Source organism: Herpailurus yagouaroundi, unplaced genomic scaffold (assembly GCF_014898765.1).
Source record: "Herpailurus yagouaroundi ecotype Mexico unplaced genomic scaffold, PumYag 198, whole genome shotgun sequence".
In the NCBI taxonomy this organism is placed as follows: Eukaryota; Metazoa; Chordata; class Mammalia; order Carnivora; family Felidae; genus Herpailurus; species Herpailurus yagouaroundi.
The window spans coordinates 24,219,614-24,349,508 of record NW_024412429.1 but is presented as its reverse complement, the minus strand read 5'-3'; the positions used below and the strand labels follow the sequence as shown (position 1 = coordinate 24,349,508).

Sequence of the window (129,895 nt, the reverse complement as noted above, 5' to 3'; positions counted from 1 at the left end):
CTTTCTTTTTTTTTTTTTTAATGTTTATTTATTTTTGAGGGGGGGGGCGGCGGGGAGGCACAGAGAGACAGGGAAACAGAAGATCAGAAGTGGGCTCTGTCCTGACAGCAGAAACCCTATGTGGGACTTGAACTCAAGAACTGTGAGACCATGACCTGAGCCAAAGTTAGACACTCAGTTGACTGAGCCACTCAGGTGTTCTGGTTTCCTTGTTTCTTATTGAAGGAAAAACAAAACAACAAAAAACAAAAAACTCTGTGCTCACGGATATCCTAATAATGATAGCTTTTATGGTCAAGATTATTGAAATGGAAAAGTATATTTATATTAAGTTAGACTTCCTAAAGAGTTATAAAATTATTTCAAAGAAATTTATGTTAGTTCAGTGTATTTTTTTTATCTTTACCAATAATCATATCTATTTGATATCATTTGAAATCCTTTTTTTAAAGTTTATTTTGAGACAGGGACAGAGAGAGACCGCAAGTGGGGGAGGAGGTAAGAGAGAGGAGAGAGAGAATACCAAGCAGCTCTTGCTGTCAGCGCAGAGCCCGATATAGGGCTTGATCTCAAGAACAGTGAGATCATGAGCTGGGCTGAAATCAAGAGTCAGACACTTAACCAACTGAGCCACCCAGGCGCTCCTCATTTATAATCTTTATGTATGACCACCTTGTACTGATGCCTCATTAGTAAAGAAACTATAGTCAGTCAAATACTGAGGTTTTCAATTTTTCTTAACTATTATTCAGCCTATGCTTAATATCATGAATTTCTCGACTTAAGGATTTTAAATAATTGAGGCTTCCTCCACATAAAAAGCACAGGAGAAAAGCCAACTCACTTGCATTCAACAAAGAGCTGCTAAGTATCTGTCAGTTAGCATGTACTGCATTAAGAGTTCATATACAAAGATTGGGGCGCCTAGGTGGCTTGGTTAAGCACCCAACTTCAGCTCAGGTCATGACCTCATGGTTCATGGGTTCCAGCCCTGCCTCAGGCTCCACGCTGACAGTGTGGAGCCTGCTTGTGATTCTCTCTCTTTCCCTCTCTCTCTGCCCCTCTCCAACTTGCACTTTCTCTCTCTCTCTCAAAAATAAAAGATAAACTTAAAAAAAAAAAGAGTTCACATACAAAGATAACCAAGATTTAGTATCTTTATGAAATGTTTAGTGAGTGGTCGGTGACATCCCAAAAGAGTGGGGCTGTGGAAATAGCCCACCCTGAAGGGAAGAAGTATTTATGTATTCACTATCTTTGTTTCAAATCACTGCAGGGCACCTGGGTGGCTCAGTCAGTTAAGGGTCTGACTTTGGCTCAGGTCATGATCTCACAGCTCCTGGGATCAGGCCCCACATCAGGCCCTGTGCTGCCAGCATGGAGTCTGCTTGCGATTCTCTCTCTCTCTCTCTCTCTCTCTCTCTCTCTCTTTCTCCCCAACCCCTGCTCATGCTTTCTCTCTCTTTCAAAATAAATAAACTTAAAAAAAAAAAAAAAAAAGAAAAGAATCCCTGGCCCTATGTGCTAATAAACAGCAACAATGTTTAGTCCACTTTATTCTTATTTCCAGATTCTCTACAGATAACACATTTTTGGATCTATTTTCCTGCACCTTTGGAAGGCTGTTTGTTTGTTTATTTTTGATACCAGACATTGTGTGTTTTACCTTGTTGTTGGATGTGGGATACTTTTGTCTTCCCATGAATATACTTAAACTGTAATGTGGGGCGCGGATAAGTTGCTCAGAAATGGTTGATCCTTTGCAGTTGATCCTTTCAAGTTTTGTTAGATGGGACTAGTGCAGCTCTCACTGAAGGACTAATTTTGCCCCTTTACCAAGGCAAACCCTTTCTGAGTACTCTATCAGATGACCCATTAGTATTTTGGAAATGTTATGTTTCTACCATCCTCAAACTGGTTCATTCCTCTTAGTCCCTTTGGGCTGCTATAACAAAGTGCATACACTGGGCGGCTTATAAACAACAGACATTTATTTCTCAGTTCTAAAGGCTGGAAGTCTGAGACCAGGGTGCCAGTACAGTGAAGTTCTGGTGAGAACCCTCTTCTGAGATACACACTTGTCCTGGTAGAAAAAGGTGAGGGCACTCTACGGTTCCTTTTATAAGGGCACTAATCCCATTCATGAGGGCTCTACCTTCATGACCTAATTACCTCCCAAAAGTCCTACCTCCTACCATCACACTGGGGGTTAGGATTCTAAAATATGAATTTTGCAGGGGACACAAACATTCAGCTTATCACACTCATGAATGCAACATAAATTGCTATAACTATAGGAAGCAAGTCTTTGCCGCACCCAAAGGGAGAAGAGCAAAGGACCTTCTTCTGGTTTGCCTCTTGGGATTTTTCTCAGGGAAGATTTTTTGTTTTTTATTTTTTTCTTTTTTCCCCAAAAACCCACAGCAGATTTCCCCTTAGTGTCACTAATCACTCTGATCTATACTCTGATTCGTCCTCTAGGACATTGTCAAAGTTTAACTCTTTTTAGAGAGATTTTCTACTTTGGCTATCAGGAAAAGCAACAAGTCTCAATCTTGTGTGAATCTTGAATATTGTTCCTTTCAATCTTTTCAAGAGTTCTTCTCTTTTAAAGATATTTAAAGATGTTACACCGATCAGGACTCCATTGGAGACCCTTTACAGATCTATGGAGCTCTCTTGCTTTGCAGTTCTCTCCTCTAAGGTAGCTTGCCCTGCAAAATCTAGCCTCCTTGCCCACCCCTGCCCCCCTCCCCATACTCTCTATCCTCACTGGACAGGTAATGGCATTTCTAAGCCACCATAAAAACCCTGCTTACCTCTGTTTCCTTTTAGCAAACAGTACCTGTTACTATGTTTAAAGATACAGATTCAGTGAGAGAGTTGATTTGGACAATCTTTAATTCCTTACTATTCTACTTTTTTATGATTTCATTTCATTGGTAATTATATCAGGATTTTAGCATACAGCTATATATTCCTGAATAATAAATGATATATATAAATATGGCATTTATAAAGTAAATATCAAATATTTATAAAAAAACATACTTTCTAACCAAAATGCAAATGTAGTAAAAAATTAGTAAGAATGTAAAAGCTAAACAAATACTTAACCATTTAAAAATACATTTAAAATTATTTCAGGGGCGCCTGGGTGGCTCAGTTGGTTGAGCGTCCGACTTCAGCTCAGGTCACGATCTCACGGTCCGTGAGTTCGAGCCCCGCGTCGGGCTCTGGGCTGATGGCTCAGAGCCTGGAGCCTGCTTCCGATTCTGTGTCTCCTTCTCTCTCTGCCCCTCCCCCATTCATGCTCTGTCTCTCTCTGTCTCAAAAATAAATAAAAATGTTAAAAAAAATTAAAAAAAAAATAAAATAAAATTATTTCATAAAAAGCTCTTGGATCAAGTAAGGTAATTTAAAATGAATTTTTTTTCTGTATTTATAAATGAACAGTCAAATGCTACATATTAAAAGCCATGAGATGGGACCAAATCTGTAGTACACAGAAAATTGACAGCTGAAAATATATTTCTTATTAAAAAGAAATAATAAATGTAATTTAAAAAGTAAAAATAAGAACTCCAAAATAGAACTAAAAAATACAAAAATAATTCAGGGCCCCTGGTTGACTCAGTTGGTTAAGCCTCGTGACTCTTGATTTCAGTTCAAGTCATGATCTTACAGTTAGTGAGTTCGAGCCCTGTGTTGGGCTCCACCCTGACAGTGTGGAGCCTGCTTGGGATTCTCTGTCTCTCCTTCTCTCTCTGCCCGATCTCTCTCTCAAAATAAACAAATAAACTTTTTTTTTGAAAAATGTTAAAATAATTTAATAAGGATAAAGTCAGAAAGTACAGTAATAAATTAGAAAACAAACATATAAAACATATAAAATACAAATATAAAATGGTACTAGAAAACAGTAATAAAATAGATAAATCTGGTGGATCAAATTAAGTGTGATAGTATACTATTATCAGTCCTTACAATATATTAAGTTGTATATTATCAGTTAAAGTATATTGTGGTAATATATCTTTAGATATATACTATGACATATAAGCTGATAAAACAAAACAAGAAAATTTGGGCTGAAAAGCCAACAAAGTATATTAAATGGAATCATAAAACATGCAATTAGTCCAGAAGGTCACAGAAAGAGAAAAGGGAAACAAAAAACCATGGGACAAATTGAAAGCAAGATAAGATGGTTGACCTAAACTAAAAATATCAATAGTAGCAATATGTATAAAAGCTCTTACCACCCTAAAGAAAAACAAAGATTAAACGAATGCACTCTTTTAAAAGCCAGACCAAACAATTAACAAGAACCCCACTTTAAATATTTTTGAATACTTAAAGATTTAGTACTTAGGCCATTCAAATATATTTACAAATAGATTTAAAAAATGGAAAAAGATATATTATGCAAAAGCGTTAGAGGGCTGAAGTGGCTATAATATAAGAAAACTCAAGTAGATTTCAGGGCAAGGGATAATGACAGGGATAAAAGAGACATTTAATAATGATTAAAGTGTAATATCACCAGGAATAATAACAGTTCTGTAATGTCACCAGTTACAGAGTAGCAAACTACACGAAGCAAAACTTGATAAAATTCAAAAAAGAAATAAATTCAATTATAATTAAAGATTTCAACACCCATCTCTCACTAATCAAGAAGATAGAAAGAACATCAGAAAGGATATGGGAGTCTTAAACGTTACTAGTAGATGACTTGAACTAATTGATATTTAGAAATCACTTCATCTAACCACAGCAAATTATATACATATTTTTTTCATGCATATATGGAACATTCACCAAGGGAGACTATTTGCTGGGCCATGAGAAAGTCTGAAGGAATTAAATCACAGAGTATATAAGCTGATCACAATGGAATTAAACTAGGAATTAATATGCCCAAGTATTTGAGAAACTAACAATACAATTTTATTAACCCATAGATTAAAGATGAAATTATGTGGAAAATTGAAAACTATTATAAACAAATGCTAATAAAAACATGATTTCTGGGGGCGCCTGGGTGGCTCAGTCGGTTAAGCGTCCGACTTCAGCTCAGGTCACGATTTCACGGTCTGTGAGTTCGAGCCCCGCGTCGGGCTCTGGGCTGATGATGGCCCAGAGCCTGGAGGCTGCTTCCGATTCTGTGTCTCCCTCTCTCTCTGACCCTCCCCCGTTCATGCTCTGCCTCTCTCTGTCTCAAAAATAAATAAATGTTAAAAAAAAAAAAAAACATGATTTCTGAAAAATTATGGAAAACAGCTAGAAGACTAGTTAACAGAACATTAAAAGTTCTAAATGTTCTGGTAGGAAAAAAATTGAGTTATAAAGTGATTTAAGCCTCTCACCTTAAGAAATTATAAAAAGAACAGTTTAAATACAAATTAAATAGGAGGGAAATTTGTTTAAAAAGCACAAAACTTTGAAATAGAAAACTGAAAGACAATAGAAAAAAATCAGTGGAACAAAAAGTGGTTCTTGAAAAGATTAGTAAAACTGATACATTCCTCCATAGACGAGATAATAAAAGAGAAAATGAAAATTACTCAGATCATAAATTTAAAAAAAGGGGCATCTCAACAGAATATTTAAATGATTTTAAGGAAACATCATGAACAATGTTATGCCAATAAGTTTGCTACTTATATAAAATGAACAAATTCCTTGAAAAGCATATATTATTAAAAACTTAATTAAGCAGAAAACATGAATATCTTTATACTTATTAAAGAAATTACATTAAAAATCAAAAGCCTTCCCACAAAGAAAATGCCAGGCCCAGGCAGCTTCGCTGGTGAATTCCATCCATGCCCTCCTCTACCTTGCATAGATTCAAGCCCCAATCTGGAGGGTGATGTAAGATCCTTGAGCAACTGTTCAGAGCTGGATGGAGGAGAGTTTGGGTCTGTCTTCATAGTAACTACTTCATTATAAAACATCAACAAGAAAAAACAACCTCATGTTAAGATTTATTTTGTTTCACAGCATAATTTCAATGTGCTGCTAAGCTAACAGTCTCTGTTACTTTTCTCCCTCATATCAATTATCCTCTCCTAATGGGAGTTCATTACTTAGAAAGAAGAGAGCGTGTGTTGGCAGATGGAGTAAAATCCAATTTTAACCACTTCACTTACTTGCTTACATACCCTTTCTTCCTAGAACATATGTCATGAGAAAGAGACCTGAGCAACCTCCAGTCCTGAAAGGAGAGATCAGGAGAATAACAGGAAGGGGTGCTGGGTGGTTCAGTCACTTAAGCATCTGACTTCGGCTCAGGTCATGATCTCACGGTTGGTGGGCCCGAGCCCCAGTCGGGCTCTGTGCTGAAAGCTCAGAGCCTGGAGCCTGGTTCGGGTTCTGTCTCCTCTGTCTGCCCCTCCCCTGCTGACGCTCTGTCTGTCTCTGTCTATCAAAACTAAATAAATATTTAAAACTTAAATATTAAAGTATTAATATTAAATATATTTAAAAAATAAATATTTAAAATATTAACATTAAATATTGATATTAATAATAAAAAGGAGAATAACAGGAAGGTATAGACTTCATTAGGAATAGGAACACATGATTTTCAGACACAGGATCATTCAATAGGAAAAACATAAAATACAATAACATTTTGGTCTAGAGATATTAAAGTCAAGGAGTAGTGACTAGATTTACAGGCTCTGAAACGAAAGCACATGGATTTTTAATAACAAACATTCATATTTACTGGCTGTCATCTGGTGCAAGTTACATAACTTCTAAGTGTCTCATTTTTCTCTTCTGTAAGATAGTGAAAACAATAATACTTTATTCATAGGGTTGTTGTAAAGATGAAATGAGTTGACGTTATATCCCTAGAAACATACATGATTCATGATAGATGCTCAGCAAGTGTTAACTAGTTGTTATTACTTTGTCGTGGCAAAGGCGAGGTCAAACAATTCCTATCTGGTGACCTTAATCTCAACAGCAGGAACTTTAGTGCCCCATCAAGGCAATCAGGGCAGAGGGTCTAGCTTAAAGACAGCAGAGAAGACTTGAAACATCAGCTATGTGTTGAAGATTCTTTATGGCACTAGTCCTCACTTCTAGATGTGTCATTAAAATTCCCCAAGACCTTTTAAAAATACTGATATTTAGGCTCCAACCAAGAGCAATTACATCTGACTGCCTGGGGGTGATATGTAGATATGTCTTTAAAACAAACAAAACAAAACAACAACAAAAACAGAACAAACTTCTTAGGTGAACTTTAAGGATAAGCACAGTTGAGAATGAAGAATAGGAAAATAATAAATGAGAAGTCATAAGGACAGAATGATGACATTTATGGTTATCCCACTCTGCTTTAGTTTCTACCAATCCAGCAACTTATGACTGGAAGTTAGAATAGTGAGGATAAGAGGAGAGAGAAACCATACAGTCTTTGTCCATTCAGGCTGCTATAACAAAATACCACAGACTGTGTGGTTTACAAACAATAGAAATTTATTTCTCACAGCTCTGAAGGCTGGATGTCTAAGATCTGGGTTCCAGCATGGTCAGGTTTTGGTGAGACCACTCTTCTAGGTTGCAGACTGTTGCCCTCTTATTGTATCCTCACATAGTGGGAAGGGCCAGCTAGCTCTCTGGGGTCTCTTTTCTGAAGGCATTAATCCCATTTATAAAAGCTCTGCCTTCATCACCTAATCACCTCTCAAGGACTCCATCTCCTAGTACCATCACACTGGGTATTAGGTTTCAACAAACGAATTTTAACATATTCAGTCTGTAGCACCTATATTCTCAAGTGATAGTGAATGTGTTACTGAGATTGGGGAGAATACATAAATCAGTTTCTGTCAGGTAAAAACAGGCAGACCCACAGCAATGTACTCTGCCAACAGAGAGGGACAAAAGTAGGGATAAAAATACGGACACAGAACACAGGGCAGTTTCTGCAGGGGTTGAGGGAGAGGGGAGGATGATTTGGTGATTAGCAAACAGCATGCAGGGCAAATTTCAGAGCTTGAGATCTTTTTCTTTGGAGATAGTATGATTTCAATGAAAACTAGTTTTAAGATGAACCTTGAAAACTGGGAACTGAGGAAATAAAGCAATAAAGATAAAGGTTACTGGAGGGGGCAAATGAAGTGTAAAGTCCCAGAAGATGACAGAATGAGAAGAGAGAAAAAGAATTGAAGTCATTGGTTGTAGAAGGAAAAGTTGATGTCTACAATGGTATGAGTTAAAATACTTGACAAATTGTTCATCATTACCCAGAAATAAATGACCTTCAGATTATTCATTCGCTAGCGGATACCGACCCACTTCAGAAGGAAAATTCAATTTTCTTTAAGCTTATGTGCTTAAGTGTTTAAGTTGAAAATAAGTCTGGTTATTTTATCCAATGTATCAATATAAAAGAATTCAATATAAAATTTTAAACACATCATCTCTCATCTCGGGCAATAATTGAATTTACTGTTTCTACAAATAGAAAGGTTTCTACGGACACTGTTAAAATAATCTGAGGAACTGGAAGTGATAATTCCTGAAATGATGTCAACGACAATTCACTTTACCCTTTCTCCCAATCAGCAAACTTTATTCTCTTCATGTTTTCCCCTTTCTACTTTCCGTCTCGCTAAAGAGAAAAGAAAAAAAGAAAAAGAAAAAGAAAAAAAAAAAAGGAAAGAAAAAAAAGGCCTGGGGGACGCAAGAAAGTAAAAGAAAACAAAAACTCTTTTCCCTCCCATCCGCAGCCAGCAGAGAGCGCTGGTGCCACAAGCGGCACCACGGCGGTGCCGCTTAGCCTACACTGGTATCTTACCCCTCCGGAGCCGGGTACACTGAGAATGTCCCTGCTGGGAGCCCGTAGTTGACTTGCTGTCGCTGAGCAACGGAAAGTGGGCGGGATTTTTGCGCGTTCGTGCGCGCGACCTGCCGGACGGAAGCGGAAGTGTCGGTAGCGCGCGAGTAGGAAGTGGTGATTCCTGGAATAGAGATGGCCGCGCTTGCTCAGCTGCCCCCACTCCCCCCCCAGTTTAAGAGCATACAGCATCATCTGAGGACGGCTCAGGAGCATGACAAGCGGGACCCTGTGGTCGCTTATTACTGTGAGTCTTTCCGAGCCGCCGTGCCTCTCCTTACCCTCCGGGGCCCACACACCACCCCTTGGTTATTAAGGCAGGCCCCGCCCCTTCAGCTTTGGACCTGAGCTTTGACCTCTGGCCTGCCCTGGGAACACAGTGCGGCCCCGCCCTTCTCTGGGATTTCCCCTCCTTCCCCCCTTTTTCCCCCTCGCAGGCCCAGAGAGACAAAACTTAAAAGCACCCCTGGTTTTCGTCGCCTCTCCAGTCTTGGGCTTAAATATTGCCAAACTGGCTGCATGGGCTCATGAGCTCAGTGACACACTGTCTTAAGGTTTTCTGTGTATACTCAGCAAGTCTCCTGTCTCCAGAATCACCTCGACAGTTAAGTTAATTGTGTTGGGGCTAAAACAAAGGTGAGTGTCCCGAAGACGGTAGTGATGTGGACAAAAGGAAGAAGGTAGACTAATTGAAAACATAGTAATAAGTGCAGGTTAATTATGACAACATGAAAGCCCATTCAGAAACTCATAAATGATGAAATGGAGATGAGTTGCTAGGAAACTAGCACTTGAATTTGACCATCTTCCCACCAGTGGGAATTTTCTGTCTTCTTTGAATAATACCTGGGGCCAAGACATTTGGTAGCAATACTATCACTTTGGTTGATTATGAGACCTATAATCTACAGTTGATAGAGAACAAATTAGGTTGTTCAAATTTTTTCCTTCGTAGTATGTCTAGTAGTTTTTTTATGTAAACTTTAAACTTGACGGCAAATAAAACAAGTTACCAAGCAATTGTAATCTTCTGTGAAGGACTTTTAGCATTGAAAAGCTCAATATAATGTGTCCTCTTTTGTGAACATTGAAACGTTCACTAAACTCTGGTCTACTTTCATCCCTGTCAAACTCCAGTACCTCCATTTCTCAAGTATTCAAGGCCCTTTCACACCTCTACGTTCTTCAGTTTCTTGGAATGTCTACCTGTTTTTTTTTCCCACTTGGCAAACTCCTCATGATACAAGATCTAACCCAAATGTCACCTCTTCTGTAGGCAGTAAGGTGATTATTCTCTAGGCTGTCTCCCATTTTGTTCAAATCATACAGTGTTATTTCCATTATATTTGTTTTTCAGGTTCCACAAGTAAGGAAGGACTATTAATCATTTAATCACCTTGTACTTATTGAACTTCTTCCTGTATCAGGCATTACTAGGCACTGTGGCTGCAGTTCCTGCATTCATGCAGCATATATACAAGTGAGGAAGAGAGGAGATTAAACAATAAAATGAGCATATTATATGGACTAGTAGAAGGTTTTGAAGACAGACAAAGCAAGGAAAAGAGAAGGGAGTACTAGGAGTAGGGTGGTAGGGAGCAAGGAGGGGATTTCACTTTCAAGGTAGTTATGGAATGTGTCACTGAGTTCACATCTGAGCAAAGACTTGAACGAAGAGAAAGACAGGCTTTGCATCATCTGGAAAATATAGAGGGAAGAATATATGCAAAGGTCATGAGGCAGGGGCTTGTTTGAAGGAGGATCAAGGAGCTCATTGTAACTGGAGTGGCTATAGCAAGGAGAAAAATGATGCGATAAGGTCAAAGAGGTAATTTCCTATAACAATGAAGTAAGTAGGAACCCTTGTTCCTGTCTAAAACAAATTCCCGTTCATGAGTTCTGTATTACATACCTTTGTGAATACCTAGGGACTTTTATTTTCTGTGTCATCATCTCCCCCCTTTCGCTATTTCTTTCTAAACTTGCCCCAGTTTTTTTTTTTTTTTAATTTAAAAAGAAAAAAGAAAAGCTGCCACTATGACATTCTTGTAAAGTTATAGTCCTGTCTGCCTAACTTCAAAGGTAAGCTTGAAATAGTCGTGGGTATTGTCTTTACCTCCCTTTCTCCCAGAGCCTTTTCAGCTCATTGCAGTCTGCTTTTCATGCCTTTTATTTCACCAAAACTGCTCTCAACAGGGCCATGAACAAACATTTGCATTGCTAAATCCACGTGGTAGCTAAATAATATTTTTGTTATGAAACATATGCATATTAAAGAATACATATAACGTGTGTATGGTTTAAGGAATAATAAAATGAACACTGAGGTACCCACCATACTTGAAGTTATTAGACTTTTAAATTTTGTCCAATCTGGTGAGCATGAAATTCAAGCTGAATTTGCAATTCACTGAGTCTTAATGAGGTTGAGCGTCTTTTCATATGTTAATTACCATTTGTGATTCCCTTTTGAAATACCTATTTATTGCTTCTATTTTTTTTTAATTTCAGTATTTATCTTTTCTTAATAATATACTAATCATTTGTTGTATGTGCATTGCAGATGTCTTCTCCAAGTTCATAGTTTGATTTTTTTACTCTGTGAAGTCCTTTGATGTTCAGAAGTTCTTAATTTTAAAATATAGCCAATTTATCACTCTCCTGATTTATATTCTAATTTTCCAAGACTTGATTTCTTTTCATCTACCTTGTTTGGGACTTTGGCATACTGGATTTGCAGATGGGTATCTTCCATAAATTCTGGAAAATTCTCTATTATCTGTTCAAGTATTCTCTGTTCTCTACTGAAATGTTGATGAGACACGTGCTTCACTTTTCTCCTTTGTCTCTTAATGTTTTCATCCCTTTGTGTCTCTGTGCTACATTGTGTATAATTTTTGCAGGTCTGTGTTCACCTCCATATATCCTATTGTATAACCCATTTGTTGAATTTCTGTTTTCATTTTTATTTCTGGGTGTTCTCTTTGTTGTTTTTAAATTGGCCCAGCTGTTTCTGATAGTCTTTTGTTACTATATTTTTAAACACTTATTTCTTTAAAAGGTTTATAAATATTTGTTTGTATTTGTGTTCTGAATCATTCCTATAGCTGCTGTACATGTGAGTCTGATTCTGTTGTGTAACAGAAGACTGCTCGTGGTGACCCCTTTACTTGTGATTTGTGCTTTACACATACCAAACCAGTGTTCTTCAAACCTTGGGGTGCAAGTAATTCTACAGGAATCATATCCCCAGTTCTCAACTTCTGTGTTTCTTTTCTAACAAAGCTCCTTTGATCAGGGTAGCCAAGTAGTATGCTGCTTCTCTTTTCCCACATCCTGTTCACAATTGCCCTTCTCCTACTTTAAAGAAGAAAGGCATACTCCCATGCCTCATGAGTATTTTTATGGTGTGTTGCCCTGGGGGAGAAGGTGGAAAACCTTCCAGGGTGTCTGGAAAAAAGGGACAATTCAAATTACTGGTATAGTGATGTTTCTGTTAATTAAGGTATTAAGGAGAGCTTCCTGCCCTTCCCTTTCTTATATGGAAGAAAATCAGAGCAAAGAATAAGCCTTTATTTGAAAACGCTGGGCATGAGAAAAGATGTCAAAAGCAACATTCTAATTTGGGGAATGAGTGCAGAACATTTTATGAGGGGGGAAGAGAAAGGATTGTCCTTAGATATTTAGTAGCCATTGTTTGATCATTTGGGATTTAATCCAGAGGGGTGGTGAGGGACATTTTGGGATCAGAGTCATGTGTGAGAGAGTGTGAAGAGGTTTAGCTGTGAGGACAAAGACATGCAAGGACCACAGTGGAAAAGTCTGTCTTTCAGAGGTCTCGTATGTTTATAAATGTATCTGTTTAAGGGCAAAGCCTCGCATTAAAACCTGGCCTGAGTTGCAGTGTTCCGAATTCCCAGAATGTAAGACTTTTCCTGAAATGACCTCACCTTTTCATTTTCTATTCATTATGAAAGAATATCATTCCTGATAGAAGAGCAAACCCCAAAAAGCAAAGGAGAAATGCTGGAAGGGGTAGTGCCTTGTTTCATCCAAGTGGCATAAGGATTTGTGGCTGACTGAAATTTTGGAATTAGAAGTCAGATGAGATGCGGTGGATGGGGACATGGGTTAACACTTATTTGATTGGAAAATTAAATCGTATTTTTCTGAAAAGTAAGCCACCATTGGCAGGCTGGTTTGGCATTAGCAGCAGGTTTTGCCATTTATGTTACACGATAGACATGCTCCAACTAAATGAGCCCAATTTTCGGCTCTGAGGTATTTTGTTTTTTCAGAAATACAGATAAAGCAAGTAATAACATAAAAACATTTGAATTGGTTTTGAGTTTTTCTAATGTTTTTGTTTTCTTTGCCAGAGCATGTTGAAATGAACAGCATTTCAGTTTTCCCAATCTTGTTTCAGTGTCTTAGAATAAACAAGCCTCTGAATGAAAGGACATGATGAATCCTCGTAAGATTTTTTGGTATGCTTCACAGAATTGAGAAAATGAATAACTCTAATGATGCGGTGACAAGTCCTTTTCTTGTTTTAAAACAAATTTTGAGGCTGACCTATATGAAATATAAGCTAAGAGAGATTATTAAAAATAGTATTTGACGATAGATGATTATATGCTTTTTAGCCTGTAACCCAGAAGGAATGAAAAGAATTCTGTGATTCTGCTGTGACAAAACTTCCATTCTCATCTACTGCTTTATGTGAATGAACTTTCTCTGAAAGAGAAAGTTTCTCTGAACTTTCTCCTATGTTAAATTCGTAAAAGTGGGAATAGAACCAATACATTACTCTGGTTCATTATGACAGTAAATCATACTGATTCCTAGATACACAGTTTAGCTCATTATAAGACACATTAACAGTAAATTTTACTTTTTATTTTTAATTATTATTGAAATGTATAACATATTGATGTTGTTTTGATCAATTATTCATTACAATAATCACAAAAACCTCAAACCCAGAGGAAAAACTTTAATGCTTAGCACCTTATTTCACAGGAAGTTTTGATAAATTTAAATTTCCGTTTTTATACATTTTTAAAATTGTTTTAAATGTTTATTTTGAGAGAGAGAGAGAGAAAGCAGGGGAGGGGCAGATGGAGAGAAAGAATCCCAAGCAGGCTCAGCACTAACAGCGCTTAGCTGGTTGTGGGCTCAATTCCATGAACTGTGACCTGAGCTGAAATCAAGAGATGCTTAACAGAACCACCCAGATGCCCCCAATTTTGATACTTTTTTTTTTTTTTTTTGCAGAGAAGTATGCTAATCAGGTTAGGACTTTTGAGCATACAAATATATTCTTTTATAATAAAATTCAGTAGGATAAGTAAATGGAAATGTAGGTTAAGAGAAATAACAAAATGTATCATTTCTGACTCTTGAAGAAAGAGCTTTTTCCGTTTTAAAATAGATTATGATACCAAATTGTTAATGATACTTAACAGCTGAAAGAATGATATAATTTTAGATGTCTGAATTTGATGTACAGAAGTTACATCTTTTATACTTGCTTAAATATCTGATGAAAAGTGATAGATGTCAACTTAACAGTGTGTGAAGGGATACATTTCTATAATCTTCGTGCAAACAATTTTCTAAATTTCCTAGAGCAAAGAATTTTTGGTGAGGAAAAAAAATGAAGATTATTGTGCTGAAGTACTTGCTGACCAGTAAAGCTCCCTGTTGTCTGTTACTTCTGAGGCTTTGCCTGGAATCCCTCTGACTTCCTGGCTAACTGACTAGTACTGGTTCAATACAAATTCTGCATTTTATAGGCTGTTTGTCATTACCTCCAAAGGATAGTCTAGAAATTGTTCCAGTGTGCCCCTCATCTTAATTACATAGTGTTATAAACACCTTTTTACCTTGTAATCTTCTAGATTCTCCTGAAGGACAGGGAATAAGTATCTTGTTTTCTCTCACCACCTGGCACATAACTGACATTCATAAATATTTAATGAATGCCATCTCTCTAAATGTTACTAACATTTCACTAGAGCATAAGCTCTATGAGAGCAAGAAGTATGTCTTATTTGATGATCTTGGAATCTGACTCCTAATACAATACCTAAGACATGGTGGATATGTGTAAATTTTGTCTGTTGATTGAATAAATGAACTATATAGTGACTATAGAGTAATTTATAGCTTTTTGACATGCTCTAGCTACAGTAAGGAAATGTAATGGAAAGAATTCCAATGCTCTGTTTTATAATTTACCTTACCATGTTTAAAAAATGTTTTAATGTTTATTCCTTTGTTAAGAGAGAGAAAGAGCACACACAAGAGAGAGAAAGAGTGGGGGAGGGCAGAGAGAGGAAAACACAGAATCTGAAGCAGGTTCCAGGCTCTGAGCTGACAGCACAGAGCCCGATTTGGGATTTGAATTCATGAACTGCAAGATCATGACCTGAGCTGAAGTCAGATGCTTAATCAACTGAGCCACCGGGCGCCCCTTACCTTCCTATGTTTATAATGAGTTTTAGATGAAGTCATAGGTATAGTGTCTAGCGTAAGGTATAGTTATTGTGCCTCCTCCATTTTGGTATTATGTGATTTCCAGAAATGATTTATCTATGGGCTTAATGTGAATACCCTAGTGTTTTATCATTTTTTAAATTATGACCTTAATATTTCTATATCTTTATGTTGTTTGGTCTTTTGTTTTCTTTTTAAATCAGGAGTGTATATTGAATGCTATGTATCAAATTACCTTTTTGTACTATTTGTGCAAGTGGTAATGTGCTTGTGCGTGCTTCTTTGAACTTGTTAATTTAGTAAGTTATAACAAAATAGTAAATGTTCTCATTTAAAACATCCTTCCATTCATGGAAAGAATCCCATTAGTTTTTTTTTTAATTAACCTTTTTTTTTTTTTTTTTTTTTTTTAGATAATTGTAGATCCGCATGCATGTCCCAAAAATAATACAGAAAGATCCTGTACCCTTTACTCCATGTCTTCCAGTGGTAATGTCTTGCAAAAAAAAAAACCAAAAAAACAAAAAACCAAAAAACAAAAACGATAATACTATGACCAGAATATTGACATTGATAAAATCCACCAATCTTATTCAAACTTCCCCAGTTTTATGTATATTCCTGTGTGTGTGTGTGTGTGTATTTAGTTCCAAGCAGTTTATCAGATACAGGTTCCTGTATCACCATAGTCAGGAAAACAGTTCCCTACGAAGGATCCCTCATGTTACTTTTCTAAATCCACATCTGTCTCTTGTCAACCTTACCCTATCCTTGTATCCTAGCAACCACTAACCTATTCTTCATTTCTAAAATTTTATCATTTAAAAAATATAAATGCAATCATTATATACCCTTTTAGACTTGACTTTTTTTCACTCAGCAAGTAATAATTGCCCAGAAGCTCGCCTGAGTTGTTACATGTATCAATATTTTGTTTCTTTTTAATGCTCAGTAATATTCCATGGTATGAATGTACCAGAGTGTAACAGTTCAGCCATTGAAGGACATTTGGGTTGTGCTATGATCTGAATGTTTGCCTCCCTCCTCCCCAATTCATGTTGAAATCCTAACCCCCCAAAAGTAATGGTATTAGTAGATGAGGTGTTTGGGGGACGATTAGGTCATAAGAACGGAGCCCTCATGAAAGAGATCTGTTCTGAAAGAGATCCCACAGAGCTCCCTACCCCTTCTTGGTATTTAGTTTTATAAGAAACTAGCAAAACTTTTCCAGATTGGCTGTACCATTGTACATTCCAATCAGCAACGTGAGTGGCAAGTGACCCAGTTTCTCTATGTTATTGCTGGCATTTGGTATGTCACTCTTTTTTTATTTTATTTTTTTAATTTTTACAGAGAGTGTGTGTGTGAGCAGGGGAAAGAGGCAGAGGGGGAGAGAGAGAATCTCAGACTTCCATGCTCAGCACAGAGCGTCTGATGAAATCAAGAGTCAGATGCTCAACCAGCTGAGCCACCCAGGCTTCCTGTGTCACTATTTTTATTTTAGTCATTTTGGTAGTTATGTTAACATCATGGCTTTAATTTTTATTTCCCCATGCTACTGAAATTAACATCTTGTGCTTATTTACTATCTGTATATCACCTTTCAACAAAATGTGTTTTTGCCCCTCCCCCCTTTATCTTTACAGTTTTGAGAGTTCTTTATATATTGTAGTTACTGTAAGTTCTTAGATATGTGTTTTGCAAATATTTTTCCCAGTCTGTAGCTTCTCTTTTGTCTTCATAATGGAGTCACAAAGTTTTAAATTTGCTACTACCCAGTTTTTCAGTTTTTCCTTTTTTATATGCTGTTGGTATCAAATCTGTATGCTTTATTGTGTATTTTTCTTAGTGTCCTAGTCTGTTTTTTCTGTTTTTCTCCCCCAAGAAGAGTTCCTAAATAATACTGATTTAGCTCTTTTTTTTTTTTTTTTTTTGAGTGTTATCATTGTCAGATTTTTAGTAACAATGTCATGCTGGTTTCCTAAATATTTGTTGAAAAGGTTCTCCTATCTGACTTGGACTAAAACTCAGTAGATCTCTCTCTCTCTTTTGATTAAAGAAGTCCTTGTAGAGCAGACCTTTGTTCTTTGGGGGGAAATTATTTTATATATTTACCAATTTCTTCCATTTAAAATATTTTTCGCTTGGGGGTACCTGGGTGGGTCAGTCAGTTAAGCATCCAACTTGGACTGAAGCCATGATCTCATGGTTCGTGAGTTCAGGCCCCACATCGGGCTCTGCACTTACAGTGAGGAGCCTGCTTGGGATTCTCTCTCCCTCTCTCTCTCTCCGTCCCTCCCTCACTCGCACTCTCTCTCTCTCTCCCAAAATAAATAAGTAAACTTAAAAAATACACATTTTTGGCTTGAACCTGTGTTGATATATTAAAGTTTTCTAGAATATCTTCCATTTCTGTCAGATTTGCAAATTTATTAACTAGAAATTACAAGCTTAACCTTTTTTCCCTTCCCTCATATCTTTCACAATCAATCAGTCGTTAAATTTTAAAAATTTTACTTATCTCCTCATTTTCTTTTGGTATATACCATACCCTTATCTTACACCTAAACTACTGACAGAGGTTCCAAGTTTCTACTTCAAACAGGTCATCCCTTGAGCCACTAGATTAGAACAGGTAGTCTGTTTTAAATGCTTAGTTTAAATAAATAAATAAACAAATAAATGATAGAGTTAACTATAAACACTTAGAAATTCTGTATGACACACACTACAATTTTAAAAACGTTGCATAGGAAAAATATTTCCAGTAGATGAGACAAAGGGCCAATATCCGTGATATATAAAACACTCATAAAATCATTCTATAAAACCTAAGATACCCATAGAGAAATGGAAAAAGAACGTGTATATACAACTGCTAAAGGAAGGAATGGGAATCATTAAAGTTCAGCATAACTAGTAATGTAAATTAAAATCACTTATGTTTTGCAACTAACTCAGTAGGTTAAGTGTCTGACTCTTGATTTCGGCTCAGGTCATGATCTCCTGGATGGTGGGTTTAAGCCCTGAGTCTGATGGTGCGGAGCCTGCTTGAGATTCTCTCTCCCCCCACCCCCGTCTCTGCCCCTGCCCTACTCAAGCTCCCCTGCTCTGTCTCTCTCTCTCAAAATAAATAAACTTAAAAATTTTAAAAACAAAAAATCACTTACTTTTTTTGGCTGTAAAATTGTAACAGTGCAGATGAATTTACAGTGAAATCTCCATTGACAAGGCAGTGTGAATTGGTACAAAAGTTTTGGAAAGCATTTTGGCAAAATGGATTGAATCACAAAAATATCTGTAATTCAGTAATTCTAGTTTTGGAAAGCTTGTGCTTAGGAAATAATCACAAATATATTGAGGGCTTTATGTGGAGTTCTCTGGATGATTATTTATACATTTGTGGAAAATGCGAAATCACCAAAATACAGATCACTGTGGAGATGGTTAATTAAGTTATGGCATATCTACTGGGTGGAAAGTAATGTAATCATTTAAGAATTACAAAGCACCCTTTGTAACATGGGAGGAAGTTTGTATGAAAATGCAGGATATAAAATTCTGTATATACACACACACACACACACACACACAATTTGAACTTTTTAATGGAGAACTTTTTAATTGGAGAAAAAGATTGTGGCTTTTAGTTTCATATAGTGTTTCTTTTGAATTTTTTGTTGTTGTTTGTTTTCTGTTCTGTAAGTGAACATATTCCATACCATAAAAAATTTCAAAGCAAAAGCTATATTAAAACCAAATTGTTTTTTAAAAGCCACCTATAGGGGCGCCTGGGTGGCGCAGTCGGTTAAGCGTCCGACTTCAGCCAGGTCACGATCTCGCGGTCCGTGAGTTCGAGCCCCGCGTCGGGCTCTGGGCTGATGGCTCAGAGCCTGGAGCCTGCTTCCGATTCTGTGTCTCCCTCTCTCTCTGCCCCTCCCCCGTTAGTGCTCTATCTCTCTCTGTCTCAAAAATAAATAAACGTAAATTTTTTTTTTTTTTAATAAAAGCCACCTATAGTAGCTCCGTATGTAAGTGCCCTTAGTTATTTGAACTCTGAAATCATCTTTAGCAGTTCTAATCAAGCTGAATTTCATTGTTTCCCGAACTTTCTCATTTGTCTCTTGTCTTCCAGTCTTCCAACATTTTGTTCGCTCTGTCCTGACAACTCTTTACTTCTTCACCACCCTTACTCTACTTTATCCTTATGTACTACTTGAATGTCACTTTTTCTGGGAGGCCTTCTCCTAAACTTCCTAAGGTGCTTCTTTTCTTTGTCCTCATTGTGCTTTGTATGGCTTTACCTTAACTGCTTTTCATTTTCTGTTGTCTCTTCCAGGCTTTAAACTTAAGGCCTATTGTGTCTTCTAGGCTTTAAACTTAAGCACCCTTCTGGGTGCTTTTTATCTATTTACAGTGTCACTTAGTGCTAGGCCACTAGAGATACTGACACAGTAAAGAAAAAGGGCTCAAAAATGTCTGTTAAATTGACTTGGATTGTAAGGCAACCTGTGGTCCCTAGAGGGAACTATGGCCATAGAGTTGTCACTGGATAAAGAAGCAGACAAATAACATTCATGTAGCTCTTGGCATTTGTAACAATGCTTTCTTTCAGGATATCTGATTTGAACCCTACAATCATCCTGATTCTTCTGTTAGTAAGTGATGGAACCAGGATCTGAATGGCAGATGCTAGTTGAGAAATAGTTGTATGAAAAATCTTTGATAGTAGGTGGTAATTAGAAAACCAGTTGCAGAGTGAGTGAGGGTAAAGGGACTATCCTAATTGGTGAAAAATGAAAGGGGGGCAAAAAGCCAATGCAGTGTAATCTGGGAGATTGTAATAACTGAAGGGTAGAAATGAAGGACAGGCTTGATGTTATTAACATAATTTTGAGCAACATGTGTGTGTGTGTGTGTCTCTCTCTCTCTCTCTCTTTTTTTTTTTTTCCCTTTAATGAAGCCAGAAAATATTTGAGTCTCTAAATGTGGACTCTTTATGGTAAATGTTTTGATTCTGTCAGATTTGGTGTTGTAGATAAAGCTAAACCCCATAAAGAGTCCTTCCCTTGGTATTAGCTTAAGTAACTAAACATAGTTTCAAGTTCGGTTTTTTAAAGTTTCCTCTAGAGGGTGACAGTGTACAATTAACAGACTTAATGAAAGCGTAGATGTTCTTTGAGAGTCATTTGTTTATGATCATAGGAAAATTAAAAACAGTTGTTCAGGAAGTTGTAAACAGGTATGGCCATTTCAATTCTGAGCTGTAACAGAACATGGGGTGTAAAATTGTAATTTAGTTTAAATAAAGGCTAAATAATAAGGGAGTTTTTAATTGATATGTTAAATCAGACGGGTTTGAGGATTAATAACCAGTTGCCTGTTATTTTCTTTCTGTTGTTAATCACACAGAAATTAGATCTTTTGAAGCCAGTGAGACAAACTTAACTAGACCAGTAAAGATCTCCCCCTTTCTTACTGATTTGTGAATCTCTGTGATTAATGGAAGTCTGTAGTCCTGTTGTCAGAGTACTTATCATTTTTTATTACAGGCCGACTCAGGCTACATGATTGTAGCAATCACAGGTTAATAATAAAGCACAGTTGGACAGCTGATTTATCCATTAACATTCCCCATTTATTTACCTTTTGTTTGTTTTTGGCATTGTGTTGCAAACATGAGTTTTATTTTTTTAAAAATGATCATTTTAATAGTTCCTCCTAGTTTTGAGTGAAGTAAATCATTTCATTTTAGATTCTCAGTCTGTCCCTAAGGTTGAAGGCCCAGGGGGGTGGTGTCAGGTAATTCGTCCTTTACTGTCATCGTTTTGCTTTGGCACCCATGCAGGTTTAAAGTGTCTTTTTTTATGACAATTATGTTTGACGTTCGAGGTGAAAACTTATTTTTGAGCAGCATGTTATTACATGAAAGAGGTTTCGATGCTTGTGAAGTTCCTGCTTTCGTTCACTTCATCGTTTATTTTTCTGTGGCTTGTCAGGGTTTTTTGGTTTTTAGATGTTTTTTAACCTCAGTTACTGCTTCTCTTTGGACGCACTTTGGATTCCCTTGTGCCTCAACTATGGGCTTCTTAGATATTCCTCCTCGTTTTATTTTTTTAGTGGTTGCTCTAGCGTTTATGTTAACTTATCATAGTCTACTATCATATAACATACTGCCTCAGATTCCAAGTAAGAACTTTTCTTTTCCCTTCTCCTATCCTTTGTTTCCATACATTTTACTTGTAGATATGTCATAAACCCTAGCATACATTTCAATTTCTTTAACTGTCATTTTTTACAAGAAATTTATAAAATGAAATAAGATGTTGAAATATTTTCACACATAATTACCATTTTCAGCACTTGTTACTCCTCCCGTTAGATCCCACTTTTAAATCTGGTATCATTTTCTTTCCTGTGGAAGAGCTTTATCATTTCTTACACAGGCTTGCTGCTGGCAGATTCTTTCAGCTTCTATTGTGTGAAACAGACTTTAATTTCATATCTATTTTTGAGATATTTTTGCTGGGTAAAGAATTTTAATTTGTTTATATTTTTCTTCAGCACTCAATTCTTTTTCTTTCTTTCTTTCTTTTTTTTTTTTAAAACCACACCTCCCCACCCTCTTTGGAGAATCCAGTTACACATACATTAGAACATTTGTTTTTTTCATAACTCACTGAGACTGTGGTTTTCTTTTTATTTTTCTTTTCAATCCCTTTTTCCCTGCGTAGAGTAGTTTTTATTGCTGTGTTCTGAAGTACACTAATCTTTCTCTCATGGTGTCTAAACTTCTGTTAATCCCTATCCAATACATTTTTTATTTCAGGTATATTTCATCTCCAGAAGTTCCATTTGTGTTATATATGTTCTGTTTCTCTCCTCATTCATGTTTTCCATTAAATACTTCATTATGATTTCCCAGTAATTTAATGTCACTGCTATTTTTAATGTCACTTTCTGTTATTTTGTCAGTGTTTGATCTTATTGGGTTGTTCACATTCTCCTGCTTATTGCCACCTTAGTAATTTTTGATTCGTTGTAGGACAGTGAATTTTAAGTTCTTGAACATCTAGAGTTTATAGTTTTTAACAGATTTGATCTGGCCTACAGTTAAGTTAGTTGCAGTTCAGTGTGATATGTTTGTGCCTTATTTTGTTTGTTATTAGTTTTAGCAGCCGGTCTAAAGTAGCTCTGAGGACACGGTAATCCTCTACTAAAGCATATCCCAAATTTAGGGTCTCTACTGAATATTTTGGATAAGGATTAAGGGCTCTGCACCCTGGCTGGAACTTGAAAGCATCCCAGTTTTGGGGATGTGCTTTGGCGATGGTTCCACTCACGGCTTCTGCTCACTCTTTGACTTTGTGGAGTTTCCCTGTACACCTACACCTGGTAGTATTCAGCTTAGCCTCAGGTTTATCCTTGGTCAGATTTCTGGGGTTCTTTTCTGCATGGATTCCACTCTTCCGAACTCTGTGCCTTCATTTATAGCTGCTTCCGGAGACCTGAACTCTATAGTCTGTTTTCTCAACTCTACTAGACTATGCTCTGCTTGGGTCTCCCCCCTACTCCTTAGTTTATAATGTGCCTCCAAAGGGGCACCTGGGTGGCTCAGTTGCTTAGGCTTCCGACCTCAGCCCAAGTCATGATCTCATGGTTCCTGAGCTCAAGCCCCACATGCAGCCCTGTGCTGACAGCTCAGAGCCTGGAGCCTGCTTCGGCGGATTCTGTGTCTCCCTCTCACTCTGCCCCTCCCCCACTCGCGCTCTGTATTAAAAAGAAAAATGTGCCTCCAGGAAGAATGCTGGGCTGATCATTGGTGTGGTCGTCTCATTTGTTTCCTTTCTCCGGGTGTCATGGTCTTCCCATCGGTTTCCATTTGTGAAAATGTGGTTCATACATTTTGTCTAGTTTTTTGATGTTTATGGTGAATGGCAAGTCTCATTACTCCATCATGGCCAAAATTTGAATCTGGTCTCGTTTTAGTAATCAAATGGTCACTTAGTATTTGCTCTATACCAGCATAATCTTCTAGTAAGAATTCAAGAGTAGTTCACTTTTTCTTAAAGCTACTATATTATGACAGGAGCTCCAAAAATATTGTTAAATGAAGGAATGAACAAAGTAAACACCCTTTATTAGTAGACACTCATTCATACTTTCTTTTTAATCTTTGGCTCAGAAGTCCCTTCACAAAAGCTAATATTAACCATATAGCAAATATTTACAATATACTTACAAATAGAGTAATATATTCAGTTCTATTTATTGGAAAAAAATCTTCTTTTAAACATCAGTGTAAATCATAATGATTCCTATTTGAGTGCCATGTTTATTTCACCTATCAAAGCATCACTCTTCACAACTGCTTTTATATATCTTTTTTTTTGTATATTTATATCATGCATTTCATAGTTTTATATTTCTCATGTTTAAGCAAGGATGTGTTAGAATGTTAATGTTTAGATTTTATGGAACTTTGAATTACACATACCTTCAGGATTTGTAAATGTTTATCTCCTAAATGCTTCACATTAAATTAAAGTTAGGTTGGAAAGTAGTTAATCCTTTTGCAAATGTGCCTCATTACTCATCTTCAAATAATATTTATTCATAAAAATAAACACATTTCCTTGATGAAATAAATCAAATATATTTTCTTATACATGATTTTAGCTACATATTTTTTCTGTTTTAGTAGGTAATTTTCCATGTTAGACATTAATTTTTCATCATCCTGCTGCTGCTACAATGAATTACTTGTCTCGAGCTGTACATGAAAGTGATTCCTTTTCCATCCCTTCTGGCAAAAAGATCTTCTTGTGTACATATTAATTTTCACAAGTAGATTTAAGGTCTCACTTTTATTAATATTAAAAAATGTGTCAGAAGATAATTTTCTGTATTTAAGAAATCAAACATGTGAGATATTAAAAAAATGTTAAAGCCAGGCCAATTTTATCCTGTTTCCAATTCTGTGATGATTCTTTCCAGTTCTTCAATTAAAGGTGTTACTTGTATTTGCAAAGACTAAATTATGCACATAAACCAAGAAAGAAAATGTATGAAGGCAAAACCAATGAACTGTATTGTCATTACATTTTATAGCAAGTATCAAACATCTGTGTTAAGGTTAACTTGTAAAGGACAGGAGCTGATACTGTGTTGTGAGGAAGTATAATAATGGTTCTGGTGATAGTGAATTGAGAATAATTTGATTTTTTGTTTCCGAAGAAATAAGATTTAGATACTCTCCATTTTTATTGTAAATGACAGTGGTAGGGGCGCCTGGGTGGCGCAGTCGGTTAAGCGTCCGACTTCAGCCAGGTCACGATCTCGCGGTCTGTGAGTTCGAGCCCCGCGTCAGGCTCTGGGCTGATGGCTCGGAGCCTGGAGCCTGTTTCCGATTCTGTGTCTCCCTCTCTCTCTGCCCCTCCCCCGTTCATGCTCTGTCTCTCTCTGTCCCAAAAATAAATAAAAACGTTGAAGAAAAAGAAAAAAAAAATTTTTTTTTAAATAACAGTGGTAGTTAAAAATAACAAATTAGAAACTGAGAATTGTACTTTTTAAAAAAATTTTTTTAAGGTTTATTTATCTATTTTGAGATAGAGAGAGAGCCGGGGAAGGGCAGAGATAGAGAGAATCCCTAGCAGGCTCCACGCTGTCTGCACAGAGCCTGACTCAGTGCTCTATCTCACAAACTGAGATCATGACCTGAGCTGAAATCAAGAGTGGGATGCTTAACTGACTGAGCCACCCAAGTGCCCCCTGAGAATTGTACTTTTTGCATATGAATAAATCACTTAAATCATTTTCTCGTGGTAAAAAGAAAACTGCTCAATTAATTTCCGCGTGTTTCCTTAATGGTTAAGTCCTAGATGGCTGCCACTTAAGCCATTGGAAACCTAAGAATCCATCTCATCTTTTCAACCTGTCTATGCTGGATAGCCATTTATCCCCAAAGTTGGTTCACCAAATAGCTAATTACACTCCATGGATTGTAGGATTCATATAGTGTTCACTACCATGTTAAGAAGGTAAGGAGAAAGACCTCCTAGGAAAACCAAACTGTCTGTATTGTATTTCCTCACATTTTCATGACATCATGTTAGCCAGTAGTGTATATAGGTAGTGAATAATTAACTAATGTATATTACATTTTCAGTGCATGTTTTTGAGGTTGTTGTTTTAAAGAGATTGACCAAAGGGTGCCTGGGTGGCTCAGTCGGTGAAATGTCCAACTTCGGCTCAGGTCATGATCTCGTGGTTCATGAGTTCAAGCCCCACATCGGGCTCTGTGTTGACAGCTCAGAGCCTGGATCCTGCTTCAGATTCTGTGTCTCTCCCTCTCTCTGCTCCTCCCCTGCTCACACTCTGTCTCTCTCCCTCTCAAAAATAAATAAACATAAAAAAAAATAGATTTACGTATGTTTGAGATAGTTATTTGGGAGGTTGGGAAGACGTGTTAAGCTCATTTGAGGTTGATAATTTGAGTAATTATAATGGTGCTAATCTGCTAGTGGTATTTCTCAAATATAGGCATAGAGAATGAGGATTGTTGAGTTTATATATGAGTGTACTTTTGCCAGAGGAATATAGTAAAAAGATTATGGGATAGAAGGACATAGGGCAATGAAATTCTAGAAAAATACATTGTAAAATAAAAGCTGGTTGCCGAGAGAAGTTAAAGGAGAAAAGACTTGATTGTAAATGAAGAAATAGACACCTGTGAACTGGACACCTGTTTTAATAGGCATAACTTTAAGTTGGAAAAAAGGGAAATTGTATTTAGACTTGGTACTTAATATACTGATTTTGGAAGTACAACAGTTTGAGGTGGTAATTTAATTATGGAGTGACTGGCATATAAGGGAGAGTGCGTACAAATTTTGGAGACCAGGTCAATAAGAATTGAGAAGATGGTTCTATGTATTTTTAAGATTAGATTTGCTTTCTTATTGCTGAAAATCCAGAATAACAATGGCTAAGTAAAAGAAGGACTTGACTTCCTCATTTAAAACAAAGTCTGATGTTGGTAGTACCCAGTGTGTGCCAAATCCACGAAGTCTGCAGGGACCAAGGTGCTTTCCAATTTCAGCTCTACAAGCCAGCACATGATTATTACCATTTGCAGGGTTGCGTTGTGATCTAAGGTATCTGCTAGAGTTTCAGTCATACCATTTCTATTTTAGGCAGCAGAAGTAGAAGAGGGAACGGGTCAATGAAACCTTTCCCCAGCTGTCATTCCCCCTTTTAAGGTGACTTCCAGAATTCTCTTCCAACAACTTCTGATAATATGGTGCCAGTTTTAGTTACTTGGTCGTATCGTGCTTTGAGGAATATTGGGAAATGTACTTTTGGCTAGGTACATTACAATGCCCTTAATAATAAAGGGGGCTCGTTAGCAAAGGAGGTAGGAAGAAAGAATGTGGGTAGGCAGTTAGCAGTCTCTGCCACAATTATTAATTATCCACATGAACAGGAAAATTTTCAGTGATGGACACAGAAGGACCTTGAGGTCCTTGGGCAGTTACAGGCATTAACAAGATCAGGTGGAAGAGAGGGGCTTGAGCCCTAGACCAGTGTTTTTAGAAAACATGGAGAAAAAACTGTAAGTAGCAATGGAATGCACAGAAAAAAAACCATTATACTTGCCAGTGCCGAGATACGAAGAATATAAGAGAATTTCTTGAGGTGACATCAAGGTTTAGTGAAGACAGGGAGAAGGAATCTGAGGACATGTAGGGGATTTTTCCGATTATAAAGCAGTAGCTCCAAGGGATATGGTAGAAGGAATGGGGCCCTGTGGAAGACGTAAGTGGTAGGTTGGGGTAAGAAAATATAGTTTATAGTTGAGAGGAGTAAGGATGCTGTGAGTAGTGATTCTTAACCTATCCATGAGTTTTTTAAAAAAAATTAATCTTTAATTATGTTGTGTAAATTATAAATTATATTTGCATATTGATGTACTAATGTATTATAAAAACACTATATGTATTTTTAAAGATACAGAAACATAGAAACATAAAGAATGATATACAGATTATCAGTAGAAATGCTAATATTTTCTTTCCCACACTCGAGCTCGTTTTCTTGCCAATCCTTGGGATCATGTAGGTCCCAGAGGCTGCAGTTTCAATATAGCATAGGGCGGGGACTCTATTAGTGTGACTATAAACAACCTGGCACGAAATTGATCCCTACTGCCAAGCAGAATCCTTCCTCTTAAAAATAAGAGCAAGAATACTTAAAATTCTTGGTAGAATTTTGGCAATACCGTAAAACATGGCAAGATTAAATTTGGAGGAAGAAAAAGCATATTACCAGTTACAGATATTGTCATTTGTAAAGATGGCATTTGATCTGTGATTTCAGCAAATCAAATAGCCAGGAAATCTAAAAAATAAAAATATATTAAAGAGGGAACCACAGATCATTGGAGAAAGGAAGGATCATTTATTAAGTTTATTTGAGATTGGTGCCAGTAACTTGGGAGGAGAGGAAATGCAAGTAAAAGAGTTAAATTTGAAAAATTAAAATGTAGGAAAAACTAGAAAAATCATGTAAATGAGTATCAAGCCCCTTGGAGATAAAAGAACTTTTCCAAGCACAGAATTGACAAGAAAAAAAAAATCACAAATAATAGCTTTGAGTACATAAATATTTCAAGCCTCTGTGTTTCAAATCAGCATTCAAAAATTGAAAGACGGCATGATATTTGCAGCCAATATGTTTGTTTTCCAAAGAGCTCATGTGATGTACTTTAGAAGAAAAAATGCAGCAAAAATGCTGGAACAAAAAACCTGAACAGCTCACAAAGAGGAAGTCTTGGGGAGTTCAGTCACAGTCATAAGAAGAAAAGGAGTTTAAGGCAGGCACAGATCTTGATCAGCTCAAAAGAGATGTGACTGGTTTAAAAGGAAAGGGTGTTCAACCATGTTTTAAAAGGTGTGGGGGGAAGGGAGAGATGACTGAAACCTAACAGACAACATGCTAAAGAAATATGACTGGTTAAAGGAAAGAGAAGAAGAAGAAAATTTGGTCACATTTGTGATCAATGGATGTTTAAAATGATCGGGTTTTTTGCTTTTCAAATTAGAACCTGGTTTTGGGTCAAAGTGATACGCAGTGCTGGCTGGTGTGCAGGGAAAATGAAAACACCATGCTTTTTAAACTGTGTAGCAGTATAAATCTGTACAGTACTTTTGGAACTCCATTTTTTTCTTGCATAAAAACCTAGATGGATCAGACCCTTAAATTTGATATATGAAAATAAATACGTTAATAAACATCAGACTCTGTATGTAACATGGAATAAACTAAAAGCCTAAGCATTAAAAAGTAGTTTCTTCAGATTAAGCTATTAAAATTAGAGTAAATAACTGCATATTATATATGTATATATATCTTAATATATCTTTAAAAGATATGATCGAGTAGACATAATTGAATTGGAAATCCTGAGAGTAACAGATACCAAGCCATGTTCTAAAGCTCTAGTAAATAAAGCAGTGATAGGCCAGGAGACAAATGAAACAGGACAGACAGTATACAGAATCGGGCCCTTTTATCCCACGGAAGCTTAATATATGATAATGAATGTTAAAAGTGGCATTTCAGTCAGTGGGGCAGAATGAGCCATTCTTTCGTCCATGTACTTATCTATTCAGAAAATGTTTATCGAAGGCCAAGCATTATCCTGCATGCCAAGCCAAGGGTACATCAGCAAACCGAGTAGACGAAAATCGCCATCATCACAGAGTTTAAATTTGAGTTGGAGTAGAGATAGTGGATAAATAAATAGAATATGATTACGTGCTGAGGAGAAAAGTAAAGCAGGGAAGAGGGATGGTGTTCACAAGGTGCCATTTGAGGGGAAAACATTCTGTTCCTCCTTTATACTGTGTAAAGAACTGCCACAAGACAATTTGTTAAAAAGCAAACAACAAAATTTGACAGATTTTCTTTCTTTTATTGATAGCTACTCCTAATTGATAAAGGGGAATATAGAGCTATGCAGTAAATATGCAGTACTTTTTTAGGAATGAAAATGAAAAATCACTTAAAATCCTGAGACTGATAGGAAGTTTAATAATATCAAATTTTCATGGGTTTGGGGAAATGAGTGCTTGTATATGTTGGTGATATAACTGCATATTGGTAATCTGTTTTGGAGGACAGCTTGAGAGTAGCTCTCAGAAGTGAAAAAAATACATATGCTGTGACCCAGGAATTCCATTTCTTGGTATTTGCCTCCAGGAACTCTTGAATGTATCACAAGAAGGTGTAGTAGCACAATATGATTTGTAGTCCTCAAGATCCAAGAACTACCTGAATGTGAATGTTGTGTCTGTCCACAGGGTGGAGCACTGTAGCACTATCACAGATTTCCAGAACATATTTATAGACTATAAGAGTAAATCACAGGTGGTACATGTATACACCAATGGTAACAACAACTACCACAGAACTGTTCATAGCTCCCATCAATGGGAAAGGTATTAGGGTCATGGTGTCACAAAGGTTTTTAGCTTTAGCCTTTCTCTAATTTTATTAACTTTTTAAAAAGAAAGGGTGTGTATTTTTTTTTTTGTATATATAAAAATGACTAAAACAGTTCTCCCTGTTAGCCTGAGCTCAAGATACATTTCCCAGTATTCTATCCCATATTATATATTTTATCAGTATCACTTAACTGGCACTTGGATGAGTGCTCTTGTGTAAGTGGTTGTTTTTCTGAGTGCCTTAACTTGCCAATTAAATTACAGGCCTTTTGTCAGCTTAGGACCTGGTCTTTTTTTTTTTTTTTTTTTTTAAATCATAATGTCAAAAAAGAAGGTCTTGGTAAAAAATACTGCTATTATCATTATGAATTTCTTGCATTCTTTGCATAATATTTGTGTGTTCTTTATTTTTGTAAATAAGATCTATAATAAATCAAAGTTTTATTTCTAAATTCACTTAAATTTTAAATTATTTATTAGAACACATATTTTAAACATTCAGTAATAGAGGGGCGCCTGGGTGGTTCAGCCAGGTAAACGTCCGACTTCAATTCAGGTCATGATCTCGCGGTTGCAGTTCGTGAGTTCTAGTCCCGCCACATTGGGCTCTGTGCTGACAGCTCATAGCCTGGAGCCTGCTTCAGATTCTCTGTCTCCCTCTCTCTCTGTCCCTCCCCCACTCGTGCTCTGTCTTTCTTGTGTCTCTCAAAAACAAATAAAAACGTTTAAAATATTTAAACATTTAGTAATAGAAAGGAACATTAAAAAAAGATTGTTCAAACCATCTTATTTTTCTTTGTAGGTCGTTTATATGCAATGCAAACTGGAATGAAGATTGATAGTAAAACTCCAGAATGTCGTAAATTTTTATCAAAGCTAATGGATCAGTTAGAAGCTGTAAGTTAAACACTGATTGTTGATTTTCTGATTAATGTTTTAAGTGGCATTTTATTGCATTTGTGTATGTGTATTTTGCCATTTTAGTTCTTCCCCTTGACAGCAATCCACAAAGTTTTTACAGCTGAGAAAAAATTAGACGCAATTTTTTTTGGTTTGTTTACATCTTACTGCTAAGGGAGTTAGTTGTAAGCATAAAGTAGTTTTCAGTGTCTTTGCATTTACCACTATATTCTGTTATTATAGATGTTATAGATGGCCTTTGAGTCATTTTTCACAGGTGACAGACCCTTTCTAACCTTACTTTACGCAGTCACATGGATGATTGATTTGAGAATTCTTAGATAGCTCTTATAATAATGAAACGGGCTATTTATTTAGTGAAAGGGACATTGAAGAAAATGGTATCAGTTGCCTGTAGTCTCTTTGTCTTACTTTCGGTACCAGGACACAAGATACTTTTCTGGTCCAGGCATTCTTCCCTGCTAGCAGAAATGTGGTAGGTGACTAATGTATGAGTCACCTTCTTGAACCATGATATAATTTCACAGGTTATATAGAGGCATCGATCCAGGGAAAATTGAATGGGTTTGAAGTACAGGAAGGCAGGGGCAGCCATAGTAATCCCTGTTAGTAATCAGGGCTCCACCCTGTGTCTCCTCTCCCAGCCGTCCTGGTTTCTCTTTTAACAATGTCAGGGTCTACTCATCATTAATTCATCTCTTCAGAGGCTGTTATATTAATAGCTGCAACTTTTTATTTACTTATTTAATTATGTGCTCCTGCTCAGGAGAATTATAAATCTGAATATTTATTTGACTTAGTTGCATTATTTATTTAAAGACACAAAATTTAGATATATTAAAAATCAAAACATTTATAATAGTCAGCCCAGAGCTTTTATAAATGTTGAAAGTTATCCAGCTCAAAGCCTTATTAGATTAAACAGCCATGGGCAGTAGGGTTATAACTTGATATGGGTATCTGGCCTTCTGACCCGGAATCCCAGTCATTGCAACTTTTAACCACTGATGGTGAACCTAGTGGCACCACTGATGGAAACCCAGCTGCCCTTGAAGGCTGTCTGTCCTACTTCTAACATGGGTTCTGTAAGTACAGGAAAAATTTGAGTACTCTTTTTTTGGAAGGTGGGGTTAGGAGAGGAGAAATATGTTCCACACATAACAATATATTTTTAAAATCCTGTCACTAATAAACTATATAGCATATATCTCTTTATTAGTTTCACAGTATAAAAATAATAACTAAAATAATGGCTTACGGATAAGACAGAACTCAGAATAGTTCTTTATAGTAAGTGAAGTGTAAAATCACATTTATAAAGGGACTCGGCAGGAGTGTATTATTATCTAAATTGCACAGCAGGTAGAATAAGCATATTGCATGGTGAGAGCCCATCAGCCTGTGCTGTAATGTTTAGTGTATGTGCTGCCGAAGTGACCACTGAGCTGTAATGTTTAGATTGCAGTTAGTAAACTGAATGTATGATGCTTTTGCTGCCGATATTTCACGTTGAAGATGAGATGAAATGACATACTCCCGCTAAATTTTTCTAGAACTAAATCTAGAATTGAAGCATATCATAGTATGGATACAGTAAACTAGTGTTAGATGTGGGTTTTTTCTGTTTTTGATCAAGATAAGCATAGGGAAAACATTCTTAAATTCCAACATTATATCTCTTCTGGAACTTAAATTATTCTGTTGTAATTTTAAGGATACTTATTTTCCTGATTTTGTGAAAAATCCTGAAGCCTTTTTTAAATTTGATTTTTTACTTCATGGTGTCTTTGAGAAAAACCGTTTTTAAACTGAGATCTAATATTTCAGAAAGTCATTTCATTCCAGTAGAACAGTCTGGGTAAGATGTAGGAACTTAATTTGTTGTGTTTAAAATATTTTAAATTATTGGGACACCTGAGTGGCTCAGTCGGTTAAGCATCTGAATCTTGATTTCAGCTCAGGTCACGATCTCACCATTGTAAGATCAACTCTACACTGACAGTGCAGAGGCTGCTTGGGATTCTCTCCCCCTCTCTCTGCCCCTCCCCAGCTCACTTTCTCCCCCTTCCTCTCTCTCTCTCTCTCTCTCTCTCTTTCAAAATAAATAAATAAATTTTTAAGACATTTTATTATTTTTTTTTTAATTTTTTTTTCAACGTTTATTTATTTTTGGGACAGAGAGAGACAGAGCATGAACGGGGGAGGGGCAGAGAGAGAGGGAGACACAGAATCGGAAACAGGCTCCAGGCTCTGAGCCATCAGCCCAGAGCCTGACGCGGGGCTCGAACCCCCGGACCGCGAGATCGTGACCTGGCTGAAGTCGGACGCTTAACCAACTGCGCCACCCAGGCGCCCCAAATTTTAAGACATTTTAAATTATTGTATGTGTGGAAAAGGGATGTACTGACTGAAAATTTACAGTTGCGAATTGTGTTTTAACTTTGAGGTTTTAGGCTAAATTTTAAAAACTTCTGTAATCCTAGTCTCAGTTTGTGATCTTATACTGTAGAAATAGATCTTTTTTTTTTTTCACAGTATCCTCTGAGTGATACTATTTTAGGATATAATGATTTCCCTAATCTCATTTTTTATATTTGATAGAAGAAATTGAAATGGGAATAAATTAAAATTTTAAATTGTGATTAGGAATTCCTAATCATAAGAATTTCCCAATTCTGTTTTTAGGATACCTGATAGTATATTGACTTTTATCTTGAAATATTGTCTGATGCTTTACATAGATAGTTGGATGTGTTATCTTTTTATTCTTGCTTATTTTGATTTTTAGAGCTAAATTATCCTTTCAGGTTATTATAAATATGTTTCTTCAAAATTTTGTAAACATTGGATTTTCTAAAAACCTTGGGCTAAGGGAGAGCAGTTTTTATGAGATTTCATTGATAGATCTACTGAAATGGGTGTAATTTTTAAAATATAAAATGATTATTAGGATTATAGGATTATTTGTACTTAAGTAGACTTCTTGTGAGTCCAAATCTTAAGCTTTGTACCTGATTTAATTTTAGCTTAAGAAACAGTTGGGTGATAATGAAGCTATTACTCAAGAAATAGTTGGTTCTGCCCACTTGGAGAATTATGCTTTGAAAATGTTTTTGTATGCAGATAATGAAGATCGTGCTGGACGATTTCACAAGTAAGTAAGGCAGAAAAATTAAATTAAACTTAAAAATTGAAATTACTGTGTAACTGGAATTATCCAGTCTTCCACTGAATGCTTTCAGAACTCTTGATTAATGATTTAGATTTTTTTTTTAATTACTTGCAGAATCTCAGAATGATTTTGAGTTACAGGAGCAATCCTGCCTTTTTAGAGAAAATTGCTGAAAGAAGAATACCAACGGCAGATTTATTTTTTCAGTGAATACTCTGCAAATAGCCATTATTTAACATTTGGTAAAATCTAAGAGTTGATTTTAGCCAACAAGAGCCTGTTTCAGTGAAACTGATTTTTTTTAATTACCACAACCTGCCAAGTGAAATGATTTGTCATTATTTTAATAATAACGCAAAGAAATGAACGTAGCTTGATACAGATTTGGATACTATAATTGCATTTTTTAATGAAAAGTAGACTATAAAACTTTGCTGTAGTATATTTACTTAGGAGTGTTGTTACTTTCCCCCAATACAGATTATAAAAGGAGCTTTGTTGTGGTCTTGAAATCTGATTTTATTTAAAACATTAATTTTTGACTGCTTTTATAAAACACTAGATTTTTTTTCTTATGGTTACCTGACTAATTCTGCAGCTTAATGGTTTTCATTTAACTCAACCAGCTCTCTCTTCTTGTTTAGAAACATGATCAAGTCTTTCTATACTGCAAGTCTTTTAATAGATGTCATAACAGTGTTTGGAGAACTCACTGATGAAGTGAGTATGCATTCTTTATTGTTTTATTAGCTAAAGATCGGTATTGTCACGCTTTTTTGGTTTTGTTATTGCCTTGCTTAGTTACAGCAGCATGCCTATCAGAAATGCAGTGTAAGCAAAAAATGTTCCACTAGCTACATTTGTAAAAGTAAGAAGATGAAACATTTCTTAATAATATATTTTATTTGTAATAGTATATGTTCTTTACATCTAGTGTGTATTTTACAATTTGGCAAAAGCATAGCTACTGTATTGGGTATCATAGGTTTAGGGTTTGATTTTATTAAGTGTTTAAATATTAATGCTGTATACTAGTAAATTTCTACACTGTTATTTCATCAATATAGTGGGGGCAGAGACTTTTAGGACCTTCTTCCTGTTTCATTTCTAGTCAGAAATATTATGATTTGTCTCATTGTAAAGTACCCATAGAACTTGATATTTTCTGAGATGCTTCATATCCATTTTATCATGTTGTTTCTCATAACCTCTAAGGTAAGTAGAGCATATATTCATTTTATACATGAGCAAATTGAGGCTAAGTGATGAAGTTATTGCTGTGAGTTCAGTGTTGTTTTCACTGTAGCAGACTTTACCATTGGCGTGGAAATTGTGCTTTTTGAGAGGGGAGATATTAATCTAGAGACAGAAAAAAAAAACAGCTGCAAATGAGACTGATAAAGCCATGTTATATTAGTGATTTGGAATTTATAAAGAACATTGCTTTCTGTGATGTGAGTTTTTTCCAAATGATAAGCAGCTCATAGTATAAAGTTCAAAACAAAATGAAATATTATTTATGAGATGTTTGCACTTTCATAAAACAGAATAGAAAAACTGTGTAAAACATTATTTATGTTTAAAAAATTTTTTTAATGTGTGTTTATTTTTGAGAGAGAGAAACAGAGCGTGAGCAGGGGAGGGACAGAGAGAGAAGGAGACACAGGATCCAAAGAACACTCCAGGCTCTGAGGTGTGAGCATGCAGCTGGATGCAGGCTCCGACTCACTGACCGTGAGATCATGACCTGAGCCGAATCGGAGGCTCAACTGACTGAGCCACCCAGGCGCCCCACCATTATTTATGTTTATATGTAAAATTAAGTTAAGCTCTGGGCTTGATGATTGTAAGCTAGGTTTTTGCATTGGCAGAGATGTACAGGACGTTTCAAGGTTCTGCCCAGGAAGGAACAGTTTTTTATTATGTGGAACTGTACTGTCTTTTATTTCAAAACATCAAGCATCCCTGGCCTTGCCCACATAGCATTTCCCAATCATTCAGATAACCAGAAGCCACCCCCAGATATTTCCAAAACAATGCCTAGGGTATGGGGCAATGCCCATTGTAAGTCAGTGTTTTTGAGTTTCCTTGAGACAAAGTAGTATAAGAGAAAACAGACTTGGAGTGTGAAACCTGAAATGCTTCTCAGTGGGTATCCCTTCTTTGTATTCTGAGGTCCCTATAGATCCACTCTGTTTTAGCTCCCTTTCCCATCTTTTATTGCTGATCTGATGTTCTTTCTGTTTTTCCGGTGTGCAGCACCATACTAGATACTTGAGGATACAGAAGTGGTTTAAACATGATGGTGGAATAGTCACGTTTAAAGCTTTAGATAGTTCAGTATGGTTTTGGAGAGTACCAGGTGGGTGAAGGAGAATAATGAGGCTTCAGATTAGACAAGTAAGTCATAAGACAGATCAGAAGGAAGATAGAAGGCCTGGAATCTTCAGTTAGTGGGTTTTTTGAATTAAGAACTATACTCGGGTGTGCTTTGTATGCTAGGAATCTGTAGAATGGACTAGCAGGAGGAAGAACTGCAAGTCATTTGATGAAAGAACTGTTAATAATTACTGTGGAACTTTGTACAAGGTAGGTTTTTTATTTGAGGAAAAATGATATGTTCAGACAGATTATAAAATTTGAGATGCAGGTATGACATCCACAAATAAATCAACACAAGACTCTTAGAAATAAAGACAAGATGGAGCGCCTGGGTGGTTCAGTTGGTTGAGCATCCAACTTCGGCCGAGGTCATGATCTTGCAGGTGGTGAGTTCAAGCCCCGCGTTGGGCTCTGTGCTGACAGCTCAGAGCCTGGAGCCTGCTTCAGATTCTGTGTCTCCCTCTCTCTGCCCCTCCCCTGCTCGTGCTCTGTCTCTCTCTGTTTCTCAAAAAATAAAACGTTAAAAAAAAAAAAAAAGGGAATAAAGACAAGAAATCTGCAAAAATAGAGGTGACAGTTCAAGTTAGATTATACAAACACTAGGGGAAGAAGATAGTTTGAAAGAGTAGATGTTCAAGTAAACATCCTAGTAAACACCTATTGAAAATGCAAGAGGAAGATGTGAATTAAATACAGAAGTGAAGAAAGTCAAGATATGAGAGAAGATCATGATAAGGCAGAAAAGCAGATCGAATTTGCCCAAGACTTCCAAAAGGACTGGCCTTGCTTCTCCCTCTTCTACTTACTTAGGGAAGCTGCTTTTGTTGCCACTTCAGAAGAAAGACCACAGTCCTTTGAACTTTTAAATGCCAACTGTGAGGATCCCCGATAATAGATAAAGTAATAATACAGGGGAAAAGAACAAAATGTCCAGAAGTCCTAAGTGAGTAATGCAGGTTTTGTTTTTTTTTTTTTTTTAACTTAAAAGATACATGGATACTTGCACATATAATTAGCATGAGGTTCATCTGCATTTCAGAAGAAAAATCTAGGTTTACATTTAGGTATCCCTAACAGAGAACAGCTTCCTTAGTTATTTGAATATAGTAACTAGGGCAGGGACTCTGAATATTTGGGTAAATGGGAGGGCTTCAAAAGGAGTTAGGGGAGATTGTTTAGAGACTGAAGATACTGAAGAATATATGTAGCAACAGAGTAAAGAGACACTTTCCCAAAATGTTGACGCTCTTTTCTTTCCCTGTCTCACCACCCAACCTGCTACCTAAGTTCTTCTGCCTTGCATTGGTACTAGACTCAAATAGCATCTGTGTTGGTGGTTAAAGGATCCAGGTAGCTGGATCCAGGTCCAAGATGGTACAGAGAAAAGAAGTTAGGCATTCTAAGGCCAGCCTGAAAAGAAAGTGTTGTTAGTTATTTGATTGGGGTGAGGTTTATTCTTTCACCTTCACCATGTAAATTATGCATATTGATCGATTGATTAAAAGCAATCTTGTTTTTTAAGTTTATTTATTTAGAGAGACAGAGAGAAAGTGCCAGCGGGAGAGGGACAGAGAGAGAGAATCCCAAACAGGCTCCACACTGTCAGTGCAGGGCCCGATGTGGGTCTCGAACCCACATACTATGAGATCATGACCTGATCCAAAGTCAAGTCGGATGCTTAACTGACTGAGTCACCCAGGTGCCCAGTTGTGCACATTTAAATTGGGAAATGTGTGTACACACAATTTATGTGTAATTATATTTTCACTGACTTACATATGTTATAACATGCCAAGTTTGTACATCCACTGAAAGTTGTGCATATCAAAATCAAATTGCTTGACACACAGTGCTGACATTTCTCATATTCATTATCATACAGTGCTCTTATATGACTTGTGAACTGATTTTTGACCATGAACTAAATACAGAGAGTCGGCCAACAAGGAAAGTAAAATAAGGGTGAGACTGTCCATCTGCCATTAACATAATGCCTAGGCCTACCAGTTTATCGGCATACTTGCAGATTCTCTTTTCTCTTACTTTTAATGTTGGATTTTTGTTTCATCATGTTCCATGTCTGCTAATGGCATCTTCATCATTATTACTGAGATTTAGGTTTTTCCAAATGATGGTTTGAAATGTCAGATAATTGTAGGTAAAGCTCCAGAGTGGAATAGGGAGCAATCCACTCTGGCTGTGACTTTACCAGCTGTCACCAGTACAGATGAGCAGGATGGTGATTAGCATCAACCCTCTCCCCTACGTCTTCGTGGGTATCCTAAGAAAATCTGAGGCTTGTACTTATTTACTTGTGATGTAAGCCCAGTATGCCTAAAACAAGACACTGACTCCTATAACATTTCTTATTTCAAAATAACTGTTAAAAAGATGAGCTGTTTTAGGAGTGCCTGAGTGGTTCAGTCAGTTAAGCATCACGATTTCAGCTCAGGTCATGATCTCGCAGGCTGTGAGTTCCAGCCCCGCATCGGACTCTGTGCTGACAGCTCAGAACCTGGAGCCGGCTTCAGATTCTGTATCTCCCTCTCTGTCTGCCCCTCCCCCACTCACGCCCTGTCTCTGTCCCTCTCAAAAACTGAATAAGACGTTTAAAAAATTAAAAAAAACAAAACTGTTTCAAAAGCTATGGGTATCAACTGGCTACTTGAAGCATTTAGCAGTTTTAACTCATTCCCTCCTTTCCACTTCCACTTAGTTTCATCCACTTGAAAAACACTAGCAGGAAACAAGTGGGAAAAGAATGAGTTTAAGGATTTCAGGTACGCAGATTTTTTTTTTTTTTTTAATATATACTCCTGTAGGTATAGTTCAGGATTCTGTAACTTAATTTGTTCATGTATAAGGTGAATGCAGTGCTGCATTTAACTAGATATATGCCAAAGCTTTTTAACAAATCTGCAGCTTTCCTCAGAAATACTTGTTTTCCTTGCTTCTCAAAGAATGCTCTTTTAAGAAATGCTAAAATCTATAACAACACAGTGGGGAGGAGAAAAGCATTATAATTGTCTCGTACTTTTTATTTTGTATTTTTAAATTATCTTTTAACTTTATCATCTTTACAAACAAGGGAATGGTGGTTTTTAAATTAATGTTTTTTAAAGCTCTTAAAATGTTGTTTTGTTTTTTTTTGTTTGTTTGTTGTTTTTTTTTTTGCTATCAGCCCTGAAAATTTACTTTAAAAGTAAAGAGATAGCGGTTGTCAAACGCAAGCCCCACTCAACTCCAAACCAAGAAGTCATTTTACCTCTTTGGACTTGGTTTTTCTTCTGTAAACTGGGAGGCCAGCTCCACCAGTCTATGAGTATATGTGCCATGTGTGGGAGAGGTGCTGGGAAAAGGAGAATGAAAAACAGATGAAAAAGCAGACAAAATGAGAAAAGCAAAGCAAAAATAGTTTTAGGTTAGAAGCTACAAAAGGAGGGGTGAAAAGCTAACTTACATCGTTACATAAATGAAAGTGGGAAGTAGACCCACTGAAAATATCACAAAGTACAAATTTCTAGTAAGAGGAAGGGAGAGGAAAGGGACCATTATCCGAGTGTTGTAACACAGAGAGTGGGCAAGCTGAACACCACCTGGGGCCTTCTGTATGACATTTGTATGTGAAAATTTTGAGTCTTCTATAATGTATTGCCTTGCAGGGGGGACTTTGTCTCATTCTACTCTTACATCTTCTTTGGCATTAAGTGTAAATTTCCACCCTGAGGAAAATCTCAGAGTAAAAAACAGAGGCTTTTTTGTACCATTAACATAACAGTGATTAGTTGGTACTTCAGATGTTGCTATAGTTTAGCTTTTCATTTTTCTGTCTATAGATGGAGATAAGGTTCAGACTTGTTTACACAGAACTTCTTTCCTAACTCTTCTAAAATGTAATAGATTTCATTTACTCACAGCATTTTTCTTGGTCTATTCCCTGAGAATTTTCATTTTAAATTCAGGTCATAGTTGCACAAAAGTAAAGTCTGTATCTTCTTTAGTTTTTGACTTTTTTTTTTTTTTAAATATTTTATCTGCCACCATTCTGTATCTTAACTCTGCTATCTCTGTTTTAGTTGTACCTGTTTAACTCTTTTAACTGTGCCTTCTATAATTCCATCTCCGTATTTAAATTTGTTGTTAAAATAAACTTCTGGCATTTCTGTAGCTACATGGAAATCAGTGTCCCAGTTTTAGCAATAGAATCACCAGAATATATATTAAAATTTTTAATTTTGTATTTTAAAGCAAGGGATGTTTAAAACATAAATACTTTATTTTCCTTCTATGGTATCTTGTGCAGTCTGTTCATGACCAGTATTGTTGATAGACTTCTATTGTATTTTAGATTTGTTTCACTTCTTGCAGTGTTGAGGAGCAGACAGCATTTTGCCCTTTTTCCTTCATGGTCTTTGGTTTAGGTTTAATACTGCAGTTTAGGAAGAAAATAAAAATCGCAGGTAAAAGGTAAAAATACTATTCTTATCTATTGAGTTTCTGCTAATTTGGGGGGGACTCAAATGAATATGGCATGTTTTCTTGCCCTCACGGAGCTTGTGTTCTAATTTGAAAAGAGAAGCAAACTAACTAATTATGAGGATATATGGTGTAGTAATGATAAAGTACAGGGAAGAGATTCCACTCCCGCCACTTGCCTGGCACTGTGCGTACACAATTTAGATTAACCTTATTTCACCTTTTACGACTCCGAATTACAGTAAGAACACCAGTCAGAAAAATATAAGTACTTTGTCCCCAGATGCTGTGGCCCGGAACAGTATTCTCAAACCCTGATGAACATCCAGCCTTTTTTTTTTTTTTTTTTTTTTTTTTTTTACTTTCCATTATGTTGCAGACTGATAGTTTCGTAAAATACAAGTAATAATTGAATTACTAGAAAGGTGAAATTTAAAAAAGATGTGTAAGGGGCACCTGAATGGCTCAGTCAGTTGAGCATCGGGCTCTTGATTTTGACTCAGGTCATGATCCCAGGATCCTGGGCTTGAGCCCCACATTGGGCTCCACGCTGAGCAGAGCACGGTGCCTGCTTGAGATTCTCTTTTTCTCTCCTTCTGCCCTTCTCCCCCAGTCACAAGCTCTCTCTCTCTCTAAAATAAAAATTAAAAACAAAAAAATTTTTAAGAAGACATATAAAGTACAAGCCTAATTTGTTATAAGTTTCCTAAATACTCCGAATTTCTGTACTATCTTGTCACAAACTGGTAAACAGTTTGCACACCCGTACTGGGTGTCTTTTGATTGGCACTGATCATTGGCTTCTCTTGAAGCCCCCAGAGAATCCTGTTTATATCCTGATCTGAGTCTCCCTGCTCAGAAAACAGAGCTTTGCAACCTTACCGCAGTGATTATATATATGAATAGCAGGCTGGGAAGGAGATCATCTGTCTAAAGTATCCATTTGCACTAGAAGGTTCTAAATTAAGCAACATCTTGTTGCTAACCTAGAAACCATGGTGGATCAGGAGTAATTTATCTAATTACAAAAGCATGTGTTCAGTACATACACCATACCTTAGGTTTTTATACTTTTACTGTATGTACACTGAAGGTCCCAGCAATTATAATAACAAACAAAAATATGAGGGTAGTGTCTCTTACTAGAGTAGGAATTCCATATATTTTGTATTTGTTTCTGTGTAATAATTGCCAAGAAGTGTGTGCACCTCATATTCATTTAATTGTGAATGAATGGAGTATGTTTGCATGTAGTGTTAGTACAATGTGACTAAGAATGCTACAGGCATTGGCTTCAGAATTCCATACGCACTTCATCACTGTGTTACTTTGGTAAGTTATTTGATTTATATAAGCCTGTTCCTATGTTTGTAAGGTGAAGAAAATTATAATAGTTATTCTTTCAAGTTTTTCTAGACTTCAAATGAAAAACTGCATGTAAAGCCTTTAGCAAAGTGCCTAGCATATAGTAGATGCTTAAAAAACATTAGTTTTTGCTTTCACTCCTGGATGGATAATGTACTGTACTATATTTATAAAGGGCATCAGCAAATACATGGCAGTTTTAATGCAAACTATCCTAAATTGCTCAATCTTATGTATTTACTTAAGATGAATTTATGCCTTATTATACAGAAATACTTATTATACAGAAACAAGTAGGCATTATATATCATTACCACTATGTTTGGAGACCCATCATGTGCAGTTGGAGTCCCAAGAAAGAGAGTAGAAAGAAAATATAGAAGAAAAAAATATTTATAGAAATAAATGACCATAGATTTTCTAAAATGAATCCAACAAAGTCAGTGAACCCTAAGTAAAATAAATACAAAGAAAACCATACCTGAGAACATTTTGGTCAAACCAGTGAAGTTCAGTGATGGAAGGGAAAATCTTGAGAGAGTGATCTTGGGAAATAATACATTGTACAAGGGATAATGTGCTTTGAAGGTAACAGTGCATTGAAGGATAGTTGACTTCTCATTTTTTGAAAAAGTAGTGGCAAAAAGATAATGAAATTCACATATTTAAAGCACTGAAAGGAAAAAGGAAGAAAAAGCAAGGAAAAAAACCCTGTCAGTGTAGAATTCTGATTAGAGCAAAGCTATCCTTCAAAAAATGAAGGTAAAATAAAGGACATTTTCAGGCAGGTTAACTCACTGCTAGCAAATCTGCTGTAAAGAAGTAAAGAACAGCAGAAAGAAAGTTTCTTTGGCCTGAAGGAAAATGATACCAGATGGCAGCTTGGATTTCCAGGAAGGAATGAAGTACACTGGACATAATATGTAAATAAATATATTTAAAAGACTATATATTTTTTCTCTTCCTTCATTTCTTTAAAAGATCTATGCCTATTTAAGTAAAAAATTATTATAACTATATATACATATTTGGTAAACCCAAAAGAAGGCAGATAAAGGGAAGAGAGGAAAGTAAAAACAGGTGGGAGTAATATAAGACAATTTAGCAAATTTTAGGCCTAAATATGGCTATATCAATACATACTGTAAATGTAAATGGACTAACACTCTAAAAGTAGAGACTGTCAAACTATATAAAAGAGCAAGCTATAATTTTATACTGTTTACAAGAGACACTTTTTAAGTACAGAAACATATTTTGAAAATGAAAGGACAGAAAAAATACTGAATGCCAATACTAAATAAACAAAATTCCTGGTGAAATATTAATATTAGACAAAGCAAACTTTAAGAAGATGTGTTAGTAGAGGTAAAATGGGACGTTTTATAACAATAAAGGGTTCAGTTCATCAACAAGGTATTATAGATGTGTACATACTAAGTTGTAATCTACATAAAACAAACATTAATAGAAATAAAAATATAGAAAAATTCATAATCACAGTTTCAGATATTAACACCCCCAGTTATCATTAGAATGAGTAGTTTAAAAACAGTAAAATTAATAAAGACTGGCCAAATATTGGTTAGAATGTAGAAAAAATAAGAGCTTTCATACATTGCTTGGTGAACATGATAAATGTTATAACCACTTTGGGAAAAGATTTGGCATATTTTTATGAAGTTAAATATACACCTACCCTTTTACCCAGCAATTCCTCCTTGGTATTTATCCAAGAGAAATGAAAACTTATGTCCAGAAAAAGACTTGTTCAAGAGAGCTCATAGGAACTTTATTCATAATAGCCCAAAGCTGGAAAGATCCCAGATGCCTACCAACCTATGAATTGATCTCAGCTGTTACTGAGATGTAAAAAGGTACTGCCGATATACCCTGCAACACGGATGGATCTTAAAAAGATTATGCTGAGCAAAAGAAGACTCAAAAGAATGCAAACTGTGATTCCTTTCATATAAAGTAGTACAATATACAAATTTATTCTAGTGAAAAAGTTAGGGTTTGTGTCTGTGTATGTGTGTGCAAGGGCAAATTGATCTGGAAAGAGATATAAAGGAAACTTCTGGGGAACTAGAAGTATTCTATTTTGATAGGAGTATGTTTTATATAGGTATATCTATTTGTCAAAACTCATATACAAGATTTATGCATCTCAAGGTGTATCACTATTACTGCAAAAAAAAGTTAAATATTGAACTATTATTTATAGGTTTGGTTTTTCTTAATGGTATTAGGTTGGCAATTCCGAAATTGCTTATTCTGTAATCTAGGATGGAGCATAGGAGTAGAAATACATTGAGAGAGCCAGTTTTCTCACTTCTGGGGAAAGAAGTTACAATAGGATGAGAGAAGACCAGATTGTGTTATGCTGTTGGGTTGGAATTGGAGATGTCCATATTATTTGTGCTTATTAAATATATTAGATAAATAGAGCAAAATGGATACATGTAGTATAGTAATTGTGTAGTAGTATAGGTAGTATATATACTATAAATGTATGTATAATATATGTATTTGTGTATATACACATATCATATATACATAGATGTGTGTATGCATGCACATGAAATATAGTTCTTATAAGGGACCTAGAAGCAATGATGCACCAATAGCAATGAGAGTACCCCAGTGTCTGATTTGGGGTTCTAAATACTGTTCATCTATAAAAGGAACCAGGACTCTTTTTTTAATTTTTTTTTCTCAACGTTTTTTATTTATTTTTGGGACAGAGAGAGACAGAGCATGAACGGGGGAGGGGCAGAGAGAGAGGGAGACACAGAATCGGAAACAGGCTCCAGGCTCTGAGCCATCAGCCCAGAGCCTGACGCGGGGCTCGAACTCACGGACCGTGAGATCGTGACCTGGCTGAAGTCGGACGCTTAACCGACTGTGCCACCCAGGCGCCCCAAAAGGAACCAGGACTCTTATAGAAAGGCTGAATCTAGGACTGGGTCAGGGAAGACACTAGATGAAGCTGGTCCTTTGTCTTGTGCTAGAAAATAAAATGTTTATATGATCTTGGGAACATGTCAAAAGGATCCAGAAACCAACTGGAAAGGGTTTCCACTGTCCATGCTGGGGATAATTTGAGAATCAAAATGAGAATATTAGTGATAACTCAATGAATAAAATAAGAATCAATGGGTCTGTACTGAAACATACAATGAAATACATGAATGAATGAATGAATGAATGAATGAATGATGGAAAAACAGAGAAGGCCTTTTACAGTAGAATTCTAATCAATGTAGAAAAATGATAAAGGTAGAAATAATCGGGTTTAAAACGAATGGGTGGGAAGTTTGATGAAGAGTGAGGTATTTCTGTTAGTTTTTAAATGTCTCCTCTCAAACTGCGTACTAATTTTAAAGCAGAAAATAGTCTCAATGGAGAAACCTGTGTGACATCACTTTAACCAAGTTCTCAAATCTAACACAACCAGTATTGGGACCAACCAATACCATATGCCTTCTAATAAGATGAAGTGAAAAAGACAAACATCACTTCAGTGCTAATCCTGCTAAAAATGCATAACCTGAACCTAATCATAAGGAGATATCAGACAAATCCTAATAAATACATGCTTTACAACTTAGGCTGTTTTGTTTTGTTTTGTTTTGTTTTTTAATGTTGAGGTTGAGAAGCAAACACTAACAAAGGCTGGCGGTTCCAGATTAAAGACTAAAAACACATGACGACTAAATAATGCAAGCTTCTTAAATGATATAAACCCAGAAGAGGAATAACTACTGAGGACATTAATAAAATTGACAGAATTTGTTGGAACTGTAGATCAGAGAATATTCTTATATAAGTGTTAAATGTCCTGATTTTGATAACCATTGTGTAGAAGATTGTCCTTGATCTTAGAAAATGCACAATGGAAGGGTAAGGGGCACAGTGACTTCTGACTTACTCCTAAATGGTACAGAAAAAAAATGCATATATATAAATAAGCAATTTGCATATTGATATATGCATAAATATGTGTATATTAATGGATTGATAAAATGTAAACAATTGGGGCATCTAAATGAAAGGTATATGAGAGAGTGTCTTGTAAAGCTTTCTTCTAAGCTTCGTGAAGTTGTATAAAAAATTATTTCACAAAGCTGTGTGTGTGTGTGTGTGTGTGTCTCTCTCTCTCTATATATATATGTATTTTAAGATAATTTTGGTTCTTTCTTACCCCAGTGGATTAAGTATTAAACAGTTAATAATCATACCTTCTTTGAAAATCTTTGGGCTAATTTGAATGTACATTCCAAATATAAAACTAGGATAGTTAAATTTAAGTATTTGTGTATTATAGTTTTGTATATTTATTTATGTAAGTACATGTAAATTTAAATGTTTATGTATTATGGGTATGATTTTTTGGTACAGTTTTATAAAATTCTAGTTGTTTTGAAAAATATAAAAGTAGGGGCGCCTGGGTGGCTCAGTCAGTTGAGCCTCCAGAATTTCGGCTCAGGTCATGGTCTTACGGCTTGTTAGTGCAAGCCCCTCATGGGGCTCTGTGCTGACAGCTCAGAGCCTGGAGCCTGCTTCAGATCTGTGTCTCCCTCTCTCTCTACCCCTCCCCCACTTGAGCTCTGTCTCTCTCTGCTTCAAAAATAAATACACATTAAAAAAAAAGAAAAATATAAAAGTATAAAAATGTTAAATATATCTTAATAATATATGTAATATTTATACATGTAATTTGTGATTATAAATACTTCAATGTTTGAGTCATTGTGGTAATAAATTTGTTGAATGTGTGTTTTTCAAGCATTTCTCATTGTATTTTGTCCAGTGTTCCTGGGAATTTAATAGAGCCCTTGTTTCTATACTATATTTGGGAGCATCGAGGGGCTAAGTATAAATATATTATCTGTGGTATTGCCACAGAGTTAGAGATTATTCCTCTCCTTTGTATCATTAAGTGCTTTGAAATGTTATGAAAGCTATGGATTCTCTCCCATGCATTTGTGCATCACATTTTTGCATATAATTCTGCGAGTTTCACAGACACCCTCTACCCTAACCACTGACCCTTCTTTGCAAGCCCAAGTCAAACTGCATACTCAAATGTAATATTCACATTTATTCCTTAGTGAAAAATGTTTCATTCCAGTTTAGTGTTTTTCGTAGTATAGTTCCAAGACAGCCACCTTCAAAATCATTTGGGGTATTTGATTTTAAAAAAACATGTATTTCAGAATCTAGTATCCTATCATTCATCAAATATTTATTAAGCTCTACTATATATCAAACATGGTTCTAGGCACAAGTAATGCAGCAGTGAATAAAATCCCTGTCCTTGTGGGAATCATATTTCTCTGGTGGAGACAGACAATGAAAAAATGAATAAATAAAATACATAGTATGTCAGATGGCAAGTGCCATGGAGAAACTCAAGGTAGAGATAGGAAGGTCTATTTAAAACAGGTGGTTGGCGATGGCCTCACATTTAGCAACATTTAACAATGCCTTGAAAGATAAAGGGAATGAAATACAGAGATGTTCAGAAAGAGGCAAGAGAAAGTACAAACCTTTTGAAATAGTAAAGGAGGTCCGTTCAAGTTCAGGTAGTAGCAGTGAAGACTGGCTGAATCTGGAGTGAGAGAGATTAATAGGAGGTGAGGCTGGGGGAGGAGGAGTTCAGTGAGAATTGATAGGATTTAAGTGCTATTTTTAAAGTATTTCTTTCACTCTAATGGTCAAGTGTGGAAGTAGGGAGACCCATTAGTTCATTACTAAATAATCAAAACCAGAAGTAGTACTGGCTCAGACCAGAATTTGCAGTAGTAGATGCTGAGAAGTGGCTGGACTCTGGATATATTTTGAACAGAGAGCTAACAGACTCCAAAAGATTTGTTGGTAGATTGTAAGAGAAATAGAGGACTAAAAATGACTCCAGTGGTTTGGGCTTGAACAACTGCAGGAATGGAGTTGCCATTTACTGGCATATGGAGGAACAAATTTAGTAGGAAAAGATCAGAAGTTGGTGTTGAACTTTGAATGTTTTCAACTATCTGCCATACAAGTGAAATGTGCGGTGAATATAAGACCTGACTTTCACAAGACAGAACTGAGCAGAAGATACGAATTTGGGAGTTGGCCACCTAACGTGGTACTTAAGGCCATAAGAGTAGATGAGATCCTTCAGGTAAAGTGTCAGAAGAGAAGATGAGAAGTCCAAGCAAGAACTGAAGCCTCTGGCCTTCCCCACCCTGGAGCTAGAATCAGGAGCACCCTGCCAGGCAAAGAAAACCAGATGACCTTGATAACCCGGAAACCAAGTGAAAGGAGGTTGCAAAGAGGAGGAAGTGCTCAACTTTTCACTCTGATAGAGTCAAGTAAGATGACCTCTAAACTCTGGATTTTCCAAGAGAGAAGTAATCTGTAACCTAGACAAAAGCAAGAACTTGACTGGGTGGGCTCAAGACCAAAATCCAAGAGGAAGAATTGGAGCATTCTTTTTCAAAGTGGCTTTTTGGTATGCTAATAGAGAATGTTTTCATAAGATTTCCCATAGTTTAGGCTAAGAAGTTTTGTTACTGTATCTTCATGGGATTCTTACATGCACCAGGTTTGAGAACCCCTGCTGTAGGCTGTGCTTGGTATTTGCTAACCATTCTTCAGTGTAACAAGCGCAAATGATTTAAAAATTAAATGGAAATTCTACTTACCACTGTTGACTCTAGTGGCCCAAATTTGCAGTTGTCAGTGATTCTCATCAATCCTGTAACAAAACAGGAACTTAAAGGCCAAGGACAAAAGTAAAAGTTCTTTTTGTAATTCCTGTTTCCCAGAAAGGATGTCTAATTAGCCAAAAAGAGTTAAAAGATGTCAAAAATATTGACATCTTGAAAATTTCCTCTTAAAACATTGTTTTATGTCTAGCATCCTTTATTTTAAAGAAAATAAAATTAAAAAGCAAATTCGTTTTAACAATTGCCAAAATTTTCTGTATTACATATTATAAGCTCCAGGTTGCAGGGGTGTTTTAAAAACAGTGCAGAATAAAAAACAAACTGTTGTATGGATTTATCTGCTCTGGGGAAATGTTTTTTTAATGTATATACTAAAATGAAGCCATCTTAGGTTAGCGTAACATTTTTAAACTTCACATACTAATGAAGGCACCCAATGTGGTTTAAATATTTACACTATTTGTACTATGATATTAGGAATGAAGGAACCTCCTGAGGTTAACACAATACAACTTAACCCAACTCAGTCTTTAGCATTAAATTATTTCATGCCAAGAATAATCTGTCCTATTGTTAAAGCTGAAGAAGGCAAATTAAACTTTCTTAAGCAATTTATTCATTTTCTTTCAAAGGGGTCCTCTTTATATATACCAAAGTACAACCTATATAACATGCATTAAGTAGCTGACCTTTTAAAGCTAGTGTTCCCTTATTTCATATATTCCTAAGTTGCAAAGTGCACTGTGCTAATTATAGCTTATTAAGGCAGCCCTGAATCGAGTGGTTGGCTTCACTGCAAAATAGTGTGATCTTGGGTAAACCATTTACTTTTGTATTGCCATTTCCTCATATTTATAATAATGGGATTGCAGAATCCTAAGAGAGAAAGGCGAAGGAAAGATTACAGACTTTGGGTAGTACAAGTGCCACGTGTAGTAAAGGAAGTTATTGCCCAGCTTTCACTTTGGATTCCAAAGTTCACACCTACTTTGTTCATCGTTATCCCCAGCACTTAGCATAGTGCCTGACTTGAATAAATGATAAATTATGTGTTGACTTGCTGGTATTCAGGGAGCCTGATAAGGAAGTAAACATTTGAACTGAGCCTAAGGAGACTTTTGTCAGAAGAGGAAACCATCTTAGATAGGGAGACTAGCATGAGAAAACACTGTAGGTGAGCCAGTCCTATCGGGACTCAACACTGTAGGTGAGCCAGTCCTATCGGGACTCTGACCTTTTGTGTGATGAAAATAAGAACTAAACAGAAGAGAAATAGAGACTTTTTTCTCTAGAGTAACTGTGAAGAAATGAAAACTTTAAATGTGGATGCTTCTTTTGAAGAGTCTTTGTGAAGTAAAATAAATTATAATCATACCTGGAAGAAAATGGAAACCCTGTACAAAAGACTTTTTAGTAGAATATATGAGGATTGTTTGATAAGAAAAGGGAAATTAAATATGGTACGAATTCAGTAATCTGGGAGTTAACTTTTTTTTTAGGTATCTACATACTTACCTGTAGTAGTATCTAGATCATTTTGCATAAAAAACTAAGTATCTGTGCTGTGTGCAGTATTTCTATTTATTGGCGACTCAGTGGATCTTTGAAAAGGCAAATTATAATTGTTTCCAACATAATGAAACCGCATACAAGTCGCCTGGAGATCTTGTTATGGTCCGGATTCTAATTCAGTAGGTCTGGGAGGTGCTTAAAGATTCTGCATTTCTAACAAGCTCCAGTCATGATTATCATAAAGGTCAGTTGGAATATAAACTAAAAATTACTAACCCATCCAAAATTCTAAAAGCTTTTACATTTATAAATTTTTGTCTTAATTTTATAGTGTGTAAGCATCAATTTGAAGGCAGGAAAGAAGAGGAGGCAACTCGTAGGTTCTTTATCGATATTTTCAGTTCTCATAACAACTCCATGAGGTGTATTACTTTTCCCTTTTTTGGAATTGAGGTAACTGAGATCCGGAGGTGGTCAAAAAGTTAAAAGGTCAGATTTGCCTAGCTGTCTGTCTAGTGTCTGTTTTAACAACTGCATCATCTTATTTTTCTTTTTGTTTTCATAAATGTGTTTTCATAGATTTGTACAGATCAATTTTTTCTTCTTTGGTGGAAATAGTTGAATCTGTTGTTACCATCTTTTACATTTAATTTTAGAATTCCATTTAGCTTAGTTCTCCCCTGTCCATTAGAGTTACAAGTTTTGCTGGAAGGACACTCCCATATTTTCATTGCAGACCTTTTCTAAAATTAGAAAATCATAAAAGGGAACTAGGCATGTGTTTTGAGGAAGATAGCTTTTTATGGTCTGTCAAGCACCAGACAGCTGGTAGGATCCAGTGGGGAAAGGGGATTCTTTGCCATATTCTTGCAGAGATACAACATGGAAAAATGGGTTTTATCTGAGAAATACCATGTAGGTTATCACAAATGTATATTTTCATTTGACTTATTTACTGCAGTCTAATACTAAAATATTCCTTCTAGAATGTGAAACACAGAAAGTATGCAAGGTGGAAGGCAACATATATCCATAACTGTTTAAAGAATGGAGAGACTCCTCAAGCAGGGCCTGTTGGAATTGAAGAAGATAATGGTATGTATTTATTTATCTAAGCAAAATGATTTAGCAGAATCATAATTGTTCCAAATATTATTACTCAAAGTTTTTGGAAGAAACTGTACACTTTTTTTTTGTCGTGTTAGTTTTGTCGTGTTAGTTCTAAAATCTGTGAAAGTTAAGTGTGAAATCATAAATCTAGGGACAGTGAGAGATTAGGGCCAAACTGCTCTAATGTCTGTGTCAACAAAATGGCCTGCCTCTCTCCTACCTATAATCAGATTTTATTCCAACTAGAACAGGTAATCCATTTATAATTTATAAAATATTTCCAAACCACAAAGACACTGTTATTTTTTACATATCTATTTGAGGTAGATTTTTTTGGCAGAGGGGAAGATAGTACATTCACATGGTTCAAAAGTTATAGAGGATATAAAATATATGAAATGAGTTTCTCATTTCCACCACATCCCTCATTTGCCCAGATTCTACTAAAACCCAAATAAACATTATTTTCAGTTTTTTGTGTACCTTTCCATATGATTTTTTATGAATTTACAAGTACATAGGAATATATATCCTCTTTTTTTTTAAGGTTTTTATTTATTTTTGAGAGAAAGAACGAGGGAGGAGCAGAGAGGAAGACAGAAAATCTGAAGCAGAGCCCATATCACCTGATTTCAAAAGTATTATGCTAAGTGAAAGAAGCCAAATACAAAAGGCTAAATACTATATGATTGTATTGATATAACATCCCAGAGAAGGCAGTGCTCTAGGGACAGAAATCAGATAAGTGAGTACCTAGAGTGAGGGAGTGGATTTACTACAAAGAAACATGGGAAAGGTTTGGAGATGATGGGATGTGGTTGTATAGTATATAAGTTCGTCAAAACTGTATACCCAAAAAATAAGAATTTTACTGTATATAAATTATATATCACTAAACCTGCCTTTTAAAGACCAAAGGGGTTGGGGGGAGACAAAGAAAACCTTTGTGTTCTATTTATTTAGTATTCAGGAGACTGTTTAGAGTGTTATAATGCCACTTGGTGAGAAAGGTACACTGTGGTTTTGTATATGAATACTCTGTGTAAATGATTTTGTAGTCCACATCTTAGAGATGCAAGCTTTCATGCATTTCATGCTTTCATTTCAGGTTAATTTCTTGCTATCTATTCCTGAAGCACTCTTCATGATATGCCCTTAATCTAATGTTTTGTTTTGTTTTGTTTTTAGTGTTTTTTAATGTTTGTTTATTTTTGAGAGAGAGATAGAGCACAAGCAGGGGAGGGGCAGAGAGAGAGGGAGACACAGAATCTGAAGCAGACCCCAGGCTCTGACCTGTCAGCACAGAGCCAGACGTGGGGCTCGAACCCACAAACCGTGAGATCATGACCTGAGCCAAAGTCGGACACTCAACCGACTGAGCCACCCAGGCTCCCCCCTTATCTAATGTTTTAAATAGTCTTTTACACATAGAATTCTTCTTGTAATTATTCTATGTAATAAATACCTTGCATTCATATAGTGCCTTAAAGCTTACAGATTATTTTCACATTTCTGAAGCCCTCAGAAATCCCTTAGGAATTGTTACTACTATTTTACAAAGGAGGAAGTTGAGGGGTTTGGGCCTGCCTAAGGACTTAGAACCTCACAGAGGAGAACTAGAACTTGAGCCTTGGCCCACCTACTCGGAGTCCTGTGTTTTTTACATTCTTCCTTTCCTACTTTAATATCGACTGTAGTCCAGAATGTTCTATGTCAGGCCTACTGTTAACAAGCGTCCATGGGAAAATAGCCAGCATCCTCAGGCTACAAAGCAAGAGTAACCACAATGTGGAATCAACCTACTTTACCATTTCTCCCTCCTAAAATACTCATCTTTCTTTACTTACCTGAATCCTGTCTGTGATATTTTCTCCTTCATCTGAATTTCTGCAGAGCTATTTTGTTTATATATGTTTGTAAAGTCTTTATAAAATATATAGCATTTAATAAAGTATCTTCATAATTTATGTTAACTTTTATCATTTACGGGGCACTTGCTAGGTATTAGGCACTGTGCTAAATATTTTACGTATATAATTTAGTTCTCAGAGTTTCTGAAGGTAGCTGCACATCCCTGTTCAAGCTCTAATAACTAGTTAATGAAACTCAGTATTGGAACCCAAATCTTTCTAATTCTGAAGTCTGTACTCTCGTTATACATTTAAGCAGATGCATTTTTTCCTTCAACCAGTTTGATATTAGATAACAAGACTTAATACATATTTGTCTTCCCCACTGAGTGTTACAAGAAAATTTCTACGTCAGCCAGTCAACATAACTGTTAATTTAACATTCTCTTGAGAGCATAGTACCAACATTATGAGGAACACTTCTGTGCTTTAGACATGATGTAGAGCCCTAAAATTGGAATGAACTCCCACTTCCCAGGATATACCTTTGTACTTAGATTTTTTAAATGTAATTTTTTTCATTCATTTTTGAAGAAAATTTTTTTAAATGTCATTTAAATTTGTTTTAATGTCATTTTTTAAAAGTCATTTATCAGCTAATGCTGAGTACCAGGGATAGTACGAGGCATAGATACCAGGGAGTACCAGAGATAAATAAGAGACATGGTCCTTTACTTAGGAGCTTACAAGCTCCTTAGAAGCTTAGCTCCTTTACTTAAGAGCTTACGTCCTCATGGGGAGCAATAGGTTTAATAAGCAGTTATAATAAATACATGATAGTAAGAGATTGTGCTTATTGAGTCTCCAAAGAGAAGTTGAATTAAGTCAGGTAAACAAAAAAACAAAGGATGAAAAAAGCATCTTCCAAAGCAGCAGGGAGGCCAGTTGAGAACTGGCTGGACTGTAAGTATTTGCGGGGAGGAGCATTTTGGGGAGTGAGTTGAAGGATAATTCTGCATATTGTGAGATGAATTCAAGGGCTATTAATGACCTAAATTATAAATAACAAAAGCCTGGGTGAGATATTGGCCATGAGGATAAACAGAAGGAAGTGTAATCAATAGAACGTAGAATACTTCAGTGACAGAGGAAATGGAAGATGATCCCTAAGTTTCCAGCCTTTCAAAGAAATGACTAATACAACATGAGCAGGTTTGGTGGGGAAAATTAAGAGAAGACACTGAGATAGTCATGTGATTACTACTTGGAGAAGTCACAAGTGGCAGATCTTCTTCCAAAGATTGCAGGAGAAGGTTCTGGGCTAAAGGTAGAACCTTGGAGTTGTCAGCCTGAAAGCAAGAGATGAAACCAAAGTAAAATGTTAGATCACCCATGGAGAATGGATAGCTTAGGACCTAAGGCCAGAGATGGAAACTTTCTTCACATTCAGTAATTACATTAAATTGGAAACTGAAGCTGAACCACTTCTATTATCTGATTACATTTAAGGTGCCTTTTACACATTATTTGTAGTAAATTTACTCATGTTCTAGTTCTCATTACGTTCAAACATTTGGTTGGAGACACTTTACTTCTTGTATATGGTATACATATATTCTTAAATATACCATGAAAATACCTTTTTTGTTTTAAACATTTTATTTTTTCAGTACTATTTCAAATGTATCATTTTAGGTACATCAAAATGCCTAATAAATAATCAGTGTTATTTTTTAGACATTCTTTCAGTATCAATGACTTCTCTAATATTAACATTTTTAACTTTTGCCCTTGAAAGTATTACGTTTTGATTATTATCATGATCACTTTTGTTCTGAAATGGTTTCTTTTAGGTTCTATAATACTACCTTATTAGAATATTAGATCTATATAATTTTTGTTGTGTTTTCCAAAAGTTGGCTTAAGTGGAGCTTGTAATTTGTATTCGTTACTTTTATTCTGTTTTTGTGGAGCTTCTAGATAGTAGAAAATGGTGAGTTACAGAATACCAGTAATAAATCCTTTAAAATATGAAGAGTTTTTTTCACTCTGTGCTTTTTCAAAACAACTTAAAATGTAACCTGGTGGCATAATCAGTGTCAATGTCATAACCTCTAACAGTATATGCTCAGAAGTGGTTTATGGCTCTACCAGAGGATGTCCTTAAATCTGAATGTGTAAGAGAAAAGTCTTCTTTAAACTATGATTTTCTCGATATACCATTATATTCTCTAGTGTTCTTAAATTAACTCCTGACGTAAAAAGTATTACATTTAACAAGTCTAATTCTCTGGAATTTAATTTCTAGTAAAAACATTTTTAAAAAAAGTAGATACCACACCTTAGTTAACTTAGAGTAAGAAAAAAGAGAAATACACTTACTCCTGAAAATAGTACTGTATGGAATTAAGCCCATAAAGAAGCCACATGCTTAGTACAAAAATAGCATTCTAGGGAAAAGGCTCAACTGAAGGGAATTCTGTTAACATTCAAACTCTGGGTTTTCACGTCCATTTGAATTCAGTATCTGCAAAATGGTATTACTTCTGACTGGTCATTATTAACCTATACTCCAGCAATAAAAACTAAAGAAGGTAATTACATATTTCATATTTCTAGTGATTTAAAATTACTCTCTTTCAACAAACCATAAGATACAGTTAACCTCAGCATTTTTTAGCCTCGATAAATATTTCCTATTAAGACCTGTAGTTGAAGAATATGAGAGATATAAAATAAGTCAATACATTATGAATCTAAAATGTAATCTTAAAGTGTCCTAATCTAGTGTTAATGTCATAACTTTAACAATATCTTCTCAGAAATGGCTTATGGCTCTACAAAAGGATATAATTTTACAAATACACATTTTTTGAAGAATTTGAAAATAAATTGGAGATACACTCTTTTACTTCTAAATATTTCAAATACTAAGTTTGATCAGTTGATTCAGTAATCTCCTTGGTGGCGTTTTGTGTCCAAGATCCAGTCTAGGATCAACCCATTACATCTACTTTTCATGTCTCCTTAGTCCCTTTCACCTGGAATGGTTCTTCAGCCTTTGTAGGTGTTTCTTGGCCTGATGTTTTTGAAGAGCACAGGCTAGTTACTTATAGACTGTCCCTCATAATTAGATTACTATTATGCATTTTTAGCAGAAATACTCTAGAATGAGATTGTGTTCCTTACCTCACATTGGAAGTGTATACTATTGTGACATATTGGTGAAATAATGGTGATATTAACTGATCACTCAGATAATGTGGTATCCTCTGGGCTATTATACTTTAAAATAATTTTCCCTTTGTTATTAATAAGTTTGTGGAAGATACTTTGAGGCTATGTAAATACCCTATTTTTAATGGAATATTACCCCACCATCGTTAGCATCCACTGATGATTTTCTAACACCATTATTCCTTCTATATTAATAAGTTGGCATTATACTGTAAGAGTGTTCCTATCTCCTTCATCTGTATATTTACTCATTTAATTATTTATGTCAGTATGGGCTCATGAATTTATATTCAGTGATTATAATCCATTACTATCATCTCTTTTTATGATGGTCAGAATTGTCCCAGATTCAGACAGTGGGAGTTTTTCAGTCTGGCTCCTGTGTCCTTTTTGTGTGTTTCTATTGTTCTTGGTGGTATACACTTCCTCGCTTTCTGACACATCAGAATGCTACAAGTGCATCTAGTTCTTTTTTTGACCCAGCACTAGAATCAGCTTTTTCTTTAAAGAGCCCTTGGTCCTTTTTACTGGAGAATGGAAGCCAAGACCTCGGAACCTGGGCATGATAGGCACTAGGTGTCTGGATTGCTGCTGATATATCATTGCTTCTAGGCCTTCTCAGAACACAGAGCAAGGGAGACACACACACACACACACACACACACACACACACACACACACACACATTATTTTCATTTTTCAACACTAAGTATTCTAGCTTTCATTAGCTTCAGTTTAGTCATCCATTTACTCATGTCTGGAAAACAAATGATAGAGTCGGAATTAGTAATCTGTACCACTGTAAAAAAGCAAAGATAGAAATTAAAGTTTACTTGTTTACTTAGAGTAATTCAGTGACTCAGTGACTTTTGACACACATCCCTCTAAATAAATAATATTTCCATTACCTCTCAAAATTCCTCATACTCTTTCCCGGTCCATTCCTACCTTGAGAAGCAGCTGATTTAGTTGTTTGTTTAATCAAAATTTAGTTTTACCTGACCTGGAGCATTGTGTAAATGGAGTCATACAATATTCTTTTGCACCCAGCTTCTTTCTCTCAGCATCACATCTGTGAGATTCATCTATGTCTTGTGTATGAGTAATCCATTCTTTTTTACGGCTGAGTAGTAGTTCACTTTGTGGATACCAATAATTTACTTATCAGTTCATCTGCTAATGAATATTTTAGCTGTTTCTAGTTTGAGGTTATGAAGAATTAAGCTTCTCGACACTTGAATACATGACATTTAAATGCAAATACATGTGGTTTTTGACATACTTCACATTATATGTGAACACATGGCATGTGTTCCATTGCTCTGGGTCAATAGCTGGAGCAGAATTGCTAGGTTATATACGTTTAATTTTTAAGGAATTCCCAAACTATTTTTATTTTTTTTAATTTATTTATTTTTTAATGTTTTTTTTTTCAACGTTTATTTATTTTTGGGACAGAGAGAGACAGAGCATGAACGGGGGAGGGGCAGAGAGAGAGGAAGACACAGAATCGGAAACAGGCTCCAGGCTCTGAGCCATCAGCCCAGAGCCTGACGCGGGGCTCGAACTCACAGACCGCGAGATCGTGACCTGGCTGAAGTCAGACGCTTAACTGACTGCGCCACCCAGGCGCCCCTCCCAAACTATTTTTAAAGTCATTGTACCATTTACACTTTCAACAGCCATGTATTAGAGTTTCTGTCATTCTATGTCATTGCTAACACTTGGTATTGTTAGCATTTTTAAGTTTAGCCATTCTGACCCATGTAAAGTGACTCTTCACTGTGATTTAACTTGCATTTTCCCAATGACTAAATGTTATTGAACTCTGTTAAATGTATTTATCAGCTTTTCCTGTATCTTTATTGGTGAAGCATCTGTTTAAATCTTTTGCCTGTTCTTTTTTGTTGTGGTAAGATATACATAACATAAAATTTACCATTTTAGTTATTTAATTGTGTGGTTCAATGGCATTAAATACACTCATCTTGTTCAGTTTATCATCACCATGTATCTCCAAAACATTTTTCATCTTCTTAAATTGAAACTCTGTACCCATTAAACTGTAAGTCCCCTTTCCACTGTGGATCCCCAGCCCCAGGTCACCACCATTCTGTCTTCTGTATCTGTGGATTTGACTACTCTAGGTACCTCATACATGTGGAATCATACAGTCTCTGACCTTTTGTGACTGGTTTCTTTCATTTATTGTAATGTATTCCAGGTTCATCCATTTTTTTTTAACGTTTAATATTTTGAGAGAGAGAGAGAGACAGAGTGTGAGTAGGGGGCAGGGGGGACAGAGGGAGAGGGAGACACAGAATCCAAAGCAGGCTCCAGGCTCCACACTTGTCAACACACAGCCCGACATGGGGCTTGAACTCATGAACCGTGAGATCATGACCTGAGCTGAAGTTGGACGTTTAACTGACTGAGCCATCCAGGCACCCCAAGGTTCATCCATGTTATAGGATGTTTTAGAATTTCATTCCAAAGGCTGAATAATATCCCATTGTATGCATATACACATTGTATTTATTCATCTAGTGGTGTACATTGTGATTGTTTCCACATTTTGGTTGTTGTGAATAATGCTATGAACATTAGTATACTTGCCGGTTTTTAATGGATTATCTGTCATTCTAGTATTGATTTTTTTTTTTATAAATTATGAACATAAGTCCTTTGTCACATACATGTTTTACCAATATTGACTCCCAGTCTGTTGCTTACCTTGTTCTTTTAATTATCTTTTAAGTACAAGAATCTTTAATCCTGATAAGTATAATTTATAATTTTAAAAAATTTATGGCTATTTCTTGTGTCCTGCCAAGTCTTTTTTTCTACCTCAAAAATTCTTTTATATATATTTAATCTTGAAGATTTGTAGTTTGCATTTTTACTTTTAGGCTTGTGAGAGACCTTAAATTTTTTTGTGCACGTGGTGTGAGGTAGGGATTCAGGATTCTTTCCCCCATAAGGGTATCCTATTATTTCATCACGAGTTGTTACACATTGTCAGAAATTCAGTTAATTGTGTGATTCTATTTCTGGACTCTGTTCAGTTACAATGGTATATTTTTTTGTCTATACTAATAGCACACTGCCTTCCATCTTTTTACAGTAAATCTTGAGATCAGCTGGCAGAAATCATCCACCTGTTCTGGTATCTTCTTTATCCACATGTTCTTAGCTGTTCTGTGTCCTTTGAGTTTCCACATAAAGTTTAAAGTAGGTTTTTTCAGTTTCTGTTAAGAAAAAAAAAACAAAACCTACTGGAATTAGGAGTGATATTACATTGAATTCATACATCAATTTAGAGTGAATGTATACCTTAACAAAGCTGAGTCTTTAATTGTACGAATATGATACATCTTTCCATTTATTAAGCCTGCATTAATTTTTATCAACAGTATTTTGTATTTTTCAGAATATAGATTTTGAACCTCTTTTGTTAATTTCGAAGAAATGTGTTTTTTCATTCCCTTGTTTACTTCTAATATGAAATACAATTGATGTTTGTATAATGATGTTGTATCGTACAACCTTGCTAAATTTACTTGTTAGTTGTGGTTGCTTTGTAGATTCCTTGAGAGTTTCTGTGTAGGTAATCATGTTATCTGTAAGGAGAGACAGTTTTGCTTCTTTCTTTCCAATCTTTATGTCTTTTCTTTCTTTTTCTTGTCTGTTGCACCAGCAATGATATTTATGTGTGTGGTTTTGTTTCGTTTATGGCCCCATCTCATCTAAGGAATCCCCTCCCCCCCAAGCGCCACTTCCAGGGAACTGAAAACTTTTGTTTTAAAGGGAGGTTAAATTTTATCAAGTGCTTTTTATGCATTTATTGAATTATCATATGGTTTTTCTTTCTTTATTCTGTCAATATGAATGACATTGATTGATTTTCAAATGATAAATCAATTCTGCACTCCTTGGTAAACGCCATTTGGTCATGATGTGTAATGTCTTTACAATATATAGCCGGGTTTGGTTCTCACACTAAGGATCTTTGGATATGTGTTCACATTTATGACGTTTGCTATCAGAGTTAGACCAGCCTCATAAATAAGTTGACAGTGATTCCTATTCCTGTTTCCTGAATATGTTTGCATAAGACAGATATTATCTCTTACTTAAATGTTTGATAGAATTTGCCACTTTATCTAGGCTAGGCATTTTCTTTATAGAAAGTTTTTTTGCTGTGAGTTCAATTTCTTCAATAGATACCAAACTATTCAGATCATTTCTTCTTGGGTAAGTCTTGGTAGTTTGTGTCTGTATTTTTCATAATGATGATAATCATACAGACATTGAAAGGATAATGACATTTCTCTTAGATTGTGTAATTCATTGACTTTATATTTCCTTTCTTTCCTCATTATCCTTTTAATATCTGAAGAATGTGTATTGATAGTGCCTCTTTAAGTACTAATATTTATATTATCCATTTCTCTGTCCTTTTTCTAATCTGGTTATTTTTCAGTTTTTTTAATTGTTCTAATAATATCTTTATTTTCTATTTCCTTTATGTTTGCTTTTATATTATTTTTTCCTTCTTTGTACTTGAGATTTAATTTTCTTTTAGTTTTGATTTTGTAGCTTTTTAAGAGAAAATGTAGACTTTTTATTTTAAGCTTTTCTTCTTTATTAGAAAAAGCACTTAAAGCATCAGTTATCTTCCCTGTGGTGACTGATTTAATGACATCTCACAAATTTTGATATCATTTAATTCAAAATATTTATTTCCTTTGTTCTTTGAGAGATGGATTATTTAGAAATATATTGTGTAATTTAAAAATATTTGGGACTTTTCTTTTTGATTTCTAATTCAATTCTCTTTGGTCAGGGAACATACTTTGCAAGATTTCAATATATCAGAGTTTACTAAGATTTATTTCATGGTACAAAATATGATCTGTCTTGGTGAATATGCTACTTGCATTTGAAAAGAAAATATTCTGCATTTATTTGTGTGGTGTCCCATGAATGTGAGTCATACAAGCATATTAAAGTTTCAACTGTGAGGATTTTACTAGTTCTGTCAGCTTTCGTTTCATTTTTATTAGGCACATACACCTTTATAATTGTTTGATTTTTTTTTTTAATGACTTCACCTTTTTATCATTATGAAACATCTCCTTGTATCTCTACTAATATTCCTTGAAATGAATCCTATTGTGTCTATTATTGGATTTAGCCATTTCAGCTTTTACTTGGTATTTACATAGTATATCTATTTTCATCATTTTAGTATAAACATATCTGAGTCTTAAAGCATATAGGGTTTTGTTTGTTTTTCATTTTTTAAAAATTTTATTTATTTTGAGAGAGAGAGCAAGGGAAGGGGGAGAGAAAGAGGGAGAGAGAGAATCCAGAGTGGACTCCATGCTGATAGTGTAGAGCACGACTCAGGGCTCGAACTCACAAACCGTGAGATCATGACCTGAGCTGAACCCAAGAAGTCAGGCACTTAACTGACTGAGCCACCCAGGCGCCCCTTTTTTGTTTGTTTTTTGTTGTTGTATTTTGTGTCGGTCAACATCAGTCTTCAAAATAATATTTGGTCCATTTAATGTAATTATTTCTATAGCTAGATTTAAGCCTATTATTTTTACCATTTGTTTTCTGTTAGTCCTGTTTTTGTCCCTCTTACAGTTTCTTTTCTCTGGTGAGTTTTTCTTCTTTCATTATGACTATATTTTTTTCTGTGATATTGAACATATTTATAATACCTGCTTTAAAGTGACTATTTATTTATTTATTTTACTAATTTTGATATCTGGGTCATTTGTGGTCTATTTCTATAGACTCTCTTTTTCTCCTGACTCTGGTCACATTTTCTTCCTCCCTCCCACCCATATTTCTATTAATTTTTATTGCTGATCACCTCTTGTAGCTCCTTTGCATTTTGTTATCTTCCCCTGCAAGTTCTTGCTTACTGTTCTAATGGCAGTTAACTTGCCTGAACTTGAACACCGTCCGTCTTTCACCTTTAAGGCTGTTGCCTTTACCAGGACCCTCAAGAATCTCTCTGGATTGTACGTGCATAATTCAGGGGCGTACAGTATTTACTTGGGGTTCATACGCATATTTCAAGGCTCACTTCTCTCCAGTTCTTTCTTTTGCTCAGACTGTTGAGTGCTGCAGGTGAAAAGCCACATGAAAGCAAACCTTGCCTGGTGAGATTTCCTCTCCTGGGGGCCATCTTCACCCTGGTTTCTTCCGGCTTTTAGTCACTTTCTAGTGCTTGGACTGAGAGGTTCCTTCCTATCTTTCATTTAGGATGAACTAATGTTACAGTTCTCTAATAGAAGAGAAAATTCTTTTAGTGTATATAAAATATAAATACATGTACACGGTTACTTAGTAACATATATTTCAGAGTAGGTAGATTTTTTTTGGTTGCTTAAAATTATCTGCATTGGATATATAATGTGGCTATGATCAGACAAAAATGTTATTTAAAAAGTTGATAGGAAATAAATTGATTTCAGAAATCTGTTGCTCTAGTTTGCATTTCAAATTACTAAGATTCCCAAAAGTGGCTAATTGTCTTTTTTTTTTTTTTTTTTTTTTATTTGTTTATTTTTGAGATTGGGAGAGAGCATGAGCAGTGGGAGGGGCAGAAAGAGAGGGACACAGAGGATCTGAAGCAGGCTCTGTGCTGACAGCAGAGAGAGCCCAATATGGGGCTCAAACCCATGAACCATGAGATCATGACCTGAGCCAAAGTCAGCCGCTTAACTGACTTCAGCCATCCAAGCGCCCCACTAATTGTAATTTTTAAATAGACTGTCAATATTTAACTTTCCCAAGGTAGTTATCAAATTCAGCTAATAATATAGTATATTTTAAGTCTGTATCTCAAAACTTCTCAACACAAGTCTCTCACTACTTTCTATGCAGGTAGCTCAATGTGAAATTTCATTTTCTTTGTTTTTGTTGATGAACCTAATACTTGAACAACAAACACACAGGTAATCATTTTATAGCTAGTGTAAACAACAAATGCTGAGTAAAAGGCTGCTGTCAGAAAAATAAAGTTCTTATGGATAGCATTAAATGTGACATGTTTTGCCAAAAATATCCTGTTTTTCATAAGTTTAAAGGGTGAGTTTTAAAAAAACTGATTTTTAAGAAAAATATACTATACGCAAAGATTTTATATAATTGTAAAAAGTCTTAACTTAAAAGAAGTGACAATCATATTGTCAGGCACAATTAAGTGTTTCAAAAAAAGAAAACAGTTAAAACTAGTATTTTAAGAGATAAAGCCTGCTTATCGACTGCATTAAATAGAATTGCCTTTGAAGGTCTGTTTGTCTTATCTGTATAGCGAGGTAAGAATATTTGGCGTGTTTATTTCAAAATACCTAATTTCGCTTTACATATATATTATATAATAGATGTTGAAGAAAATGAAGATGCTGGGGCCACACCCCTGCCTACTCAGCCACCCCGGCCTTCATCTTCAGCTTACGACCCAGGCAGCGTGCCGTCCAGCAGCTTCACGGGAATCCAGATCCCCCCCGGTGCGCACGCTCCAGCCAACACGCCAGCGGAAGTGCCTTCCAGCGCAGGTAGGAAGTTCAAGTTAACCAGTTTTGAACTCTTCCTTTCGTAAACAAGAACCGCACTTTTCCTCATGTTTATGCCTCATAGTGATGGTCATAAAACATGGTAAGATCTTTAAATTCTATTTGAACCCACAAAAAATGTTAAATCCTTTTTGTTGAAGTTTTAATAGTAATTGTCTTTTCTTTTGAGAAATGATAAAACATTTACATACGTTACTATTAACTTTATATGTTTTATTACTAAGAACTTCTGTGCTTTTCATGAGTCATATTTTCTTTTTTTCCTCTCCCTTTTTTTGCCCTTTAGTGCTGTTCAGGATTAGCAGTGAGGTGAGCTGGTCTATTACAGGAAGTGTTGGTCAGCGTCCCACTGGATGAGCAAGATTTCATTTTTCTTGCTTTATTTCCTTAGGACCTGACCTCTGCCCTCAACATAGACATTATTGATGGAGGGAGCAGGCACTGAGGCACAGAATCTCAATTGCAGTGGAATCACAGACAACTGAAAACAGGGGATTTGGGTTGTTTCTTTTAATATTACAAACAGTTGACTAAAGGAAAAAAAGGGAAGTGATAACTACTATCCTTGAATAAATCAGTATCATAGGTCTGTGCTTTCATGGAAGAGATCTGACAACACTAGTCTCTAGTAATGTCAATGTCAGTAAATGAAAGATACTTTTAAAAATTGCAGACATGTACTTGCATTGTTGACAAAAGATCACCCTTTTCAAATAGAAGGGCATTTAAAACCATAATTTAATATCTTGATTTTTTCCAAAAATTATTCTTACAATATTTCTTTTATCTCCGCATAATCTATGGTAGTAAACTGTACAAACATTTCAAAATATATTTTTTAATGTTCATTTATTTTTTGGCAGCATGCGTGTGAGCAAGGGAGGGGCAGAGAGAGAATCCCTGCTGTCAGCACAGAGCCTGACATGGGACTCAGTCCCACAGATGAACCGTGAGATCATGACCTGAGCTGAGATCAAGGGTCAGACGCTTTAACCAACTGAGCCACCCAGGCGCCCCCAAACATTTCAGAATATTTGATCGATAGGAAAGTCATCCTTTGAGCCCCATTAATAACACATCATTACTTCATTGACTTTTAAATTTTCACCCTCAGTTTACCCAAACCATTCTAGGTTATTTTGCATGAGTTGACCACTATCTAAAAGTGTTCTACTTGACCATTGTAGTACCAGTTATTTTTAGTTTCTTTCCTCCTATTTTAAAACTTTTTTAGCTTTAGGGGCACCTGGTGGCTCAGTCAGTTAAGTGTCCGACTTTGGCTCAGGTCAGGATTTCCTGCTTCAGATCCTCTGTCCCCACCCCTCCCTGACCCTCTGTCTCTCTCAGATAAATAAAAGAAACAAACAAACAAAAAGCAAACCTTTAAAACTTTTAGTTTTATATTACCTGCAAATATTGCTGTTATTTTTGTCTTGAAGAATATTGATGAATGTGGTCATTTTAACACTGACGTCTTTTGTGTCACCATTCTGCATATTTTAACCTGACTTTGTTTTATGGTCTGTATGATGACTTTAATAGACACACCAATTTGAGTTTGTTCTGTAAGTATCATGGAACAGAATTATAAATATTTTCTTTTCTTTTAGAAATACTCAATATTTTCAGGTAGAACAATATAAGCAACACCACCAACTACTTATATGTATTTGCTTTAGGTTAATATTATTCTAATTATACTAGTGAATTTAAACACTAACCAGGAGCCTCAGACACACCAGTTTTAGAAAATAAAATGCATTTTGAAGTCAAATTGTATTGGTTATTAGTGCCTACCCCTTGCTAAAGCACAGACTCAACTGTTATACAGCTTCTCCTGACCTAGGTTTTGCCTCTTTCTAAAATGAAATTAACCATACTCTCATAGTGATTTTAATTATTAAAGGGGAAAAAGGTTGAAAATTCACTACTACTATGCCTAACACAAAATCAGTGTTCAGCAAATTAGCTTCCTTTTCCTTTTTTTTTTCACTTCCTTCCTATTTCTGTGCCAAAGACAGGGTATTTAGCAGCAAGCTAATGAACACTTAAAACCATTTTGTGAATCAAGGGAAGTGTCACCTTTGGGGGTAGGATATTGACCTTAAAAAAAGTTGCATGAGGGGTGTTGGTTTAGACAAAATATCTTTGGGCAGAATTCTGTATAGGCATATATTTGTATATTTAATATATAGTTCTATAGTACATATATAGAAGAGGGAGAGCTTATTTCTAGTAGGAAGGCTGAATTAGGTTTGGTACAACAAAAGTGATCAAATATTAGTAGTTCCATACATTCAGACTAACAGTATCTCCTGCTTAGAATATTCATGACATACATAAAGATAGATATCGAGGTAGTTTTCTGTTAGGAAGTTTTCTGGCATAAGCAGTTAATTTTGATCCAGTTAACTGGCATAAACCTTATTTATTTTATTTTATGTTTTCTCTTTTGTTCCTCAGAGCAAGCACATAAAACCAAAAGCCTTGGAACTTATTCAGGTTGAGGTTCTCTTGTGTTACTTTATATACACTCTAAATAGACTTAGCATTTAAATAATCGCCATAGCTATTTTATAAGTTAATTTTTACAGCAACTATATTAGAAATTGTTGTCTCTTATTTACATACTATAAAGAAATTAAGCAATTGTCCCATGAAAACAAATGTACAGGCATACCTGTTAGTGACAGAACTAGAAACTGAACCCGTGTCTTTCTGATTTTGTTTTTGGCACCTCCTTTCTATGTCTCTTCCTCCAAGGAACTAAAACCCTGTTAAATCAAAATCTACTTTTCCCATATAGTAATTTACCCCTTAATACTGGTTTAAGATTTTGGAATCTCCTCTTAGCTGGCAGATTTTTTTTTCTATTATATTTAAAACAGTTGGAAAAAAAAAAAAAAAAAAAGTCCCGAGTTGCCTAATAGCAAATGAAATAACATTTCTAGTTTATAAATATAGCAGATGTTTCCCCTCTTACTCACTTTAAGATTGATTTACTTTCCCTCATATAAAGATCCAGGATGCACTTTTATCAAAGGGAAATCCTTAAGATAGCTGAAAAGAATAGTATGTACTAATATACAGGTTTTAGTTCTTCCACAAAACCGCACCGAGGTGCAAGGAGGCAGCGATAACGTTTGTTCAAGCAGGGGGGGTGTTTGCCTCTTGTATTCGACCACTGTGGACTATCCGAAGTAGGTGATGGAGTAGATGGTGTTTCCTTTCCCTTGAAACATACGCTTTACACAGCCTGTAAGTGCTCAGGAAGAAGAGCTCAGTAACAAATCTAAGTAGATTAAATATTAGAACTGTTTCATAATTAATGCTAGCCTTTTGATGATAAATGTAGCTCAGCACATACAGAGATCAAAAACTCAGCGCTTTTATTGTTGTTCTTTTAAGTATCAGCACTGCATTTGAGTTCTCCTGTACAGCTTTCAGAGTTGTTAATATTTTGTCCTAACCATTTCAATCAATGCTATTTTCCGTGATTATACTGAGGTTTTACTCAACCCAATCCTCCCATTTTCTTACCTCTGCTTACAGTGTTCCTTGTAGATAGCATGTCTTTCTTTTCTTTGCCTCTCCAAATGCTACTCTTTAGGGTTATACTTTTTGGATAATCTTCTAGTTTTCTAACCACTACCTATTATTTCTCCCTTTTCAGAATCCCCACATCATGTAGGCAGTAGAACAATTCAGTACTTAATTAGACATTTTTTAACGTTTAATTCTTTTTTTTTTTTTAATTTTTTTTTCAACGTTTTTTATTTATTTTTGGGACAGAGAGAGACAGAGCATGAACGGGGGAAGGGCAGAGAGAGAGGGAGACACAGAATCGGAAACAGGCTCCAGGCTCCGAGCCATCAGCCCAGAGCCTGACGCGGGGCTCGAACTCAAGGACCGTGAGATCGTGACCTGGCTGAAGTCGGACGCTTAACCGACTGCGCCACCCAGGCACCCCATTAACGTTTAATTCTTGAATGTATATTAATGCCATTTAATAAGCTATGTAACCATCTACTTAAAAATTAACGAGAAGTTACTTGTTAATACCTCTTTTTGTTAAATAACAGAAGGAAGGAAATTTCCAACACAGTTCTGCTTTCCCCAGGAATGTTTTTATGGTCACATCACTCCAGCATATTGCAGTCTTGGGGACTGCGATCCATTTATGAATTGACAAACGAGACCTTTCCAAATCCCGAAAGAAAGAAAGAAAGAAAGAAAGAAAGAAAGAAAGAAAGAAAGAAAGAAAGACAGAAAGAAAGAAAGAAAGATAGATTTGGGCATCTCGAAAAAAAAAAAGTGACATAAACCACAAGCTATTTTTACAAATTTAACAAGTATTTATGAGGGGCGCCTGGGTGGCTCAGTTAGTTAAGTGCCTGACTTCGGCTCAGGTCATGATCTCATGGTCCGTGGGTTCGAGCCCCGCATCGGGCTCTGTGCTGACAGCTCAGAGCCTGGAGCCTGCTTTGGATTCTGTGTCTCCCTCTCTCTCTGCCTCTCCCCCACTTGTGCTCTGTCTGTCTGTCTCTCTATCAAAAATATATAAAATGTAAAAAAACAAAACAAGTATTTATGAGCTTGTGTTGGGCCTGTACACTAGGTCCCGCTGGGAACATGTCATGATGGCTGCCAAAGGACAGCCCTTGGCTCGTGCATCAGGACAAATGGAGGCAGCATCTTCTTACTGCTGCGTGAGGCGCTGAGCAGCCTGTGTTGTCAGTTCAAGTCTTGGTTGAACGACTGTGACCACAAGTTCTTTTTTTTTTTTTTTTTTTTTAATTTTTTTTCAACGTTTATTTATTTTTGGGACAGAGAGAGACAGAGCATGAACGGGCGAGGGGCAGAGAGAGAGGGAGACACAGAATCGGAAACAGGCTCCAGGCTCTGAGCCGTCAGCCCAGAGCCCGACGGGGGGCTCGAACTCACGGACCGCGAGATCGTGACCTGAGCCGAAGTCGGACGCTTAACCGACTGCGCCACCCAGGCGCCCCAACCACAAGTTCTTAATAAAATACACACCACATAATTTTTTTTAGTATTGCTTAAATAAAATTTTACTACATAACTAAATTTCTGTGCAAATTCTGTTTTGTTCTTGTTAATTAATATTGTCTATTTAGTCATGTGAAGATGTATGAATAAGCATTTAAAATTTAATAACAAGATGCTGATTGGGGCATCTGGGTGGCTCAGTTGGTTAAGTGTCCAGGTTAAGTGTTTGGCTCAGGTCATGATCTCGAGGTCTGTGGGTTTGAACCTCGCAACGGGCTCTATGCAGACAGCACAGAGCCTGGAGCCTGCTTCGGATTCTGTGTCTCCCTCTCTCTCTCCCTCCCCCACTCGTTCTCACTCACTCTCAAAAATAAATAAACATTTTTAAAAATTTTTAACTAACAAGATGCTGATTAATAAAAATATTCCTTCTCCATAGAGAAACGGATTTGTTTGGAGAACTTAATTTACATAGAAACACAAATTATTTAGCAAGGAATGGCAATGATATCTAGATTGATCTCATTTTTTTTTAACATCAATATGAAAAATATATAGTCACGTCTCTATGCTTTAGATACATCAAAACACTACACTTGATTAGGTAGTCTTGAAGATCCCTCCCAAAGGTTGCATCCCTTGTTAATGTTTATTATGTGCCTTTAAAGGTTAACAAGTTTTGTGGGAACAATTATGTCAGATGTTGATAGTTTAATATATTTGGTTAGCAATTATCAAAATCAAGCAAAAGATAGTCATTAAATTGGTCAGTTTAAAATTAAAACCTGACTTTGCAGTTACACTTCTTTAAATTTTTCCTATAAATAAATTCATACACATTGTACATATGTATATGTACACAGTATATAAGAATATTCACTGTAGTGTTATCTCTAGTAGCAAAAGAATGAAAGCAACCTACATGTCCATCAGTAAAGGACTGCTTTATAAATTGTGGTTCATACATGAAATGGAACACTTATGTACCCATGTAAATTAATAAGGTAAATTGCAAAATATATTAAGTGAAAAATGTACAAAATAGTATAGTATGCAGACATATTACCATTTACGTTAAATACATTATGTAAGCACTCAAAATATATTTTCCTGCATGTTTTCCATTGCAGCTTCCAACATCAAATAAGTGTGTCAAATTATAATTCATTAAGGTTCCAAAATACTAAGAAATGAAATTCCTTCATGATCCTCTAAACGCTTTCCTAGTATATAATTAAGAGGTATAACTGTAATACCCATTTGTGCTTTTCCGATTTGCAGGTGTAACAAGTAATACTATCCAGCCTACTCCCCAGACTGTTCCGGCTATTGATCCTGCACTTTTCAGTACAGTGTCCCAGGGTAAGTCAGCTGTTTTTGTGATATATTGTATCTCCTGCTTTGGGCATTGTTTGGTAATTTTACCTTAAGAGTGTTGTATATTTGAATGCCTAGGTAATTTGAAACACATTTCTTTGAATGGCTGTGTTCACTAGATTCTCCAGTGAGCCAAGATTATTTCATATTATCCAAAATACCCAACTTTGAAGGCATTCCCTTTTTTTTTTTTTTTTAGTTTTACAGTTCCTTTTTTTGTATAATGCTGGATATAGTGGCACAAACATATAGCCAAAGCTATCATGAAAGCTTATACTAGATGACTTTACTTCAGAATTACCATGTGTTATGATTATGGTCTTCCTTATCTACTACATTAAATTATTAGATTATCCGAAAAGAGAACTGACTGTACTTGAAAATAAAAACAAAAAAGAACCTTTAATAAACTGGCAGATTACCCAACAACATAATGGAAAACATATCACCTGCCCAATGAATACCATATTCCTCTGTTAAACTTGGTTTCCAGACTCCCCTCTATAATCCCCCTCAATTTTAAAAGCTCTGTCTAAAATCTACTGTGAAAATATCTGAAAAAGATAGATCAATGACACAGTAGGGAATCTGGAAACCAGGCCACACAGTATGGAAATTAATGATAAAGGTGGCATTTGGAGCAATGTTGCAAGAATATATATTCAGAAGTGATGTTACAACAGTTGGTTATCAGGAAAAAATATATATTAGATTCTGTCTCCCAGTTCTCGTATCTGATTTAGTTGCATCTTAACAGGCTTAACTAATGAAAAATAATAAATTCCATACCACGAAGATTCCCTCTTCCCTATTACGTTCTTAAAATGCAACTAATAGATCAGGAGGGAATTGAAACTTAAGGAATTAATGTCCAGAGCATATATAAAGAGCTTCTACAAATGAATAACTAAAACTCAGTTCACCAAAAAAAACAAAAAACAGGCAGAGAATATGGCTGGTAACACAGATAAGCAGTGAACAAATGAAAGGATGCCCAGCCATACTAATAATCAGGGAAATTGAGAATTAGTAGGAATTTGGTTTTATGTCAATAGATAAAAAAATATTTTATGGCACAAAAACAGACATTCAGATCAATGGAACAGAACAGAGAACCCAGAAATGGACCCACAAACATATGGCCAACTCATCTTTGACAAAGCAGGAAAGATTATCCAATGGGATAAAGACAGTCTCTTCAGCAAGTGGTGCTGGGAAAACTGGACAGCGACATGCAGAAGAATGAACCTGGACCACTTTCTTAGACCATGCACAAAAATAAACTCAAAATAGATGGAACACCTAAATGTAAGACAGGAAGCCATCAAATCCTCGAAGAGAAAGCAGGCAAAAACCTCTTTGACCTTGGCCTCAGCAACTTCTTACTCAACATGTCTCCAGAGGCAAGGGAAACAAAAGCAAAAATAAACTATTGGGACTTCATCAAAATAAAAAGGTCTGAACAGCAAAGGAAACAGCAAAACTAAAAGGCAACTGACGGAATGGGAGAAATTTGCAGATGACACATCAGATAAAGAGTATCCAAAATCTATAAAGAACTTTTCAGACTCAACACCCAAAAAACAAATAATCCAGTGAAGACATGGGCAAAAGACATGAATCAAAGAAGACATCCAGATGGCCAACTGACACATGAAAAAATGCTAAACATCACTCATCACCAGGGAAACACAAATCAAAACCACAGTGAGATACCACCTCGCGCCTGTCAGAATGGCTAACATGAATAACTCAGGCAACAACGGATGTTGGTGAGGATACAGAGAGAGAGGATCTCTTTTGCACTCCTGGTGGGAATGAAAACTGGTGCAGCCACTCTGGAAAACAGTATGGAGGTTTCTCAAAAAATTAAAAATGGAACTACCCTAGAACCCAGCAATTGCACTACTAGGTATTTATCCAAGGGATACAGGTTATGCTGTTTCAAAGGGGCACATGCACCCCCCATGTTTATAGCAGCACTGTCAACAATAGCCAAAGTATGAAAAGAGCCCAAATGTCCATTGATGGATGAATGGATAAAGAAGATGTGGGGTGTGTGTGTGTGTGTGTACACAATGGAGTATTACTCGGCAATCAAAAAGAATGAAATCTTGCCATTTGCAACAACGTGAATGGAACTAGAGGGTATTATGCTAAGCAGAATTAGAGAAAGACAAATACATGACTTCACTCATATGAGGACTTTAAGACACAGAACAGATGAACACAAGGGAAGGGAAGCAAAAATAATATGAAAACAGGGAGGGGGACAGAACATAAGAGGCTCTTAAATATGGAGAACAAACAGAGGGTTACTGGAGGGGTGGTGGGAAGGGGATGGGCTAAATGAAGGAATTAGGAATTAAGGAATTAAGGACATTAAGGAATCTACTCCTGAAATCGTTGTTGCACTATATGCTAACTAATGTGGAATGTAATTTTTTTTAATTACAAAAATTAAAATATATTTTAAAGGATTGATAATCTACAGTGTCAGTGAAGACCTAGGGAATGACTCTTGGCATGCTGTTGCTGGGCAGTATACGTTAGTAAAGTTTTTCGCAGCAGTATTAGGTCACTAATTTTTTGACCCGGCTATATTCCACTTTTAGGAATCTGTCTTAAACAAATACGTAGACATGAACACTAAACATGTTTACAAGGATATTTTATTTCAACATCATCTAGTAGTAGAAGATAATCTTATGGTATTATTTAATAATAATGAAAATTATGGTCCATTTGTCCTATGGACTACTGAGCACATATTAAAAAAGAATATAGTAACTCTGACATGAAAGATCTCCTCCACATACTGAATTAAAAAAGCAAGTTGTAGAACATTCTGTATAGTATGAGCCTGTTTAGGGAAAAAAAATTAAGACTCTGTCTTCCCGCATGTACATATGTGTTTAAGTACATAGAAAAATTCTAGAGAATGCACAGACTACAACTAGTCGTCTCATAACCATCACTAGCTTCACCACCGCCTCCAATACTCCCTAAACCCCTTTGCTGCTACATTTTTCTCTTTAGTGCTCAGTACTCATCACCTTTTAATACCCGTATTATATGTGTGTTAATATATTAAATATTTTTGTAGTGAGTCTGTGGCTGAGTGTGGAGAAGAGAATGGGATTGGAAAGGTGGTAGATACAGGAAGCAGAGCATTTCCCTTTTTAACTCGTGTATGTAGTATTAGAATGTGAATAACAACGTACCTCGTAAGTTTTTTTGGAAGATTAAATGGAATATCTGAAAAGTATTTAGCACAGTGCCCGATGCAGCCAAATTCTGCCTCAAATCATTACTGCTGTTGCCATTTTTAAGTGACGTATCTTGGCAGTGCCTGCACATAAGGGTTTAGTACTGAGGTTTGTCTCTACCCTTAAGGTTTACTGGGTATCAGATGGTTCCCCTATGATCCTGCCTGTGCTTTCCATTCAAGTCAGAGGATTATAGAGTCCACTAGGGTCAGATTATCCAAAGTCCCTGACGTGAATTTCTAAAATTACCAAGTTAGATAGAAAAGAGTCTTTAAAGACCCATTTTGGAAATTTTTACAATGAACTATTCTTTGCTCTGTCATGACATTAGATAAATCAACCTTGGAAATGGATTCTTCTATCCTGTCAACTGAGTGTGCAGAGATTTTCTCTTTACACCAAAAATGTTATCTTTGATCCAGTGCTGACCCAGGCTCTTTCTGCTGCAATAGGGAACTTCACTAATAGCCCTAGCTGTCTTCTGCCTTCTCGTACTGCCCTGTAAAGGAGAAAAGCAGCCCTGTGATGAGGACTGTCTTGCCTAAAGCCATTTGGAACATATTAAGCATAGAGTTCAGAAAAGAGATATTCTGTTAGACAGCCTCTCTAATCCTTTAAACACCTTTTAGGTCCACAATATGCTCTCTCTGCTCTGATTATGGCCTCTAGTAAATTTTAGTAATTGAAAAAACAGCTTCTATATGGGTGCACGAAGAAGTTTTTACAATTTGGAATATAATATCAGATACTGAAATTGAACGCTTGTTCTCTTATGTATTTTCCACTTCAGTTTTCAACTGCTAATTTAAAAGAATCATAATTAAGCAGATTTTATTTTTTTTAATTTGAAAGTTTAATGACATGTTTTATTATTGATGACTCTTAGATGATATTTGTTAAAAGAAGGAAAGCCTGAAGTGTTACAGAATAGCAAAAGTAACTATTTGACATGGCTTTTTAAGTTCTTTTAATTGTTGAAAATAAATCTAACATCTCTATATAAATCTGTAAGTTACATTTTGTATCTGAATGTGTAAGATGGTTATTATCTAATGATATTTTATCTGCTAGTTACATAATTTCATACAAGTTTATAAGATACATATGTATCTGTAATGACATTTTCCTGTTAAAACACTTCCATTCATATTTTCTGAATATTTGTGTTTTAAGATAGTTTTATCATTGGTGTATAAGTTTAGTTTGTAAAAACTAAAATAGTCACAGAGTTCTTGCCACTACAGACATCTTATTAATAAGTAAGTGGTATGTCAGCAAAACAGTGCTAAGGCTAATGGTATAAAAATATTAGTTCTGTGCATTGGGTTTTCTTCCAGCAAGTCCAGTAAATTCTAGATGGATGCCCTACATATTTAAAAATTGCCCTGAGATAAGAGGACAGGCTGTTAAAGTACAAAATGATGAGTGGGGTAAACTCAGTTTTCAAAAATGTCTCACACACCTAGATAGTATGTCTAGCTCTAGATGACCAGAGCCTCTTAATATATCTAGAAAAAACTTTGAAAAATCTAGTAGGTATTTTCAAGAAAAAAATACAACCTAAAGTGTCCTGACTAAATTGTCAATAGAGCTGCAGGATAATTGGTTTTTAAGTTTAAGTGGTAACAAATGCCAAGTCACTAAATACTAAAAGAATTTAGTACTTTCAGTAGTACTAAAACTTTTAGTACTACTGGAGAACTTTTTTTTAATATATAATTACATTTTACTAGTTTATTGATTTATATTTTTTGCTTTTTAAGCAAGACTGGAACTTAAGAAAATTGAAGTAAGTTCTGTCAAAATTGGAATGTGTAATTTCTTACAATAGTAAGATTAACCATTATAACTTTAATAGCATTCAACAAGTATTTGAAGAATTTATATGTAGCACACTGGCTAGTTACCATATGTAGATATGTGTGTATTTATATTCTCTTAAAGTCAGAAATTAATATGTAATTCTGTGTGAACTTGATTCATTTTAAAATGTAGGAAATAATATGAAGTGGAAACATATTCATTCATTAAAGTTCTTCAGCACTTATCGGTGCCTGATCCTGCCCTAGAAACTTTATGATCCATTATTTCAGAACTCTTTTGAAAATTTTAAAGAAAATAATAATTTGGATCAGAACTTAGTGTCCAGATACCTGCAGTTGCTATATGTGTAGATATGTATAACATACGCACATATATCTTTGGAAAAATTAAAGGTAACTAAACAAAAATAGTCTGTTTATAAGTACAGACTTATAAATAGAATTTGAAATATATTATTTGCTCGTTATATTCTGTGCCTCAGCCTCCTATCACTTCTTTTTAGAATCCTCATAAAAAATTCTAAAGAAAATGGTATTTCAAAAGACAAGACATAAAGTCAGTTTTTAATTTCATCTTTAGAAATATATATTCAGGTATATTCAAATTTTAGATTAAATGAAATGTTTTTAGCATTTTGGTTTTCTTTTTTACCCAGATTATTTATTTAAAAAAAAAATTTTTTTTTCAACATTTATTTATTTTTGGGACAGAGAGAGACAGAGCATGAACGGGGGAGGGGCAGAGAGAGAGGGAGACACAGAATCGGAAACAGGCTCCAGGCTCTGAGCCATCAGCCCAGACCCCGACGCAGGGCTCGAACTCACGGACCGCGAGATCATGACCTGGCTGAAGTCGGACGCTTAACCGACTGCGCCACCCAGGCGCCCCTTACCCAGATTATTTAGTTGAGCACTACCCATATTAACCATATATGTAACTGGAAAACTTGCCAAGAATAAATTTTGGACATAAATTGTAAAAGTTGTTCACGTGTTGAATTTTGTAGTTCAATGATAGTATGTTCGTTAAACCTTAGAGTTTTATATACGGATGGCACAAAAACACAAAATATTTTCATGCTAAAATAAAAGTCAAATGGCTTATGTAATTTTTTAAAAATGTTATTTATTTTTGTCATTGAGAATTATATTTATATTCTAGTTCAAATGAGGGTTCAATGGTTTAGTCTGTGTGTATTGTTCCATGAAAAGAGAGGCTTAGCAATTCTAACATAAACACCTAAACTACTGTCCTTATTTTACACAGAATATAATTTTTTTTGCAATTAATCTACCAAAATACAAAGGCCTCTAGTTTATTACTTGGGGGAAAAAAACCTTTTCATATAAGTTATTGTGTGGCATGTGTATAGTTTATATGAGTAAGAAAAAATTTGAAAAGCATGGAAAAAACTTATTTAAATACCCTGGGGTTGAAAAAAGCCTTCATGTTTTTATATAACCTTAAATATTTTTTTTATAAATGTAAGCATTTAACCTAACAGAATACATTTCTATTCTTACGGATAGCCTTATTCTGTTTGTCTTCCAGCGGATATCCGTCTAACACCAGAGGACTTTGCCAGAGCTCAGAAATACTGCAAGTATGCTGGCAGTGCTCTGCAGTATGAGGATGTCAGCACAGCGGTGCAGAATCTACAGAAGGCCCTCAAGTTGCTAACTACGGGCAGAGAATGAAGCCTTTGTACCACAAGTCCGTACATTTTTGGCTTAAAGAACTAACAGTCCATTACTCTCTCTTCAGCCTATCAGGAGCACAGTTTTAAGGAAGACTTCAGTTGCATTGACTATAACAATGAAATCTGTGTCTGTGTATCAGATTCCTGTTGAAGCATTCAGCAGCAGCCTCAACCAGTTTTCATTGTCCATTTAGTGGATCCAGTAATCTCCGGGTATATCGGGCTGATGTTAGCAAGATCCAGAAATGCCCATTGAACCCTGCTTCAGAGAATGAAATCACACTTCTACAAAATGTATTGGGATTCGCAGTGTATCTTAATATACATAAATTAAAGACTTTTAAAAATCTTATAATTTGGACACACAGGCTATATTACTTTTATAAAATTCTAAATTTAACTTTTAATAGAAATTGCCAGAATATTCTAGATTAGAGATCATGTTTCCACCCCCCCCCCCGGATTTATAAAACAAATATGAACATCCTAAACTGTTAGATGAATTTGAGAGGGATTATGTTCAAAATTAAAATATGTTCATGTTTAATAGAACTACATTAAAAGTGAAAATTGTTACAGAAGAAACCAAGGTAAAGAGGTAGAATCACTTTTAGACTTAAGAATAATGTTGGTTTCCCAACAGCTTTCCCTTCTCCATTGAAGCTTAAAGTGAATTGGTATTTATTCATAGGCAGTTTGACTGCATGTATTAGGGAATGAAAAGAAGACATTTGTAGTAATGCCTGGAAACTTGGTGCTTTAAGTTAAGGTTCTCCTCTGCTGCTATGGAATGGATTCCATAAAGTGGATAGCTCTGAGCGCTGCAGAAGACTACAAGAATTTAGACTCTCAGTTGTTCAGTTTATAAGTTTTGTGGGAAGTGACGGACTTACTGTGTGTCACCTACATTTGTGCTGTGTAAAAAATAAATACAAGGATTCTTTTAACTCGTTCCGTTTATCACAAAGCCAAATGTCTGTTTTAATTTGCATGCTAGAGTTGTCATTTTTTTTTTAAGTCATTATGTTTAGTTACAGGAACATGGATGTTTCTAAAGTAAAAGGCGAACAATTTTTAAAAAGAGGTAAATTTGCTAAATTTACCTGAAATTTATCTGGTTCATTTCATTCATCCCACTGAGATTGGAGTCATTTAACGTAGGGGTCCACAAACTATGTATGGTCAATGGGCAGACCACCAGTTATGTAAATAAAGTTTTATTGAACTAAAACCTTGCCCATTATTTATGTTTAATCTGTGGTTGCTTTTCCTGACTACAGAATCACATGGCCTGCAAGTCTAAAATATTTACTCTTTGGCTCTTTAAGAAAACATTTGCTGAACCTGTTCTAACAGTCTATTCCAAAGAAAATGAATCATTATCTCATAACCATTCGTCTTTCAGTTTTTCTTTGCGTAAGTATAATGCTATTGCATAGCATTTGATAGAATGAATATTCAGACAGAATAAACTATTGTAAATCATTACAAAAACAAGCCCACAAACCATGCCTCCTGAAAAACATTTTCATACCTTTCACAACTAAATTCCTATAACATTTGTGGAATTTGATATTTGCATCTAGAACTCCAGTGCTCTGAAACATTCCTCTAGCACTTTATTGTAGTACAAGAGTGTCTAGGATGATCTTTTAATGTTATAAGAAGTAAATAAATTCAGTGAAGTTTAATTCAGATTTTAACATGTGTGGATACCAGAAAGAAAACTGTCACCTCCCATCTCACACCCTACTTTGTTGCTCCCTATTGGGAGAGCACATTGAGGGGAAAAGATAATGTGGAAACCCTGGAGTCCGCTGATAAGTGCGCTGTGTTATAACAGCCCTTATCTCTAAAATGGAAGCCATATCACCAGCCTCCTCAGAATTTGTTAGAGGAGATACTTTACAGGAAGTGCTCAAGAACCAGTAGCTTACCATAAATGTTTATTGTTAATGTTCATGTTAAGATAATGTAAATTATTAATAATTTGTTTTCCAAATATCAGGAAATCCCAGTTGTCTCTGGCAGTGCTTTATTGAACTGTAGAGATTTTTGGCTTTGCATGTCTTTATATAAAATCTGTCAAAATAAGGTTAAAATTGTTTGATGTAGTGCTAGAATAAGCGATTTTCATTTAGCCACTCAATGTGTATTTATTGAGCAGCTATTGTGTACCTAGTATTGTCTTTTGCATGAGAAAACAGCAGAGAACAAGAAAAGAATTCCGGCCTCTTAGAGTTTATATTCTTAGGGAAAGGAAAAAACTTAATAAAAAGTTTATATTCAACCAGTGGTTTTCAAAGGGTAATTGTTAGAAATGGCAAATCTTAGGCTCTGCCCCAGTCCTATCCAATCAGAAAGTTGTAAGGGTGGGGGCCCAGCTTTCTGGGATAAGAAACACTTTAGTCTGATGGTCCCTAAAGTTTTAAGTAATTCAGTCCTATCCAAATCACAAATAAGAATGTGAGAAGAGAGATTCTCCTGAAGCAGTAGCTCACAAAGTGTGTGGTTCCTGGACCCCTAGCTATCAGCATCACCTGGGAACTTGCCAGAAAGTTCTGGGGATCATACTTGAGTTTATGTAGTAGTGATAAATTCAGTGGGGAAAACTAGAGTATGGGATAGGAGATGCTTAGATGGGTGTAGACATGCATGCTCATGTTTAAGTAGGATAGGATGGGCCTCACTGAGGTGACTGCCTGAGGGAGGTAGAGGAAGAACATTCCTAGCAGAGGGAGGTAGGCAGAAGAGGTCAGAAGGTATAAGCGACAAAGGCTGGCGAAGGGAGCCACAGGCTTAGGAACATATACAGGCTTTTTATAAGAGACCAGACTTTGAACAAAATGAGCTGCTGAGAGGTTTTGACCAGAAGAGTGGCCTGATGGTGACTTAACTTTTAAGAGGATTGTACTGGCCACTGTGTGGAGACTAGACCATAGGGTGGGTAAGAGTGGAAGCCGAGAGAGCAGTTAAGAGTATTGCAATAATAAAGGTGAGATATGGCTTAGATCAAGTGTAGCAGTGGAGGTAATAAGATGCCTTTGGTTTCTGGCTGTCCTTTTAAGTAGAGACATCGAATTTCTGATAAACTGGATATGAGATCTGAGCATGGAAGGAGTGAAGATTGACTCCCAAATTTGCAACCTGAACACTTAGAAGAGTAGTTGTTAATTGCAATATGGATAGTGGCCAAATTCTGCTGACGTTTAGGCTGAAGTACAATGTTCCCGAGTTCTGGTGACCATCCCAAGTAAAGCTATTCGATAACATTGGTTTGCCAATGCAGACAGAGGGGGAAGAAAAAAGGTAAGTTCTGTCTATAGTGATTGTCACAGACATCTCACCAAATCACTGCTGAATTGGAGCTAGAAGCCAAGGACAGAGCCCATGGTTAGCCTGGCCAAGGAAGTATGCAGCCTTCAAGATTACTCCAAGAAAAAAATCCCGGTTACAGGTCCTGAAAATTAACAGCCTAGGATGTTCATAGAATTGATCTCCCTATTTATATGACGTGTAGAAATTTGAGGTTACTGTGTATGCACTAAAAGTTTATATGCTGTTCTTTCTAAAGAAACTTACACCCTATTAGCAGCATCGTTACAAATACCTTCAACTGAAAAAAATGATAACTGACAAGGGGTTGAAGAGTTTTGGTTATCTGCACAGCTTTCTTTAGCTATCCCCATTAAAAAAAAAAAAAAAAAAAAAATTCATTTCATGTATCCGAGCAGTTGGAGCAGATCATCTACCTTGGACCATAAGTAAACCTCCACCAGTACTGCTCACAAAATTTTAAGACACCCCTCACGTGGAGGTATGCTTACCTGGTTATAATCTCTGATGTGTGTATGGAATTCTGAGACCAAAACCTCATTCACTGGACTTTATTTAAGTAGGAGTAATTCTAAGTAAGAATACTTAATAAATATAGTAGCTCACATTTAGGTGCTTACTAGGGACCAGGCACTATTCTAAGTATTAGAATTAATATTAACATTAATACTAATTAATAATAATAACATCATTACTGTTAATAATCATTAATATTTTATTATTTAATTATATTAAACATTTAATATAAATTTATATTAATATAAAATTATATTAATGTAAAATTATATTAAATATATTGTATTAACTTATTTATTATTTTTGATTATAATAGTAATAGAGTAATCATTAATTAAAATGATTAAAATTAATTAATTAAAATTAATTAAAATCAATAATTAAAATTATTAACTAATGATTAATGTTAATGTAGTAATATATTTAATCCTGCCAGCGATCCTGAGAGGGGGTCCTATCATTCACTGTCCCCGTTTTATAGGTGAGAAAACTGAGCCACCAGATAGTAAATGTGGCTGAAGCTGAACAGCTAATACTGAAAGTTTCTAAGCTCAGGTTACCTGTTTCAGACAGTATGTATCACCCATTTAGGTAAATCACCCATTAGGTAAATCATCGGTTAAATTATTGTAAGTATAGTGAGAAGTTCGAAGTGAACCCCACATTACCAAGGTTATGGGTCACAACCAAGGTCACAATTCCTGTTATTAGTGAGAGGTGTTCAGCTAGACTTTTCTGTTATCTAGCCTATGTGTTCCAATTAACTGGGGGTGCTAGGCAGTGAATAAAAAACGTGAAAAACTCTGGAGCCAATGGCCTGGCAGCAAATGGACTGAGTCCAGGGAGAAAATACCCAGGATACACATGGATTAATATATTCTCTTGAAAAGCATGTCCCACATTGCTAGGGAGACCCGAGTTTCCCATTTTTTAAATAGCATTATCTTCATTTCAAATATATAATGTCTATTTTAAATATTTTTATTCTAAAAATACATTAGACTTTACCTTCAGGAAATGCAATTGGAATATGAACATCAATATAAAATTAACAATAATCTTTATAATTAGTTATTTCCTCAAACTTCTCCCTGAAAGTCTGAGGCAGGAGCACCTGTCTCTTCAGAAACCCCCTGAAGTTTGGAGAGGGGGGGTGGGCAGAGATTATTGTATAACAATAGTCCACGACAGAGCTTTCTAGAGAATTAGCTCTGTAGTTCAACGATATTAGGAGATCTTGTAAAAATATTAGTATCTTCCATATGTTCAAAAATATTTATATGTATTGAGCATCCTTTGTCAATTAAAGTTCAACGTGATAATGCTATATCCTTGGAGGTTATATACAAGACCCAGTAATTCTTCCTGGGAAAAATCTGGGAAGGTCTCGAAGAAGAGGTTGAATTATAGGTATGCCAGGCAGAGAAGCAGGGAGAAGTGAGCAAAAATAAAAGCATGCACAGCAGCATCAGGGGAAAAAAAATGTAAGAAATTAGGGGAATTTGAATAAGTGTTGCTATGGCAGAACGCCTGTCAAGAACAGGAGTTGTAAGTGTGAGATTACACAGGTGAAGAGGTGTTAAGGACTAGATTGTGTCCCGCCAAACTATATGTTAAAGCCCTCCCCCCCAGAGCCCCCTCACCTCCCGCCCCCCGCCCCCACAGTGTGACATATTTGGAGATAGGGCCTTTCCGGAGATAATTAAGATGAAATGAGGAGCGGGACCCAAATCCCATAGGACTGGTGTCCTTATGAAAAGAGGAAGAGACACCAAATATCTCTCGTGTCTCTCCTCTGCCCTCTCTCTCTCCCTTCTTCTCTCTTTTCCTCTTTCTCTCCATGCACACAGAGACAAGGCCATGTGAGGACACAGCAAGAAGGCAGCCATCTACAAGCTGGAAAAGAGAGACCTCCCCAGAAACCAGCCATGACGACACCTTGATCTTGAACTTCTAGCTTCCAGACTGTGAGAAAATAAATTTTCATCACTTAAGCCACCCAGTCTGTGGTATTTAGTAATGGCAGCCCAGGCCGAATAAAACAGGGGCAAAAGGATAAAGGCACTGAGAGTCCTGCCAAAGAATTGATATTTTCATCTCGAAAGTGATGGAAAGTATGATTTCCAATTCTCAGTTTCCTCTAAAATCTGTGGCTCAATTTGCACTTTTGAAAATGGTCTTTATCTACAAACCTCTATAAAGGCTTTGCTCAAATATGCTCTCGACCATATTGATTGCTTGCTTTATTGGGTAACCCATAGAATTGTTCTTGGCTCTGACCCCTCAGATATGGTGTTTGTGTGGCAGTATGGGGGACATTCAGAGTTTCTTCAGAAGGAAGAAGGACATTTAGATGTGTCTGTTGTGCCGTGCCTCTATACTTTCTGTATGAAACTAACTATACCCGTCTGACTATAACTTGGCAATTTACCTGTTCACTTTGTATATCATGTAGGTTAAGCTTTATTATGACAAATCTTTCATTAGATGCTAAGCTCCTTAATGGTGAGCGCTATTTAAATCTGTAAATCCCTAGTACTTTGTGTGATGCCTGATGCAGACTAAGTATCTCTAACCTGTAAATTAAAAAAAAATTTTTTTTCCTTAGTGTTTATTTATTGTTGAGAGAGACAGAGAGACAGAACGTGAGCAGGGGGAGGGCAGAGAGAGAGGGAGACACAGAATCCGAAGCAGGCTCCAGGCTCCGAGCTGTCAGCACAGAGCCCAACACGGGGCTCGAACCCACAAACTGCGAGATCATGACCTGACTGAAGTCGGCCACCTAACCAACTGAGCCATCCTGGCACCCCACTAACTGGTAAAATTAATAGATGATTGAGTGAAGAAATTATACTGAAATCATCAAATTAAGATTCATTATGTTCAGAAAACTCTGTTCCCTGCTATTGTAGTGTGAGATAAAACTAGAATGAGAATTGCATCGAAAAACTCTGAAATCATTGATCATTGTTATCTAAAAAATCCTCATTCGGTAACATCAGAATAGTGGGATATTGGGTAGAGTTCATCCATGCCGCCCAGAAAGTCTTGATTACTAATTCAAATGCATGGTTCTTTATCTGTTGAAATCGTGAAGGGTAACAGTGAATCAGATGTCCTCAGAGCATCCTTATACACTAATAACATCCGAATAACAACATCCATGTTCTCTGCAGATAGTTTGTGTTCTTGGTCTATCCATACTCTTGGAGAGATTAATATGCTCAAGCCATCCGAATTATTTAACAGAAAAACCTGCATGTATTAAAAATAGGGGGAAAATACGTGGACTGTATTGTAATTGAAAATAATTAGTGTGTCTGAGGGAATTGTAACTGAAAAATTATTTTTACAGGTGAATGGACAAAGAAGCGGACGTTTAAAATGATAGAAACTGCCACTGAACACTGAAACCCGAACACTTTTGGGGAAGTTGGAACTCATTTGAATTTTTTTCCTCAATACATATACTCTCTTCTGTCCATTGGTCCAAACACAAACAACTGAAAAAAGGAGTGACAATTATAAAGCCATGGGCATAGGGTGACATAACGTAAAGAGTATTCTTTTGTGAGACAGGAAACTGGGTTTCTGGTCCCCCTGTTGCCATAGTCGGTTCTACCACAGACTTTGCCTTTCCTGACCCTCCTCTAAGCATTAATCCTGTCACAGATAGCGTGAGGGGGCGGGGCTGGAGACCTAACATCCTTCTGAAGATCTAAGATTCTTTATGCTTCTGAATAATTCTTAGACTTCTGTAGACAAAATTTGAGGTCTGCGGTCCTCGAATCGCCTCTTACTGAACTAGATTCATTGTTACATTATGTTTTCAAAATTTAAATCCTTACATCCATCCTATTTCATAAATAAATATCCCCTGAATATCTTAGGTCAATGTGTCAAGAGTTCAGCAATACATCCCTTTGAATAAATATTGAAACAAAGGATCAGGACGGCTAAATAATTACTGTTCCTTTGGGTAGAGAATTTTCTTCTGCCAATGTGAAGATTCCCAGTGAGCAAAAATCTGACAACGAAGGTTTCAGAGCAAAGAATATCCCCAGGGATAAAGAGAATCATTTCAAAATGATAAAGGGGTCAATTAGTCAAGAGAACATAACAATCCTAAAGGTTTATGTTTCTACCAAGAGAAGTTCAAAATACATAAGGCAAAAACTAATACAACTGCAAGGAGAAATAACAAATCCACAATTATAATCAGAGATTTTAATACCCATGTCAATAATTGATAGAACAGTAGGAAAATATGACTGGTATACTGGACCCTTAGATTTGTCCTTATGACCCTGTTTTTCTCATGATTGGAGAGTTTATTTCTATATGTGTGAAGATTGCAAACATGTCTGCCTCTTTTGGTGATGAATTAAAATGGGAGTGGGGGCGCCTGGGTGGCTCTGTCGGTTAAGCCTCGGACTCTTGGTTTCGGCTCAGGTCATGATCTCATGGTTTCATGAGTTCAAGCCCCACATCGGGCTCCAAGCTGACAGTGCAGAGCCTGCTTGGGATTCTCTGTCTCCCTCTCTCTGCCCCTCCCCCACTTCACTATCTCTCTCAAAATAAATAAACTTAATTTTTTAATAAAATGGGTGTGTTCAGTTATTTATAAATGAGTATATATATTTATTGAGTATATACACTTATTGATTATTTTCTTAATACTGTCTTGTGATGCTGCTTGTAAACAACCCATGATAGGGGCAGCTGGGTGGCTCAGTTGGTTGGGCATCTGACTCTTGATTTTGGCTCAGATAATGATCTCACGGTTCATGAGTTGAAGCCCCAAGTTGGGCTCCATGCTGACAGCATGGAACCTGCTTGGAATTCTCTCTCTCTCTCTCTCTCTCTCTCTCCCCTACCCCTGCTGATGTGTGCACTCCCTCTCCTCAAAATAAATAAATAAACATTAAAAAAATTATTAGTGTTTATTTATTTTTGAGAGAGAGAGAGAGAGAGAGCATGCACATGAGTGGGGGAGGGACAGAGAAAGAGAGGGGGACACAGAATTGGAAGCAGGCTCCAGGCTCTGAGCTGTCAACACAGAGTCCAACGTGGGGCTCGAACTCACAAGTGGTGAGATCGTGACCTGAGCCAAAGTCGGACACCCAACTGACTGAACCACCCAGGCGCCCCAATAAATAAACTTTTTAAAAATCCCTGATATTCTATGTATTTTCAAAATGAATTAGTCTGAGAGTTTTTGCTATAGTGACTTAGAATACATTTTTTCCCAAGCTGCCTGTAAGTCTGCAGCTTGGGAAAAAATGTATTCCAGGTTACTATAGCAAAAACTCTCAGATTAATTTTATTATTTATTTGTATCATTTTTGAGAAAAATACCAGTACTGCAAATAGAATAACATAGAGAATCCCATTAAGTATATATTTTGTGTGTGTTTATAAAATATTATATATCATATATATCTCATATATGCATATATTGATGTTTATGTATCAGTAGTAATCCTTTCGAAAATAATCTTTAAAATTATGTGGACCAAAAAGCAAAGAAAATTAGGAAATAACTTATTTTCTATTATTCTAACCTAAGAGCACGAAGTTTTATTAGAAGTCTCTGCTGCTCAGGAGTTTAAAATCTATGTAAGGAGGCAGATGTGCACAAGTAAACATAACTGGAGGCATAGTTTTAAGTACCATAAAGAGAAAAGTCATGAATTGCTATTGAAACTTAATACTTTTTTTTTTCCCCAGGGCACCTGGGGTGGCTCAGTCGGTTGAGCATCTGATTTCAGCTCAGGTCATGATCTCACCATCAGTGGATTCGAGTCCTGCATCAGGCTTTGTGCTGACAGCTCAGAGCCTGGAGCCTGCTTCGGATTCTGTGTCTCCCTCTCTCTCTGCCCCTTCCCCGCTCACACTCTGTCTCTCTCAAAAATAAGATAAGATAAGATAGGATAAAATAAAATAGAATAAAATAAAATAAAATAAAATAAAATAAAATAATTTTTTTCCCCAAACTATGGAATCTGGACAGGACATTTTCCTGGGGTGGTGACCTTTGAGCTGCACCTTATTCCAATAAAATGAAGTGGGTAATTAAGGTAAAGGGAAAAGCATAAAAAGAGAAATATAGTAGTGGGAAAGTGCATGATACCTTTTCTTCAATTATAGCAAAACAGACATAAGGAGAAACCACCTAACAGAGTATAGTCATGTCTTCCCAGAGAGGCAGCAAAATCTCTTAAAGATGGAACAGCTTCGAGTCTAAACCCTTTCCTACTATATAAATCCTAAGGACATTCTAAATCCTCCTAAATAAAGTGTTTTTATTCTTTCTGAAGCTGAACGTGTATCTGCTTGTAGATGCCAACTTGATATAAGCCCAGTTCTCTTGACAATCTTCATCCATGCTGCTCTGTGCCTTACATCTCCTAGAGACTAGGATAGAAGGAAGGAAGGGTTCACCCTGGGGAGAGTCCTGTGGAACAGACAAGACAGAACAGGGTTGTGGGGAGAGCAGGGTAGGGAGGAAAATGGGAGGCAGGTGAAGGGGTGGTGAAGGGGTGGATATTTTAAGATTTTTAGAAGACAGAAGTAAGGGGGCAACTCCGTCTCAACAATTTACAGGAAAAGTCACTAAAGTCCTGCTCGGAGACTCACTGCTGCCCTGTCTGTTCAGGGAGTGCTTAAGGTATGTTATCTGGATGCTTAAAGTTCTGTAAGAAAGTTGTAGAAAAATTCACAGCATGCTTTCATAAAAAACTTTCTGAAGACCTTACCAACTAATCCCTCTTTCATCTGGGTATGAAAGAATTGGACTAGGATTGGAGATAGCCTGTCACTTCAAATGAGTCTTTTGAAAGAAGGAATAAATTGTATTAGGAGAGTGTGTGATAGAGTCACGATTTACCTTCTTAGGAAAGTCTCAATCTTCAGACATTTAAATTGTTAAACGGCTTGGGGAAACTGAATAATCCTGGAAACTCGAACTCAGTCCTAATGAAGTGTTAAAAATTTTAGTAATGTGACATGAACTCTTTGATTCCCAGCTTTATGGAGAAAGCAGAGCTTGAACATAATAGGGTTTCCTGGCGTTATTGAAACTCCCACTTACCTGCTATCTTCACTGTGCCTCATGCTCCAGGATACTTTACTTGACTGTATAAGGCTCTGTGGTCTTTCTGCCATTGTCAGAGCGACATCAGGGTATCATTTCTTGATGTCTCTTTAGAACATTTTTTTTTTTTATTTATCCTGAGAAAGGATCTGTGGTTTTGGATGAGAAAAAAAAAAATACATCTTTTCTTTCTTAATCTCTAGCTGACATTTAACATTCCCACAGTTATGAATACAAAAAATAATTTAGTAGAATTAGCACTTCTTGTGACTCTGTCACCAAGAAAAATTACAGAGATTTTCCTACCTCATTACAGCCATTGCAGTTGTTACTGATATATTGAAAAGTCATTTATGGGGGCACCTGGGTGGCTCAGTCGGTCGGATGGTTGACTTCGGCTCAGGTCCTGATCTTGCAGCCTGTGGGTTCGAGCCCCACGTCAGGCTCTGTGCTGACAGCTCAGGGCCTGGAGCCTGCTTCGGATTCTGTGTCTCCCTCTCTCTCTGCCTCCCCCACTTGTACTCTGTCTCTCTCAAAAATAAATAAACATTAAAAAAAAAAAAAGAAAAGTCATTTATGGTTACCACTATTTTGAATTCACAGACAATATTTGACCTGTTCTAGATATTAGTGTGTTAATAAAGGCAAACATGTATTATTATATTGCACATTTGGATTTTAATATATATTTATTACTTATTTCTGCGTAACTATTTCATCCATAATCCTAATTAGGTAAAATAATGGCCTTCAAGGATGCCCACACCCTAACCCCCAGGATCTGTAAATATGTTACCTTACATGGCAAAAGGAACTTTGCAGATGTAATTAAGGTGAAGGCCCTTGAGGTGGGGAGCTTATCCTGGATTATCCAGGTGAGCTCAACCTAATCACAAGCATTCTTAAAAGTAGAGAACCTTTCCCAATGTGGTCAGAGAGGAGAATGTGAAAAGGACTTGATCAACCTTCGCAGATTTTGAAGGTGGCAAAAGGAAGCCAGCAGCCACGGCATGTGGGTGGCCTTTAGAAACTGGACAAGACAAGGAACACAGATTCTCCCTTAGATCTTCCAGAAAGAAGTGCAGCCCTGTCAACACCTTCATTTTAGCCCACTGAGACCTCTGTCAGACTCCTGACCCTCAGAACTTGAAGATAGTTTATTTGTGCTGTTTAAGCCAGCTAACTGTGTGGATATTTGTTCTGGCAGCAATAGAAAGCTAGTATACTATTTATTTTATATATTTAAAAATAATACTCTGCGAAACTTCTCCAAGGGCATTTATACACAAAAATAGCTTGAAAACTCCTGCCCACTTCTGTCTGTTGCTGCAGTTCAAAGGAAAACCTTAGGTAGTTGCCCAGTGACACCTGTCAGTATGTATTGGGGCCCCAAAGGTAGATTGTATATTTTTTTGACAATGGTTCAAATGTTCCCGTAGAAATTTTTGTAGCAAAATCACAACTGTAGTTCTTATTCAAGCTTTACTTTTCTTCCCACCTTCTTTCGCAGCGCTTCGTATTTTTTCTGGCTTCCAACATTTCCAAATCTGGATTACATTCATATATGCAGCTCATTCATGTGGGAATGAGAGCCAAGGGAGGAGTGATTTTAATCCTTTTAATCGACATTATTACTTTATGAGCTTCCAAATGAACCCAGCAGCCTCCAAAATATCATGCGAGGGAACTGTTGTAAGGAAATGAAAACCGAATAAAGAGGACCTGTGCCAAAGGAGACGTGTTTTCCATTCCCAGTGGTGATAGAGTCTCTGAAGATTCTTTACTGAAATTCTTGGGATCAATTCCTAATTTGTTATAACATGTTAATGCAAAAATGATTTTAAAAAAGAGTTTTCATTTCCTTACTTGTTAAAAGTAAATGGCACCTTTTGAAGTATCTGATTAATTAGAATTGGTAACAATGTTTGGGTTCTGGAAAGTTCTAGGGAAGTACCTGATAGAATTCTACCAGTGCATTCTTATCTATTATTTTGTGTGTATCAGAATGAAAAAAAAAAAAAATCTTTCTTTGTATTTCCAAAAGAGATGTTTCTTCCTCCATAGAAAACCACAATCATGAAGCAACATGAATATTCCTTTGTCAACAGCAGCGGCATCTGTCTGCTCTGAGGCACAACTTACAACACACCCCTCTGCGTGTCCGCGTTCTCTTGTTACCAGCAGTCTTGCTAAATGTGTGCTTTTGGATCTTAAGAAAACAGAAAACAAAACAAAAAAAAATTAGAACTGCCAATGCAAACATTGTAAAATTCTAAATTATTGATCAGTGTGCTTTGGAAAATATGCATAAAACAATCTAACCTTCCTTTCCCAGGACTGGCTCCTCTGGGTGATTAAAGACAGAGCTGCTAGTTCTGCTGAGGTCAAGTACATACAGTATATAATAAAGTATGATATCTGGACCTTGGACAAAATGGAATGCCAAACCTAGAATGTTGCCAGCTTTCCACTGTGCAAGGTCTCATTTAGTTGATACATCTGCTTTCCATACTTCACGAACCCCAATGCATTTTCAGGAATTCAAAGCTAATATTTCTCATTACTAAAGATGCATAGTCATTCTGGCCTCAGGGACATAAAGTTGTGTTAAATGACGTGTATTTTTACAAGGAAGATTTTTTAAATGCCTTATACAGAGTTTTCTAAAATGTAAAAAAGTATGGGGTGCCTGGGTGGCACAGTCAGTTAAGCATCCAACTCTTTATGTCGGCTCAAGTCATGATTTCAGGTTTTGTGAGATCGAGCCCTGTGTCTGGCTCTATGGTGACAGCACAGAGCCTACTTGGGATTCTTTGTCTCCCTCTCTCTCTACCCCTCCCCCACACGTGCGTGCTCTCTCTCCCTCTCAAAATCAGTAAACATTAAAAAAAAAAAGATTAAAATGAATAACATGTGAAAACGTGATGCTAAAATCTAGCTTAGAAAATCCATAAATATTTAACTTGTGTTTTATAGGAAGTTTTTTTCACTAAAGCAGTTGCATACTTTCACACCTGAAAAACATCTCACATCTCTAATAGCAACCCTCAACTGAGACTAGCATTTTGTTGGTATTTTCATATAACTACACACTTCCTAAATGCTTGTGCATTGTATGGTAAATGCTGTTAACAGGCAGAAAATGCATATTGGTGATGCAAACAGTTTGCACCTAGCAGCTCTGATTTTTTTTAATTTTCTCTCACAGAAAATGGCATACTACCAAAACCAGACAAGGATGCCCTAAGGAAAGAAAATCACAGGCCAATATCCCTGATGAACACAGACGGAAAAATCCTTAAAGTATTAGCAAACCTAATTCGCCAGTGGTGAAGAGTTTGAAAAAGAAAAGCTCTCCTCCCCAAGAAATACTGATAGCTCGCTGCTTATCTCACCCACTCACCTTTTAGCATCTGTGTGTAAAGAGAAATCCCAATGTCTGTTGTACTTTTTCAGCTATATCTATGTAGAAAAAGCATGTCAAAATCTCCTAGGCTGGCCTGCTTTTCTTAGTGAAATTCCATTTGTCTGTGTTGGTCCGTCTTCCACTCTCTCTGGCCTAACACTGTGGATAGATAAGAATCATGAAAACCATAACCCCCACTGTACACAGTTACTTCAACTCTTCCCCATGAGGCCACCTTCCACCCTCATCCACCCACTGCACGGAGCTTGGAGGATGACACCCCCACCCCATCACCCCATCATGGCTGACTACTTTCTGCGATGTGTGGGGAATTGGGATCTCTGACAGGACACACAAGGAAAACCACCGGGAGGAAGAGGAGGGCACTCGTGTGATCTCAAGAAGCAATACTTGCTGAGCAGAGGGAGAGAGGTCTACTTTTTCTAGTTACTTAGGACTTCTGTTCACCATTTCTTGTCTGATGCTTTATCACTCCATGAAGGCAAAGATGATGTTTCCTTCACTGCTGTATCCCCAGGCCCTAGACTGGTGCCTAATACATTGTACATACTCAGTACATACTTGGTGAATTACTTAGATTGTCTGAAGGAAAATCAGGAACCCTGAATAGATCCTCCTCTCCTAGCCATTGAAAGTGGGGTCCCTCAGAGCACTGCTCCGGTTTCTTCTACCTCTCTCCATACTTCGTCTCATCTGCCAGCCAACCTTCAATTAGCATTGTATTTGCTGATGATTTCTAATTGGATTATTCAGACTAAATTCTTTCTTCTGTATTCCAGACTTTACTTGAAATTTCTGTTGGGATGACCCTAAAGGCACACAAATTAAACATGTCCGAAACTAAACATTCTCTTACACCCTCCACCATCTGACCCCTCACTAAAGTCTTAAGGAATGTGCACACTTTCTACTCAGCTTATTCAACTGTATAATCTAAAAGTCATATTTGATCCCTATTCTCCCTTATTGTGCACATGCAATCCATTAAACACCGTATCTTCGAACTCCTAATATCCAATCTGTGAATAGCATGTTCTTTGACTCCTACTACCATGACACTAAGCTACCATTCTCTCTCACCTAGATTCACCTGGAGAGCCCAATGATCCTCCCTGAATATTCTCCCTCCCTCCCCAGTCTCCTTTTCACCACCATTGAGTCACTTTTCACAATCTTAAACTTCTGTACCACTGTTTACATACCCTCAGTCTGATCCCATTGCCCTCTGGATAAAGACCAGAATCCTTCACCATTCCTCTCAGGTGCTCTGTCATCTGATCCACACCTGCCTCTCTAGTTGGCGTCATATCATTCTCTGCCTTGCTGTTTGGGTTAAGCCACCCTAGGCTTCTTCTTGGTCCCCCAAAGTCATTGCTGTATCCTGTCCCAGAATTTTCACATGTACTGAAGCTATGCCTAGAAACACTCTCTCCCTCAACTTCATTCTGTACTTAATCTCGCTCAATCTCATTCATTTTTGACATCAGATAGATTGCATATGGAAACATTTGTGTTTTAACACACTTTTGCAAGAAGAGATCTTAAGTTCTAGATTTTACAGTTATTTGAAAAATTACTAATGAACATATATTTTATTAGTAATTTAAGTGTTTCTCATACTTCACTGTGTATTCAAGTAAAGTTGACATTTCATTATAAGAATTAAGAACACTAAGAGTATATTTTCCTGGAGAAGATACATCCCTTCATTAGGGCAAATTAGCACTGATTCTGTCAAGGTATTAAACAATGCTACCCATAGGAAGAAACCTCAGGACTCTATATCATAGAACAGAGATCAGCAAAGTATGATCTATGGGACAAATCTGGCCCACCACTAGTTTTTACCAATAAAGTTTTACTGGAACATGATCATTCTCATTCATTTATGTACTGCCTGTGGTTACTTTCATGATGCAATGCAAGTAGTTGAGTAGTCATGACCAAAACTGTATAGCTCCCTGCCAAAGAAAAACTAAACTATTTCCTTTTTGGCCCTTTAGAGAAAGTTTCCTGACTCCTGTCATAAAATATAATGACAAAGATTTTAATCTAGAAAGTTCAATGCCAGGAAGTACCAGTAATCCTGAAAGACATAAAGCATGAATTCTTCAGAAAATCTAGTATAAATTATACTCTACTCTGATGGCCCCAACAGGAAGAGTTGCCCTCAAAAGTCTCCAAAGTAACAGAATCAGTTAATTTGTCTAAAGAGTGACTGAGAACTGTAGTTTTTGAATGTTAGATATGTATACCAAAATGTGTGTGTGTGTGTGTGTGTGTGTGTGTGTGTGTGTGTGTTTGTGTGTGTAGAAGTTAATGTTATGATGTTGAGCTCTTCTATTGGGAGTAACTAGTCAGTCACCAGACTCTACTCTTAAGAATGTCTTAGTTTATGATGGGAAAAAGCCATCTTCACTGAAGAAAAGGATTTTTCTTATTGTGCATGTGTCCAACTTATCTAAAAACCAAATCCTTTAGATATGTTAACAAGAGGTAGGCAATGGCTTTCACCAACTTCTTTTCTATCACTTAGCACTGGATTCTGATCAGCCAAGAGAATATTTCTCTTATCTCCAATTATAACAGTAACATTTCAATACTTCTTTGAGGCAGTTGTTAAAAGTATGTCTTCCACTCTCTCAACCTCAGTAGAATCAGTAAGTGCTGATCTCTAATTTTGTATTTCTGGGTGTATGATAAATGCCAATAATTATCTCCTCATGAGGAAAAATAAACAAATATAAAAATACAGGCCCCGAGTTCCAGTAACCAGAACAAATTCAACCTCAGCAACTTACTAGCCATGTTGCCATGGACCAGTTACTTAAAACTACAAAACTTCTGTTTCCTTATTTATGAAATGGAGGATATAATAACACCTACCACATAAGGTTTGCTTGAATAAAAATAGAATATTTTTGAAGCACTTATGTGATGTCTTGTGTAGAGTAAAATACATATGGACATGTTTTAGGGCATGCTGGTGATGAATCATGCAGATGGGCCCATCAACTTTTCCCATCTCTGGACACTCAAGTTGGTGATAAATCAACACAGGATGCAAAGAGTCCTAATCCATGATGATGAAAAAAACATTGTATCTTCTGAATCTGGTTCTCAGCATGAAGTAAGAGCACAGCAGTGACCATTAGTGGAAAAGCTGTCCCTAAAATCCACTTCTTCCCTTTCAAGCTATAGAATTGACATATCCAAAACTCTAGTCTCTGAAGAAAAATTATGTTAAAATATGAAAAAAATGTCTAAATAAAGTGGGAGACATAATTGGTAAAGGGCAGGGGATTGCTTTTTTGAAAATAGAATAAGTCGATGCTTCTCGAATGTTCTCTGGAAGGCAGAGGAGAATGAATGGACACCTGCCAAGTGTTGTGGAACAGAGCAGAACATGACATGTCTCTGAAATCATGAGGTGTCAATTATGATGCATAAAAATGTTATATTCTATGTCTTATTTTTTATATTTGTTAGCTTAAAAATTTCCTTCAAATCTCAATGAAAAGGTGCATCTTATACATTTGAGGTCTTCCCAGCACACTGGTACTTTTCCAGTAAGACGCACAATTTGAACAGGGCTTTGTCTATGGTATATATAGAGGGAATATAGAGGGAATTTTCTTTAAGGAATAAATTAATCTAGTTAGGGAAAAAAAAACTATCACCTGGAATAGCATCAAAACAGTTATAATGATAAAAACAATTTTTCTCTCAAACCCTATAAAGCTAAAAGTGAGAGTAGAGAGTCACTATTTAAACAATCCTTTGGGGAAATTGTTAGATTTTTATTCAAGGGAAGCCAAGGCAATCTTGATCTGAGGAAGCTGGTTATGTAATACAAAAAAATGAGGATTTTGCAGTCAATGTATTACAAACCTGGGCCTGCCATTTGTTATGTGAAGGAGAGTTATTTAACTTCTCTGAGCCTCAATTTCTTCACCTGCAAAGGAAAATAACAATGAAGAGTTGTTTAGACAGCCAGAAATAATGGTGTGAAATGCCTGGATTTCTTACTACATGGAGTTGATGCTTAATGTAATAGATACAGTAATACTTTAGGAGCTTATTAATTCATTTATTCATTTTGGTAGAACAGTGTGTCACTGAGACACAGTGAAAAGTAGTAGTATGAATACTATTCTTGATATTTTATTGATGTCTACTTGCAGAGGCTTCTCCAGGTACAAGCATAGATCACAGGGGGCATCAGCCACTGAGTAACCCAGAGCAATGTGAACAACCTGTCTATAAAGCAATGAGGCTATAAGTCCATTAGGGTGGGTTTGCATATAGGTTCACCTAAAAAAATAGTTATTGAGCTTTGACTATGCAAAAAAGCATCATACTAGCCATAAAGCCCGTAAAATGGAAGGACAAATTATAAAGAGAGCAAAAATTGCTCTTCCTAACTTATAAGGAGCTCACCTCTGAAGGAGTGTAAAATGATGAACATGCAATAAACCCAGTGCATTTGTTCTTGGGAAAACACAATGAATCTAGGCTCTGGGAAAATTCTCAAAGCTCATGAATAAAATTTTTACATCAATGGAATACTTGCAGTTGCAGAAAGCACTCAAATATAACTTAGCACCATCAGCTCTAAAATTGCTATGTAGCTGGGCCTAGAGGCCATCTACTTGAAGGAGAACCAGACAGATCTGCTTTGAAGCGTGGTTGACCTGTACTCTGACTTTATTTAATAATGTACCTTTGGTGGTGGTGAAGACTATGGAGAATGTTTAACCACAACCCCTACCCACCACTCAGACCCAGTGACCCCTTACCACCATCTCAGAAATTTGGGTTGAAGAACTGGTTTTATCCTTACTTTTGGAGCCTAAAGATAACACCTGTCCTTTGACTATATACTGAGTACCTCATATGTACTCTACCAAGTGCCAGGCAAAGACACAATATGTTTTCCCAAAGGGCTCAGGGTCTAGTTCAAGGGACAGAGACCTGTAAATAAATAAGTACAACAGTGTGATAAGCATTCATCTGGACTTAATTCTTTTCAAGTTGGTGTACATGGAATGGAAATCAGGCTTCCATCCAGAACAGGCAGGGTAATCTTTCCACAGTTGGGGTTGGTTAGCATAAATCCAACAAGATCCTGGAAATCTTTCTCCACAGCCCAATTTCTAAAAAATAAAATGTTTATTTTCAAAAGTCATGTTTCCTATAAGTATTATCTTCACTGGTAAATTTTTAAAATGGCTCAAAATATAGAAGATTTATACATAACTCTCCTGAGAAAGCCAAAAATTGAAAGAAAAAAAAAAAAAAGGAAATCACTAGCACCTTAATGTTGCATTAGGAGAAAAAGAAAAGTACTTTGGCTGCCCATTGCTAAGGCAGTTAATTAGTACACAATGAAAGCTAAGCCTTGTTATAAAAAGTTAGATATATTGAGTTATTATCATGAACCAGAGATGGTTCTGGGTGATTTACATGTATGATGCTTATCAGAATTCCTCAGAGTAGTCTTCTTTTTCTTCTTTTTTTTCCCCCTCAGAATTGTCTTTTTAAACAAATTTTTATCCTAGAGCCCTGAATTAGTCTTCCCAACAATGTTTTGATTTCTAGGAACAACCTTCCCTTCATCTACCAAATACTACTTCAAGGGCAGAGTTTGAAAAGCAAGGCCCTAAAAGCCTTAATTTCCTTTTGATTTTCATCTATGTGGGATCACAAGTATTTGGTTTAGAATTGACCATTTCTACAGTAAGCTTTAAGCGAGAAAAATTCCGATGTGGCTCTGACTGAAATATTTGACAAAGCCCTGAGGCTGTCGGGAGAGTATTTACTTTATATTTTGATTTTTTTACTTTTTTAAGTGTTTATTTATTTTGAGAGAGAAAGAGCGCGTGAGCAGGGGAGGGGCAGAGGGGGAGAGAGACTCCCCAGCAGGCTCCATGCTATCAGTGCAGAGCCTGATGTGGGGCCCCATCCCACAAATCATGAGATCACGACCTGAGCCAAAATCAAGAGTCAGATGTTTAACTGACTCAGCCACCCAGGCAACCCTGGATAGTATTGACTTTATAAATAAATGGATCTCACTGAGGTATAAATGTGCTCTTCTCCTTTGCCTAAAAGTAGTTAGTTTAGAAGATGTTTACTGATACATAGAATAAAATATTTGTATCTCAAGTTTATTCAATATCAAACCTTGTACACTTCAGATCACATAACGTAATGAAAGACACATAGGGTGCAGCAAGCCCAGTCTGCACCTTACAAGTGCACCTTATAGGTGATGAAGTCAACTCAGAAGAGGAGGAGTCTCCCTGTGACATCATGCAGCTTGAAGAGAAATGCAGATCAGGATACTGTGTAGCTCTCCTCATTCCATTTCCTGCCTCTCCTACTGCACCTCTACATCTCTTACTGATGGCATGGGTGCTATTTGTATGCTGAACTCCCAAGGAATGTTTTCCCAGTGTATCATTTTGGAACACTATTTGGCTACTCATCCCTTAGTTTTCTTCATTACCACTGAACTTAAAAGAAGCTCACTCAAGAAAAGTCTTTCATAAGACAATACCCAACTGTAATCTAAAAGCATATGACACTTTGTTACATCAGGAATCCCTGCCTTCCATTGGTTGGTGGGATGCCAATTTGTAATAATGGTAGTAAAGAATTCATTGGAAAACCAAGATAATACATGGCCAGAGTTCAGTGGAGAGGCAGGCATGTCAACTGTGGGAATGGCTGAGTTGACAATGATATAAACTCAAAAGAACATGTTCTAGTGTCTGTTAATTAATAGGCCTCCAGAACTTCTTGTATTTTTTGACAGTGTTTAAAATCTTTCCTCCTTTTGAAACCGTTTTCTATTGGCTTCCAGTGCATTATTCTATCTTAGTTCTCCCTCTCTCCCTCCATCTGTCTCATCTTCTGAATATCTGCTGAATATCATCCTTCTATGACACTGATGTCTTTTTCTCTCTCTTTCTCACCATCATTTTTCCATGGAGCTACAATTTTACATTTTCAAAACCCAGAGAGTATCCACTATTTATTTCTATGGCATCCCAAACTCTGTGTGTCAAAACTGAATTCATTTTTGGGGCACCTGTGTGGCTCAGTCGGTTAAGCGTCCGACTTCAGCTCAGGTCATGATCTCACAATCTGTGAGTTCGAGCCCCACGTTGGGCTCTGTGCTGACAGCTCAGAGCCTGGAGCTTGCTTCAGATTCTGTATCTTCCTCTCTCTCTGCTCTTTCCCTGCTCACATGCTGTCTCTCTCTCAAAGGTAAAGATTAAAACATTTTTTTAAAAATTCATTTTTTATACAAACTTCTCTTTCAAAGGAGTGAAGCATATTTCTCCATTCCTTTAAGTGTGAGCTGTGCACAGTGACTTCCTTACAAAGAGTATAGTATGAAAAAGAGGGGAAAGGATTGTTTCACAGTGGAGGAGTCTGGAAAACACCTCAGTCAGATAATCAAGATCAACCACAGTATTGATAGTACATCCCCTTAACATGATGTGATGAAAATGGTACTTTTTCTCTGTGGTCTTCTTTCCAAAATGCATAATCCTAGTGTAATCATAAAAAAAAAATCAGACAAATCCCTATCAAGGAACATTCTACAAAACACTTGGCCAGTACTCCTGAAAACAGACAAGATCATCAAAAACAAGAAAAGTCTGAGACACCATCACAAACAAGATGAGCCCAAGGAGACATAACAACTAAATGCAATGTAGTAATCTGGAAGATATTCTGGAACAGGAAAAAAAAAGACATTAAAACTAAGGAAATCTGAATAAAGTCTGGACTTTAGTTAGCAATAATGTATAAATATATGATCATGAATTGTGACAAATGTACCACACTAAGAGGTTAAGAATCGAGAAACGGAGTGTGAGTAGATGGAAACCCTCTGTGCAATCTTTACATATTTTCAGTAAATCTGAAACTATTCTAAAATAAAAATTTTGTTAAAATAATGAATTCATACGGGCCCCTGGGTGGCTCAGTCATTTGAGTGTCTGACTTCAGCTCAGGTCATGATCTTGCAGCTCATGAGTTCGAGCCCCGTGTCGGGCTCTGTGCTGACGGCTCAGAGCCTGGAGCCTGTTTCAGATTCTGTGTCTCCCTCTCTCTCTGCCCCTCCCCTGCTCATGCTCTATCTCTCTTTGTGTCTCAAAAATAAATAAACATTAAAAATTTTTTAAATAATGAATTCATAAATTTCCCTCCCAAGCCTTTTTTTTTTTTCTTTATGCTCCCTATTTTCGTCAGTGTAATTGTGGTGGGACAACCAGAACTTTGTCCCAGCTATTCACATTTATAAGGCACATGGCTTTTAATAAACAATGTTTTCTTAATTCCGAAATTTAATATCTGAGTTTAGCACCTACATATTGAGAAAAAAATAGTTAACATAGGAAGCTACCAGATAGCCTCCATTTGTTAATGACACAAATCTGGGTACCACACCATAAAGTACAAAGTTGATTTGAGATCATCTGTAGTGGAGAAATCAGAATGGACCCACTTTAACTCAGATTCAGAAAACTTTAAACTTATTTTTCTTTTAAAATCTTTTTTTTTTAATAGCATTTATTTATTTTGGGGAGAGAGCATGCATGCACATGAGTGGGGGAGGGTCAGAAAGTGGGAAAAAGGATCCAAAGAGGGTCTCAAACTCTCCTTGAGATCATGACCTGAGCCAAAATTGATGCTTAACCGACTGAGCCACCCACGCGCTCCAAGAAAATTGTAAACTTTTTTTTTCTGTAAATTATCTAAACTGCCTCGTCTGAAGATAACCCCACATGCTGTTCTGCCTTTTCTGCCTGCCAATTTATATTCATTAAGGTCTTTCCTGTTTAAATCCTAGAATAAATTTTATGCTCCTCCCTCAACTGTCTCTGCGTCTTCCCTTTCTGCTTGTCTGACCGGAGGTGATGTAACGTCTCATGTAGCCTCTGTGCCCTGTTGCGTGAAGAGGAAAGGATCACCTAGTCTGCCGCCCTGTCCTGCCCTCATGGCTTCTGCTGGGTCTCATACCACTTCTGTGTTCCTTTCCAAGACATACAGAAAGTCCTGGATACCTTGCAATCCACACACAGGCTCTGGGAACCAGGAGGGACACGGAAGGCCCATCCGCCTAAACCCCTTCTTTGTCACTGACATTACTGTTTTGTTCATGACTGTATTCTTGGCATGTCATTCTGCTCTGGGATTATGCTGAATGCAGGCCTTTTCAGAGGGGCCATGCCATAGGAAAGAAGGAACAGTCCTCTTTGGGATTTTCCCAAACCAACTGGGTTTCTTTCCACCACAAGGCCTGGCACCAGATCCTCTACTCCTTTACCTTGGTGAGGCAGCAATGGAGCATGGACTGGATCCCCAGTTGGTCCATCTGCTCCTCTCTTCGTGTTTCACTGCGTTCATGAGCTCTCTCTTCTACCCTCTCTCCCCCCACACACCCCAGCTCCTCCCCCTAGACTTGGAAAGAATTTTGATTTCCTTTTCCTCCCTAACAGGAACTGCCTTCATGTCACAACCACATCCTTCTTTGTTCCATAATTTAATATTAAGACTTTATGCTATAGTCCTGTTTATGACTCTTAATATTCGAAGCCTAGCTTTGGAAATTCTAAGAACACTCTTTCTCTCCCACAAAGAAAGGCTCTGACAAATCAAAAGACTTCTTTCAGACTGTCATCTCGTGACGGACTTCAAAATTTTCTCTTTGAACTTCAAAGCGGAACAATGATTATTGTCTAAAAATTTCTTTGTCTGGATCTTCCCTCTGCTGCCGTTGAGCAATAAAATCAGGCTTAGGTCTTAGCCTTCTTGGCAGAAAGGCTGCCAAGGACTAACCTCAGTTACTCAGAGAAAAATGCCACAGGTTGTATTTAAGATATTATCTCAAAGTACATGGTTTTTCTCTGCTTGGCTTCAATTCCAACCAGGCAGAATGCTTAGCATGGTAATTGGCTGCTACAAAGCAGGCACACGTGGTTGACTCTAATAACATTATTGTTGATGTTATTGTTACTATTATTATTCTCAAGGTCTGAGATGTTTTAAGAGGTTCATGATGAGAGAGACAGTAAAGGCAGAGTAGGTAGGCTTCAGGGCCATGCAGCTGGGGGGGGAAAGATCATGAACACAGGTGGGAAGGCAGGAAATCACAGAGCAGTAAGAAGGCAGCAAGATGGAAACAGAAGGAAGGGAGGGAGAAAAAGATTGGAGAGGTAAGTGACAGAAAAGTTACAGATGACCATAATTTCTAAGACTAAGAATTTGTATTTTATTTCATAGGCACCCAAGAAGTTTTTGCTTTATCCTCACAGTACAGTCATGAGTGTGTGGTGTGAGCACACGCATTCACCTGTGAATTCTACAAACTAAAATCAGCGTTCAAAGGACAGCAAAAACTAATGGATCTGCCTGTTGAAGCAAACAGGCTCCTCACATTTTCTGAGTAGTTACTTCAGAGTTTTTTAACGAGATAAGTCCTTACACACGAAGTTGAAGTACCATAATCTTTTATTCCCATTCTATTTGCCAAATACATCATCGAGTTTGTATGTAGTACCTGTTAAATACTGGTGTGTGTGTGTGTGTGTTTATGTGTGTGTGTCTTAAGTTTATTTATTTTTGAAGGAGAGAGAGAGAGTAAGCAAGGGAGAAGCAGAGAGAGAGAGAGAGAGAATTGAAAGTAGGCTCCAGGCTCTGAGCTGTCAGCCCAGAGCCCGGTGTGGAGCTTGAACCCACAAACTGTGAGATCATGACCTGAGCCGAAATCAGACGTTTAACACACTGAGCCACCCAGGCGTCCCTAGTTACCTGTTAAATATTTTAATATTTTTTAGCCTTCATTTTAGTTTTGCAGCAAGGTTTTGCCTTCTGCCTTTGGTTTATTCTTAACAAAAAAGAGAGAGAAATGTGTCAGGACCAGGGATAAAGAGAGAAGGAAATTAATAATATATGACTTGGAAAAACCCAGGGATAAATCTCAAGGGCAAGAGGCTCATGAAAAGCAAACTTGCTTAAGTGAAATTGTAATAAAGAGACCCATATATCTAGAATAACTTTTCAATAACCACTCCCGCCAACAAATAACCCAAATAAAGGACTAAGACATATAGTGAGGCAGGTAAGAAACTGAATCTGTTTTATCTTTGGAAGCAAAACTCCACACGAACCCAGGGCTGCACCGATAGTCAGGTTGGGAAGAATTCAAGATTCAGTTCATTGGGTGATCGATTGCCAAGCTCTTAGCGGGAAGAAACCATATACCTTATGTACTGTATCAGCACCTGTCACTAACACACACCTGGCCTTCAGTGAGTTTATTGAACTGAACCAAACTTAATACCTGAGCACTGGAAAATATAAAATCTGGCCCTTGAATTGGGCTGACTCTTCCCAACCTTTCCGGGGAGTTCTGTATTATCCTCCATTGGCTATATGATCCCTGGCCTATAGAACTTGTTGAGTGAAGTCTTGTTTAATTTTACGTTCTTACCAAGGAATGTGTTATAGGGCTGTTTATTCTCTTACTGGCCCTTCAGTATAAAGAGCATTTACTTATCATGATTTCAAACACACTCAAGGATCCAGTTGCCTCCTTCCCCCGAGGTTCTCTGGAGCTTCAGAGAATGGACCAGACTTCCCAAGAAGGACGGTGTTCTAAATCCACTCTTGATTAACTCCATCTTGCTTCCTAGTGGGTCCTTCCTAAAAGACCATGAGATGTTCTGCAGAGGCTTCAGAATTACTAATGATAACTAAGGAAAAGGAAAGAGGTTAAGAATGCTAGGATTGGTGGGTTAATAACAAAATAAAAACTTGAAATACTGTTGTGTTTCTTTACCCCATGTCCTTTAGCCTCTTAATTAACCTCTTCAATGTATAAGAAAAATAGGACCTTAACTCCCGGGGAATCAACGTTCTTTGAACCTTTATGGTGCACTTGAATTACAGCTATTAATACTGAGATCATGAAAGAATGAGTAAGACATTCCTACTCATTAAAGTGCTCCCAAACGATACATTCAAAACTTTAAGTCCTTTAAGTGGATGTAACTTTCCATTAATAATGAAGAAAAGCTCCTTATTTTAAAATTTCTAGAAATTGGAGTCTTGGAATACATCTAACATAAAAAAGGTCAATTCATTTGTTATGAAATATCCTTTTCCCCTCTCTTTCCTATTATTGGGAAGGAGTGATAGAGTCCTATCTTTTATTCCTAGGCGTCTCAGGGAAGTTACATGTGGATCAGTGAAGATTATGTTAAAGATTCAAAAAGTCTAAAGATGTAAAAAAAAAAAATGCAGTTACTATTGATATTTTGTCTTTGCTATCACTCCACTAACTTCCATTTTACCCGTTAACTTTTTATTCCCAGTCAGTGGTTTTATTCTGCTCAAAAAAGTCTTAATTTTTCATCAATGTTCGCTTTTAAATATCAGTTAAGTAACAAAATGCTTTCCCCCTGAATTTAGATGGAAACAAAACCAAAACATTTTTTAAAAAGGAAGGGGGAGGGCGTCTGCTCCTTGAAGGGTTATCAGACACATTTTGGGGACATCTGTGTCCCAGAAGAGCTCTGGTTACCCAGATCTTTCACACACCAAGTCTTCTTAGTTTGAAAAGTAGTTGCATAGTTTTTAAAATTATTACTCAGTTTGCAAGAATCTTCTCAAAAGGATGAAAGAGTGTGTGTGTGTGTGTGTATTTCAAAGACAAAGAAAACCCATAATTAAAAAACAATTCTAATCTGCTCAGGCCTGAAAATAGCCCCAATTCAAGTTCCTTTTTCCCACACAGCTGAGGTGCTTCAAAGTTGTAATGGAAACAAAATTGAAATGAACCGAGAATGATTTTGAGTGTAAGGGAGAACTTCCCAGTTTTACTTTTGTTCAATTTCCTGATGGATGAGGCTGTACCACAACCTGACAGGGGAGGAGGTAAGGCTGGCCACTGTGCAGGCTGGAATACTCCTGCAGGGGCACAGAGTAAAAATCACAGACCGAGCCAGATCCACATTTCTGCTCTACACTGCTTCCCAGGAGCTTCACAAATCTAAAACACGTGAAGAAAGTAATTGAGTAGCTATAAATTCCATCATAAAACTTTCCTACTGGGAATAGGCAATAAGTCCATTAAAAATAAACCACAACAGGCATGCTTGATGGTGGAAAACATTACAAATAACTCACACGCTGGCAAGAAATTACAACCAATAAGTGTGTTCTAAAAATAGTGGGCCAGGGGAGGGAAACTACCTACAATAAGTGATTTCCAAAGGAAATGCCAATTATTACAAAAAGGCCAACAAAAATGGTGAGGATGGCCCGGGCTCCAGCCTGCAGGGTTCTGTCTCTCTCCACTGGCTGCAGTTAAAAGGAAGGATTTTTTTTTTTTATTTCCCCATTATGAGTAGTTCTCATGCTTTAATATAGTCAGAAGATTTACATGTTTTTCCCACAATGTAAAAGGGAGCCTTGTTCTTTTTTTTTTATATGAAATTTATTGTCAAATTGGTTTCCATACGACACCCAGTGCTCATCCCAACAGGTGCCCTCCTCAATGCCCATCACCCCCCCCTCCCACCCCCCATCAACCCTCAGTTTATTCTGTTTTTAAGACTCTCTTGTGGTTTGCCTCCTTCCCTCTCTGTAACTTTTTTTCCTCGTTCCCCTCCCCCATGGGTTTCTGTTAAGTTTCTCAGGATCCACATAAGAGTGAGAACATATGGTATCTTTCTCTGTATGACTTATTTCACTTAGCATAACACTCTGCAGTTCCATCCACATTGCTACAAAAGGCCGTATTTCATTCTTTCTCATTGCCAAGTAGTATTCCATTGTATATATAAACCACAACTTCTTTATCCATTCATCCGTTGATGGACATTTAGGCTCTTTCCATAATTTGGCTATTGTTGAGAGTGCTGCTATAAACATTGAGGTACAAGTGCCCCTATGCATCAGCACTCCTGTATCCCTTGGGTAAATTCCTAGCAGTGCTATTGCTGGGTCATAGGGTAGATCTATTTTTCATTTTTTGAGGAACCTCCACACTGTTTTCCAAAGTGGCTGCACCAGTTTGCATTCCCACCAACAGTGCAAGAGGGTTCCCGTTTCTCCACATCCTCTCCAGAATCTATAGTCTCCTGATTTGTTCATTTTAGTCACTCTGACTGGCGTGAGGTGGTATCTGAGTGTGGTTTTGATTTGTATTTCCCTGATGAGGAGCAACGTTGAGCATCTTTTCATGTGCCTGTTGGCCATCTGGGTGTCTTCTTTAGAGAAGTGTCTATTCACGTCTTCTGCCCATTTCTTCACTGGATTATTTGTTTTTCAGGTGTGGAGTTTGGTGAGTTCTTTATAGATTTTGGATACTAACCCTTTGTCCATTTGCAAATATCTTTTCCCATTCCATCGGTTGCCTTTTAGTTTTGTTGATTGTTTCCTTTGGAGTGCAGAAGCTTTTTATCTTCATGAGGTCCCAATAGTTCATTTTTGCTTTTAATTCCTTTGCCTTTGGAGATGTGTCAAGTAAGAAATAGCTGCAGCTGAGGTCAGAGAGGTTTTTTCCTGCTTTCTCCTCTAGGGTTTTGATGGTTACCAAAGCGGGAGGCATCACAATCCCAGACTTTAGCCTCTACTACAAAGCTGTAATCATCAAGACAGCATGGTATTGGCACAAAAATAGACACATCGACCAATGGAATAGAATAGAGACCCCAGAACTAGACCCACAAACGTATGGCCAACTAATCTTTGACAAAGCAGGAAAGAACATCCAATGGAAAAAAGACAGTCTCTTTAACAAATGGTGCTGGGAGAACTGGACAGCAACATGCAGAAGGATGAAACTAGACCACTTTCTTAGACCATTCACAAAAATAAACTCAAAATGGATGAAGGATCTGTATGTGAGAAAGGGGGCCTTGTTCTTAAAGAATAGGAATTGCAAATGATTCTTACCATTACCATGCCCAGAGATGTTCATATTTCTGTATCTTTTTTTTATTTATTTATTTTTCAACGTTTATTTATTTTTGGGACAGAGAGAGACAGGGCATGAATGGGGGAGGGGCAGAGAGAGAGAGAGACACAGAATCGGAAACAGGCTCCAGGCTCTGAGCCATCAGCCCAGAGCCTGACGCGGGGCTCGAACTCCCGGACCATGAGATCGTGACCTGGCTGAAGTCGGACGCTTAACCGACTGCGCCACCCAGGTGCCCCCATATTTCTATATCTTGAAGAACCACCTGTAGAGCTTACAAGTGAAGCCTGATGGTGGCCATAAATACTAGTCATTTAAGAAATGTAGGCATATAAAGAGCACGTGTGTTGATTGCCCACCGAGAGGCACTGGGGATTTGGAGTCAGACAAAACCTTGGCCTGTCTCCTCAATGGTTAGACTTGAATAAAAGAGATGGACAAATACGAAAGTTACAATATAATTTGTGCATTAAGAAAAGTATGCAAAGAAGCCCCAACCAATGAGAGACATCTAACATATTGGGAGGCCAATTGCTTAAACTCTGGAACCTGGATTTTCTCACCTGAAAAATGGAAACAAAAATAACTATACCACATGTATATTGAAAGGATCAGATGAATTAGAATGAAGGTTTTTGAAAGTTAAGAATACCATACAGATGCAATCCATTACTAATTTACTTCTGAAATGAAAAGATTTTTGCTATGTGCTAAGCACCATTATTAGCTATTTATGTATATGAACTGATTCTCTCAATGACCCTATGAGGTAGATAATATGATTATTGCTATTTCACAAATGAGGAGACTGTGGCCTGGAGTCACCAGATAGGTAACTTAGGAAAGGTTACAAGGCTAGGATTCAAACCCAGGCATTTGGCTCTAAGCTAAGAATTTACCATGAGTTAATGAAGCTTAAACTTTGGGACTTCTCATTTGCATGGACCACTCCCAGGCTCTGGGTGGAACCCCCATAGTATCTTCACATGGTCATATGTTCTTACAAGATTTGCAAAAACAAGATATTTTAGCCAACTGATCAAGAATACTCTCCCTCTCCCTTTCCACTCCAACTTGAGATCTCTCAAGCCGACTAGAGCTGGAGTAACCACGTCACTTTTGAAATCCAGCCAAGGGGGAGTTGAGTCGACGATACATTTAGTTTAGGTTTAGCAAAATCTATTTATATAGTTTGCAGTCACTCCTATGTCTGGCAGGGTTATAGGGAGGCATCACAGTCTAGTGGAGGTAACATTTAGAGGTTTGTCTGGCTCCACTGATAATGCTCCTGACCCTTCCCTGCTTTTCATGTGCTTAGTGATCCATACACGAGTGTTTGCTTCCTTCATTTAAAAGCATGGTAGTCTCTCCTCAGCCACCAAACATCATGTGACACTACTTTCCATGTCCTACTTGGCTGAAACAGACCTTTCTAGTTGATGTTCCCTTCCCACTCTCCCTATACAGCACACTCCATCCAAACTTCACTCCTTCCTTTCCTGGACCATGCTTTTTGTTCATGTCCTTATTAATTTCGTCAACGACAAACTGGTTAATGAGTGTTGGCAATTCAATGAGCATTTAAAATAAGCCAATAGACGAGCACCTGGGTGGCTCAGTCGGTTAAACATCCAACTTCGGCTCAGGTCATGATCTCACGGTTTGTGAGTTCGAGCCCCGCGTCGGGCTCTGCGCTGACAGCTCAGAGCCTGTTCTGATTCTGTGTCTCGCTCTCTCTCTGCCCCTCCCCTGCTCACACTCTGTCTCTCTCTGTCTCAAAAATAAATAAAAAAACATTCAAAAAATAAGTCAATAGAAAAGAAAACTTTAAATGTCAAAAATCCTATAACTTGTAAATGTAAAAAGGAACTTGATAGAGGTTCTCTAGATTTGGTAAGAATCCTAAAAATTGGGAAGCTGGGTGGTTCAGTCAGTTAAGTTTCTGGCTGTTGGTTTCGGCTCAGGTCATGATCTCGGGGCTCCTGGGTTCAAGTCCCATGTCAGGCTCTGTGCTAAAGGCATGGAGCCTGCTTGGGATTCCTTCTCTCCCCCTCTCTCTGCCTGTCCCTCTCTCTCTCTGTCTCCGAAAATATATAAATATACTTTAAAAAAATCCTAAAAATTTATAACATTATCAGTATTGGGTTTTGAATCTGAAAACTTTCTAAGATATCAAAAACTAATTAATGACTAATCATTTTAGCCTATCATAATGTTGGAAAGATTGAATTTTCTTCCCTTTCTTGTCAAAAGAGTAAAATAACAGTTGTTATATACAGCAAAAAATAGATAGTAAAAATGTATTATAAGGTGGCTCAGCAGTTAATTAATGAAATACCTTTTCTGTATTTTCAGGTTTGTGGTATCGGTTTTTGAAAATTAGTTATTATTTCTTTTTGGTTTTTATTTTTTTTTTAATTTTTTTTTTCTCAACGTTTTTTTTTTTTTCTCAACGTTTTTATTTATTTTTTTTGGGACAGAGAGAGACAGAGCATGAACGGGCGAGGGGCAGAGAGAGAGGGAGACACAGAATCGGAAACAGGCTCCAGGCTCCAAGCCATCAGCCCAGAGCCCGACGCGGGGCTCGAACTCACAGACCGCGAGATCGTGACCTGGCTGAAGTCGGACGCTTAACCGACTGCGCCACCCAGGCGCCCCTCTTTTTGGTTTTTAAATAAGTATTTGTTTTCCTACCTGATTCATTCTTCTCCATAATGAGAGTCCCACAAATTATATGATATTGGAAATCCACAAAACATAGATTTTTCTCCCTTCCCAGCCCATGCTTTTTAAGAAGTCATTCTGACGGTTAAACAACTGCTTTGTTATATGGATTACAAGTTATTTGATTTTGCTTTGAATGAATGTTGATTTGAAGGAAGACGGCAGCCTATGTTGGACAGAGCTCTGCCTGGGCGTGGGCAGAGCTGAGTTCTCAGTGTGTCCAGGTGGGTTTTCCACGTCTCTGTATCTCTTTATGCTAATGCTACCTTAGACTACATGTCTCCAGTGGTCCTTCTATGGCTCCGGGTTCTGGGTTCTCTGACAACTCTGGGAAAAATATTCTCTCTCTCCCCTTAATTTTCTTTTGGCTAATAATAGGAAATGAACAGGAGAAAACCAAATAACCAATGACTCCCTGTCTGACTGTGTAAATTCACTTTAACCCTATTAACAGCATCACTGAAACTTCTTTATCAATATCAATTAGACTGAAACTCTAACAAGTGCTGTGAAGTAAAGAAAAATAAGCAGGTTGCTGGGGCCAAAGCAGAGTTCAAGGTACAGCAGAATCTGCTGTGGGAAGGCTGGCTGGGCTAGGGTATGGCTGTAAATCATAAGTCCAGAAACAGGTGTGTGAGACTAGAGGGCTGGCAGATGACCGTGACAGAGGAGGGAGGCCACAGCAAGAGCAGCAAAATCAGCAAGCTCGCAGATCAGGCCATGCCAGGCCACCACTTAGGTCTGGTTCCCTGGTTCCCAGGGCCAGCTGAGTATGAGAATCACCCGCAGAGCTTTTAAAACCAATAATGCCACCAACCCACATTATAATTTACATTTCTCAGGTGATTCTATTTTTTTATTTTTTATTTTCAAGGTTTATTTATTTTTGGGACAGAGAGAGACAGGGCATGAACGGGGGAGGGGCAGAGAGAGAGGGAGACACAGAATCGGAAACAGGCTCCAGGCTCTGAGCCATCAGCCCAGAGCCTGACGCGGGGCTCGAACCCACGGACCGCGAGATCGTGACCTGGCTGAAGTCGGACGCTTAACCGACTGCGCCACCCAGGCGCCCCACTCAGGTGATTCTAATGTGCAGTTAGTTCTGGGAAACAAGGGCCTCAGTGGTGTGCTTTGGGGGCAGCCCAGAGGCTGGATGCTTATAGCTCCCTTTTAAAGAAAGGCCAAATAATAATTAGTAATAATAATAATAATAATAAAAACAAAATGAAAAATAAATAGCAAAGGCTAATATCAGAGCTGGATTCATTTAGTAAGTGAATTTAGTTAAACACAGATTTTCCTGAAGGAAAAATATCATTAGTCACTTACACTTTAGTACATCCCTGTCGAAGAAATGGAACTTTCTGTGATGATAGAAATGTTCTATATGTAGTGTGGAGTCCCATTCAGTGGCCTGCTAGCCACACGTGGCTATTGAGCACTTGAAATGGGGCTAGACTAATTTAGCAACTAAGTTTTTAATTTAATTTTTTTTAAAAGAACACTGTTTCAATGCTTATATATTTTTGATAGAGAGAGAGAGAGAGGCAGAGAGACAGAGAGAGAGAGAGAGAGAGAGAGAGAGAGAGAGAGAGAATCTGAAGCAGGCTCCAGGCTCTGAGCTGTCAGCACAGAGCCCTATGCGGGGCTTGAACCCATGAACTATGAGATTGTGACCTGAGTCAAAGTCGGACACTTAATTGCCTGAGCCACCCAGGTGCCCCTTAATTTAGTTAAATTTAAACTAATTTAGATGGAAATAGCTACAGGTAGCTAGCGGCTCCCATTTTATAGGTCAGTGCGGTTCTGTTGTAAATGGCTGAGGAATGAAAAGGTAGAGAGAATAAGGTTCTGGAAGACCCACGGAAGGGAGCAAGAAGGCAGATCGGTAGGGAAACAAGGGTATTTAATAAGTGGCTTCAGGGCAAAATACTGTGGGAGACAAAGATGAAATTAGATCTGTAGTACGTATCAAATATTTTTTTAAATCCTAGAAAAATAACCAAGTGCTTTCTTCATTCAATATAATTTACACTGTCATTGAATTAAAAAACAGCTGTATAGATCAGCATAGATAAAGTAAAACATAAAACGCTGAGAAACAGATAAAGTCGCAGGAGTATGTTTGGCATGCCACCACTTATTCAACACTTTAAAGTAGAAAAAAAACAACAGTGCGTATTGTTTGCAGAGACATACAAATGTGCTAAACACATGAAAACGTCCGGACAGAAAACTCCCAACTTTCAGGTAAGGGTTGCCTCAGGCAAGTGAGCTGGGAAAAGGAGAGGGGGTGGAGGAAATTTTAGTTTACAGACCTGAAACAAATATGGCAAACTACGAATGCTTACTATCAGCATTGGGTACACATGTGTTCTAGTAGCTTCTATGCACTTCTCTGTGTTTGAAGTGGAAACTGTGAAATTTTCAAAATTGAAAATTTACTTATTGTTAATGAAATAAAGGTTTGCCATCAGGTTGAGGCAGGCTTCTGGGAAGAGTTGGTGGGCAAAATTCTTTCAGTCCAAAATCAAATTATAAAATGTCAGGTATCTTTAGATATTTTTATAGGTAATTGAAGATATTCAACATTATTTTGTTTTTAAGACATTTTTTTTCAAAATCTTTTTGAAAGACAGAGAGCACAAGCGGGAGAGGGGCAGAGAGAGAAGGAGACACAGAATCCGAAGCAGGCTCCAGGCTCCCAGCTGTCAGCACAGAGCCTGACCTGGAGCTTGAACCCACAAACTGTGAGGTCATGACCTGAGCTGAGGTCGGACGCTCAACTGACTGAGCCACCCAGGCGCCCCTCAACATTATTTTGTCATGGAAAGTATTCTATGTTACTTTCAGGGAGCATTCTTCTCTACTCTGTGCTATACTACATTGTACTACAAATTCTACTGATCTACAAAAATTTTCCCATAATTAAAGGTTTATGTATAAACATCCCTGATCGTTGCCCTAGAAAATATGGAAGCCAAAATTTTATCTTTTAAAATACAGAATCATGAATAATAATAAATGAAACCACTATTGCTATATATCAACAAAATGGCTCATATCTATACTTCACGTTCATCTTTAAATATACTGACAAACTCTTTACAGTTTTAGCAAAAATACAAGGTAGCAATTTGTACTCTTACCACTAACTGTTCACATGACTAATTAAGCAACAACTAATAAATGGTGAAATTAATATTTGAATCCAAGTTTATCTGTTTCTAATTCTTACTATGAAATACTAAGCTACACTCTCTTACTTTCCTTATCCTTAACACAGAGAAGTATTAAAATGAAAAAAAATCATCGAAGACACATCACAACTTTTAATGGTGGGTTAATTGCCTTGGCTGCTCTTGGCCACTTCGTGGGGATCGTTCTTGCCCAGTCTTTATAAAAGTGCACAGGCGTGGGCTCACTTCAGTCTAATTGTGTGCTCTGAGACGGGAAGAATGAGTACATTCCAAGATACTGGTTTGTTATTAAAATTTTGTACTGAAGCTATTTTGTGTGTGCAGTTCCCCGGTCAACTTCCCTTCTTACTAATCCGAATCCTAATAGTAATAAACACAAATAAAATGCTAACAGAAGTGTAATGAAAATATTAAAAAAGAATGATTAGAACATGCTAGATAGAAAACCCTTCTTCATATAACTTTAAATGATACAGCTATATTCTCTCCTGTTCATTTGACTGAAAAGACCCAACCTCCCTCATCTTGACATTCTTCACGTAAATGTTTGATCTTGCAGATACTGTCCTGTTCTTCCATGCAGTGCATCTACCAAGGAGAATAGTTAATGTAGAGAAATTATAATTTAGAAAAAATGATGATCAATAAAATATGATACAGCAGTCAGAGCATTGCTATGAGAAGGCTAAAGATATTAACATAAGGGTGGTTTTATATGTGAAAACTGTGTATCTAAAAAGAGATCACTGTTCACTGCCTCTGGATGAATTTACAGATCTGTGTAAATAGTAATACACTAAACTTAGCAAAATTCAGATTAAACGAATTAATTTTTCTTCATTACAGGACTTCTCAGAGCCTCTATTTTGTTAATCTGATTGATTGTTCTTCAAGAGAAAGATTTACTGTGCAAGACTGTGTGATCCTCCACTTAGTTCAGACCCTCTTACTTGGTAAGTGTTTCCAGGAACATACATTGAGCACTGCTGCTCCTAAAAGCTATGTCTTTCAATATCCTGTCTTGCTTTTTGCTTAGTAAGCATTTGTTTATCGAATTCCTGTTAGGTACCTTGTACTATGTTGGAGTCTGGAGACCTCATGAAGTTCAAAGTATACTTACAAAAGCAGATATCCAAACAAAATTGTTACACAATAGACTTAGTTCAAGGTTGACTCTGGGTTAGAAAAATACTAGCAGATAGGGAAGAAAAATCTTTTGCATTAACAGCGCAGAGGAGAGTAAAACATCCCAACTGCAGGGCAGTCGGAGAAGTGAAATTTAGGGTTGCCCCCACGCCAGACTGAGAAGTAGGGAGTTAACCTTTAGTATCCACGATAACACTGCAACTCCACCAGGAAGGAACCATGATTTTTGTTTTTCTTTTCAGCAATAATATTCAATGTATCTAGCATAGAGTAGACATTCAAATGTTTTTTCCTTAATTACTAAATGAATGCATGGCCCCCACTTTATAAGCCCACATCCTTTCCAGTAACTCACTTATAATACTCTCCTCTGGAGTTGTGGCTCTAATTCTTTGTTTCCAACTCACTCCTTATATTTAGGGCTGGACACCTCCTGAAACTCTGGTCTCCCTATTCATAACTGAAGATCTCTTTCCTGAACCAATTGAATAGGACTTCCTTTAGTTTCTCTAGAAATGTATTTTCTTATCTGATCTCTCAAAGCTGGGCTTTTTCTATTTTCCAAGGAAACAGCTACTCTGTCTGATGTACTGATTCTCACTAATGTGCTAATTGGGAGTGTGTTAGTTTTAGACTTCTGAGAAGCAGATGCCAAAATGGAATTAGGAGTGCAAGAGAGTTTTGGGGGGGGGGGGCATGCTTCTGAAGGTTAAAGGGAAGGGAATAGGGGAGGATGTGAGAACCTTCCATCTGACCTCTGTGAAGGAAAGAGTGAGGGCAGGAGGACTGGGGTGGGGAGAGAGTGTCAGACTACAGCAGAGTTCTGAGATTTTGGCCAGGCCAATGGAGGGATCTTGGGACAAAGCTACCCATCACAGCAGACCCCGCCAGGTAGGAATGGCTGGCCCTGATGCCCCTGCGGTGCTCAGCCATTTGCTGGGAGGGAACCAGGGGGTGGAGATGTGGGGTGTGATGGGAGCAACAGCTGGAGCTTGGTCAAATAGGCTTCCCACTGCAGGACTGTTTTTATGATCCCCACTGGGAAAGAAGAGATCTGCCCGTTTTGTGTCTCTCTCCTTGCCCTGGTAACAAGTGGGCATTTTCTAGTGTTCTCTGGAAACAAGGCTCTGCTCTCATTTACATTCACATTTCCCAGGCTTTTTTGTGTGTGTTTGGGCACACATAGAAAAGGATAATGTATTGGCAGCACATTATGGAAAATAATGGAGGCTGCTCCAGGCAAAGGTTCAGGGGCCCAAGTAATTCAGAGGACTGAGGGAATAAGTATCTCAAACTCTCTTAATCCCTTTGAAGCACACTGTACGGAATCTGCTTTAACCCATCAGTTATTTTGCAGAGGGATTTTCTCTGCACGGTGGTTCTCAACTCTGGCTGTACGTTAAAATTACCTGAAGAGATTTAAAAAAAAAAAGTGAATACCCTGATCCCACTCCAGACCATAGGCAAATCACAAGCTCTAGTGGTATACTAGTGGTATACTGATTTTTGTGTACAAAGTTGAGAACCACTATTCTGGTGTCTCCTATAATGCCAGGGCAAGACCATAGGGCAGGCAGTCCCTAAGGCATACATCCTTTTCTCCAAAATGAGGGGGTCCTGAGAAGAATGATAATGTGTGAAGAGTATTAGGGTAGTCATTGCCTTCACTGTCTTTTTTTCCCCCATTCCTCTGGGTTTTCTAGGAGCTGGGAAGCCTGTACAAGGCTGAGTTTCATCGCTTACTACCTAAACCTGACTTGCAATAGTGCTTTGGTACTGAGTTCATATGGAAAGGCAAAAGACTCAGAGAAGTCAACATGATACTGAAGAGGTCTTGTAGTTTTTGAATTTTTCTACCAGGAAAATTGGCAAATATTACAAATCAGTGACTTTTCTTTTCCCCAGTCAGTTTTACCGTGTACCATTGTTTTTATGTATATTTTTATACTGAGATTTCTCCTTCTAGTTCTATTTATTTTGTTGTTGTTGTCCAATTTATTTGTTGCAGATACCTGGTTATTTTTGCAGATTATAACACACTGTGGTGCGGTTTAACATGTATTTCCTATAAATAAGCACGCAGCATGGCCAGATTCATGTTGATAGTTTTGAAGACCATTTTATTGGTGTCATGCTCTTCCATAAAGAGGCACGTAATTAGTGCTTCTCCTTCTTTTTGTGATGTTTACAGCCAGTGATACTCAAGGACCTGATTCATTAGGTCATGACAGGTTACAATGTCATTCTTACTTCCATTGCCTGCCTGGAACCCATCTATAAAGAGAAACTCCTCTTGACTATGATTTGGTTGTACAGTGACATCTATTTTATAGGAAAGGCAGAGCACACATTCAACTTTTTTCCTTTATTTACCATCCTTGTAATAACCAATCAGTTCCACAGCATCCTCTAGTGACAAACATTGGGTTGTTTTTGGTTCCCAGAATTACTAGAACTCATGGATATAAGCATATATGATATGTTTTCACCCATTGTAGTCATCATCCTAATAGATGTCCCACATTTGATTGGTGGGACCGCTTTAGGTTAGAACCTGAGTCCTTTTGACCCAATTCCAGCCTTTCATAGGTTCATTCCTCTGCTATGATAACATGTTCCAGGCTCATCTTATATACTTCTGTCCCAGACCTAGGAATTATATATATCTTTAAGATAAGATTCTTTTTTAGTGAAAAATAGCACTCAGGGACCATAACTCAGGGTCAGGCTTTTCTACTACTCACTATTTCTAGGCCTTTTCAGTGAACAGAGCTACAAAAAAATGTAAATTAATTCTGGCACAATTATTTCAATGCAATTTCAGAACTGTATGGGTTTTAGGTATCCTCAACTATCTTAAGTTTTTGTCTCTTTTCTCCAAACCAAGAATTCTAGTTTTACAGGATAATGGGATGCTGAAATCTGAATATCACATAATTACTCATTTGATTTAATACATGTGATTCACAGAACACTCTCAGAATAATGACATCATTACTGCTAACAATGTAATTATTGAAAGAACGAAGCATTTTAGCAGCTCTTCTGTCCCTTGATAACCTACTAAAACTACATGAATTTCTGTATTTTAAAGTAATTTGAAATATTTCTACTTGGCACACTCGTGGCATTAATAAATGCAAAGTAGATTTACTTGTTTTTTAAGATAATTTTTGATATTTAGAAACACTTTTTTAAATTTAAATTTTGTTTTAAAATTATGTAGCATACATATATGCTTCAACATGCAAATCTACCAAGACAAGAAGTATACAACGTCAAAATTAAAATTTCCAAAATATTTCACGTGAAACTTGAACTTGCTTTTTTGAGTGTAACTTTTCAAAGTCAGTTTAAAATAGCAACATGGAATTCCTTATCTCTGATGAAGAAATACTTGGTTCACAAAGCAGTGATAGAAGTATTACAACCTCTTGTTTACCCACTCCAAAACTTACAAAAGTTGAAATTTTACTAAAGAAACTAATGTCTCTTTTTCTTCTTTTGTGGGTAAATGTACTATGACCATGTGTCCTGATTAGTGAGCACACAGGCTTGGAGTCACCACCACCTGGTGCTACTGCTGCCGGGGGATCTGGCCAAGCTTCCTCACATCAGCTGACCTTGGCCTGTCACCTGTCCCTGGGGCACCTGGCACATAAGGTCATCCCACGGCTTCCCCACGGGAGGAACATGATGGGCAGTGGCGTTCTCTGAAGCTGGTTGCTAATGGAGTTGTCCAAGTGGTATGACAACTTCCCGATGATCTTGGTTTACCAGTCGTATCACTGAGGGATGGGAAGTGCTGGATGCTTGTCACCTGCAGAGACAGGGAGGTGTGCCACTAAGCAATGTGTCACCACTTACCATTTGAGAAGATCCAGACAAATCTGCTCTTGGTCAGAAATGACCATCCCCAGGGCTCTCGCCCCCCAGAGTGGTGAAGGAATCAATATCTCCTGGTACACAAGCAGCTCATGCTGGTTGAGAAGAGCTGCCATCATGTACTTTAAGTAAAACACATTTGAGAGCAAATGTTCTTTTTAAATCCTTTCCTCACCACTCTCTGGTGGGTGCCATAAAGGGAATGTAGGCTCAAATAGCTATTTTTAAATGACATGTTTGAAGATATTTTAAAAATTGAGAAACAACCCTACTGTAGATTTTATCTTATGTGGGTAAAAAAGAGAGTTTTTAGGTGGAAAACAAAAAAAAACTATGGGCATATGAGTTGTTTTTCCTAGATTACTTCTCACTTTGTCAACCAACTGTACTTAAGTGGTTATGACCATCCCAACTGGGGCCCTCACATTGGGAAACTCATTGTGGCCTTGCCTTAACATTCCATTCACTACAACTAAATCAGAGAAATACAAAAATTATAGAGAAAGTTCTACTTTTTGAAGAAGACACCCCATAAAATCATCACTGCCATGTACATTGAAATCTGTTAGCTTATGGGCACCCAAATTCTGTCAATAGACAGAGAATAACATAGCAAATTTCTCAGATCTCCAGACAGAGCTCGGGAATAATGTAGAGAAGTGTGCATGCGTGTGTGTGAGGGTGGGTTGGGGATGGATGTGTATGTGTGTTGGATGGTAGAGGATAGGCAGTAAAGTAAGAATATGGTGGGAGGAGTGGGAAAGTAAAGACTGAGGGAAAGGCTGGAGATGGAAAAGATTTGGTTACAATAGAGAGAAATATGTGGTCAGAGATAGAGATTGTTATCATAGGCACAGAAGTGCCCTTTTATAAACTGTTGGTTAATTCCATAAAACTTTGTAAGTGCCTGCTGCACTGGTAGCTGAGATACAACGGGGGTAAAACCAGGTAAACCCCCTACCGTTCACATTTTACATTCTGAAACATTTGGTGTAGCTCCCAAACCTCAGTGAATGATCATCTTATAATATATTTAGGAAAAATCACTATTAATAGTGTGTCTTGAAGGAAAGACGTACATTCAATTTGATTTCTAATCTTGACAAATGTAGCAAAACAGAAAATAGTATACAACTGTCTTCATTTCAAGAAATACGATGCTTTTTAAAAATGCATAAAATGTCACAAATGGTTTCGTGCAATGTTATAAAAGCAAAGTGTACGTTACGTTGTCACTCTATAACATGATATATATTTTCCTTCCTATATTTTTATAGGAATTATGTGAAGTCTGTGTTTTCAGGAAATTTACTTTCTGATTGCCCATTGATCCCACTATGCAAAATTACTTTATAAACTATTTAATTATATACAGAGGAGACAGGAGGCGTTCTGTCCCCCACTTACCGTATTTCAGGGAGCTTCCCTACCCTCCTCCAGGGGCCCTGACCTACGCCAGGTCAGGGTAAACAAAACAAGCCATCTTATCACTCTTTAGTAAATGGAACAATAGTGCCAGAGGTCTTGGCATAGTGATGTACCAGAAAAGCTGTAAGAGGCCAAGGAGACATATGTCTGAAGACATACGTCTATTTTAGGTAGAGTATTTCAGGAAGGATCAGTTTCTGTCACCCCTTCCAGATACACACAGGACCTGAAAGTACTCACTCTTCCAGCTCCATCAAAGGGAAAACCAGATGGAATTCCCAATTCTTAGCTCAAACGTAGAGAAAGAAGTGAACTACTGGGGACAAGACAGAAAAGGGAATACGGCCAGAGAAAGACAATGAACACTCTCATGCCCATACGAATTTATCAGTTTGGACCAGGCTCTGGAATCCAAAATAGGATTTTCAACTAGTAAGAATACGGCTAAAGAATTTCACAGATACTTTATTGTTATTATTATTGTTGCAGTTGTTGTTACCATAGACACAGACTCTAAACATGCCTCTCGTCACACCTCCCATGAGATCAATGCCTGCCCCTAAGATTCAGACAACGGGGTGGGGGGGGGGGGTCCACAATGAATGTCAGCCAGAGCAGACCACGCCCGCTACACCATGTCCAGGGGTTTGAGGGTGAAAGAGCAAAGCTGTACACATCGAAGGACCCAACCGTCATCTTTCTCTTCTTTGAATTCTCAGCATGTCCCTTTTGTGTCTGTCCTGCTTTTGGATTAGAATTTGACTGTAGGCTGTGGACTGTTGTAAAATAAGAACTACCCAGTGAAAAAGAACAGAGTCGTCACAAAAGTGAGAGATGCCTGAAGCTTTACTTTTCTCATTTAATCCTAAAAATAATGCCCATATTATTATTTTTATTACTGTTATTTTGCAAATGAACCAACAGGCTCAGAAAAGTTAAGTGAATTGTAACATGTCACCTTGGTCAATAAGTGGGAAAAACAGAATCTATCCCTAAATCTATCCAATGCCAGAGACTATATATTTTGCACTATGTATCATTGTCATGTTAATTTAAGGAGCTCTGTGAAATTGCTTTATGTGTCTACAGTTGCATAAGTGCTGTGACGGCCACAAATGAGTCACTATTTTGTGTACTTGGTTAAGTAGCTCTGATCTGTGGGCTTACATGTGTAGCCAGACTTGTTTCACTCACAGCAGGCATTCAGCCTTCTGAGGAGGGAATTCTAAGTGTTTATCTCTTCTGATGCTATGAAGATTGTTTCCTGAGGAAAATATTCTTTGATCCCTTCTTTTCTAGGACCTGCTGTTATTTCTTTGGGTATGGAAGTAAAGTATATGGGTCAAAAGATGCCCTTTGGAGGCAGACAAGATTTGGATTCAAAAGCTGGTCCCATCACTTTCTAGCTATGTGATTTCAACCTAAATTTTCTCATCTGCACAGTGAGGATAATGCTAATATCTATTCATGGAGTAACTGAGAATTAATGAAATAATGTACTTAAAATCATAGCACAGTGTTCCGTAGTAATCCAGGCAGCTGAGTGAATCTACTTGTAACAGTAGGCATACCTTGGAACAGAACTAGGCATACCTAGGTCAAGACGTTATTATTTAACTTTCATTGCCAAGGGCACTCATTCTGACTCTTTTTAAAAACTGCTTCCTACTCATTTTTTCTGCCTAAAAGGTCATAATTTCTCTGTAGATGGTTCTATTTCTTCTGGAAAAAATAATTTCTTCATAAATAACAGCCCTGTAATGATTTGGTGCTATTCTAATCTTAGCCATGCAGAAAACGCATGTTTGCAGACAGTGATGATAACTCTCCATCTCAATTTTCCATGTGAAGTTTGTTGTTCCTTTTCTTCTTCAGCCAGGCCACCAAAACAGAAAAGCTCTTAGTTATGTGAGTGGATCAAATATGTGTCAGACATCTCTAAAAAGCATGCTTGTCTAAGAAAACATGGCTCCCTCTTCAATGCCAAGACATGGGAAGAGCTCAATTGTTCATCAGGAAAGTGTTTGGGGTAACATCCTTCTTTTCTAAATATGTTGGTAAGCTCAAGTGGATTTGTATGAATTTCACTTAATTCAGAGATTGTTCAATTATAAATTGCAAAGTCTATCCCCAAAGATGCCTTTCTTGGGTGGGAACTGAGACCCAGACATCAGTATTTCCATGTGATCTACAAAAATCTGGGGAAATGAGAAGGTGGCTGCCAGATGTTAAGAAAGTCAGCCTGATGTGGGAGGAAAATAGATCAAAGGGCTGCCTGCAACTAGTTTGCTCCAAAAGGCCAGAGGAATCCCTTTTAAGTAGCTTCTGATTCATGTATGCTATATTCTAATGGCCAAGTCCTTCCTCAGCTCTTCAGGTGTCAGGATGAAGTCCATAATGCACATACCTAACAGAGATTTTATTGACTCCCCTTGTACTCCCAGCAGGCTTCTCACAAAGAGAAGAGGAAGGCATATATCCTGACTTAGGAGCTTATATTTCCGTTGAGTAGACTTGAAATGACTCTTCCCTAAGACAAACTTGCAAGGCTTGTTTTGACTTAATATCAAGTCAAATGCATTTAGACTCCTAGATGATGAAGTGTGGCCATGAGACAGAAGTGGGAGGGTTACTTGGATTTAAAGTCAAGAGATCTGGACTTTTAGGCCAAGTTTGTCTCAAACTTTCTAGATCACCTAGGGCAATCACTTTATGTATTCTAGCCTTTGATTTCTTTGCTAATAAAGCCCTGAATAAATAATCTTTAAATCTCTTTCAGTAATCTATTTCTACAATTCCAAGTGCAAATTATATAATTCCAGGCAACAATGCTGTATGTAGGAACCTCTAAGCACTGTGCATCCTGTCCCCTGGAATGGTAGACTGAGGGATGAATGAGTCATAGATCCTATGGACAAGGGCTTACTTTCTATTGGGCAAACTCGATGTGCATCCAGTGTGGACCTGTGGCTATAGAACAAAGAGGGCTACATGTTCTAACAGAGGCCCAAGAAAAGTAAGACAAGAGTGTCTGGATATATTCATTGATTTTATGTCTTTTACTTTCTCAGGAACTGGAAAAAAGCCAAAAGGTCATTCATACCAGACTGATAACTTCTCCCTGATCTGAACCTCTGTTACTATTTCAATCTATATAGAGATATTTCTCTCTCTCTCTCTCTCTCTCTCTCTCTCTCTCTCTCACACACACACACACACACACACACACACACACACACATCACATCACATTGTACATCATGGGCAAGATGTGTTTAAATCGTGTTTTGTTTTGTTTTTATATTAACCAGTGTTCTAGCTGCACAGGGGAAAATGGTACCTTCATCAGGGTTCTTCAGTTGCAAGCAGAGTAAACAGACTCTGGACAATTTAAGTAAAAGGGAATTTATTGTAAGTTGCTGAGTGAGATCATAGAATTAAAGAAGTATAAGACCTAGGGTAAGAAAGTTCAAGAAGCAGTTAGCTCCAGGGGTCCTTGTGGCCATAAAAACCCTATTGCCTTTATCAGTGAACCACCCAAACTAGAAGGTGTAAGCTCCAACAATCTTTTCTGACTTTAGGCTCAAGAGTCAAAATCCTTAGAAGACAAAAGCTCATTAGCATAGCTAAGGCTTTCTGCTAACCTTTTGGCAAGTCAGGGAGGGCACACTGTTTTGTGATAGCTCCAAGACTGCAAACAATGAAAGGCTATGGAAACTTCGGAGATGTAAATATCCAAGGAAAAAAAAGAGTGAATGGGTGCTGAGGAGTGGACACCAACATCCATCCACTGTAGTAAGCAATTTGAAGAAAGCCTGAATTTTTCTTTAATGATCAATCACCCTTGAAGTTTTCCTTTGCCAATGCAAAATGAATAAAACTTGTAGAGATTTTAGGAGAGTTTTATTCTAGTCCAAATTAAGATAGCTGCTCAGGAAACACAATCTTCACAAGGAAGAAAGTGCTCTGGGGAATGAACAGTTTTTACAGGGGTATATACCTTTTTACATCTTGTAAAAGCTCAAAAGATTATAGATTATCATACGAGCAGGAATCACAAGATTTAAGGCAAGGCATGCAGGGAGTGGGAATATTGATCAATATCTTAAGACCAAGATGGTTTTCCTTTAGGCTACTCATTTACAAACAGGTGCACAATGTATGCTTGGTGCTCATAAATCAGGCTTATGGTTTAAACAAAGTTTATGTGCAGTCATGTTGACTTAGAAAGAAATCTAAACTGGCCACCCTTATACCTCAGGCCTTTAGAGAGCTTTTTGTCTCATCACCTTAAAGACCGAGGTTTGATAACTTTTTTCATTTATTTTTAAAATTAACGTTATTTTTAATATATCTGTGATTTTTTTTCAGATTTTTTTTAGTGGGTAAATGGATATTCCAGAAATATATACCATGTTTATTCTTGGCTGTCAGTAACCCTTAACACATCCTGTGAAGCTCCTGAGAACAATTATGGTTATCTAGGGAAAAGGAAATGTTAAGAGCTGATGCTGGTGTCAGAGAATCTACATTTGAATCTTCATTATCTACTTGGTGTACAACTTTAGATAAATCATTTGACTTCTTTGAGTCTCTGATTTTTAAAGTATAAAGTGCAAATAATCCCCGACTAATGTGTAATGAATATAAAACACATAGAACAGTTCCTGGTAGCTACAACATGTTAGTTATATTGTAGTTGTTACTGCATCGATCGATGATAGGTCAAAGGAGAGAGGTAAAATGTGTATTTTACTTTCTAAGGAACTGGAAGAAGTCAAAGACCTCTCAGGCAAGACTCATAATATCTTTCCCCTGTTTTAAAATGTTCCATAAAATGCGGGGTTCATCATTCTCTATTCTTCTTAGAATGTGCCTTCTAGCCAGGTATATCTCATATTTCCTACTTATATCAACTGCAATACTTTTTGATGATAGTGTCTTTGCCTAGAAGTATGTTTCCTTCCCCCTGACCCTTTTCACATTTATCCCATTCATACATCCAGATGAATCACATCTTTCACTTCTTTTCAGCTTTCCAAAGAAGCTGGCCATCTGCTAAGTGCATTCATGGGATGTCAGTCACTAACAATTGAATTCCACAGAAAGGAAGAAATGGGAAAGAATTATATCTGAGGAGTCAGAGAACTCAATGTTGTTCTGGGCTTTTTCTTTTCTAAAGCGAATCAAACTTGAATATGTATCCAACTGTTTTAGCTCAGAATGTTCATGGAACAGAGATCAGAGTGGTCCCAGAGATGGTCATTACTTGTCATTCGTGTTCTGTTTCAGAAACCTCAGGATCTCCATGAACCACCCCCCACATAACTTTTCAGTATATTATGGGCAATTTGAGAGGCTGCCTCTTTAGTAGCTCTGGGATCATTTATACCTTTCTCTTTTTTTTTTTCTTAGTTAGGAGCTTCTGAGGCAGCAGAAGTCAGAGCTCTGGCTCCTTACTCTAACTCAGCAGTAAACATAAATAATCAATCACAGAAAAACAAAAAAGTCAACAGGTCGTCAGGGGTTTCACATCTTTGTATCCAGGCAGAATTCTCCTGGGATGATGATTTATACCCATATCAGCATTCTTATTTTTTAAAAAACAAGTTCATTATTCCCCTTTTATCAGTAATTTATTTTTCACTGATTTACTGATTTAGCTCGATGACATTTCATGCTTTTTTCTATCACCTGTTGTTGTCATTTACCTTTTAAGCCAAACGACTAAAAACTTCGTTCTAAGACAACATTAAATTTACTTTATAGGATATTTAGAAATATACATATATATATATGTTTATTTATTTATTTTGAGAAAGAGAGAGCACGAACAGGCGGGGAGCAGAAAAAAGGGAAAAAGAGAGAATCCCAAGCATGCTCCACACTGTCAGCATAGAGCCCCATGCGGGGCTCGAACTCATAACCATAAGATCATGACCTGAGCTGAAACCAAGAGTTGGACGCTCAACCGACTGAGCCACCCACGCACCCCTTTACATTTTCTGTAGAAGCTCCCTGCCCAACCTGGGTCTTTACATACTTTTATCTCTAAGTATATACATCGTGTTTCCTACAAGAAACAAGATGCTTTTCAGTTTGCTCTGGTTTCCATTGTGACCACCGACTTGTACCGACCACCCACCAGATCCTTGTTTTTCATGCATAAAAAATTTTAAAACCACATGTTTCAGCGAACATTTCTGGTAGAAACTCCTACCTCGAGGGAGGGAAATTAGGTATTCTTTTGATTTATTAATTAGCCATTAGGCAAACGCATTTACGGGAATGCAGAGAAACACATGCTGCTATGACGTCCAGGTGGCTAAAAAAAAGTTTCCTGCAAACAGAATAAAAGGAAACAAAAGGAAACCTCATAGAAACCACATTTAGGGAAGTTCCAGAGGGCATATCTTTATTAGCCTCAAGTACAGAGACAGTATACAAATTTCTAGTGGAATTCTAGGCACTTATCAAAATATTCCCTTCACTCAACCCGTGGGATATTTTAAGGAGGAATTTAATAACGACTTGGCCGTGAACAACTGTGGGGCATAGCTACCAAGTTAACATTCAGGTTTGTCAACACTTCAAAAAGCAAGTGTCCGTGATGTGCATTTCTGTATACCTGGGAGGTACGTAAATGGTTTCTGTTTTGTTTTGTTTTGTTTTGACCTTGTAGTGCTCCAGACACAATCCAAGCGAAAGCCTTTACAGTTTTTTGTTGTTTTTTTTTTCACATCCTCTTATAAACTATTCGAGTTCTGTATGGACATGGGCATGCTGTATAATAATAAGGTGCTGTTTTCTTTTGGTCTTTTTAAGGATGACCACCCCCCCCCCCAAATGTCACATTCCAGTTGCCATTGTGATATTTTTCTGACTCACACTAGAATGTAGCTGCAGGTTGTGAGCCACTTAAAATTGGTAGACAGAACTGATTTCCCAGGTGCTGGCAAAAGCCTTCTCCTAAAAATTACCTTTGCTAATATTATCAATTTTTGAAATTTTACCATTAGATATTTATCAATTTTGTTCCCTATGTGTTGAACTATAAGTACCCAGGGAAGAAGGCAGCTGTAACACTTCTGGTTTTAGCACTTACTTATGGTTCTCTCAACTTTCTAGTTGGCGGTGGATTTTGATGAGGGGAGAGAGAGAAACAGAAAGACCGCGAGGTACCCTGGATCAGAGGCATGGGGGAGATGGTATAAGATAAAGAAGGAAAAAAGGGGAGGCTTTATAAAAGGGAGATTAGTATGAATGTTCACTTTTTTTTAAGAGCTCATTTAATGCCACTTTCTCCCTGAAGTCTTTCTCGTGTGATCCAGTCAGAAGCAAAATGGTGCCTCTCTCCTATCAAATCCAGGAGGATTCAGCAACCAATGTCATGATATTCACACATACTCCCTTGCACTGCAGTCATTTTTGCAAATGTTTAATCTCCTGATTCGTGAACACATGTATTTTGTAAATCTCTCTCCTTCTTTTCCCTCCACCCCCTGCTTCTAATTCATAAGAGAGTTGGCCTAAACCTGGAGCAAGTCATTTTCACAGTGTTTAATTCTGAAGTCAAGAGATGAGGAGAAAGAACAAAGTGTTCTCTTTCATGAGAACAAAGGTTGCTTCCCTGAACTATGACTTTAGAGAACCCTGTCAACACAGAGTCTGCCTTTGGCTATAAGAAAAGCATGCTCTACACCAGAAAACATCCTGGCTTAAGTAAATGCTCTATATGACTAGATTATGTGCCATTTGAGTAATAACAGTAATATTCATGTTGACATAGGTCTTTATCCTCACTGCAATATAGCAATTCTGTGATGATGTCTGGGGTTTGTTAATTCCTCTCTCTATTTTTACATTTTCTGTTTCAATAAAGAATGAGTCATCTGAAGCTTAGACAAGTTAAATGACTTGTTTAAAGAGCAGAAAGTTCTCATGTCTGTAAAGCATACTATACCCAGAAAGGGAGAGTCGGATCACTTTAATATCATAAGTGTCTTATTGAACCTTTTTTTTTTTTTTGCCTACGCGTCTTCCTCTATCTCATTTTATAATGACCATCTTTCTGTTTATCCAGATACAGGCTCAGAACCATTTTGTCTCTTTCTTTGTCCCCAGAAAGCAAGATCCCTCTCTTCTGTTTAAGGTCTGTTTCCTCGCCCAAACTACTGAAATATGCACACACTAATATCTTAACTTTCCCACCCATTATCTACACTTTGTCAGACTGTTCTTAAAGTTTTGAATATTTTGCAACCTGCTTCAACTATCCATTGATAGATGTGGGATAAAATGCACATTCTACTTAGCAAAATCTTCAAAATATGGCCTCTTATTCCCCATCTCAAGAGTTGATTCCCTTACTTCACGTTGAGTCATCCAGGAGAAGAAGAATGTCTTTACCAAAACAGGGCCGTGCTGTTCTAATTCTGTGCTCCTTCTCACGCTTTTCTCAGCCTCATTTCTGTATCTAAAACTTATTGAACTTCTTCCATAGCCTGAGGTCTGTTGTAAGTAGTGTTCATACATTATCTATTACTTATTTCTCACAACAATCCGATGACGTGAGTTTTCTTCTCCCCATTTTAGAGTTGGTACACAGAGTTTTAGTAAGCTTCCAGAGTTATAATGCAGGCAGAATGTGAATCTGCCTCTACCTGACTTTAAAGTGATGCTCTTCGTGTTTCTTCCTTTCATTTGGAATTTTTCCAACTTACATACTTCATCTCAAATGCAAATATTTTGTTCCCCCTCTTACACTCTTTGTGTCGCATTGTATTTAATTGGCTGATGCCATTAAGGATTTTTGCAGCTGAACTTCTGGGGAATATTTGTAGGGTTTTTTGTCTTGTAATTTTTTTTTCTTTCTGATTTTTCTGTCAGAGGAATAATGCAAGTTGGTACATATCCCCCTTTTCCATTTTCTGATAGCATTTGTGTAGGATTAATATTATTTCTTTTATGTTTGGTAGGACTTATCAGCCAATCCATCTGGGCTTGGAATTTTTTTTGTAAAAAGCATTTTAATTATGAATTCAGTATTTTAATTGGCACTGGGACATTCAGATTTTCTGTTCCTTCTTGGAGTCAGATTTTAGTAGTTTCTTTTGAGGAAGTTATCCATTTAATCTAAGTATTAATTTATTGGCATACGGTTTTTCATATATGATCCTTTTAATATCTATGGAAAACTCTCTTTCATCTCTTTCATTCCTGATATTGATAATTTGTGTCTTTTTTTATTGATCAGGTGAGCTAGGGTTTTACCAATTTTATCAAAATTTTTAAAAAGCCACCTTTTTGTTTCACATATTTTCCCTATTGATTTACTCCTATTTCATTAATTCCCACTCTTTTTTTTGTTTCAATCATTCTATTTAGATAGGGTTTTATATTAGCTTTTTAAGTTAAAATTTTATATCATTGATTCTAGATCTTTCTTCTTTTCTAAGGTAAGCATGGGTTGCTACAAATTTCCCTTTGGCCCTGCTTTATTTTCATTCTACAATTTTGCTATTATGTGTGTTCACTAGCATTCATCTCAAAATATTTTCTACTTCCCCTTTTGATTTAGTTTTTGGCTAATTTGTTAATTTGGTTTCTAAAAACTTATTTACTTTCCAAATTATTTAATTTCATAGCATTTTGACAAATTTCCACATATGTTTATGTTTGAATTCAAGTTTCCTTTTGTTATTAAATAACACACTTTGTACAATTTCAATCTTTTAAATTTATTGCCAGTTGTTGTATGGCCTATGGTCTGTATTGGCAAATACTCCATATATGTTTAAAAAGATTGTAGATCTTCTTGGTTTATGTGGTGTCTTCTGTGTGTGTCAACTAGTTGGTTGATAGTGTCATTCAAGTCTTCTATATTCTTCCTGATTTTCCTATCTATTGAATACTGAGAGAGGAATATGAAAATGTTCTACTATGGTTTTAAATTTATTTCCTCTATTTCTCCTTTTATTTCTGCCAGTTTTGGGAGATCTGTTATTAGATGTATGTGCATTTACAATTGTTGAATTGACTCTTTCAACTTCATAAAATGTTTCACTTTTTTTGCAGTCACATTCCTTGGCTAGAAGTTTATTTTGTCTTATATCAATACAGCAACTCCAGTTTGCTTATGCTTGCTGTTTGCATGCACATTATTTTCTATCTTTTTTCTCTCAGCCTATTTGCATCTTTGTATTTAAGGGTGCCTCTTTTAGGCCACATGGCATAGAGTCCTGCCTTTTCAATCCAGTTTCACATTCTCTGTCTTTTATTTTGTGTATTTGGTCAATTCACATTTAATAAAATTATGTCTATTATGGACTTTAAGTCTGCCACTTTGTTGTTATTTTTATTTGTTTCATTTCTATTTTGTTCCTCTACTCCTCTTTTCCCTGCTTCTCTCTGTGTTGAGCAAATATTTTGCATCCTGTATTTACTTTTTAACATATATCTTGCCAATTTGTTAGTGGTGGCTCTAGGGATTATAAATGCTACTTTTATTTTTTAATTTTTTTATCACTTAAGACAGGGAATACTTTATTCAAATCCATGAGAGAAATGTACAGCTTGGATCTATAATGAAGCATTGTGTTTTAATGCATAGGTCAGAAATTGTATATTAGAGAATACACTGCTACATACAAATTAACTGATCAGAGCACAACTTTTCAATATTCAAAACAGAATAAGCTTCCCTGTAAAAGCAGCACTTTTGTGACATTTTTAACTTT

The 129,895-nt window shown here is 36.9% G+C and overlaps 1 protein-coding gene, 1 long non-coding RNA gene and 1 pseudogene across 3 annotated transcripts; 1 reads left to right on the top strand and 2 right to left on the bottom strand.

Moving 5' to 3' along the window:
* The first annotated feature begins 8,957 nt into the window (after nt 1-8,957).
* Nucleotides 8,958-78,623, top strand: VTA1 (vesicle trafficking 1). 2 transcript variants are annotated; one of them, XM_040449022.1, is made up of 8 exons: nt 8,958-9,110; nt 30,674-30,768; nt 33,819-33,946; nt 34,609-34,684; nt 51,405-51,513; nt 64,022-64,195; nt 70,505-70,585; nt 77,248-78,623. In XM_040449022.1, the coding sequence occupies exons 1-8, from the start codon at nt 8,999-9,001 to the stop codon at nt 77,388-77,390; spliced, it is 918 nt and encodes a 305-aa protein (XP_040304956.1). In that variant the 5' UTR covers nt 8,958-8,998; the 3' UTR covers nt 77,391-78,623. The 2 variants fall into 2 exon arrangements, with proteins under 2 accessions (XP_040304956.1, XP_040304955.1); XM_040449021.1 differs by having other exon boundaries at nt 77,245-78,623.
* LOC121013377 (uncharacterized) lies at nt 64,142-68,285 on the bottom strand. Its single transcript, XR_005782671.1, has 3 exons — nt 68,190-68,285; nt 67,754-67,952; nt 64,142-64,230 (listed from the first exon to the last, which is right to left on the bottom strand). It is a non-coding gene; the product is annotated as an uncharacterized LOC121013377 (long non-coding RNA).
* Nucleotides 78,624-129,785: 51,162 nt separating the features above from the next.
* The window catches only part of LOC121013375 (tubulin alpha-1A chain-like), a 1,378-nt pseudogene continuing 1,268 nt past the window's right edge, over nt 129,786-129,895 (bottom strand).

Coding starts and splice junctions, on each gene's coding strand:
- VTA1 (XM_040449021.1), top strand. CDS start 8,999: ATGGCCGCGCTTGCTCAGCTGCCCCCACTCCCCCCCCAGTTTAAGAGC. Junction 33,947..34,608: donor CGTGCTGGACGATTTCACAA/GTAAGTAAGGCA, acceptor CTTCTTGTTTAG/AAACATGATCAAGTCTTTCT. Junction 64,196..70,504: donor GGAAGTGCCTTCCAGCGCAG/GTAGGAAGTTCA, acceptor TCCGATTTGCAG/GTGTAACAAGTAATACTATC.